Genomic DNA, 144,179 nt, shown 5'->3' with positions numbered 1-144,179 from the left:
TTTTTAAAATTATTTATTTATTCGTCAGAGACACAGGCAGAGGGAGAAGCAGGCTCCCTGCAGGGATCCAGAAGTGGGACTCCATCCCCGGACCCTGGGATCACGCCCTGAGCCGAAGGCAGATGTTCAACCACTAGGCCACCCAGGCCTCCTAGGCTATTCATTTCTTTAGCATTCATTTGTATAGGGTTTCTTTAAATTTTAAGATCACCTAGTAACTCCAGTGAAATTTAAAGTAAAAAGCTATTTACATGAATGGAACAATAACTAACTGCTTCTAACTGGAGCATTCTGCTCCAGAAGAGTCTGTGCCAGATGGTGAGGCCACCACATCGAGAAAGACTCAATCCTTGTCTTTAAGAATAGACAAATTAGAAGCATGAATAGTTCGTGGCGAACAGGGTGGTAAGCGTGGGAACAGGGAACAGGCGTGTGGACAGGCGCTGGCATTTCGGGCTGAGAGGTCAGCTGAAGCCACGGAGCACGCGGGGTGTGTAGGAAAGTGAGTGTGTAAGAAAGAGCAAGTGGGGTGTGTAGGAAAGTGTCTACCCTTCAAGCATGGATTGCTTGAGCTTTAGGAAGTCCCAAGTTGCTTCCATCCTCTCCTAAAGAGAAGATTTTTGTTCACCATTGGATTCATCGAAAAAACAAAAACACAGGGCAAATGCCCCAAACCTGACTACCCAAGATACCTAAAGTTTCCTACCAAATGCCACTGTGATGTTTTTCCCCTAGAAGGACCTTAACTTTTAAAAACCCTTTAAAAGATTTTTTTAAAGATTTTATTTATTTGAGAAAGAGAAAGAGAGAGAGCATGAGCTGGGGGAGGGGCAGAGGGAAGAGGGAGCAGCAGGCTCCCCGCTGAGCAGGGCATGGGGGGAGGCTCCATCCAAGCGATGAGGGAACAGGCTAGCTGAGGACAAAGCAGAAGCTAACACCCCGCAGCCCCCCAGCCCCCCACTCCCAGGGGGACGTGTGGGACATTCCCCAGGTAACCCCCTGCACCCAAAGCTAAGGAAAGGAAAAACAAATAGTTAACTTATGGAGATCACAATCCTACAAGACATAAGTCTCCCTCAGTTTACAAATGTCTTAGGAGTTTCTGAGAACAAAGCATTTTTATCAATAACCTAGCTTCCGGAAGGAAATGTAGATACAATGAAATGTCCTCATAACCTGCAGCCCACTGACAGAGACTTGAAGTGGGCAGGGTGTCCTGTTCCTCAGGAAGCTCCCAACTGTCTTCGGTGGGTGAATGCCTGGCTAGAGGGAAAAACAACCTTAACTTGATAATGGCGAGGCCTCAGGTATCCTGGGCGTCTTCTTTAGATATGAAAATCCTTTGGAGACCTCCCTCTTCCTTGCCTCCCCCAGTTCCCCAGTGTAGAATCAGCCTCCCCTCACAAGCTCACAGGTCCTGTCCGAGGGTTTTCATAAAACCACCCTTTTGCACCAGAGATGTCTCAAGAATTCTTTTTTGGTCATCACCCCACCGAATCCCACCTACACTCCAAAACTATATCACCAGGACCCCGGGCCCATGACCTGAGCCAAGGCAGATGCTTAACCAACTGAGCCACCCAGGCGCCCCTTTAAGAGATATTTTTTTATTTTAGAAAGGGCAAAAGAAAAATCTATCTTCCCCCAAAGCCCCGCTGTGTATCTGGGTCTGGGAACACTCCTTGCCTTTGAGGAGCCCCTGCAAGCCTGGGTGGCCAGTGGGGCTCTTCCTACTTAGTGCCACAGGGTAAGTCTTCTATTTTGCACAACAGAGAGCTGAAAGAGTTACCAAACAAGACCAGAGCCTGCCTGGAAAGTTCCTGACAATCCAAAGGTCAGAACACTCCCCTTTTATCCCATTTACCTAGGCCCTGGGCCTTGGGCCAGCTCAGATCAGAGAGCAAGCGGCCTGGCCCGGGACATCTGAGCCCCAAGGCCTTGGGCTAGCCCCTCCGTCCCCAGGAGCTCCCAGGATTGTAAACCAGTGGCACAAGTCAACTGGATGTAGGCATCCACCTGAAAACAAATATCTGACACCAACTGATGGTCACTATCACCCATGAGAGTGAGGGACCAAGCAGACGCTCCTCGGGGAGCACAGGGCTCGGCACTTAGGCCGGAAGGGCCCATGGTCAGTGTAAGAGGTACCTGTGGAAGTGTAAGCAGAAGAGGATAATGAGGATGAGACAGGATGAAGGCCCCCAGAGAGAAGGCGGACCTGAAGGGCACACCTGTTGGGTGAGCCCCCTCCAGACCCACTTGTGAAGCCCAAAACCCAGGGTCTCTGGGAGCCGAGCCTGGGGTGGCATGGTTGCTCAGATGATGGCAGTGACACAGACACAGTGGCTTCCCAGCCCCTCGGAACCCAGCCCAGCTGCGTGGCCCAGGGCCTCAGAGGACAGGCTGCAGCCCTGGGGGTGCAGCGGAGAGAGCTGTCCCAGCCACAGTGGGGTCACACGGCCTGGCAGACGGTGGCACCTGAGCAGGTGCTGGAGAGGTAGGTGGCTTGCTGCCCACAGAGCCCGTCAGGAGGGGAGGCCGCTGGCAAGGAAGGGCTCCCACGTGATACCCCAGACTGCCTCTGAGACCCTGCCCGCCACTGCAGGGGACCAGCAGATGGGCAGCTGGAGCCCCCAGACTGATGGGGGGCAGGGGACAGGAAGGGGGCCAGCAAGGCCCAGTTGCCGTGTCATAGGGAGAGTTCTGTGACCACAGTGGAAAGGATAAGCTGACCCTGTAAGTCCCTTAAAGGCAGGCCCCTCGTGTTCACAGAGTGTCCCTCTGACCCTCCATGGTCAGCCCAGCGCCTGGCGCCAAGGGGAAGGGGATGCTGTTCTTCGGGGGGTCCGGGGCAGGCTGCTTGCTGAGGCAGCGGGGCTGAGTGGGGGCCACGGGCTGGGGATCTGCCATCGAGAGAAGATGCATCTGGGGAGTAAAATCAATAGGCTGTGTCTTCAGAGGACCAGGAGGGTTAAGGTGGAAGCCGATATGACCCAGTAAAAGGCCTGAAGATAATGCATGTCCAGCACACATGGCATGTGACTACCACCGGCCCAGTGTGACCGCGATTAGGCCCTGCAGCCCAGGAGAGCGGGGCTGGAGCTGATGAGCACGCAAGCATGACCAGTGAGCCGCACACCAGCTAAGAATCATTCTTCGGGCCCTGGAAACAGTGTCACCTCCGTGTTTAGAAACATCTTTGAAATTGTGTTGACACCTCTACCCTGTTCTGTCAACACAGGGAAATTTGGCTGCAGAAAGCTCAGTGTAGCTTGCCCAGTCTGAACAAGTTCACGAAGGCTGAGACTTTGCTAATATCCAACGGGCATCATAATAAAGGAGATGCAAAGGGCTGCCAGAGAAGAAAAGTTAGTGCACCGCCCTGGAGGCAAAGACGGAGATGGTTGGAGCTTGCACCGCATGGTTAGAGACAACCTCCTTATTCTTCTGTGAAGATGGGATCCTCGTTCCTGAGGTACTTTTCCTCTCTGATTTTGAATTTCATATATTTTGGTGTAGTCAAGTCCCAAGAAGAGGCTTACATCCCCCAAATATTTCAAATATTAGAAAGCACAGAGTACAGTTGGAGCAGCCTTACAGGGTCAAGTGTGGAGATTTTCGGTCTGTCATGAGGCAAAGAGTGTCCAGAAGTGGCAAAAGGGCCCTGAGCTCCCACCTTCTACGTGTCTGTTCTGCACACTCCCCGCACCAGACACAGTTACACAGGCCACCAATGTCAGAGCGAATGACCCATTGACGATGGGCCTCTCTACCATAAGGGACAAGGGAGGAGGGCGGATCATCCCTTCCAGAGTCTGTGACTGCAGGTCCTTATTGTCTGGAAAGGAGATCCGGAGACACAATAAGAGGAGGAAGGCTGAGGGTGACCGGCCAGACTGACACACTAGTCTGGAGGCCAACAGTCAATGCAGAGAGCCATAGAAACTTTCCAAAGATTCAGTTGTGATTATGTTAGCTTGGATGACGAGAAGGAAAGAGATGCCGCCTTGTACTCTAAAAAGCTCTCTGTATAAGCAACCTCGTGGCATCTGAAAGCACGAAGCCCAGAGTCCTTAACTGTGACACTTGGAAGATGTTCCTTAATCTCTGGCTAGCCCTGGTGCCTGTCTATAAACAGGGATATTTACAGTCCCTTCCTCAAGATCTTATGGGAAGGATAAAGATGAGGTAGCAAGACCTACAGCACTCGGCCAGTGCCTGGCCCATGGGGAAGGCTCAACAAATGTTTACCACTGTGATTTTTATCTGCACCCTGGGAAGAGAAGTCAAATCAAACATGCAATTAATAAATGACTTTGCAACAGTCAGCATAGCCAGGTAAGAAAAACATGTTTCGGTATAATAATCTTATTTCACCACCATCACGTTTTGTGCCATTGGTACTTGGGCTAAGGGCACAAGCCCCTGATGTTGTGAGAAGATACGAGAGAAGCAGGTCTGTAGGACAGGAGCAAGGAGGGGACTGTATAGACGCAGTGGACACTCAGCTGGTGGGGTGGAGCCCTGCCCGCTGTCACCTTCCACGCTTGGTCCAGTGGCCAGGCTTGCCATGCGTGGGCCACCAGCCACATTCTCCCCAAGGGAAGCATGATGCTTGCGTGGTCTTCCCTGGGGTGTGGGGTGGTAGGGCAGGGGCAGAAAGTGCCACTTCTATCTTTGTCCATAGAATTCAAATGCACAGATCTCCTTATTTTCTCCTTAAGTGCCTGGTGTTACAGAGTGCTCAATTTAGCCAACATCCACGGGGAAGAAAAAAAATATTATTTAAAAAAAAATCTGTGGGAAAACAACAATTGAAATTTGGGGTGTGTGCATTACCCAAATGTCTGATGCAAGAAACAGAGAAGGGGAATGGGAAGCTCATCAGAACATTTCCACTTCCTGTCACCTTAGGATGGAATCTATTCTGGAGGCCACAGGTGCCACACAGGTCAGAACAGCTGCTCAGGCATTTGCTGAGACATTTGCTAAATGAGTCTAATCCATTGCATGTCTTCATGTTCCTCCCCTGCTTTGCTGAACAGCACACACACAAAGTAAAAGGCTCTTGGATGTGAGTCTCCTTTTGTTCTTCTATCCCTCACACACAAAGCAGAATTTCTCTTTCCGTTCCAAGAATTTAAAATCAGCCTGAGTGTTAAGTGGCAAGCCCAGGTGAGCGATAGATGCCCAGGCCCTGGGCCCTGTTTACTCTCTGCTCTATGAGTGTGCCCGGTCCTGAGGCTCCGTCGCCCCTCTGTGAACGGGCTTTGCCCATCTTGGGCTGGGCACCACAGGGCAAGCTGCCCTCACCATCCTGTATTCACAAGATGCCCCCTGGGCTTGGCCTTCCCACGGAGGGTGTGTTGGCACCTCCCCTTGCAACAGACCACGGTGGATGCTGTCCTGAGCTGGCCGTGGAGGAACGCATAGGTGTGTGCTGCATGAACAGAGGCAGACCACGGTGGTGCAGGTGGGCGGCTCTAACCAGGACGGAGTGGGCTTTGGGTCCTGGTTCTGCCGTCTTGCAAACTAAAAGCTGAAAACCGACCTCACTGCTCCAAACTTGAGCTTATTTGTATATTTGTAAAATGATGATCATTGCTGGGGGTTAGTTCTGTCCCCACTCAAAGATATGTGAGTGTGGTCTTATTTGGACTTAGAGTCTTTACAGATGTAATTAATAAGTAAATTAAGGGGATCCCTGGGAGGCGCAGCGGTTTGGCGCCTGCCTTTGGCCCAGGGCGCGATCCTGGAGACCCGGGATCGAATCCCACGTCGGGCTCCCGGTGCATGGAGCCTGCTTCTCCCTCTGCCTGTGTCTCTGCCTCTCTCTCTCTCTCTCTCTCTCTGTGACTATCAAAAATAAATTTAAAAAAAATTAAAAAAAAAAAAAAGTAAATTAAGGTAGGCACGCTGGATTAGGTAGGACTCGCCTCCCTGTGAGGAGATAACGCATAGAGAAGAAAAGGCAGGGGTTGGAGGGAGCCAAGAAACTCACAGGGACTCCAGCAATACCATGAGCTCGAAGAAACAAGGAAGGATCCTCCCCCCATGCCTTGGGAGGAGCCAGGCCCTGCTAACACCTCGATTTGGGAATTGTGTCTTCCGGAATGGTGAGAGGATGAGTCTCTGCTGTTTTCAACAACCATCTGGGACATTTTGTAAGGGCAGCCCTGAGAAACTCAGGCAGTAATAAATTCTGGTTCATGAGCTGGCTGTGGGGATTAAATGAGATTATATAAGTAAATGCTTATTAAGTGTTAGATATCATCCTTCCTCTGCCCCCAAGGAGTGGGAACATAAGTGAGTTCAGGAAAGGGTTTGATAGCCACGCTGTCACCTGAAACCCAAAGGTGAGCGCTGCTGGGTGTTGACCAATCTGATTTTAGAAGCACAGCCCAATTCCACAGGCTGCAGTCCACTTCTCCTCTACGTCTAGGTCTGAACTGGGGACTGGATACCTCCGCTGGCCCATCCCATCCAATTTGGCCCTGAAGTCTGGTGATGAGCAGAAGGCAATGGCCCACCAAGCATCCTGATCAGAGATGGCAGAGGGATGTGCCACCAGCCTCCTCCCAGCCCTCTGGTGACTCTCATGGGCCAGACAATCCCCAAGACCCCCCTGAGCTCTAGCATCCTAAATTCCATGACGTGGGATCCAGGAACACCTGAAGACCAACCCCAAGGTGGTGCCACATTAAAGGTGGTGCTGTTCCCACGAGAACATCTCAAAGCCGTGTTTATATTTGCCACCCAATTCTACTAAACCCCCTGTACCTGGAGAGCTCCTCATCTGCTGAAAATTATTTACTCTATTTGTCAAAGATCCACTGAAGCTCCAGTCCACCAGAAATGAAGTCAAGGTTTGAACAGACTGAGGGAGAAGGCCCTTACGGAGCCTCCACCTCCCTTCCTGTGGACCCTGCAAGATGAGCGGCAGTGACCTGTCCCTGTCACTCCAGCTGATAGCCCAGCTGGAGCCCAGCCCTGGACTCTGATGTGGACCTGCCGTAGGGAAAAGGAGAAGCCTCCCGAACACAGAAGTCCATCCTCAGAGAGGGAAGATTAGGGCCAGTGAAATCAGTTCAAAGTTGACAGGTCACCGTGGAGAGAAGCCTCTGACCTCAGGTGGAGTCCCAGAACTAGGAAACCTGTTCAGTTTTGAATTGTATGTCCCCCAAATTCATCTGGGGGGATGCAGAATGTGACTATATTTATAAGGTTGTTACAGACTTAATGAACTAAGACTAGGTCATCCTGGAGTGGGGTGGGCTCGTAATTCAACACGACTGTCCTTACAGAGGAGACATTGGGACACAAACACACACTCAGGGAGAACACCAGGTTATCGTGAGGGCAGAAATGAGATTGATGCTGAGACCAGGGAACCGCAGAAACTGTCAGCAAAGCCCAGAGGCTGAGAGAGCCCTGGCACAGATTCTCCCTCCTAGCCCTTGAAGGAACCAGGCCTGCTGACACCTTTCTCTCAAATTTCTAGCCTCCTGGGAGAGGAGATTCCTGTAGTTTGAGCCGCCCAGGCTGAGATTCTGTGTCCCAGCAGCCCCAGGGAGCCGATGCAGCATCATTCCAATCATGATGGTGTAAAAGCAGGAGATAAGGTCAGGCTGGGCCCGGGAGATGTGAGAGTGCGGAGCTTGGGGGTCGGCGCCCCATAGCCGTGGGTCTGGAGGAGGCTTTGACTTCTCTGGCAAGTTCCAGCAAGAGCCACACCATTGTGGTCCTAGTAGCAAAGCCAAGGTTGGGGGCTTTAGCAGCCATGGAGGGAATCCTTGGGAAAATCAAGGCCGAGAAAGCAAAACCAGGTGACTACTGTGCATTTCCACCATCACTCTCAAACAGGGTTGCTGCAAGTATGTTGTGCCTAAGCACCTAATACAATCGGTCAACACTGGGGAAAGCCAAGACAGCAGAGAGCTCCAGGATACAAGAGGCAGAGCCCAGAGAAGAGCTGACCACCACAGCTGGCATGGCTGAGCAAATGTGGGGTGCACCGCACCTGCAAAACAGGGAGAGTTCCCCATTGAAAGCTTTGCTTCAAGAACTCAAGTGTAGCTTCTACTTGAAATCAATATTATTGCATGCACTTCAGTCATTCGCTCATAGGATGCTCAAGAGCCATCTGCAGTGACCCTTAAGTTCTGAGAGAAAAGTATCCAACTTATTTAAAAATGCAAACATACCCAGATATAGAAGGTACTAGTGAAAGCAAGTTAATGTACCAAGAAATAATTGTAGTTTGTTATAATCGAACCATTAAAGCATTTATAATGGGGAAAGGCTCCCAAAAAGAGTTTCTCTCATGAACAAGAGTCACGAGAGTTAATGCACCATTCAGTCAATGAAATTCTGGCAACAGACATGTTCCCAAAAAGGGCGCCTTCGCTTTATGGATTCCATGCATTGCTGAGGGGAAAGAGTTCTTATATTGAGTTTTCATTAAAAAATAAAGAATATACCCAAATAAGTTGGAGTTTATGTCCCTCAAAGCTTTGAGAAATATATACATATATATATATATATATATATATATATATATATATATATATATATGTATGTATAGGCTCTATACGGATCATGGGACGTGAACTCACAGCCCTGAGATCAAGAGTTGCATGCTCTTCCAACTGAGCCAGCCACATGCCCCAGATCCCTCTAAGCTTTGAAATGGTTTAATCAAATAGCAGTCTGATAAGAATGTTAGCATGAATCTAAATACCAGGAAAAAAGATCAAGTACATTCTGAGAATATTTCTGGAAGTGAACTATTTGATTAATTCTCAAAAGGGAAAAGAAGATGGGCTAGAGTATAGAAAAATGGAACTTGACTCAAATGCAAAGTTTTAATTTTTCCCAGAAGAGTTTACATATTCCTTGTGTAGTACTATTAATAAAAATTTTGTTTGGCCAAAGGAAAAAAAAAGTGAACTATTTGAGAAAGAGAAGTTTAAACTTCGTATGGATCTTCAGAAAACAGTGCATCTTAAAATGTAATTGAACAGTTGATGAGTATAAAAATAAGTGTTTTTGCCAATGGCAGGATTTCCTTCTTTCTCATGGCTAAATAATATTCCAGTATATATATCACATTTTCCTCATCTACTCGTCTGTTGACGGACATTAAGCTGTTTCCATGTCTTGGTTATTGTGGATAATGCTGCAGTGAACATGGGAGTGCAGATGATCCTTCCATATCCTGATTTCACTTCCTTTGGGTATACACCAGAAGTTGGTTGCTGGATCATATCATATTTCTATTTTTAATTTTTTGAGTAAATTCCCTACTGTTTCCCACAGTGGCTACACCAATTTCCATTCCCACAATGGTGCACAAGGCTTCTCTTTTCTCCATATCCTTGCCAACATTTGTTATTTCTTGTGTTTTGGATTTTAGCCATTCTGACAGGTGTGAGGTACTATCTCATCATGGTTTTGATTTGCATTTTCCTGATGAGGAGTGATGTGGAGCATCTTTCACATATTGTGTTGGCAATAACATCGATGGACATTGAGAGTATTATGCTGAGTGGGATAAGTCAGATGGAGAAAGACAAATACTGCATGGTGTCACTTACCTGTGGACTCTACAAAAGAGTTAGACTTAAGGGAACAGAGAGCAGGAAAGTGGTGGCTAGGAGAAATGAGGAGACATAACTTTCCACTATAAGATGAAGAAGGCCTGAGGATCTAATGTAAAACATGGTTGGTGACGCTGTATTGTATGATTGAAATTTGTTAAAAGAGTAGAACTTAAATGTTCTCTCCCAAAATACTAAAGAGAAAAAAAAAGACACAAAAATACTAAAGAGAAACATGGGAGTTGTTGGCTAGTTCGAGGGGGACCCCTTTTCACAATGTGTGTGTATGTCAAATCACCTCGACGGACACTTCAAATAGCTTACAATTTTATATGTCGATTTTACATCAATAAAGCTGAAATTTAAAAAATTTATTTTCAAAAGATGTCTACACAAAGAAGGATGTTGCTACACTAAGAAATGTGTCAGGGCAGGGGTGGTGATGAGGCACACGGAGGGAGGAAGGGGGACTGGAAGGTGAGGCTCTGTCGTCTATGTCTCGCAGGCATGAGAACCATAGTTACCAGGGGACTCGCCCCCCTCCTCCCCAGCACCCAGATCCCTTCTCACCGGCACCCACTCACCTTCTAGTTGCTAATTCAGTTTCTCGGGTATCTGGATGCTATCTAGGAATAAGCTGACATTGTGACTGAGAAATTCATCTTGTGTGGGTCAGGTCTTTTATTGAGCATCCAGCATCAGAAATCAGTGCAAGCAAGTTTAGACATTAAAGAAAATAATAACGGCCCCTGGAATCCAAATGTTAGGAAGGCCATAGATGGAGGTGGGCCTCAAGGAGATGTGGAGACAGGCCTTGACACTTCCAGGAATCTTCTATCTGTGAGTTGGCTCTGTTCTCTCTCAATGCAGCTGGCTCCCTTCCTTTCTCAAGAACAGCTGCAACACTCTGGCCCCTCAGCCCACACGGCCTTGGAGCTCAGGGGAGGGCTCCTCCTCAGCTCAGCTATGCAAAGTCCTTGGAGATAACCACCCCCAGACCACTCACCACGGTCTCAGGAATCCATTGATTCACCAGGGCCATGAAGATGGAGTCGGGATTGACAGGGGGAAGGGGAGTCATCTGCTAGATAAGGGGCAAGTTAGCGAGTGGGGGGCAAGGAGGAGGGGGGCGGTTCTCACGGAGCACACAGACCTCCATCACACCCACGGTAGGTATCAGGAGTCACTTCCCCAAGGCGCAACCAGCTCCCTGAAGGCAGTTAGTGAAGCCACAGGCCTCAAGTACTAAGACTTTAGACCCTGGATAAGGATACGACTGTCAAGGAATTTAACACCAACTCTGCCAACACCAAACTCTGGCTTTGAGTCTTGCCTATCACATTATAACCAAAATAGGGTCATGTTCTCCCAATTTCACTTCAGTACCAACAATATGAGAAACTCGGTGTTTATTTAGTATCCAAATGACAGATAAGCTGATTTGAGAGGTTTGTTTTTGGGCTTTTGTTCTGTTTTTTGTTTTTAAAGACAACACCCTGGGGTCAGAACATACATAACTCAGTCTTCCTTGCAATTTAATCGAGAATACTGCCCCTTGAGACCAGCAGAAACACCTTTCCCTCAACAGCTTCTGACAGCGTGGCTTCAGGTGTTGTGACAAGTGCTGAGGACCCAGGGATCAGAAAGACTTGTTCCTTCCTAGGGAGCCTTCTTCAACTGTCACCCAGTGAATTACTGAGCCCCCTAGAAGCTCAGTCTTATCATCAGAATAATGGAGATAATTAGTACCTACCATCCCCACGGTAATAAGAGAAACATATGGGATAGCACCCAGCACTCTCTAGAACGTCCAAGATTCATTATGTTCTATTCACTTTCTGATGTTAAACATGCATTGCTCTGATTTATTTGCATTTCAGAAATCCAATTGTGGGAAATATTGTTTACTGTCCGTTTTCCACAACATTAAGTTTATAATAATGAGTTGCTATAAATTCAAACAACGTTTGAAATGTGTTTGACAGTTTGGGACAGTCTCAGTTCTAATTAAATCAGCTAATAGTTAATCAAAAATACGATGCCTCAGTTATTTTACATAATTAGAGAGTTCCTGTGAAAATAGCAGGACAAGAAAAATTAAGCCTTTTGGAAATGAAGTTAAATAAATGACAGTTTTAAGTAAGGTTTTAAATATTGTCAAGTTTGTATAAGAAACTCCATATGAGGTACAATGAGGTAGACTTTGGCCTTACTGAAATATGTTAATTTTTTAGTCAAAACTTAATAAGAAGAACGTGGTCATGGCTGTCAGATTTTAGGAGCATTTTTTAACTTCTCAGAGATGAAAAGCTGACATACTTACATGACCTGGGAGTGACTAACTCACTTTCTCTCAGACATGAAATTAGTAGGAATTGTGTCTTTCATTGACTGTGAGCACTCAGGAATCTCTTCTGGAAAATTCTACTGCGTATATGGCAGCAATGATGGGGGTGGTGGGAGTAGAATGCAGTGGACAGCCGTGTTTCGTGCAGACATTTACACCAGGGCGATACCAGCAGATGTCCAGTGGTGAGACATTTAGTTTTTCTTTTCCAAAGAGCAAATGTTTGAAGATCTTGAGTGTTGTCAACCAAAAACAAACCAGTATGGAAGAATGAGAAATGGCATTCTACCAGAAAATCCCCATGATTTGTGTGATATGGAAATATTATTTCTGAGTCCATGACACATAACCAAAAGAGAATACCATGTCATTCCAACAGTAGAAGTGAAAAAGCCTGGGAAAGACGAGGCCCGCCTGTTCCATTTGGTCAACAGGGATACTAGAATTGCTCCTGCTCACACCTGCTCAAGTCAGTGCTAGACCCCAAAGCAGCTTACGAGAATAAGCATTCGATAAAAACAATGCTGGGTGCTTCCCAATAATTTTATTTAGTTCCTTGTAAACATTCATCAGTAAGGTGATGTAATTGCCTTATGCTGCATATACTCAGAATTCAAGATCCGCAGAGAGACTTAAGTCACAGTAACAGAATTATTACAAAATGTTTAATTTGTGGGGCAGCCCGGGTGGCTCAGCGGTTTAGCCATGCCTTCAGCCCAGGGCTTGATCCTGGAGACCTGGGATCGAGTCCCACGTCGGGCTCCCTGCATGGAGCCTGCTTCTCCCTCTGCCTGTGTCTCTGCCTCTCTCCCTCTCTCTCTCTGTGTCTCTCATGAATGAATAAATAAAAATTTTAAAAAATGTTTAATTCGAGCTAATGCCTGCTTCATAATTCATATTCCTTTTTGAGTATACAATTCTGTATCAAGGTAACCAGACATGGTTCTAACTGTGGGAAATAATATATAAAAGAAATCTTATTTTTAGATTTGCATGTCCAATAATAGTCATATTATTTCAGTCTTGGCCAGAATTCCAGATTTAGAATATTTTCCACTCTCAGAATAGAGCATGTATTGGTATGTGAACTGTATCTCAATGAAGCTGTTCAACAACAACATAAGGCATGTACAATTGCGGATACAGCATGGATAGCTTCAGGGAGTATTCCAGATACCGTGCCTCATTATTTAGGCTTTACCAGCATAAATACATCAAAATTCTAGCACAGAACATGTGCCTAGACAAACATTACCTTACTATCAAATCTCTGAGACTAGCTAGCATTCGTTGAACGCTTACTAAATGCCATGAAATACTCCAAACCCTTTTCATAAACTCACTGATTTTTCACAATTACCTTAAAATGTAGGTGCCATTATTTTATTACATGAAAGAGGAAACTAAGACATGAAGAGTTTGTACAAATTGCCTAAGTTCACCCAGGGTGAGTGAGGGACACAGCCAGCGTCCCCACTCTGGCAGTATGGCTCCAAGAGCAGACATCTGGTGCCAGTCCAGAGTCCAGGTTAGCACAGAACCAGATGCCAATGCCTAAGCTTGCTCCATCACCCAATCAGAGCCCATGCAGATGCCCCTCAGTGGACCTCTGGCCACATCCCTATACCACCATAAAAATGCCATGGAAGGACACTGAACCAGAAGTTAGAATAAGAGGCCCTGGAACAAAGCAGCTGTAAAATACTGGGGTTGTCCCACAGGACCACTAGGACACATCCCAGCACTGCCTTCACTAACATCAGACAGCCCTGGGAACTCCATCGACTTCCTTCTTCCGGGGTTAATGTGAGTCAGATCCCCCTGAAGAGGTGAATTCAGACCAAGGACTCTGGAGGCCACACGGAGCAAGGCAGGACTGCCTGACGGCGGGTGCTACAGTGGCCCTACCACAGGCTGCCTGAATGAGAGGGCCTCCAGCTGTCCTCCTGTCCCCTCCAAACACTCTCTCGGGGCCCGGAGGGTGGAAGCAGAGCCTGCTCCCTTCCTTTCCTGGACCCCAGAGAGTGATTCAAGATGTTACTCTATGTATTCTTCTCTGTTGACACTCCTCCCTAAAGACTTGAGTATTCACATGGTCCTGCTGTGTGTCTTTGGGTTGGGTGAAAACTTTTTCTAGAGAGGTTATGGGCTGGGCCCCAGTTTAGCCAGTAGAGAAATCCTTAACTAGTCCTGAGCCTCTTTCAAAATCATAATGTAAAACAACACAAATCAATTTTTAAGACCCCACCTTCTTCCCCCTTTCTGCCCTAAACGTCCTGCTGCTGCACTGAACTACTGTTTTCTCTTTTACATTCAAATCATTTCATGTGGGACATGTAGGTGGCTCAGTGGTAGAGTATCTGCCTTTGGCTCAGGCCCCCAGGATCCAGTCAGGAGTGAGCCCTACATCAGGCTCCCCACCAGGGAGCCTGCTTTTCCCTCTGTCTGTGTCTCTGCCTCTGTGTGTGTGTCTCCCATGGATAAATAAAATCTCAAATCTTTTCATGCTAAGATTTATTAATAGTTTACCTAATTTCAATTTTTCCCCCTAAGTGATCAAAATGTAGCATTACCCCAGCTTCAAACCTTCTTGGTTGCCAAAAACGAAAATTTGAAATACTGTCTTATAAAATAAAAGGTTTCTAAGACAACAATGGAATGAATTTCTAAGACTTGAATTTTGGGACACGTTGAATGCCTCTGTAATCTTATCCATCCACACAGAAACTATTTCATTGCCAATTCACAAGCCTGCAAATATTACAAAGACAGAGCAAAAATCAACTTCCTTATCAGCAGAATTTAATAAGACACAGGTCTTTTTGCTACCTTTACAGACTGCATTTAAAATACACACATACATGCACACACACGTAGACACACATACACACACACGTGCCAGAAGGAAACCCTCTCTTTTCTTCTGGATCTTGTCTTGATCTCTTGCTCTTTTTTTTTTTTTTTTTTTTTGTATAGAGAGGGACAGAAAATTATTAATACTTAACTTACAAATACTTTGGGGGCATTAAATTATTTCTAGTATCTTTTCCTTTTCTATTTCTTTTTTTAAGTTCTCTATTTAAGTAATTTCTGTGCCCCACATGGGACTCAAACTTACGACCCCAAGATCAGGAGTTGCATGCCTCTCCAACTAAAACAGCCAGCTGCCCTGGTCTCCAGTATCTTAACCAAACAGTGAGCAAAAAGAATTAAAAAAAAAAAAAAAAAAGGTAAAAGGAGCATCATGGTTCTTGCATCATGGTGGTATTGCTGAAAGTCCTAGTTAGTGAGGAAATGATCATTTTTAAGAACACTGGGCCACCAGATGTGGGACAACCCAGCCCTGGACAGGACGCTGCCAGGGTAGGGGGTGGGGGTGGTGACCACGGCCTTGTTCCCAGAATGGAGGATGGCATGAGATGAAATGCTCAAAAGCTACTTCAGTAAGTGATTATATCTCACAGCCTATATGAATTTCATCGTCCCATGACCTTTTCAAAAATATGATTTCAAAGCCCACTTTTGCTGATAATGAGGGATATGTATCAAATACGTAACTAAAGCAAGGTATTTTCTACATTTCTCTCACTTTGACTTTTAAAAAGATCATTCTAAGTGTCTAAACCAATACATTGGAATTCTAATATTACAGGACATGTGACATTGCGTGGTTCCTGTCCAACTTTCAGTCCAACTGGACTTGAGCTGGTCTGGGCTGCAGGATATCTCTGGCATTGGGGTCAGAAGCCCTAGGTCTGACCTTTCTTGCACCTTAAATATGTGATCTCTGCCTTTGTTTCTTCAAGTGCAGAATGAAGCCTTAATTCACCCCACCACCACCACCCCCACATCAGTCAGGGTCCAATCAGGAGAACAGAAACCATGCAAAGTATCTGAGATCAAATCAGTGCTGGTGGATTTGCTAAGCTGTTGATCAAAGGACTGAGAAGCAGAGCAGGGGTCAAGGAGGCCAGACAGGGCATGCAAGCCGACAGAGGGAGGAACAGATGGATGCATGGAAGGGTGGGGAAGCTACAGGCCTAACTGGGATCATCGTGGGCTTCACCAGCAGAGCTCAGGCCACTGCAAAGCCACCTGCTCCTCCCCTGCTCTCCTGCCTGGTGCCCCTGCTCACAGAACTCGGCCAGGGCCGGTGCCTCAGGAGTTAGGGAAGCACACGCAGTATGGGTGCTCTTGTGCAACAGGGCACAGGGAGGGCAGGGGACACGTGAGGAATAGATTTGAATGTAAAACTGCTGAGTTCATGCACCCTGCGTGGCTGACTTGGAATGACTAGAATACACATTCCTAAAGCAGGTGGTGTTCAAAAACAGTGAGCTCTGGGGGCGTGTGGGTAGCATAGTTGGCTAAATCCCTGACTCTTGGTTTTGGCTCAGGTCTTGATCTCAGGGTGGTGAGATCAAGCCCCGAGGTGGGCTCTGTGCTCAGTGGGGAGTCTACTTGAGATTCTCTTCCCCTCTCTCTGCCCCTCCTGCTTGTTGTGTCTGTCTCTCTTAAAATAAGTAAATAAATCTTAAAAAAAAAAAAAAAGTGAGCTCTGGTGTGCATGGGTCCTTGGGACTTGAGGTGATGCATTTGAATGAACTCTCGTGACTTATAAATAGGACTGAGTGTGAATCAACAACCAGAGGAAAGAAAGTATGATGTAGGAAAAATCAAACAAGCAAATATTTCTGCCTGATAAGGAGTTCATCACTCCCAATGTGATGTTGTGGGCACAGTGGATCTCTGTGATACATACAGAGACGAGCACCCCTTGCTCTGTGTAGCTGGGACGGTGTCTAGAAGAATCGCTCACTTGCCCTGGCACCCACCTGAGACATCTCCAAGTTCACAGATATATTCAGAACTATTTGAAGGTACATATAGGTCACAGATTAAAAACATCACTTTTGGGGCACCCAGGTGGCTCATCCAGTTAAGTGTCTGCCTCCAGCTCAGGTCATGATCCGAGGGTCCTGGGATTGAGCCCTGTGTCGGGCTCCCAGCTCAGTGGGAAGTCTGCTTCTCCCTCTCTGCCCCTCACCCTGACTCATGCTTGCTCTTTCTTGTTCACTCACTCCCTAGCTCTCAAATAGAAAAAAAAATCTTTAAAAAAAAAAAACAAACATCTCTTTTGTAACCCTGTATATATCATTTTCAAGACATATCAAGTATCTCAAAAGATGTCAAATTAAACTCTAGTTATTATCTGAGGCTAGAATAATGATAGCCAAGCCTCTAAAACTGCAAGAGGTCTTCGAGGCCACCGCACCCAACACACTATCTGATTTCAGAAGAAAGAAATCACAAATACTGCAGACACAGGGTTGCAACTCCTGATTTTACAAGTTACCACTTTGCTCTTGAAGGTGAAACCACGTTCATCTCAAATTGGCTTCTGTGCAGCACAGTGCTGCTCATCCCTGGCCCATTATCTTACGGTTTTATAATTTATAATTTACAAGAAATCTGGACTGAGAAAAGTTGCAGGACTTACTGCCCAAGGTCACGGTCAGTTAAAGGCCACTCACAAACTTAAGGCCCATTTCCAACTCCAAACTCAGTGCTCCTTCTGAATCAACTGGCGGCGGCCACCAAGAACAAAGGGTGTACTCACATTTGTGGTGCAGGGAATTGAGATGGGGCAATAGTGTGCTGCCTTCTAAATGCCTGCTGAGGTCAATCAGTCCTGCCATGATTGTACCAATCCAACCTGTGTTGCGACATGGCTCAAAATATCAATTATAATTGCAACAGATTGTACTGCAAGTGAAAATTTTGTTTGAGGGAAAGCCAGACTTTGTACAACTCCAGTGCTTATTTGGAAAGAAACCTCATTCTATTTTTAATACTACCTTCCAAGTACATTTACTTTATATTTTGTCTGCCTGTCATTCTGGGCTCCTTGAATGTGCTGTGACAGAGGTGTCCCCCACCCTTCCCACTCCATCGCTTCCTCCAAGCAATTGCTGACCACCCACTAGGTCCTTGCAGCTCTGTATCTCTAAGTCATGGTTCTAGCACACAGCCACATTCAATAAATACTTGCTCAATAAATGAGTGCACAGATGAGTAAAAGGCAATGATCAATCATTATACTGTCTGGAAATAGACAATTCTTACAGCTATAAAGATGAGAAGTCTGTAGGTCCCAGACAGGTGTTCCCTGAAAGTCGACCCTCGGACGAGGCTACAAGTACAAATAGTTTATGTGACAGGTGACCCCAGAGTGGAGAAGTGAGACAGGGAAGGGAAGAGACACCATGAAGGTGGTGATAATGAGGCAGGGATATAGTCACAGGTAACTGGGGCTTGGTCCTAGCAGGTGACTCCAGAGAGGGCAAAGAGTCTGTCTCAGCATTACCCCCAGTGAGGAGAGGAAACCAAGTATTTACCCACTCACTCCTGTCCCCATTGATTGAGTCACTCCTGGAACATTACCTCTCAGGCACATCACGCCTGCCCACTAGCAGGTCAGTCATGGTCCCAGGCCAAGCCAGAGAATGCCTCACACAGAGACACAAGAAGCCAATGGCTCTGATGGGAACTGCCCCAGAATGACTTCCTGGGCAGGTTGGAAGGACACGCATGGGGCCCTGACAATGCCTACTCTGCCAGAGTAAGGTTAGGAACCCCGGGCCCGTCTACAGAGACTTAGGTACCGTCAAGGCTTCTGACAGGTAAATATCATCACCCAGCCGCAGGGTGGCTATAAACATTGGGGTGCGGGTGCCCCTTCGAATCCCTATGTTTGTATCCTTTGGGTAAATACCTAGTAATGCAATTGCTGGGTCGTAGGGTAGCTCTATTTTAAACTTTTTGAAGAACCTCCACACTTTTCCAGAGTGACTGCACCAGCTTGCATTCCCACCAACAGTGTAAGAGGTTCCCCTCTCCACATAAGAAGCAGCTCACTCTTAAATGGAAAAAAAAAAGAAAAAAAGAAAAAGAAAAAGAAAAAAAGAAAAAAAAGGAAGCTATTCATTAACCACTTGCTAAAAAAATAATGTCAAAAATATCTTTTAGATCACCAATTGTCAGCCCACCTACAAAGTAAGAACGAGCAGTTTGCACCCTCGGGCACTTCAGGAAATCCTAGAAGGAGAAGGCCTGGCCTGTGCCTGGGTGAGAAAGAAGAGAGACAGGAGGTGAGGTCAAGAGCAACGAGCATCATGGGCAGACCTGTACAGGGCAGGGGGGGCCTAGTTCCTGAGGGGCGGCTCCTAGAAACACAGGCAGCAGACACGGTGAGCACAGCCCCACCCACACTGCACTGCCTGGGGCTCATGATTCTTATTTCACCCCCCTACTCCGTGATCCCCCATACTTTTCGGCAAGAAAATACTAAAACACGTTGTAAACACACTTCAGTACACATCTCTCACAGTCCAGAATGATACCATTATCATCTCCAGCAAAACATAAAGCAAGAACCTGATTATCCAGTATCATCTTCATGCCACCTAGTTGTTGAAGACATTGAGTTCTGAGAGAATTTTCCATGACCTGGATGTGGCTGATTGTCAAGTCCGCCCTTTAATATATGAAGAGAAATTATCCAGGGACCCAGGGAGAGGCAGACCCAGTGGATGGTGTGTTGATAAGAAGAGACAAAGAGCACATGCCTGGGTGTCTGTGGGTGACAAAAAGAGACACAAAGAAACAAGGCAGGGAACCTCTCCAGGAATCACGACACAGGGCAGCCCAGAGAAGCTGGCGCTCGCAGGTGGCTGGTGCTCCAGCACCAACAAGCTGTGCGTGGTGATCGTAGGCAGAGCAAACTCTTTTTCAGTTGTGGAAGGAAGTCGCCAAATGTATCCAAGACTTCTGCTGTCAGCATTCATTTCTGGTGAACTGCTCTCTCTGCAGCGGTCGTATCACCAGGAAGCATCCTGTTAGCATCGTTCTTAAGGAAAATCAAAAACACATCTCAGTTCTCACAGCTTTCCAGACAAAATACTTCCTCAAAATCGCTTGCCTTTTTATGTTTCTTTTTACTTAATTGACATCTTTACCTTAACCTTCTTGTTTGTTTAAATATCTGGGTATGTTAGGAGGTCAAGATCCCAGGGGACAGAGAAAAGTGCTGGCCGCTCAGATTCTCCCTGACCCACTGTCTCGAATGGGACACAACCCTGCTTCTTCCTGGATTAGTAACTAGAGACCACACACCTGGTGGCTTCAGACAACAGAAATGTATTCTCTCATAGTTCTGGAGGCCAGATATCCAAAATCAAGGTGTGGACAGGGCTGTGCTCCCTCTGACACCTGCAGGGGTGCCTTCCTGCCTCTTCCAGCTTCTGGTGGCTGTGGCCAGTCCTTGCCCTTCTTTGGCTTCCAGCTGGATCCCTCATATCTTGCCCTTTGTCAGCACACAGCGTTCTCCATGGGTGTCCCTGTCTTCATACAACCTTATCTTCTCATGAGGACGTATTGAATCAGGAATCCGCCCCACACCCCTTGACCTCATGATAATTAATTACATCAGCAACAACCCTATTTCTGAACAATCACATCCTCAGGAACCAGGGATTTGGACTTCTACGTATCTTTTGAGGGAGATGTACTTCAACCCTTGACATTTCTCTTCCCTATACAAGCTCCGTATAACTGAGCCATACATATGTAGCTCCAAATAAAGTACAGACGATCAACGTCCTCTCAACTTAAAGATTTATTTTATTTATTTATTTGAGAGACAGAGAGAAAATGCGAGTGGGGGGTGGGGAGCGACCGAGGGAGAGGATCTCAAGCAGACTCCCTGCTGAGCCCGGAGACCAACACAAGGCTTGATCTCATGACCCTGGGATCATGACCTGAACAGAAATCAAGAGTCAGATGCTCACTTGACTGAGCCACTCATGCACTCCTTTAAAAGTTTATCAAGGGAGGATCCCTGGGTGGCTCAGTGGTTTAGCACCTCCTTCAGCCCAGGGCGCAATCCTGGAGCCCCGGGATCGAGTCCCACGTCAGGATCCCTGCATGGAGCCTGCTTCTCCCTCTGCCTGTATCTCTGCCTCTCTCTCCCTGTGTGTGTCTATGATGAATAAATAAAATCTTTTTTAAAAATTAAAAATAAAATAAAAGTTTATCAAGGGATACCTGAGTGGCTCAGTGGTTGAGCATCTGCCTTTGGCTCAGGGCATGATCTTAGGGTCGTGAGATGGAGCCCCGGTGTCGGGCTTTGAGCTCAGCACAGAGTCTGCTTGAGGATTCTCTCTCTCACTCTCTCTCTCTCTCTGCCCGTCCTCCCACTGTCTCTCTCAAATAAATAAATGAATCCTTTAAAAAAGTTGTATTATAAGAAATATCCACCTTCAGGTATGACCCAGGGAACCAATGCAACCGAATAATTGCCAACTACCCAGTTGCATCCAAATCAATTAGTACAATGTGAGATGCTTCCCTCCTACTTATCCTCTGTTCCTGGACTTTCCAGGAAAGTTGACTGTAAGGTGAGTTGACCTCGAATCTGCCCCCAAATAACCTACCTCTGAACTATTATCTAAAATAGTTTTGTTATCTATTAGTTGTTTTATTACTGTATGTTTTATTATATTAGTGACTTGTGGTGTTTAGGAAATTAGTTTCCAGTTGGCTATTCTAGCCTGCGTGATCTCAGAAAGGGTTTGTGGAAGGGCTCCTTGGCAGGCTTCCTCAGAAGAGAGCTCAGTTATTTCCTGAAAGTAAAAGCTGAGAGGTTTAAGTCACGTGAAATTATAATAATAATTCGATGGTATTACATGCAAAATTAGAATATAAATCTTGTCATTTCATTGTTTGGCTGAACTTAAGACCGATACTCAAAGGCAGGCAGAGGTATTAAATTTACCTTATTCTTTTTCTCCTGCCCACACAAGAGTTCAAGGTGGTTGAAGAAGCAGTTACAATGAGAATATACCTTCCTCACCCAAATAGCAAGCCCTGCACCGTTATGAAGTCAAATCCCCACATCATAAAGGCAAATGCCAAGCGATGTTTGGAATCTGGCCCTCATTTTATGCCCCTTAGAAAGAAGGTGTAGGGATTTTAAAAGCCCTGGCTGTGGACGTGATGACCTTGCTGGCTGGATCAGTTGGGCCACCCTGCACACACTGAGGCTCAGGAAGGGGCACATATGTCCCCTTCTCTCTGGGGACAGGGTTTGAAACTGACCCAGGCAGGTTGTGTTGCATCAGCCTGGCCTTCTTTGGTGGATGAAGCAGGTGTTGTCCCCCGCCCCCCCTGCCCCGGGGACTAGCTCTTACCCCAGCAGGGGCCGGCCAAGGGGCTGGGGGGCACATGACCCCACCCCAAGCACAGCCCCCACCTGCCCAGCAGCTCCTGTGGCTCAGAGGAGGCTGAATGTGATACATGAGCAAACACACACATTTTCTAGAGGGTGAGCACACATGCAACCCAACTTAAGATTTCTCTTCTCCCACATGAGCAAATGTCTATCACTTGATGAAACATGATGACTCAGGACTAATGACTCATGGCTCCTGCTTTAGCCTGCAGTTCATTAGAGCAATGTTAGCATTCGCAGGAGGGCTCAGTGGTCCACAGAGTACATGTCCTAAGCTAGAAAACCTCCCATAGCCTGCAAACCGGTGGGGGGCTGATGTACCCCACCACACTTAAATCCCTCTGTTAGTCCCAAATATTCACTCAAAGTTTAAAAAAAAAAAAACCCTCAAACATTTGTGTGCACCATGAGGGATCCTGGGTGCATTCTCAGGATTTAGGAGAAGGCTCCTGTTTGGGCCCATGCTAATGTTTGCAGGAATATGCATGACAGAGATGGTGGGTACCCCCTTGACTGCTGATGGTTCCCACCTGAGGGGGGCTCCCAAACACTAACCTGCTTCCTTTTGCTTACCTGAGTTGGAATTTGCTCTGAGTCCTAAGTCTTTCAGGCTGGGGCTGATGGACACAGTGGTCAGTGAAGCCAAGGGTGCCCATACCTGTCTCCCGTGGACTGGCCACAGGAGCGTGTCTTTTGAGTAGCAAGTGATAGAAAACTCACCTAAAACTCAGATAATCAAGGGGACTTATGAATTTCAGCTCTCAGGTGGAACTGAAAGAAACTGCCATTCTTGTAGGTCAGCAAATTGTCAGCAGTGGTCTATGCTTCCAACTTTATAAAAAGCCCCATGATAGATCAAGCTAGCTTCAGGAGAGGCGTGATCCAGCAACTTAGCAAGTGTCTCCAAGGACTCAGATTTCCCCATCTTCCCAGTCTGCCTTCCATGGGGACAGGCTCATCTCAGACATGAGTCCTCATCCCAAGGTATCTCATGATGTCAACATGGCTGCAACACACCAAAACATACATCTGTACGCCCTATCCTCCAGGAAAGGAGAATCAGTCTCTTCAGAGGCACAGAGGGAAGGAGCTCCACCTCCCCACAAACACTGGCTCGGCCTCCTCGGTTCTGACTGAGAGAAATATTTTCTCGCTGTGGTCAGGAGGTGGCAAGGTGGCATTTTTTTTTTTTTTTTAGCTCAAGCTAATAAGGGCTCGTGCTAGAGTCAGGATTCGGGTCAATCCCACCCATCACATAGCTGAGTAAGGAAGGCTGGGCTCCTGCAGTCAAATCTGGGTACTGCAACCAGATGGGAATGGACACTTGTGGGCGGGGAGTGGGACGGGGCTGGCACTTCAGTGCTCGTGACCAGAACAAGCCTGTGCTCTCAGTAAGCGCCCTGAGCGTTCACAGCCACCTGAGGGGAGGAGGCCATGTGGGGCTATGTGAGGCCTCCAGGGTCTTTGAGAGGACCTGGAAGTGGCCTATGTGCCTCGCTGGGAACACCAAACCCAGCTGGCGTCCCTGGGGTGCCGGACACCTCCCCTTCCTTTCTCCACACATGCCACATTCTCTCCACCACCTCCCCTCGTGGCTGACGAGAGGCATGGATTCGTTCCCCTTTCACCTCTTCTCTCCAATTCCTCTGGAACATTCTGGCCTCTTTGGCCCTTCCAGCCCAGGGCCCTGCAGCCCGCAGGCAGCCCCCTTGTCCCACAGCCCCTGGCGGCCACCCCACCCGCTGCCCCCATGCCAGCTGGTGTTCTGACGAGGCAGCCTCCCCTAGGAAGGCCACCAGGACTGCTCTGCCGCCAGCCCAGAGCAAGTTTTCAGGCTCGAGGCTAGCACAGGGGTGCCAAGCCAGCCCTGCAGGAGCTGGGGCCCGGCTGACACTCGTGGGTGACCTCGGGTGAGTTGTCTGTGCCCCTCTGTGCCTCCGCTGCCTCCCCCTCCACACCGTGATTAGAGCAGCTTCCCGCCAGCGTGTGGGGGGAGGAGGCGGCCGGGCCACCCTTCCAGGAGGCTGCCGGGGCGAGCCTGCTGTGACCCGCCGCAGGGACACCTCTGGGACAGTGTCTTCTCCCTCTGGCTCTGAGCCTGCACACCCCTGGCCTCCCCCTGCCTCGGTGCTCAGCCTCCTCCCAGGCCACCCAGGCCCCTCGATCTAGAGCTCACGCCCCTGAGCCTGGTCTCCAACCTGGACTAAAGGGCACGCCAACTCCCAGATACCCACGCCGGCCCCCCAAAACCTTCTCCAACTTCCTTAGCTTCCTGACTGTAGGTCAAGGGCTTTCTGTAAACACAGACGTATGAAAACTTCTCCCTGCGTTGAATGGTGGCTGGAAGGTGTCCGATTGGGGGATTCGGAAGGAGAATCACAGGGTCACAGGGTCACACCTGAGGTCCTTCGTGCAGGTGGTATGATAGAGGGCAGCCCTAGGTAACAACCCATTCCGGGCTAGAGGGCTGTTCCTCCAAAGGCCTCCTGATTAACACCGCTGAGCTCACTGCTTCTCCACCTTTCTGGTGGGGCCCCAGATGCTTCACTGAACGAGCTCACTGAGGCAGCTGGTGTGCAGAATGTTCGTGGAGGAGCCAGGGTGGAAGCCTTGCTAATTTCCTTTAAAAGCGATGGCATGACTATTTTACTACGATGAAAACAGTAACAGTGCATAATGGACTACATTCAGCCATGACACAGCCTTTTGCTTTTCAATCTGGACAGATTTCTATTTATTGTAGAGTGAAAAACAATCTTGCCAACATGATTACACTTTTCTAAAGGAATACGGGAAGTAATTCTGGAAGAATATATATATATATATATATTTATTTATGTGTGTATATATATAAATGCTAATTGTAAGTTATTTTTATGTGGCCACCAATTTAAATTTTATTTTCATGTATTTATGATTTACATCCCTTGGTTTTCTTTCTATAAATCTGTACAAAAGTAATAACAGTAATTTAAAAATTCCCACTTTGAAAAATCTAAATACAGAAAAACATATTTACAAATACATATATTTATTCCTAGGTTTGGGTACTTGCTCTTGGCCATCCATAGTCTATAATCTGCAGGTGGCCCCCTCAAAATGAAAATTGGATGATGGCTGTTGAAGGCAGACTGACCTCCTTGTTCCTCTTCAAATATGCAGGTACACCACTGCCACAGGTCCTTTGCACTTGCTGTACCCACTCAGGGAATGCTTTCCAACACACCTGCATGACTCATTCCCCAACCTCATGCTGACCTGCACTCTGAGGTCCTCAATTCAGATTTCCTAATTCCCCTAGAATCACACCCCATTCCCTTTCTGCTGCCTCCCCCACTTCATAACACTGTTCACTAGTGTTCCATGCATGTATCTTTTATTTTCCCATGGGTTGCAGGTCCCGTGGATGCAGGATCCTGGGGGTAGGGACTATGATATCCTGTTCAGACCTGTGTCTCAGGCCAAGATGGTTCCAGACTCCACGTATAGTTGAGGGGTAAATTTTAGGGACAGTTATGACCTGAAGAGAGATGATTTTCCTTCATTTTTACACTTAACAACTAGTGGTTCTTGATCTTTGGGGAATAACAGGCCCCCTAAGAATTTAAGGAAAGTTACTAATACCTGTCTCGGAAAACCATGCATACGAACAAAAGGTTTCATGTATTTTGTGGGGCTCTAATGACCATCTGGGGCTGCTTCATGAAGCTTAAATCTGCCTCCCTAACTATAGATGCCACTCTTTTAAGCCTAATTTGTTATTCAGCTGCACCAGAAGTTACTAGAAAGATCTTTCCTCCGGGTTTCTCTGAGAGGTAAGCACTGCTGTCAGAGAGGCAGTTGTTTTTGAGAGAACGCACGAACATTAATACAAAGCATAAGTTTCCATTTACAACATGAGCTTGAGATGGGTGAGAACAAATAAGTCAGCAGTATAAATTAAATTACAGTAGGAGCTCAATCGTCCATCTCTATTTAATCTCATCACAGGATTAGCTGTCTCTCTCCAGGGCCTCTGAAATACGTGACACCCAATGCCCGCAACACACTGATACACTCCGTTAAGAGCCTGCCCTCCTGAGTGCCTACACACCCCACTCTATCTAGTGGGGTGTTTATCAGCTCTATCTGTTCCTACTCGGCTTATTTATATTAGCTGTATCTGTAGGTGCAATTACACTGTTTAAGTGAATATGAAGTAATCTGGAAAAAAACATGGTGCAAAAGAAGAGAGGTTCCTATAAAGACTGCAGAGACTAAGTTGAATGCGCTTGAAAGCTTTGGTCAAGGGGTTGTTTTCAAAAGGCTGGTTAGAAGCAGACAAGATGCTGTAAAGACCAGGTAGGAAATTCTAAAACTCCAGAAATACTGTGGCCATAAGAGCAAGGGAGATCTAAATGATGCGTTACTGATGCAATCGGTGGACCCACATTTAAAAGCTCTGAACAAAATAAATGAACACTTGAGTAAACTTAAAATAAGTTAAAATGATTTCCCCAGTTTACCTCACTTTGAGGAATCAACCGTCCACACATAGTTAAAGGGGCTTCAACCACAATCTGAAGATAAGGAGGCAGCCAACCTGAAATCTAAACCAATCCTGTAAGCATTATGGAATCAATTTCTACACAGACGGAATGCACTAGAACAGTTGTTCTTCTCCCGGCCTTAATCAAGCTGACCTGGAATCCTTGAGGAGAGTAAGCCGGGCACTGCAGAGGGCACAGAAGACAGCCACAAGCTAAGAAGCATTTGTTCTGGTGAGAAGAGCCTTAAAAAGAGAATTGGTGAGAAGAGAATTGAAAGGGCTATGGAATCCGGTTTGGATCTGAAAAACACAGGGAACCAGCCAAGAATAGGCATAATGCTCAGCACAGATGATCCTGAAAGATAATCAACAGTCAAGAGTTCTGGAGACTAGAGCAAAGACCTACTCCATGATTTCCCTGAAAGGATTTTCTCTAATATATGAAAACTTCAACCAAAAACACAGAGTTGCTTTAAGTCGTATTCAGTGTCTGGGGGCAAATCAGTGACCAAGATCACACCAAGAGGAAAGAGAAAAAATGTTTTCTCTAGTTACGCTAAGCCTCAGTAGTAGGTTTTGAATGTTGAAATAATCAGTTTTCTGAGGAGATCGTCACTTGGGGCCCCCCAAACTAGTAGGTTTTAGTTAAAAGGAAGGCTTTTGGGTCCTGGGCTTACTGTCAAGTAAACTTTACTAGCCTGTTAGTCTGCAGACTCAGGTTGGGGGCAGGTTTTGCTGAAGTCATGAGATACTGCAGCTTGGCAGAGATAAAGGGGACTTTAGCATAAGCTAATCAAGAGCACAGAACTTCCCTGACCCTCGGATACGCGGCCAGCCTGGCCCTCCCTCGTGTTTGCTACTGATAACCTTCTACCCTCCCTCATCCTTCATCTTTTGGACAGGCTCCAAGATCGAGGCACTAACGTGGCCTTTCCTAGGGTTTCATCAGCCAACAGGATCCAGCAAGTTAAGAACATCAGAGCTCTGTCAACTAACATCTTTCTCCACCTCATGCTATGCTGAAGGAGTGCCGGAGTCTAAATGTGCCTGTGCTCCAACCTACAACACTCAGCCTTCTGGCCGCAGTTCTTGAAAATCATGATCTTTAAAGGCGAGGAGGAGTTTGTCAAGTGCCTTCAGCACTACCAGACTTGGTGACATTGCCAAGGCTTTTGGGCAAGGGTGACATCAAAGTGGTATCTTTGGACGAATCATCTGATGGTGATGGGGATTGGAGGTTAGAAGTAGAGATGGTGAGTGGGGGAGCAGCTAAGGGACTTCACCTCTTAGTTTAGTTCTTCAGTCAACAAATACCTCTGTTCCAGGAATTGGAAAAGACTCTGAGGACACAGCATAAAACAAAATAATAGCATGACCAGATCCAGGTGGGAGGAGCCAGGGAGCACTTGCAGCAACAATTCAGGAGAGAAGACCTGAAGGTGTAAACTCAGCGGTGGCATGGGAGGTGCAGAAAGAAAATGGGTATTAGAGTCATCAATCATTCCAGCTATTTCTTACTATCAATTGCAGAAGTCAAACATTTTCATTCAAACTATATAACAGGGCAAAAAATAAAGAGCCCCTCCTCTAGTTTTGCATCCCACACCTTACGGGACACCACATTTAGCAGATGGCTGATTTTAGGAGGCGATGCTGAGGGGCGGCAGGACGTCACCCCCCATTCCTGGCATGACCTGGGTAGATGTTTCTGAGATAGGCAACCAGAGGAGAACAATTTCTTAGAGGATGAGTTTACTTGGATCATGTTGAATTTCTTAACAGCTGTACTGAAACGTAAGCCCCACTCTATACAGCTCACCCACTTAAACTGTACAATACCATGGCTTTTTAGTACATTCACAGATACATGCAACCATCACCACAAGCCAACTTTAGGACAGTTTCATCACTCCGCAAAGAAACCCAGCACACATTAGCCACCACTCTCCATTTCCCCAGACCTAACCAACCACTTCCTGTCTCTATAGATTTCTATTCTGAATACTTCATATAAATGGAATCATAACAATATCTGGCCTTTCGTGGCTCGTTTCTCTCACTTACCATCCCATTTTCAGGGTTCAGCCATGCTGTAACCCTATCATATAGTAATTTTTGCTGTTAAATAGTATTCCACTACAAAAATCAATCAATCAATCAATACTTCTTGTTAATCCATTCATTTGTTGATGGATGTTTGGGTTGTTTCTACTTTTTGGCAATTATAATGCCATGAACATCCATGCACACGTTTTTGAACATCTGTTTTCAATTTTCTTAAGCATATATCTGTCAGTGGAATTGTTGGGTCACATGTATTTCTAAGTTTAACTTTTGACGGACCTGTGATACTGTTTTCTGTAAAATGGTGGCTACACCATTTTACTTTCCCACCAAGAGTACATAGGAGTTCCAATTTCTCCACCTCTTTGTCAACACTTATCATCTGAATTTTTGATTACAGCCTTCCAAGTGGGTATGAAGTGGTATCTTGTGATTTTAACTTGCATTTCCCTAATGATAGTAAACTTCAATTCACCTGCTCATTGGCCATTTGTATATCTTCTTTGGAGAAGTGTATAATCAGATATTTTGCCCATTTTTTAATTGAGTTATGTTAGATTGAGTCATAAGAGTTCTTTACAGGTCCCTTATTAAATGCCAGATTTGTGGGATCCCTGGGTGGTGCAGCGGCTTAGCGCCTGCCTTCAGCCCAGGGCGCGATCCTGGAGACCCGGGATCGAATCCCACGTCGGACTCCCGGGGCATGGAGCCTGCTTCTCCCTCTGCCTGTGTCTCTGCCTCTCTCTCTCTCTCTCTGTGATGACTATCATAAAATAAATAAAAATTTAAAAAAAATACCAGATTTGCAAATGTTTTCTCCCATTCTGTGTGTTGTCTTTGCACTTACTTGCTGGTGTGTGTTTTTTTTTTTTTAAGAGTTTATTTACTTATTCATGAGAGACACAGAGAGAGGCAGAGACATAGGCAGAGGGAGAAGCAGGCTCCATGCAGGGGTCCTGATGCGGGACTTGATCCTAGGTCTCCAGGATAAGGGCCCTGGGCGAAGGCAGGTGCCAAGCTGAGCCACCAAGTAGGCGCCCCTGCTGGTATCTTTTGAAGTACAAAAGTTGTTAATTTTGGTGAAGTTCAATTTATTTAGTCTTTTGTAGCTTGGGCTTCTGGTATTATCAAGAAACCATTGCTTAAATCCAAATCATAAAGATTTAGACCTGTTTTCTTCCAAGATAATTATAATCTTTTACCGTGTTCTTGAACTGGTAAACTAAGAAATGTGAAGGTAATGCCACTCCTCTTTGTAACAATATTAATTTTCTCCATGACCATTCTCAACTGATTCCTTCCTAAAGAGCTATTGACATGACAAGTATAATCATGAAGTGGAAATTCAGTTCAGAAAAATATTAGGATAATAAAACAAGAGTTTTCAAAATTATTGAGTGTTCACCACAGGATACACATCACTTAAAATTATGGGAATTTCAAATTCTTTCTACTAGAACTTCTAATTGTTCAGTTATTTCCAGAATTCCCCATGGCTCCAAGAATATTAAATCAAATTTCTCATCTAAAGTGACAACATACCATTTCAATGATTCCTTACATTACATGGACTAGATATGAAATGTTTGAAATTGCATATTCTGCATTTTTTTTTTCCTGAGGGACCTAAGCTGTCGACACAAGAAAATTTGTTTCACTTGCTTCTTTCTTCTTTAAAGGCAATATGATGATGGAGTACACAACGGCCTCATGCCAGGAGCTACGGGTGCTTCTAGTAAACTCAGCCTGGCCCTAGAGAGACTCCAAATATCATCAGATGCAGAGACCACGTGTGGGATTGAGAAGACCTGCTGCCCACTTACCCTCCTTAAAGCAACTCCCCTTGATATGTCAGAAATTCTACTTTCACAGTGTAGGCTTTGGTTCATAGTGAATTTCATGACTCACTGGATTCTTTGCAGTTACTAACTAGCCTCAGTAGGAAAAGGGTTGTGACCAGGCTGAGGCAAGAGTAGAGAGAAGCAGGAAAACAAACACTGTTCATTTCCTCATTTTTAGGACTTTCCCTGACAGATGCATTGTTCCCACCACCTACAACTTGGGATTTGTTTTCGATCTTGATGGAAATGTTCACATGACAATCAAAAAACAAGTGATAATGACTTAGGTTTCAGATTTTATGTAATGATTTCACCACTCTCAAATTCTCAAACATGTGTGTATTGCAGAATATGCCTCCTGACAGAACCATCCCCCTCCTCATCCATCATGATGGAAACACCGTACACCTTCTATCCTTTCCTATTGTTTCTGAGATGGACATCCAGGTTTCCTGCAGGGAACATCCTCACCTGTTGTTGCCCCTCCCCGTTTGCCCAGAGAGCATGGACCATCTCATTCCCCTTCACCTCATATGCAAGCCCATGTTGCAAATGCTCATGGCACAGGAGTGGACCCTGATCTCTCAAGGGGGCCTCTGTACTATTCTGATTATGAGTGCTCCCCACCCTGGGGCCAAACCAAAATGTACCTCCAGATGAGGTGAACACAAATACAGTCAGAGAGGAGCAGAAAGAGTTTACACTGGGTCAGTCCAGCCTCACAGATTCTGTACATGGACCTGATGTCGCTGTTCACTGTAAATAATTTGTTTTGCTCAAATTTCACATACCAAATACCTTATTCTATCTTAAAGCAGTATTTTCTCTAAAGCAATCCAAAGGCAAAAACAAAGCACTGGATGTTCTGGCCATAAAAGTCAGAGTCTGTGGCTTCTAAGGAGCGGGGGGCGGGGGGCAGGGAATCAACTGTAGTTTATGGTGACATTGGGAATAGAAATTGATCCAGGGAAGACCAGGGGGCTCCAGGATCATGGAGAGATCAGAGTTTTTGATGACAAATCCAGAGTCTCCTGCACTCTGTCTTAGCAATGGCCTGAGAGATACACAGTGGTGTCATCTTTCCAGGCCAAAGCTGGAGTGAGGGGAAGAGAGAAGAGAGGGTTTCGTTTAGGTAAAGTATGAAGTCTTGATCTGGCATCTTGTGTGGAAGCAGTCTACTTTGATGTTGACTATTTCTTTTGTCAATTTGATTTTGAGGTCTCTGGAGTTTGCACAGGACCAGATAGATGTCTGGTGGGGCTTTCTTCAGTTGTGACATATGCAACCACGTATTGACACTCTGTAATTTGGCAGCAGTGTCAGTGATCAAGAGTTCTTAGGGTCCTTTCCATCAGTCTCACTTTTGTAAAAGCATCAGTGTAAAACAGTAACTGTAAATGACAAAAGATTGTACAATGTCCAGCGTTAAATCTGATGAGAGTTCATTTAAAAAGAAAATATAATTATTTCTGTGATACACATTTTAAGATAACTGAAATTATGACTAATAACATTATAGCAGGACATATCAAATTTCTAGGATTTTATACAATTTCTGAATACTTATTATACCTATACAACACAAAAAAGGCTTGGTATGACTTATTTGACAATACTTCTCATGTAATCTATTGATAAGACTAAATACTTTAACATCTTTCTAAAAAGATAAGGCGAGATGATAAATCTTCTGGGATGCGACAAGGACCTTTTGGAAAATCCCAAAGTTATCTCCAGCTCAGAAAGACATCAATTAGGATCTGGTTTGGGGAAAGTTTATCAAAAATATCAAAAGGTTTTAAAACACTTGGTCAAGGGACACCTGGGTGGCTCAGCAGTGGAGATCTGCCTTCAGCTCAGGGCATGATCCCAGAGTCCTGGTATTGAGTCCTGTGGGGAGTCTGCTTCTCCCTCTGCCTATGTCTCTGCCTCTCTTTATCTCTCATAAATAAATAAAATCTTTTAAAATAAATAAATAAAACACTTGGTCAAATAGGATTATGAGCCACTGTGAAACAATACTTAGTTATCCATTCAATCATAATGACAAAGACTTCAGGCAAATACAAAAAGTTAAATAGTTATGTAAAAAACCTTAGCTTTTTCAACAGAGAAGACTCCGTTTTCTTTAGTAATCAAAAACCTGATAAACCTATCATGGAACACAGTAAATTATTTTGATAAACCATATAATCTTTGTTTTCTAGATTACTTAAAAAGTAAAATCCTTTTACAACCTATCAAAAGCAGACCAAAAGTTCAAGAACACTTTGCCCTTTTAACAGAACACCCAATTCCAATTTTGCAGATTATGTTTTTTTTTGTTTTGTTTTCAGAGATCATGCATGCATGGCAGGAGGAGGCAGAGGAAGAGAATCTTTTTTTAAAAGATTTATCTATTTATTTTGAGAGATGGAGGGAGAATCTCAAATAGACTCCATGCTAAGCATGGATCCCAATGCAGGGCTGGATTTCACAACCCTGAGACCATAACCTGAGCAATTGGATGCTCAACTGACTGAATCACCCAGGTGCCCTAGCAGATTACTTTTGACATTAAATTCATTCATTTAAAAAAAAAATCTTAACTTTGTTCCAATCTTAGCCAGCTTGACCACGTATAAAATCCTTTTGTAAAGGTTTCTTTTCCACAAATTTCGACTTTTTAAATATCCCCTCAAATTTTGTCTTATTTTTCCTGTTTCCCATTCTGAAATAATCATTCACTTAAGTGCAAAATCACTCTTTTCCCTCAACAAAAGTGGATCTTCACTCCTCACATCATCTCTTACCAAAAGCACACATCTTCCTTTCCTTGCATACAGAAATACGTCGTGCCTTATTATTTCTAGTACCTTACATACGTTACAATTTTTAATGCTTAAAAAAACCTTAATTTCTGATGAAAACCAGGAAGTTAACAATTGTGAGCTTTTACTTTAGCCTGCTCTGGCTTGGCAAATTCATAAATACATTTTATATTTTCTAGAAACACACGCTTTCTCACTGTGGCACAAAACATATTTACTCATAGATTCAAAAAGCTTTAGTTGTCTTTAGAAGCCAAAAAGTAGAAAAGGGTATCCATATTCAGTAAGTTAATTTCAAGATTTTATTTAAGTAATGATCTAGGCATTCAATGACTAATTTAACTTAACAAAACTTCAAGGTTTCAGGTTACCAAAAAGATTTATTTAAAAAGTTCAACTAAAAACTTCTGACCCACTTAACACTTACTCTATTTAGTTCTATTTGGTTCACTTGTTCTCTCAACAATTATGTTTACTTATGAAAATTTAAATATTATACCCAGTCATTTTTCCTGATGACAGATTTTATAAACTGAGATAACATGAACTTACTTAATAAATCCAGATAGAAGAAAAAATGTGTGTGTTATTTTAACGTTGATAATTCTACAGACATGTCTATTTCAATTAAACTAATTAATTTTAATCAGCTTTAATATTGAGTGTTTTCCTAGATCACATGATCTCAAAAAGCATTTAGGTCTCTATATTTTTGAGAATTTCATGAATACTTTATTCATATAACCATCTAATTTTCTTTATGTCAATTGAATAGAGCTCTTTTATAAATTAATTTTGGCAATATCATCTGGAGGTGGAAAATACCACACATGTACAATACGTGTATATATAAACATATGTATACATATAGACAAAAGAAAACAGAGACCTAATAGCTTTTGTTTTAAGACTTTAGCCATGAGATAGGTAGGATAATGCAGAACTCACTAGATGGATCCAAATCGCGTGTCTGGAAGATGAAAAAGTAAAGGTTATGTGTTCAGGAGACTAAAGCTCTTTATAGAGAAGACACTTATTCATTTGCCTACGTTTACAATCACCTTCCCTCCCGCCCTTTTGCTTTTCTTCTGGTAAGAATTACCTCCCTGAAGTTTGTATTTCAAAGACATGGCCTAATTAGGATTGCCAGGAGAAGACCCGTTAGAACATTTACATCCCAAAGGCACAGGGAAAAAAAAAAAGCAGGTTCCTCCCAGAAGAAACTTTGTTTCTTAAGGTCAGAATTTTTTACAATACTTACAAGCCTTTTGAGAGCAATCAAAGCAGTTTCAGGACTGGTAACAATAGATGAACTTTGAATTGTTCCCAGAGCTGCATTTCTAGTTTTACTAAGATTTGTAAGATAAGGACAGTTGTTTTTAATTCCTCTAAGAATTGGATTACTGCCTAATTCTACCGAAGGGTTGATGTGTCCATCTAACCACACTATCTTCAATTTGTTTCATATCAGGAAGAGGATTTCCAACTAAGATGAAAATTAAAGATGTTTATGTTCTGTATTTAGACCTGTTTGTCTTTGGGATGTTTTAGTAAATCTTTTACAAAGCCTTCAGAAGGTTCTTCTTTCCTTCTGGATGCATAGTTTTATTTTAGCTTAGGGGAGAAGGCCTAAAATAAAATTCTATCAGAAAATGAATATCAGCTTCCAGTTTGGCCATCTTTTGACCACAGAGGTACTTTACAAAAATCCTTTAAATATTTTATTAGTTTTCAGCTAGGACAAACAATAAGTATTTTTGGCAGTATTGAACATCCCCTCTCAGATGTAAGAGGGCTCCCCCTCAAAAGCATGAAAAGATGACTATCTTCCCTAGATCCAGAGAGTCACTCCCAAAGACGGTCCAAAGGAAGAAATGACAACTGTTGTGTACAAGGCAGGTTGAAACCAAAGCCAGGTAGGTTCTTGGGACGCAAAATGAGGCAAGGGAGAAGGGAAGACCTATCACTGGGGGAGAGAGGGAGAAGGAGAAGGAGTCAATAACCAGTGGGTTGGACTTGGAAAGACAACTCAAGGACTTTATTTTCCCCTCTCAACTAGGTACTGCAGACAGAGATCCAGGAGAGCTGACTCTGGTAAGGACCCTCACCCTTAGCTAGCCTCTGCCAGTTTTCCCAAGACCTCATCCACAGGATCCAAGTGGTCTTAGAGTGTAGCTTCAGTTATCCACCAGAATCTGGCAAGGTTTTCCGTTCATTTTCGGTTTTCCGTTCATTTTCAGTTTTCCTTGGCTGTTTAAGGGAATAACAGCCATTTACCAAAAAAATCTCCCAGAGTCCTGTCAACTCTGGGAACTCTCTTTTGAGAGTAGATGAGGGATCCATAAGGCCACTAACTTGACCAACTTTGTTTACGGTCTTGTTTCCAAGTCCCATTCAAAATACTCAGCTGCAGTCATAAGTTCTGTCAGACTGATGGGAGCTCAGTTCCACCCTGGTTATTATTATTTTTAATCAGTCTCCTAGTCTCAAGAACAGATCCATTTACAAATAGGGCAGCAGAGCATGTTGGGTGACCTTGTTTATAGTATGTAATGGGAATGCCATAGGAAGAGTGCTTCCAGACAGGCTTTAAAGTCTGCCACAGATTCATCTTTTTTCTTTGAATAATAAACCAAACAAGGCAGGCAGGGAAAATTCCTTCTGAGAATGGCTTTTAAAAGGTCAACCACCATTTTATAAACTTTTTCTGGTCCATGAGGTAAGTGTGTTTAAGAACAAGGATCCTTAATATCTTCAGGTTTACACCAATCTGCTTCCTAAATATCTTCGGGTTTATGCCAATCTGCTTCCTGCATCCATTTTTGGGCTTCCTCAGCGCTGACCAGCAATGTGCCTAAGCTCACAGAGATCTGGAAGCCTGGGCTCACTGGCCCTGGTAATGACTCTAAATTCTTCAGGAAACTTTTGGGGATCCTCCCTGGGTATAGGAAGTTCTTCGACTATGGCCTCTTAGTTCACCCTTTGACCAAGGAGTTTAAGACATCTGAGGAGGATATCCCATAACCTGAAGTAACCCATTCTGTTTGGTTTGTGAGCCCTTGTTTTCAGAATCTTGTCTACTGGGAATGTTCTTCATAATGGCCATTATAATTCCAGATCCTATTTAGTAAAACTTTGTTGTAAATATCTACAGCTTCCGGGACCGCAGTTCTTAGACATCAAATAAGCAGTTGTATCAAAAGGTGGCGTGCTCAACTCTGAGCTAAGGCTTTGTGTCTTTTGGAGCCAAACCAATACCTAAGGGGATGTGTCCGTGGATTGCAGATTGTGTGGGTTTTACAGTGTACCTTACTGCATGGAGACTTTCTTGTGGTTGGCGGGTGACCTAATGTCAATCTGACCTGTTGTGTGACCAACTTATGGATAAAGTTGGGTGGCAAGCATTCTAACAGCTTTTAAATGTTCAACCTATACTCAACAATCAAGCAGCTTTTGGCTTCCAAGACCCCAGTAGCAATAGCCTTTAACTACACAAAACACGCTGGATCCAGGCCAGCTTAAGTCACACTCAGTTTGACCCCAGTTGGCAACCACCAGCAATTCCCAGCATGGGACTGGGGACAGGACTAAACCAAACAAATGGAGAACTGTGGACTAAACCAGGGGCAACATGGAATTGGAGACTTAACCAACAGCTAAGGATTCCGATCAGATGGAAAACTGCAGACTGGACTGCCAGCAGTTCTCAACATGAAATCAGGGACTGAAATCAAATGAACCCTTGTAAAGCCAATTAGGTCAGGAGCTTGACACAAAGAAGGCAGAGCTCAGAGCTGAGAGGAACTTGCCCATGGCCCTTGGAAACGATGAGAAACACAGAGAATGCAGTTCGTGGGGTACCATGCCTGTGTTTCTCGTTACCCCCCAAGGCTGTCAGAAGCTTCCTTCAGATCTCATCACTGCCACCCAATCTGTTAAAGTCCAAAATTCATCTGAATAAAATTTAAAGATCTTATCAGTTTTATTCAACAATTCATAGATCGGGCAATATCCTATCTGGCAAAGAGAAAGAAGTTCCAAAGAGCTGTACAAAATGGAAAACTTCTATGGGCAGAAAGAGGTGGGACAAGGAAATTATTTTAGCAGAGCTGATTGTTACAGGCAAAATCACCTTCCTTTGAGGGGTCATGGGTTTGGGAGGGTGTCTCCTGGGGATTATTCCACTAGTGCTGACCAGATCATTCGAGACTGACTGGCTTAAGATTCCACTCTTGGGAGAGACTGAAACTGCAATCAGTCTTGGTTTGGTGACATGGGCTTAGCACAAGTGACTCAATTTTGAGTTTGTTGCCTCTTTTTAAACAATACTCTGTAATTTAAAAATTCCTTTCCAATGTGTTTGTTATTTCTGAAGAACTCTATTGCTTATCAGGTGGTTAGAAGGCCAATGGAAACTTGCATAGTCATACATTAACTGCAAAGTACTTAGAATCTAATTCATCCTTTAAGTTTCCACATTTAGAAGAAAAAAAAGCATGGGGCAGAGAATAACAAACAAAAATGACAGAATTAACCTACTGGAACTCCAAAGAAAAAATGAGCAGAGTCATACTAGAATTCCTCATGGTTCATTACCAGCTAAATTTCTTCAAAAATCAGATTCCAAATGTCCCGTTATCTCTCTCAAATTTTGTTTTTGCAAAATAGGAAATCAACATTTCCTTAATGAGTATATAAACAGTTTTTGCCTCTGAATGAGGAATTTTTTTAGACTTTAAGTATCTCTTCAGTAAATCTTTAGTCTGTGAGAAGGGACAGCTAAAATGTCCTCTCACAGTTGTGAGGTTTTCTTTTGACTGTATTTTTTAATCAAAAAAGAGATGAGATCTTTTTCATAGGTCCTACAGGCCACCTTCTCTTTTTGTCATCTATTTCACGTAGAACAATTAGAAATCTTTCATTTCTGAGCTTTTCTTAATTCCCTGGGAAAGGAAACTATGCTGGGGCAGGCAGGTACTGAATTGCTCAGGGAGATGTGAAGGAGAGATCTAAGGACATTCCCCTCCTCACGTCATATAGACTACTTGGGTCTGAATGATTAGCAAACTGAATGACTCTGCTAAATAATCAGATTCTAAATGTTTAGGACAATTATATATAGACGGGCAAACAGGGTGGTATATTTTAAAAGCCAGATATATTTTTAAAATATCACGCCTATAATAAGTAAATTACGTAGTGATGGAACATCAAAAAAAGTTGATGAACAAAAGGCACATTCTAAGAGTTCAGGAGTAGAAAGAACAGAAGAGTTCTCTTTTGGTTTGATTCAAAGTAGGAGAAAGGGAAACTGGTGTATTAAAATTATTTTTTGGGTGAAAGTTTCTGTCAGTTGAAGCAGTTAACATTGGCTTCTTTCTCCCCGGTGCAAAGCAGTCTTTTCTTTCACTGGCTTCTGAGAATGTGTTTAATCTTCCGCTGTGTAGAAGTGATACATCAGGGCTACCACCAGTGCTGAGATGGCTGGGATCACCCAGTTGGTCCACCAGCTGGAAAGAAACAGCAATGATGTTTGTACAGCTGTTTGACACACAGGACTCAAAACCTCGGCTACTTCTAATTACCAAAAATCAACATGGCAGGTTTTTATTATCTTTGTAATCTACCTAGATGAAAAGTCAACTCTGAGTTGTTAAAAGCGACGTGAGTGCAACACATGCTTTACTATACCAGCAACTGTTCTAGCTTTATAAGAAAATTAATGACCCCCAACCTCAATCCACGTAAATCTATTTCTATAAATAGACTTATACAAAGAGCTATGAATCACTCCCCCAACAGATGCTACCTATGAATAGTGACTTATCTAAGGACATAAACTCTGGGTTACAAGGTATCATTAGTTCACAAAAGCAAATATTCCTTACAGTTTCTATTCTATTTACAGACATTAAGAATTTAAAATAGCACTGAACTGAGAACAAGGAAATCAAGGTTCTTATTTTGGGACAGCCATCAGCAGGCTCTATAACCAAGAGAAAAGCACATCTCAGAGACTATGAAGTTAAGGAATTTGAGCCACAGGATTATTAAGGTTGCTATGAGCACCACAGCTCTATGTTCCATGATTCTGTTTTGAAAATCTAATAGTTACACATGCACAGCAGATTTAACAAATCAAGAGCATGCCCAAACTACTTAATCTGAGGCTCAAAGGTATAAACTCAGAAAAATGCCTAATTTGCACACTGTTTCAGGCCTGTTTTTTAATTCACTATAAATGAATAGTGCATAGTTTTTTAATTCACTATAAATGACAGATCGCAGATCAAACCAGGGACAAAGCTAGAATATCTTCAATTTAACTATGAATCTATAATTTCTTAGAAAACAAAATTTGTAGGTTGTAAAATATGAATTAGACCAGGTAATACCTATAAAGACAATTATGTTCTGTCATAAACTTTCTATCTTTTAATACTCTTCACATATCAACTCATACAAAAATTAAGTTCAATAAAAAGATTTAAACTGCAAATGTAACTTTCATCTTGGTGAGGTTCTGACAGGTCAGAAAACTGACCTGTCAATGAAACATACGGCAAAGTACTACTGCCTGAAGGCAGGGAATGTACCAGAACACCAAGAGACTGGGCAGTTATATTTGACAGGGTAAAATAAAATAGGCATAAACATGTGGTTTTGAGCTTGGAGCCAAGTATCTTTATCTACTAGACAGATAAATGCCAATTATACAGGTCAATATGGTAGAGCTGACACAAATGTAATAGATCTTGGACTGTAACACAGAAATCCAGTCCCAGAATGAGAGATTATTGTTACACCTAGAGGAACACTGAGCCATGCTTAGGAAGAGACGATCACTACAATATAAGAAATGGATCATATACTGAATAGAAAGGATGTTTGCCTAGACAATCAAAGATTGTGCAGGCCACAGGACTACCCTGGAGAAAGGGAGACCCAACTTATTCTGTGTATTCTATAGGGTGGATGCAGCTGGAGGGCGAGATTTGGGGTTGTTCTGAAGAGTGTCCAGAGTCTGAGCTGACAGTTGAGGAGGGGGCGTCCTGAGTCACCTGGGCACCAAGTGGAGATGTCCCTGGGATGTCCACTGAGGGGGGCAGTGAAAGCCTGAGCCTCAGATGGGTCAGATGGGGGAGGGGCCCTAATCCCTCCCTGATTCAGCAGGCTTTCTGATCATAGTTACTTTAAGTGAAAACTACCACATACCTGGAATTAGAATCAACAGTAGTAATGAGAGTTTCCTGAAATACAAGAGAAAAAGTAAATTTAAAGGGAACATCTAAACATTTATTCAATTGACTAAGAACATTTTAAAATAAGACCACAATATTTTTTTCACTATTCTCCAAAACACATTGAAAGGGAAAATTACATCATAAACTTTTCACTAAAATGTCTAATTTCACCATTTTTTCAGAAAAATGTTTTTTAAGAATTCTGTATTTAAATCGCTTACAAACATAACCTAGATAATTTGAAAAAAGTTAAAAATAGGCTACATAAAATATCCTCAACACAGTACACATCTGAATAATGTAGAAACTGAAGACAAAGATCATGTACATAGACTCAACCCCAACACTACCTTTAGGAAGAAAAGTTTGATTCTCTAAAAGGATGAATGAAACATTCAATAAAATCAGTTATTTCGTTTAAATTTTATATGAAGTAAAAGTGTATCCAAATTGTGTTAAAAAGACATGACAATCAAAAAAAGAAAAATAAGAACTGTCATGAAAATTATCACACTCTGGTTCAACACCTTTCCTGGCCTTTTCTAACTCTGACAAGAAGTTCAAAAACGTGGAGGCTTCAGGGACTGACCTCACACAGTCACCAGCCAAGAAACCTCCAAATAAAGATGCCCTGTGCATGTGCTGGGGTCTTTCACAGTTGGCCTATTATGCCTTCCAGAACTTTGAGAGAAGTTCTGTCAGTACCATGAAAATGAACTAATTTTGGCTCTAGAAAAATACATAGTTCCCCAAACAGCTGAATGATGAAGGCCTAAGGAAAAATAAACTTTTCTGGGATTGAAAACTTAAGCATTCTTTGAAATTTCACACCCGCGAAAGTATTAGTGCCTCAGAGATAGCAGTAAGTAAGGTAGCTCCATCAGAGAGCTCATCTCTGCAGTTTCCCAAAGCACATGATAAGCCGTTAGCAAAACAATCCACACTCTGCGATGAGGCAAAGCTACACACACAGTGAGGCAGCACATTAGAGAAACCCCATGAAAAAGCAGAAAACTGTTAGGGAAGAGCAAGCAAATCAGTTAGGAGACCCACAAACCTGGAAAATGGCCTTTAAGATTCCTGACACAGTGGGGGGGAAATAAATCATTTAAAAAGAAAACACACATTTATTATCTTTTCAAGCAATGTTAAATCTTAGCGACTACAAAAAGTATTCATAACTACTGCAAGATTATTTTTCTAATTTTGTATATATGAATAAAATTAACAAAGATTACCAGAAGTCACTGGACTATGCAAAATGATTATTCAGCTATTAGAAGACATAAGTTCAGCAACTGGAGCACAACAGTTCATTGAAGGTAAAATATTACTGTTACAGTAGAAAGTTAAGCCCAGAATAGTAAACAACACAAACACGTATCTGTTATTTTGTTATACCAAGCACGTGCATTTTACAAACATACTGACAACTCTAGGGAAACTAGGCTGGCCTGTCCCTCCTCCTCCATCACTGTCCTGTGTGTTAATGCTACAACTCTTAGGGCACCATTGCCACCAGCAATCATGATCTTCTAAAGAGTTGCACTTTAAAAAATTATATACATTTCTGAGTGTTTATTATGTTAGGCTCTTAACCTAAAAGTGCCTGAGAGTTAAGCAAGTTTAAATAACCACTTACCACACTGATGAAAAAGGAAAATGAAACGGTCTCGCCTGTCCAGTGGTCTAAGGGGCCTAAATTGGGTTTCTGTGTTTAACTAACAAATATGTCAAAAACCAACTGGCAGAGAAAAGACTATGGTTTTTATTACAGGCTCTGCTACCTGTTCACTTCATGACCCTGAAGGGTTCAATTTCACAGAGGAATGATTACTAATTCCATCAGGACATGAGAAGCTGTACATAAAATCATGCAAAGTACATCAAGTTTCTGCAAATCAAAATAATCTCATTTATACATTCATCTACTTTAGCATATTCCCTAATTAGAAGGCTTTCCTAAAAATACTAGGGACACTGATGCCTTTGGGGTATAGAGCCTTCAGGAGAAGCTTAAGAGACTACATCTGCCAAACATGAGACGGGTCCTTGCCATGGCTCTGCAGTGTGACCTGTAACAAGGTCTGAACTTCACTGTTTTTACACCTTCCCTGGAAGGTCTATGGATCCCACAGGGTTTTCATAAGAACCAAATAAAGTCACTTAAACAGCAATGATTTGAAAACCACAACCAAGAAAAAGTACTGATAATACTGATACCCTCCATGTAAGCAAATCTGATAGATACAAATTTATTTAAAAATGCATCATTTCTTGGTCTACAAATACCTTACTTTTTGGCAACTAAACACCATGTTTTCCTTTGGGCATAATAATCTTTGTTGCTTCATATTTCACAATTCAACTAGATATTTTATGTGGCAATATTTAAAAAATTCAGACCACAGCGTACACTTACCAGCCTGGAGATAGACAGATGGTTATACAGAGACACAACAAAATAAATTATCTAAGGACACTATCTTCTGGCAAAGTAGAAGCATAAGAAAGATAAATTCAAAAAAGTGGTCATGTATTTTCTTTCACTGTATTTGCTTACGGCCTCTAAGAAAGAAAGTTTGAGTTCTTGTCCTGCCTTTCTCCACTTCTGCTCACATAAGCAAAGTCATATATGTTCTAAAAGAGGAAAGGGTCTGTCTTTCAGAAATGTAACAGTATGGTAGGAGACCTGCTTACCATCTCAGCCCTAATTTCTGTTTGTAGATATCAAAATTCGAGATATGGTTGGACCTACATTATTAAATCTAAGTTAATGTAATGAACCTAACAAAATCTTTATTTTATAACTAAATGATTTGCACCAAAATTATTAACATTCTAAACACCTAATAGGAAAAAATATATACTTTTTCCCTGACTGTGGAGAAAAAGCAAAAACTATATGCATCACAGGATTTCAGTTATCCCAAAAGTACCCTCAAAAAAGGTGCTAATGTCTTATGAACCAACAGCAAAGACTGAGCAACTATTACAGAGGCAATTCAAATTCTGGAAGTCCATTTTTTATCTTCCCAAAGTACTCCAATCACCAACACTGAACTTTCTGAATAGGGAGAAGAGAAGATAGAAATGAAATTGCTTTGTAGGAAATAGTATTACGCAAGACTTATTGCACTGTCTGAGGTATGAAGGTAAGCACGGCCTTTATGCACTATTGGATTTACTGCTTTGATTTTGCTGTGGATTAAAGACAATGTCTTGTCAACAGCAGCTAGTAAATGAGTTCACCAGTTCTTCCTACAAGCCTTATGTAGTCTCACTTTTGGGCTCTAATAAAAGAGCAGAAACCAAAATGGAAAAATTATCCTTCCTTTCTGTGGTTTAAGCAAAACTTTCCTCCTTTAATTATAGGCCAGTAACTATTCTGTCTGCTTGTACTTTCAGGGGCTCTGGTTGTCATCAATTCTTACTAGGGATTTATCTTCAAACATAAGTGATGACCAACTCAGAGGGAAGGGCTAGTGAGCCAGGGCATAAAATAAGTATTAGTAGAATATATTTTCCTTTCCTAATGAAAAATGCATCAAAAAATTATCATTTAGTTTGATTAACATTACATTCACCCAACAAATACTTATTTAATACCTATTATGTCCCAAGTGGATGAAGACGACATGGGTAGTGTCCTCTAAGGTTCAAGTATTCAGACCCCTGCTCAATCAGATTTTAAGTTCTCTGAAAATAAGGCCTGTGTCAAATCTTTGAGATTAGCAGCACAGTACTACTTATACAAGTAGCTCTTCATAAGGTATCTACTAATAATTATGATGAAAAAAATTATGTATTGAGAGTCTTACAAAGAGAACACACAAGCTGTCTGAATGAAACACAATGGGTGGTCTATCTACAAAGTATTTTGCTGAGCCAACAGGTTACATATTCATCTTACCTAGAGGGACCTATGCTGGCCTCAAATAGGTAAAAGATTTCTGTCCTCCAGTTTGACAGGTATGAAATACAGTGAAGACAGACACAGCCACTGAGACACTTGAGATGACACACTTACCGAAGGCTTGTTTATCTTTGCTCTGTCATCCTGCAATTAAAAAAAAAAAAAAAAGGCACATTACAGAATGAAAGAACATTTCCAAAAGTACAATGTCCAAAGCACTTGTTTTCATTGAGTTTTTTTTTTAATTATATTCAGTAATTAATATTTTGGGTTCATCTATCTAGGTTGTTAATCAAAAAGTTTGATCCATCTGACTTGACTGTAAAAATTAATAGCTGATTAAGTGATTAATTTTCAATCTAGAGTCCCAAAGTTTAGAATATCATCCATGATAATCATATGTATATGTTGATGTGCATATACATTTATTAGACTTGGATTTTGAACTTTAATTCAGGGATCAGCTGAGATTCTTCCCTCCTATCCTCTAAAATGAGTGTATGTATAGGTGTATAGCTGTATGTGTGTACTTGGGTGTGATATCCTGAGTGAATTCCTGCAATCTCCCAACTGCAGGGTTGTAATTTTCTTAAAACCTCTGGTTGAAGTAGTCCAAATTAAGGGTCACCTGAAGGTGACCACAGGGGATCCCAGTAGGGAGATGATGCAGAATGCTGTAGTCACAGCCTGAAAACCCACATGTTCTACACCCACAGGTTTGGAAAGGAAAGAATAAGGATACAATCAAACATTTTAAGGGAAGGCCTCCCTGGTTACCATAAAACTACTTCACTTCAGTTAAGTATGAAGAGGAAGATGAAAATAGGTGGGTGAATAAACTCTCCAGGTAAGTGAAGCTTATTCTTTCAGAGTATCACCTCCCTACCACCAAACAACCTACCCCACCACCATTCAATGGAAATTGCTCTGAAACAGGTTTCCTATTTTCAGGCCTTCAATAAAAAGTGTACTTTAAGCTTTCCTTCATTCACGGTCATTGTAAAAACCATTAACCAACAAAACTTTTCATACAGGTTTTTGTTTTTCAGTGGTTTCTCAGAGTGCCTACTTGAGCTGAGGCCACATGCCTATGCTAATTCTTGTTAGGCCGCTTCTAACAGGATCGCTACCCACTCTGGCTTGCTCCCAGTGAAGCAACAGGAGCTGTGAGGCAGACAGAAGACTGAGATGGTGCAACCCTGCTGAGAGGCCCAGGTGCTCTCTAGAGGTGAGAAAAAGCTGAATGCATAGCATAGGATTCACTGTGTGGAGCACTCCACTACCTCTTCCCAAGTGTTCAGCTACATTCCTGATAACTTCCCATTGACAGATTAGCAAAGTTTTATATGGTCAGTCAGAATTGCCACAGAAGGGCCTAAATTCACATTACAGCCCCAGGTTTATATAAAAGCTAAATTAGGCCAGCATTTTCCCAAAGTTAGTCTAGAGACTGGCACCAAAGGTGATGTTCTCAACGATCTGGGGTAGAATGAGAAGAGTGAGGAGAATGTGTAGGTTTTACAAAAGGCAGAGTTTATTTATCTGTTCATTTAACAGAAGTGGTTTAAAATTTTTTTTAAATCAGTTTTTTTTTAAATTAAAATATCCTCAAACTAATGACAGTAGAAGGGATTTTCTTAAGTAAAATATTTTAGTCAAAAAATTAAAAAAAAAAAAAAAAAAAAAAACCTATCCTGGGTTAAAGAACCCCCTCTTCTAAAATCTGTTGCTTGGTGACACTTCACAGTCTGAGAGGCTCTGTCCCCCTACCACGGCCTTGGGTTACAGAGTCCTTACTCTGAGTGCCAGTGAAAACTGCAACCAGGGAAATACAAAGAAATTTCTGGTTGATTTTTTTTATTACAAGAATGGTGCTATAAAATCAGGAGGAATTGTTTTTGCTTTACTTCTGCTTCAACTATGTGATATGCAAGTCTACAGTTTTGAGCAAGGTCAACCCACAGCCTTAAAGAGAAGGCCCCCAATGAGATACTCACCGGATGAAGTTCCCCAATAATGAATGTTTTGGACAATTCTCTGGCATCTGTAGAGTGCCCCACGTCCTCGAAATTTTCAGTAGCATCCCCTCCAGCTTGTTCCCTTAATACTTCTTCCCCACCAGGATGCTGTTTGAAGGACAGATACAAAAAATAAATACTTTTCCAGGCAAATGATCTAAAAGGAAGTGACCAGTTTCTTTAACCAAATTGCTACTCTAGAAGTGGCAGATGACAATGTGTGAGTACAACTCCTCCATAATACAGATGAAAACAGTATACTCTTTTGTATTCAATTTCCTTCTTGAAAGTTCATTAGACTCTTTCTCCAATAATCAAGACGTTCATCTCCCTAGACTACTCTTATGGTAGTAAAGCATTAGATAACAGATTCTTAATCTTTGGGGAATGTCTTCTTCGCTTTTCCATAAACTCAGCATTGTTTTTCTTGACCTTTACCCTGATCTTTGACTTCTTTGGTCTAAGTGTGGACTTACACAACTATGCCTTCGGTGGAAACTGTGTGATAACTCACCTCTGAAAAGCACCCTGTCTGCCAGCCAAGTACAGGCAGCGTATATAGCCTGTTGGACAGGCAAGAGCATCCCCTGCCTCCAAAAGAACTCACTTTCCAGAAGGAAGAAAAAGGAAAGCAAGCAGGTGCAGCAGTGACTTGCTCAAGCTGCTTGCTATAGGGACAAATTATTGATGTGGACAAGGGAGGCGAGGGAGAAAGAGCAGCACACTCCACTGGGGCTTGGGGGGAAAGCCCTTGTGGAAAGGAAATATTTTAGTGCTCTTAGCTACTTTAATCAGGAAAAAAAAAAAAACAGATGGTCACAATGCAGGGAGGAGGACTGACAAGAGGGGCCCAGGCACAGACACAGATGAAGTCCAGAGATCCTCAGGCAAGGAACGGAGCCCTCAAGCAAGTGAAAAGAAAGTTAAGTGGTTGGTTATATCACCTTAAATATATGTATGGGGGAGAAAAACCTTAATTGAGCCTCACTATTTCCTTAGATCAAATTTACCCTGCCCTTAAGCAAATCACCTTTAAAAGTACATGTCCAATAACTAAACAGAACAATTCCAGAGAAAGGTGGACAATTATTCTGTTTTGAAATCCGTTTCCCCTCCTACTTTGTTTAAATATATCTACTGCTATAGAAATCTACTTGTTATTTTCCCCCTCTATTATAAAAGTTATCCATTATATTATAGTAAAACTGCAAAATACCAGGAAAGAATAAACATCGCAGAAATCACCTATGGCCCTGCTTCTCAATAGGGCTGGATACACACACGTACATATGTGAACAATTTTTAAAGGAAAACTGAGATCATTACCTTAGACATATGGTTTTGTTAGATTAAAAACAGATTATAATACATGACAGAGACAGTAACGCTAGTGGTTACTTACTTCTACTATGTGAACTTAGGAAAATAATGGTTTTTATCCCATAAAATTTTTAAAGAGTAAATGCTTTAATATAGGTGTCTGACACAGATTAACGAATAAACACTGTTTAGCATTTTCATTAAATATTTTTCAACGTCAAAAAAAATATTTTTCAACGTCATCAGGCATCTTTCCTCAAAATGACTTTTTTTTTTCTTAAAGATTTTTATTTATTTATTAGGAGTGACACAGAGAGATAGAGAGGCAGAGGCAGAAGCAGGCTCCATGTAGGGAGCCAGATGTGGGACTTGATCCCAGGACCCTGGGATCAGGCCCTGAGCCAAAGGCAGATGCTTTAACCACTGAGCCACTCAGGCGTCCCTCAAAATGACTTTTTAAATAGCTATGTAATGCTTTATTCTGCAGGAATTTCCAGATTTATTTAAACGTCTTCTACTGGAGGCGCAGAATGTCAGAAGTCCACTTTAAACAAACACAAGAGGTCACACCAAGGGTAAAGGCAGTTGACTGCCTACTCTGAAAGGCAATCTGAAGTTTTCTGATGCACCTTCAAGACTGTGGCAATGGATGGGGATCCCTGGGTGGCTCAGCGGTTTGGCACCTGCCTTTGGCCCAGGGTGCGATCCTGGAGTCCCGGGATCGAGTCCCGCATCGGGCTCCCGGCATGGAGCCTGCTTCTCCCTCTGCCTGTGTCTCTGCCTCTCTCTCTCTCTCTCTCTCTCTCTCTCTGTGTCTATCATAAATAAATAAATAAATCTTAAAAAAAAAAAAAAGACTGTGGCAATGGAAACCATGACTTGTTGATTCTGGAACAGTCTACTTACTGTTGGACATGGACTGAGGAGTACAGAAGCAAAACACAAGAGATATAAAATGACAACTTACTCAGCACCCACAAATTATGTAAGTTCACAGACTGTTTTCCTTCAAAGTGGGTGGCTGAACTCATGAGTTCCTTAACTTTTGGTTCTTATTAAGGATATGTGAACATAGACAAATCTCCCAGAGTGAATCATTAGTTTCAGTTACAGCCTATCTTCAAAGAAAATTTTCAAATGAGGTTAAAAAACACAAGTTTGGGCCTTTGATAAGTATCATAAAACAAGACAAGTTTTTAAAATAGAGAATTTTGATTTTTAAAATGCTAAAATGTACAAAGTAAACATTCTATTTCACAGAGAATAACATGACAATCTTAACCTGAAACAAAAGGGCAACTTCTCAACTTAATTTCTGACCAAGCAAGGACAACAGAAGAGTATGTCTCTGCATGTACGTATGTGTGCATCTAGCTATGCTTTAGACTTTACCTAAACCATCTCTGTGACGTAGTTATTTCAGGGAAAAACAAGAAAGGTATCTTGGGTTCCACTGGTTCCACTGATCACTATTTAAGAAGAATTACAGAATGAACGAATTGACACTAAAATACCTTTGCCCTACTTTTTTTTTTTTTTTAAGATTTTATTTATTTATTTATGAGAGACACAGAGAAGGAGAGAGAGAGGCAGAGACACAGGCAGAGGGAGAAGCAGGCTCCATGCAGGGAGCCCAACGTGGGACTCGATCCCGGGTCTCCAGGATCACACCCTGGGCCAAAGGCGGTGCTAAACCGCTGAGCCACCTGGGCTGCCCTGCCCTACTTTTTTAAATAGTAAAAAACACAAACTAACTAAATGGTGGTTTTGTGTTTTGTTTTGTTATATTTTGTTTTATTTTGTTTTGTTTTCCCTGGAACAAAATAACTTGTCTTATAAGACAGCAAAAGATACAGGACTTGCTTATTGTAATACTAAGTATTTTCCTTGAAATATATTTATGATGTGTGGAGAGAGAGATACACACTTTGTGAAAAATATCAAGTCTAATCATGATGGTTTGAAACCTGGTGATTTTCTTCACTCTTGGGAGTAGATGCATGCTGCTGCATTAATATGCACACATCTCATTTTAAGCCTTAAGGAAACTCATTTCCTTACCTGTCAGCACTCTTGAGTCAGACCTGGGGACACTGGTGTTGGTACCATCTTGGTTACTCCCAGGGATGACATATGTCTACACTTTGTACCCAGAAGCTCTGAGAAAACTTAACTGCTATCTGTTGGGCAGTTTCTAGAATTTGAGAGAAACTCAAAGAAAAGGTAAAGCTTCGAAGAGGAAAGCAATAGACAAACTGCTACTAGGTGATAAAAATTATCTGGTGATTTTCTGAAAGATATACGGAAAAGAACAAGTGCCTAGTCACACACAGGCAAGATCAGAGGTAACAAAAGATGTGAGACTCTCCTCAAGAGTCTGAACAAACCCTGGTGAAGTTGTAATAGAATTCTGCCCTCATAAAGCAGACCTCACTAGGGCCCCATTCATCCCACTATGTGGTGGCAGTCAGCAGCTGTAGGGCCCAAAGAGAGACACGAGAGGGAACATCAGGTTTGATGGTAAGAAGGACCCATGATGAACAGAACTGGGCGCAGCTATGAAAACTAGCTATTTCCATGAGAGCTGTACTTCTAACATAAAATCTCCCATTTTTCCAGAGGATGATTTCATTTTCCATTTGCATTATTATGTGCTCAAGTCAATCCACTCAATATACACACACCAAGCGTCTCCATGTGCCAGACACCAAGGTGTGCCAGACACAGGGAACAGAGAAGGCCCCAGATCATGCCCTGGGGGATTTACAAACTAATAGGGATCCCACAGGAATAATATTTAACTGTACAACTAACTGCAAGTGAAAACCAGTGTTCTGCAACAAAAAAGCACAGAGCCATGAAGGCTACAACACAAAGAACTCAGGTGTGGCTTCACTGAGCTGAGATACAAAGCAGGAGTCAAGGTCAAGGAGGGGCAGAGACAGGGGATGAATGTCCCATGACGGGGCCGAGGAGGGAGAAAGGGGAAGCAGCAGAGGCAGGGCAAGCCACACAGGGCTCCAGGCCTCTTCAGTGATGTTGATCATTCTTCTGCAAGCAATGAGAAGCCATTGAGAAGATCTAGGAAGAGAAGGTGACAAAAGTAGATTTAGTATTAAAAATATAACCTGGTCTTCAGAGTGAACAACAGATATAAGGTCAGGAGAGGATTCAGGAAGACAACTCAGTGAAGCCATTACAATAATCTAGGCAAAGACAGCCTAAGGCAGGCTTGTAGCAGCCATGGAGATGAAATGGCATGAGGGAAGACCCAGAAGGAAAGAGAGGAAGGACTTCTTGGTGGGATGAAGATGGTGGATGAGAGAGAAGATGCAACATGAGGATGCAGGTTTGGGGATTGTACTATCAAATGGATGATGGTGCCAACTGCTGGAAATGGGAATCCTGGCAGCAGACCAGGTTTGGCTGTAGACTGGTTCCAGCAGTGCCTCTACATACTCACTATATCCACATACCTGGTAATCCAATAATTCCCTCTGTCTACCTCTGCAATATCTCTATTCCACAAGTTATCCAAACATACTTGCTCTGACACCATATGAAACCCCCAGGTAGAAACCAAGGAATACCAATGAAATAACTGGAAACAGCTTTCACTCTGGACGTCCTTAAAGGGTCTTGTACGGGAAAATATATTTGAAAAGATAAAAGATTGGCAGAGTCCATAATCCAGAAGACATAAATTGCTACAGTCCCGTCCCACTCCTTAGGACACTTTCAGAAGACACAGTAAATTTCTGTGGTATGGACAGTAATGCTGGCAACCAGGGCGTGAAATTATATCTGACTTTCTACTTTTCATGGCATAAAAGTCCTCAGCAACCTTGGCACAGTGAAATGATTTCTTCTTGAAATGCTGGCTCTTCATGGCTGCTGAGACAGCAGGCCCTTCTGGTTTCCCTTTCACCTGACTGGCCACTACTTTCTAATCTGTTCATCTCCAATCTCAACATAGGAGCACCCTAGGCCCAGTCCTGGCACTCTCCCATTATCTACCTGTACTAGCTCTCTCAGTGATTTCACCTGGTCTCTCATCCAGAAAATCACTGTTCCCTAGTGAGTGCAGTTGAGAAATACCAACTTCCTTTGAGCGTGAGTCCTCCCACCTACAGTAGGCTACCTCACATGTTCAATCAGCATCTGATGCATATCCCAAACACAACCTAACAAAAACAAATGTTTTACTTTCCCTCAAAATCCACTGCTTTCCAGAGGCAGCTGGGTGGTACAGCCGGTTGAGTGTCTGACCCTTGGTTCCAGCTCAGGTCATGATCTCAGGGTTGTGAGATCCAGCCCTGTGTTGGGCTCTGTACTCGACACGGAGTTTACTTGAGATTCTCTCTCCTTCTCCGTCTGCCCTTTCTGCTCATTCTTTCTCTCTCTCTAAAATAAATAGATGGATTAAAAAAAATGCACTGCTTTCCAGAATTTCCATTCTCAGGAAACAGTGCCACCACATATCCAGTTGCTATGGTTCAAAACTAGAAGTCAAATGTTCTTCCACTTTCTTTCCCATCCCAACCCACCAGCAAACCCAGGTGGCTACCTTCAAAATATACTCAGCATCCAACCACCTCTTCCCATTTCCAACACTGCCACCCTAGACCAAGCCATCAACATAAAGCATGGACTACCACAATGGTCTCCTAACTGGTCTCCTGCCCCTCCTACAATTAGCTCCCTTACACTGTCACACTATGAGGACTTTTAAAGGTGATTAAGATAATCTAGGGAAGGGCTAATGTTAACCTAGTCCAGGGTGGCTGGTGACAGTGGAGATGAGGAGAGGTAAAAGGGAAATAGAAAAGGAAAAGAGACAGCATCACAGACTGAGGATGGCATCACAGACTGAGGATGGCCAACTTGCTAACATCCAAAGTCTTTCCAGCTTCATATGACGGCAAAGCGAGTCTTCCCTCGCTCAGTTCTTGCCAGTCTTGGGGCAGGCCCTCTGTCTTGCTAAACTTGTTCTCCACATCAGATCCTTCCCATCTGCCTCTGCTTAGAATGCTCCTCTCCCAATGTTTACCTGATTTCATCTATCCTTCATTCATACTCGAGTTGGCCTCTTAGACTCCTTCAAGGATTCTCCCATCTAAAGGGCCCACCCCACATCACGTTCTCTGCCAACTTCCTATTTGTTCGCCTTCACAGCACTTATTACAATCTATATTTATATCCATTTGTAAGATTCATGAGGACAGAGACTTTTGTCTCACTACTGCCTCAATACCTAGGTTCAATGCCTGGCACATGGCAGATACAAAGAAATATTTTAAGTAATTGTTGGATAATTAACAGAGATAAGCACAGGTTGTTACACACTGGCTTTGGAATCATTACATATAAAGAGTTATGTGGCTGATGACATTCTCATTTCAACTATTCTAGTTCATACCACTCTTCTTTTCCTGAACTGATAATAGTTCTTACCATTCAGAAACCATATAATTTTATGGTTAACTGCTAAGTTATTTAATCAAAATATTTATCATCTACTGCGAGCAAGACCTTGTGCGGGACACACAAAAGTTCATGAAAAATCAACATGGCTCAATCCTGAAGAATCACGCAGTTCAGTTGAGGTTTAAAGAAACAACAGAGAAAAATCCCTTGGCCTCCACTGACACAGCCTCACATTTCTGACTAATCATGAATAATGACCCAACAGGCCCTAAACATGTAGCAATATGCAGCACTGCTGAACATGGATTTGAATCACTCTCCCTAAGAGTCAGGAGCAAATGAGGCACTTAGCTACTGCCCAGCATCCACAGCACAGTGCAAATGTAATTCTCAACTTAATTTCAATACTATAACTTGTGGGATGTGATAAAAGCTTTCTTTGTGACAAATCACTCTGGAAAAAAAGTCACCTGTTAATAATGGTAATAGAAATGAGAAAAATCAAGAAGTATAATAAAACAATGGTTGTGTTGACAGACATCAGAAATTTGGTTTGGAGTAAGATGTGAATTCAGAAATGGCTTTGAATCGTAATACAAATGGTTCCACTAAATATACCATCCACACAAAAACCAAGTGGCTTTCACAAAGCTGCTTTAGTGACTGTTCCAGACCAGTACTGCCCAATAGAATTTTTTGCAATGATGAACATATTCTATATCTAAAGTGTCCCAAGATAGTAGCTGCTAGTCACAGCTACTGAACACTTGAAATGGGGGTTAGAAATTTAAATTTACATTTAAATGTAAATAAGCCATGTACACCCATTAGCTACCACACTGGATCCTCTAGCCATAGATAGCACAAATCTTTTTTAAGACATACAGACAACCTATGTAAAAACTGAAAAAGCATTTCATTTGCAATGAAAGATTCATATATTTATTAGACAGGTAGGTATATGTGAAACCAAGCAACAGAGGCAACCCCACAGCTTTGGTAGTGGACTGCCTCTCAGAGTGAGGAGGCTCATGGGTAAGGGCCACTGGCTAGAATAAGGGCTAAGCATAAACCAAACTGCCTTGGAAGAAAAAACTTTTGTCGACTGACTCATTCAAGGAGAGGCCAAGATAAAAGATATGATGGCCAAGGACCAAATGACTCTTCTCTGTGGTTGTGGCAGGATGTAGGATCAAGCCTGACTTGTTTTACCAACCCTAGGGTATTACAGGATAAGGATGTTGAAGTTCCTTGTCTGTATAATGACAATGCAATAAAGACTAGTATGACACAAAGCAATTTATTCATATTAATTTAACAAATAATTAGCTTATGGCTGTTGTCCTTTTACAATCACTAGAGGTCTAAAGTGGTCTTTTAAGCTTTTCAGTTACACTTAACATGAGAAATATGTTACTTGTGAATTTAACGAACTTGTGAATTTAAGGATTTATCGAAGTCAAGGAACTCACAAATACACACAAAAATGAGAGGAATACCAATAAGGCAGAAAATAAGAAGTGTTAAATGAGTATCAAAATCCAAGGAAAGAATAGGTCATCCCAAATAGAGGACAGGCAACAATGGAACCCTCCACATGCCAAATGAATGATGGGGATGAGGTCACCCATACCTCATTAATGGCACTCGATCTAATAGGTCTATTACCTGATTTCTAAAAAATGTTGGGAATCCCTGGGTGGCGCAGCGGTTTGGCGCCTGCCTTTGGCCCAGGGCGCGATCCTGGAGACCCGGGATCGAATCCCACATCGGGCTCATGGTGCATGGAGCCTGCTTCTCCCTCTGCCTATGTCTCTGCCTCTCTCTCTCTCTGTGACTATCATAAATAAATAAAAATTTAAAAAAAATCCCTTTAAAAAATAAAAAAATAAAAAAATAAAAAATGTAAGAGCTCAAAAAGAAGAAAATATTATAAACTCGATCAGTATTTCTTCCCTGAGCACCAAATATCCATAACAAATTAATCGGTATTTACAATTCTTTGCACAATACTAACAAAAAGAAACAAGCTCAGATTTTCATTTCATCTTAAATTAGTAGTGCCACGCTAGTATTAGCAGGTAAATATTGAAGAGTTATATGCTGTGAAAAATCCATACACTTCGGGGCGCCTGGCTGGCTCAGTTTGTAGAGCATACAACTCTTGATCTTGGGGTCGTGAGTTTGAGCCCCATGTGGGTGGGTATAGTTTACTTTAAAAAAAAAAGAAAAGAAAAGAAAGAAAAATCTCATACACTTAAAGCAATGACTGATTTGTCACTCTTCACCTACAGAGCCAGCCTAGTCATGACCCCACCCACCTCTCTTTCCAAATATATCCTACTGTAAGAATTTGTCTGAAAAACACTCAGTGGAACTGGGGCTCAAGTACTCCTGGGATTGCTTTGTTCAGGAAGGGTACCCATGTTATCAGGGTTAACCCCACACTCAACAGCCTCCACTCAGAAACCATATGATAAGCTCTAATCATAACCAAAGTCTAAATAATCTGACTGAGAGAACATGTGGTCTGTTTAACACTAAGTAGCTCAATGGTTTATACCCCAGGTCAATAAAAAAAAAAAAGGGGGGGATGTGACCCAAACCTAATGGCAAGACTCCTATAGTCTACTGATGTCACAGCAGCACCATCAATCCAAGTAGTGAAAGTCAGTCCTAGAGAGCTGCTTCTTACACCTCATCCCCTTACCCCTGGATATTCTCTGCTTCAGTAATAACTAGTAGCAAGAGATACAACATACAACATGCAACGCCACATAAACATGTAACTTTTTTCAAATGAAAATAAGTCCAATTTCCCATACACAGGAAAAAAAAAAATGAGTATCAGAGTAATCTATAAGGTGCTTTACCAGAGCCCAAGAGTACAAACATATCAGGGGGCCAGGTACAGTCGGTGAAGGCAAAGTCTTAGATTATTTTTGTGTGTTAAGGAGGCCAAGAATTATAACATCAACATAATGAAAGTGAAGCTACAAATCCTTTTTTAGAATGAGGCCAAAGAGAAATGCTAAGTAAAGGAATAAATGCAAAATTAGGGGACTTTTTAAACTGTAATACAATTCTATTTAATATTTTGCAGTACACCATATAATAAATAATGGCAATAATATAGAAAAAAAAGCATCTACGAAAACTGGCAAAATAAAAAAGATAAACTTAGATGCCTCTCCTGATACAGATGTTTTCAATAAGTAATAAATTCTTATTAGGAAGGTAATAATCTTTTTTTATTTTTAGAGGAATTTTTTTTTCCTTAAGAGTACTTTTTTAAAATTTGAATTTCTACTTTTATCACATGCAATAGAAACATTTTTAGAAATAGCTTAATATTTTCAAATGACTAATTATTAGTCATCCTTTTGTTACAACATTAAGCTAGAGATCCGTTATAGCCTTACTCTGCCATAACGTGATTTGTGAAATTTTTTGTTTTTACTTAAATTCTAATTAGTTAGTATACAGTGTAATATTAGTTTCAAGAATACAATACAGTGATTCAACACTCCAGCACAGTACCAGGGCTCATCACAACTGCCCTCCTTAGTCTCAATCACTTATTTAACCCATGCTCCCACCCACCTCCCCAGGAAGGCAATAATCTTAATGAGAAAGAAAATGTAAAATCAATTCAAATATGCAGCCTGTAAATACTATTAATTCCAAAACTAATTACTGAGTGAAAATACTTCTCCACTAGTCTTGGGAAGTTCATCAGAACGTTTGTTCGCATTTGAACTCATCTTCACCAGGTAGAGGACCATCTACCGAAAGTTGTAGCCAGAGAGACTTTTTAAAAAGGTATTGTATTCCTCGCATTTGTGAAATTAGTGGAGTTCAGATCCACTCTGCATCCCTACACTTTGTATCTGCGATTGTTTTTACAGTTCCTTGGCTCCTCCATTCAGAAAATATAGATGGGTACAAATTACACTTTTAGAATAATTTGTGCTAGTTATATTCCCCTTTAAAGGAAGTAATTTCATATAGGAGACTGTCTTTGGCTTGATAGAAAATAACATTTTTGCTTAGTCTTTGACCTTAACTCCTAGAATTCCTACATTTTAGTGACTCTGAAAAAACAAATTGTAAAATTTCAAAGTCAAATGTTAGGTGTTGTTCAACATGACAGGAAAGCCTTGCATTCTTGAAAGTAAAACCAAAGAGGGCTCATGGGAGTTCATGGCTCTAGCCACCAAACTAGTCCTCTTCTCCCTAACTCCTCTCCTAGTCTTACTCATCTTCTATATTGCTGCTACGATGTTCATCCTCAAATATTGACTGTTTCATGTATCCCACTCAAATATCTATAGTGGTGAATTTCTGCACGCAAATCAAAAGCCTCCTGAATATTTCAACAAAGAAAGCCTCAATATCTACACAGCACAGGGGGTGCCTTCAGCTGCACAAGCAGGTCAGTGGCAGCAAAGGCTGCTCATGGCTCATCATACTCTCTTTGCTCCTTCCACAACACTTAAACTTTTAGCTACAAATGGCTACCTAGAACAGAGATTTTTCCAGCTTCTCCTTCAGCTGGGTATGCCATGTGATTAAATTCTGGCTAATGGAATAGAAGTGGAAGTGTCTGAAGAACCTTCTAGAAGTCTTCTCTTTAGAATAGTGTGCCTCTTTGCCCTTTCTCTTCATCCTGCTTTCTGGAATAGAGATGCTGCCTTTGAACAGGAAGATGAGGACCAGACCCTAGGGATGGCCCAGAAGTAAACTAGAAGTATAGTGCCCTGAGGGCTTGATGGAACACAGCCAGCACACTAGGCCTAGACTACAAAGCGTGTTTCTTTATAACAAAAAAACTTCTTATTTAAGCACAGTTATTTGGAGTTCTGAGGTTAATTCTAATCATTGCATCCATCATTTTGTCAATACCATGCATCAGGCACTAAAGTCCTAAAGCATTTAAAAGATGTGAATAAACATTATTCCCCCAGTGTCAAGAAACTTAAAACCATATTAGGACAATGGTCTTCACATACATAAAAAGAACTAGAACAATATTAAAAGATTAAAAATACTGTTGACTGAACTGAGGAGTCTAGAAAGGTACAGACTATATTAAAAGATAATCTAGCCCCTTCAGGAGAGTTAGAATTTGGATAAACAGGGCAGCCCGGGTGGCTCAGCGGTTTAGCGCCGCCTTCAGCCCAGGGCGTGATCCTGGAGACCTGGGATTGAGTCCCACGTCGGGCTCCCTGCATGGAGCCTGCTTCTCCCTCTGCCTGTGTCTCTGCCTCTCTCTCTCTCTCTCTCTCATGAATAAAATCTTAAAAAAAAAAAAAAAAAGAATCTGGATAAATAGCAGATAAAGAGGCTCAAGAAGAGTATGAGTACCAAGGAAGGCTTACTGGCTGAAATGTACATGAATGTTTAGGGTTAGTAAAGAGAAAAGTTTGAATAAAGCAAAATACATAAAGCTGTCTGATGGCTCAATTTATGTCCCAGCCCGACTGGGTCCAGGGATGCCCAGAGGGAACAGTATTTCTGGGGTCTGAGAGGGTGTTTCTAGATGAGATGAGCATTCATATCAGTGGATTCAGTGGAGCAAGTTGCCTTCCCTAATGTAAATTTAGAAAAAGGAATGTGCCCCCAGCTCCTGCCTCACTGATTGGGCTGGGGCATGTCATCTTACCTTGCGCCCTCAGACTTGAGCCTTTCCAGCCTTCTACTTTCCCTCAATCCATCACAGGCTCCAGCCTTAATAAACCACTCTCAGCTTCCTGAATGTCCTGCCGTCCTCCACCTCATTTGTGAGCTTGGCATCAAAAGCATAAAACTGAGCTAAAGATTTTGACTCAAAAAAGTAGGCTGAAGGTTAAAAATCCCAGGATGTGAGGGTCTGAAAGAACCTTCAGAGACTCAACATCCTCAAGTTCACAGATGGAGAAACTGGAACCCAGAGAAATTAAGCCCAACATCACACTGACAGTCCATGGAGGAGGCAAGACCAGAAGCCTGGTGTCCAACTCATAGTTTAGCCTCCCTTTTCTGAATATGCAAATTAACTGACCATGTTTTTGTCTCTGATCAAAGTGACTTTAGATAAAATGCCCTAAAAATAAATTTTCTCCATATATTTGAGGATTTAGGGGGAAATCTCTCTCACTTTTTCTAGGTCCCAAGAGCTTTTGTCATTTGCTCTGACTTCTTGGGTCTTATCAACTAAGCAAGATTCTAAGGAAACAGACACACACGCACACACACACACCTCACAATTCTGTGAGGTTAATCTCTATGAAAACCTCAGAAGGGTATGAAGAATTATACTACAGAATCGCAACATGTCAGGTCAAAGTCATTCCGTTCAAGGGTTTGGTTAAACAAGCAAAACAAAATATAACAACAAAAAAAATCCCAAAATTAAAGTCCATTTTAATGTTATGTGGACCCAAAGTCTACCAGTTCTAAAGTTTTAAATAGGATTTTTCAATCCCAATACTTAACACTGCCCAAAAAAAGATCAAATAAACATACTGTCCATAAACAATGACTAAGCAAAAAAATTTATTTAAAGAGATTATCTGCAATAGATAAGCCAAAAATGAAAACAATTCAAAGGCATTTGGACCATAAACAATTTATACAAGATTTAGAAAAAATAAGATAGCTCAACCACATGTTTTCCATAATTCTAGACACTTTTTCTGCACTGCCTAGGGCTTTACGTGCACCCTCTCACTGAATCATCAAAGCTCTGGGGCCAGAGCTCACCAGCATCATCTGAATTACTTCTCCTTGTTTCCCTTGAAGATCATGGGAGGAGAGGTAAGGCTTATCTATAAGCCTATGTAGCATTTTCCCCGCTAGCTTAAGACCCATCCACCACACATCTGCTAAGTGACATGCCAAGCTCTATTGTTTCCAAGATGGGTAATTATCAGCCCCCATCCTCAGGGAACTAGGCTAGTGAGCAAACAGGCCGGTAGACATATAATAGCTAAGCACTGTAAGCGCCAGGTATAGGAGCTATGGCACAGAAGGTGACAGGATAACCTCCCAGGTGCTGGAGGCCAACGAGGGAGGGGCCAGGGAATGGTACTCAGGAGAGATGCTTGAACGACAGTGTGTAAGGTTCAACAGCTGCTCCCCAGGGTTAACAAGGGAGTGAGGTTCTATGCAAAGGAAATACGAGAGGCAGAAACACAAGGGTATCCTGGACAAACTGCACAGGTAGTATAAAACACCTGATTTCTCATGTATAAAGATGAATTGCTGGAACATTCTTTCACTTGTTTTCATTATTGGATTAGGGGAGGCAATTAGAAAGGAGAATTAAGGACATGTCACCTCCCACTGGCTTTATAATTAACCCTTCCCCATATCACTTACCAAAATGTGAAATTAGACCCCTCATCAGTCACAAGCCTCTAAACCTTCATGATACCGCCCTGACCACCTCAGTGAGCTCTACCATCTACCTACTTACACTCCTCAATCCCTGTGTCATGGTTAGTATTCTAGAAGTTGTAATTTGTACCCTAGCTGTCACACCATCTGTGTTCAGGCAATACTGTGTAAGCTGAACAAGCTCTTCCAATCTTAGCGAAGTGACCCAGAAAGGTACTAGATGTTTCTAAGCTTCCATTTCCACATCACAAATTTCTCCTCAGGCGAGCAAACAGTACAAAGAGCAGAACACCTGGCATGTAACAGGTATTCTAGTAATGTCGATCTAACTCTCTTTCTCTAACACCCCCATTTGATGTTTCCACAGAGAACTTTGTCCAGAACCTGAACATTACCCCGTGCCCATGAACTGCTGAAGGCCAAGTCCAGCACCAAATGCAAAAGATCTCCCACTTCTTTCTATCCTGCCCTTCATCTTCAAGAGATTTCTGTGGATTAAATCTCAGATTTACTCGGCTTGATTGTACTAAGCTACAGAAACAAATGACGAGAGTTAACAGAAACTACGATTGCCAGGACAACAAACGTTGCCTGTACTCCCTTGTAAGGGAGTATTCCTAAGGGTCACGGGGATGAGAACAGATAAGTGATGCAGCTGTGAACTGGAGATTATTCCACAGAATGCTGTTAAGATTGTCTTTCCTTGAAAAGAGAGAAGCAAAATTCTTCTTGGTTATTTTTAGAGTTGAGATAGTAAATGTTTGGCTGAAAATGTGCCATATATCAAAGATAGTTTTGATGTAGTCAGTTTACTTTTAATTCCACCATTTCTAAACTTCTCTCAGTAGGTACAATAAAGCAAGTGTGTTATCTACTGACAGAACTATTCCTCTAACTCCAAAAGGAACATAAGTCTCTGATTCTGCAGAAAGGACCCTGGGTAGAGGAAAGGGACAGAGACATGCCTGCTTCTAGGGGAAAAGAGCAGGGGACGCTGAGGCCAGGAGAGGAGTTGGAAGAGCATACCATTTGCCTCATGACTCATCTCAATCCAACGTTGAGCAAAGCCACCAAACTCGAGGGCCCAGTCAGTGGCGGGCAGGCTGTGATCTATGAGGCACTGTTACTCCATCTACAGTCTGCGATCCACCATAGGTTAGAATAGCCAAATGACGAGATGATAGGACAGTCTACGCTAACTTAACAAAAGGATAAGGAAAGGAGGGCTGATACTGCACCAATCTGTCTTTTCTCACTTTCTTCCTCAAATCTTAGGCCTATTTTTCCTTTTATATCTACTGTTAAGAACAATAAATTTGGCTCAAACCTGTATCTGGGGGCAAGGCAAATAAAATAAGCTACCAGGAAATCATTCACTTTAGTCCAATTGACATCCTGCATCAATTTTCTAGTATTCTACACTTAAAAACTTTTAATCATTCATCCAATAAATACTTGTTGAGTCCTTTCTATGTACCAGCATTGTTCTGGTTGCTAGGAAATACCAGGGAATAAAACAGGAAGTATATACACCTGCATGTGCTGGAAAAACATATGCTCGTGCATCCATGGAGGGAGACGGGCAAGCAATATGTATAACTGGGTAGGGCAATGCTGTTGGGGTGCCTGGCGTTGGGGGAACTTCCACTTTTAAATGGGGAGCAGGGGTCAGGACAAGCTTTACTGAGAAGGTAAACAGGTGAGCACTGCAGGTATTTGGGGGAATATTCCATTGCAAATTACTTAAGGTGGGGGAGGTCCTGGCATGTTCACAGAAGAACAGAGCATGAGTATGCCTGAAGCGAGACATGACAGAAAGGCGGCAGCAGAGTGAACTATCAGAGATGGAATCTGGCTCCGAGCGACATGCAACCTTATAGCCATCAAACACTGGCTTTAACCATGAAAGAGAGAGAGCTGCTGAAGGCATTTTGTTTTAACTATCTTGAAAAAAGTCACAAGAAGTTGTAAAAATAGTACAGAGAGGTTCTATGAACCTATCACCCAGACTACCTCAATGGATGACATTTTACAGAAGCACAGAGCATTATCAAAACCATGGCTATCTTGGCATAACACAGTTCACCAGACTTTCTCAGGGAGCTGCTGTGGGCACTCACGTGTCTGTCTGGTGTGCTGGTGTGTTCTGGCCTGTAGCACTCTCCCACATGTATTTCACATAATGCAGAATGGTTCTATCATCACAAAGGGCTCTCCCACTGCCCATTTAGTCACCCTCATGACCTCTTATCTGGTGCTCACTCTGTAATCTCGCCATTTTGAGAATGTCCCATAAATGGAATCACACTCTATGCAATCTTTTGAGATTATCTTTTTTCACTTAGCGTAATGCCCTTGAGATCCATTCGGGTTGCTTTGTTCCCTTTGTAGTGAGGAGTCATATTCTACTCTATGCACGTACCAGCCTAACCACTGATGAACATCTGAGTTATTTCCAGTTTTGGGGATATTACACATAAAGCTACTAACCAACAGCTATCAATTTTCTAATAGTTCACAATTATAAACTCTTATTCAGTCAACAAAAACCGAGTTGTTCTATGCACCATCATTGCACCATCATTGTTCCAATTGCTGGGACTTGTGTATAGGCTTTCACATGGACACAGTTTTCATTTCTCTAGGATAAATGGCTATGAGTATGATTTCTGGCGCCTATGTTATGTGCATGTGTAACTTTTTAAAAGCAGGATGATTTCCAGAGTGTCTGTACCATTCTGCATTCTCACCAGCAGTGCATGCTGGAGTCAGTATTTCCACATCCTCATCAACGTTTGGGTTACCAGTATTTTTTTTTATCACAGTCTTTTTTTTTTTTTTTTTTTTTTAAGATTTAATTCAGAGAGAGAGTGTGCAGAAGTGCACGAGAGCACACCCATACACAAGCAGGAGTGGCAGAGGGAGAAGGAAAGAATCTCTGCTCCTTGTTCAACACAGAGCCCCACTTGGGCCAACATGGCTGATCCCAAGACCCTGTGATCATGACCTGAGCCTAAATCAAGAGCTAGATGCTTAACCGACTGACCCACCCAGGCACCCCATCACAGCTCTTCTAGGAGGTTTGTAGTGGTGACGCCAGGCATCTTTCCATGTTTATTTGCTATCCACATATCTTTCTGGAAGAAATGCCTATTCAAGTCTTTTGCCTATTTTCTATTTGGGTTGTTTTCTTATTATTGAATTCAGACAATTCTTTATATATTCTAGATAGAAGTCTTTGATTAGATATGAGATTAGAAAAAATTATCTGCCAGTCAGTGGCTTGTCATTTCATTCTTTTAAAGAACAAATATTTTTCGTTTTTATGAAGCCCAATTTATCCATTTCTTCTCAGGGAGACCACATTTGCACTACCATGCCTAAGAACTCTGCCCAAGTCTCTTTAAAATCCTTTACATTTTATATTTACATCTATGATCTATATTTAGGTTTTTTTCATCAAGTGTGAAGTTTAGGTCAGGATTTTTCGACTACTGATGTTCAATTGATCCTGATCCATTTGTTGAAAAGTCTGTCCTTCCTCCATCAAATTGCTTGTGTCTAAAACCAGTCAGAAGTATTTGCAAGGGTCTATCTCTTAGTTTTCTGCTCTGTTCCAGCAATCTATGCATATGTCTCTCTACCAGGACCAACTTTTCTTGATTGTTATAGCTATAGCCTAAGTCTTAAATCAGGTGTTGTAATTAGTCATGAAAAGATTTGTACATGAAAGTGACGTGTTCTGACTTTTATTTTAAAGATTTTTATTTATTTGAGAGAGAGTGCATGAGCTGAAGGAGAGGCAGGGAGAGACAGAAAAGCAGGCTTCCCTGCTGAGCGGGGAGCCTGATGTAGGACTTGATCCCAGGACCCCAGAATCATGACCTGAGCCAAAGGCAGATACTCAATCATCTGAGACACCCAGGCACCGCTGACTTACATTTTACTTTATTTGTTTATTTATTTTCTGACTTACACTTTAAAAGGTCACGCTATGATAGTGAGAGTATGCTGTCCCAGGCAAGGGACACTAAGCATGGACCAATGGTGCTCAGACTAGAGAGACAGCAGGGAGAAGTCGGAAAAATTAGTCAGAATCTGACTATATTATAAAAATAGAGAACACAAAATGTCTTACTGGATTCATGTGTGGTGTGAGGTAAGAGAAGGGTCAGATAGGACCTCAAGGTTCTTGACCTGAGCCAATGGACAGAACTATCATCAACTGAAGTATCACAATGGGGCCAGTTTTACAAGGGAAGGTCAGTTCATTTTTTAATATGTTAGGTGTAAGGGGCCTAGCAGACATTGGAGCAGAGACATGAAGCAGACTGTGCACACAATAAGCCCAAGGCTAGGGAAAAAGTCTTTTTGCCCTGGAGATAAAACTTCAGAAGCTGCCAGCACATTTAAAGTCATGACACTAAATGAGATGGCCAATGGAAAGGGCAAAATGCTGGGCTGGAGGGCACTCCCACCCTGAGGACAGAAGGGAGACAGAGAGCAGACCACGGAGGCAAGAGGAAAACCAGGAGAGAAGAGCACTGGTAGCGACATGCAAACAGCATCTCTGAGAGGGGAACGTCTGGTCACGAAGTACAGGTAAGTCAAGCAGAGGAGAGCTGTGAACAGACCAGCAGCATCACTGGAGACCTCAGCAGGAACAATGTTGGTAAATTGTTTTAAGAGAACAGTGAAGACAAATTGAAGACAACAGGCTCAAAAACCTTCTCAGAGGATTTTACTGTCCAGGGAGCAGAAAGCAAGGAGCCCCAGGAAGGGGAAGTAAAGAGAGGCTGTGTGTGAGTGTGTTTTAGGACAGCAGCAATAGAACATGCTTGAACACCAGGAGAACCACCCAGTGGGGTGAGGGGAGGAGGAGCTTGTTTATACAGAAGAGCAGCAGGGAAGGGGCTGCTCCCTGCAGCAGAAGGGGCTGTGGGCAGGCAGGGTCACTGGCTGTTGGCAGATTATACAGGAAACCCCAGCCTCTGACTCTCCACGTCCTTCTCCTTACTTCCCAGGAGCCCTGTTGGTATCACTCTTACGCATTCCACACTCTGGGGCTATGCCATCATCTGAGCTGTCCCAGTAATATCTCACCAGTTTCTACGTTGTTAAATCTCTGGGACAGAATCCAAGCAAACAGCTATGAACCAAGAAAGGATCATGTCATGACAAAACCAGTAGGTATCACTGGTGTGGAAAGAGAAAAAAAAAGAGAGAGAGAGAGTACAGAGGATGTGTCTGTGTCCCTCCATCAGAAGCTCTCCTCCTCCACCCACGAGCACTATATGCCAGGATATGGAGCAGTGAGTAAGACGGACAGGGGCCCGGCTTTCTGGTGGGGACGGCTGCAAGCCAGCAAACAAGGAACAGAGTGAAGTATTAACAGAGAAGCAAATCAGTATGATGGGACTGAAGATTCCCAGTCCCGGGAAAACATACTGACATGTGACCTCACGAGTGCAGTGATCAAGGGAATATACATCACACAGAGGGGGAACAAGTACAAAGGTTTATGGCAGAAACTAGCCTGACTTGTCTGAGAAACAGAGAGGGCCTGAGCGAGGGGTGGAGGGCAGGGGGATATAGTATTACTAGCTGAGGTAGGGGCCAGATCAGGCAGATCTTATTAAACCAGGACACAGAGATGGGATTTTTATTATCAATGCAACAGAAAGCCATTGAAAAGAATTAAGCAGAGAAATGGCAATCTGTTTCCACAAGACAAAGTTTTTCAGTTTTGGTTTTCTTCTAGAAGTTACATTCTCTAATACAATAACATACACTCCCCAAACTGAAAACCCAAAGCAACCACCAATTTGGTGGAACCAGTGAAATCCTGGAGACTGGGTGAGGATGTGCTCTGAGGAACACAGGACAAGGAAGAGTCTGGCAGATACTGTAAGCAACGATTGTACGACAACAGAAGGGAAGGATCAAGAAGGGAGAGACCTTATTGGGGGGGAGGGGGAGGCCAACACCAAGAATCCCGAGCCCGCAACATTAAGTGGAATGGTGACACGGGTAGACAAGGTAGGGCAGGGGATTACCTACAGTCCCCAGGATAAGGACCCGCAAAGGGGCAGGCAGGGATTAGCTGAACCCATGCAGGGATTTTATCAGAGCAGTAACCTCATCAGATTTCCATTCAGAACAAGTCCTCCCAGGACACTTAAGAAGCCTTTCCAAAACAACATTTAACTCTTCAGGCATGCCTAACATATATGTAAACAACCTCTTCCTTAAACAAAAAGACACTGATTCTTAAGACCATCCAGGTGCTACTGGTGTTAGAAAAAGAGTCCTTGAAGCCTTCACCAAGACCTTCTACTTATAGAAACCTCCTGTGAGAAACTAACCAGCTAGTACCTTCACCTTCTAAAAGGCAACATAGTAAAATGACAATAGATGGGGGAGGGGCACATTTTTGCCCCTTGACCTCCCAAGAGTTATCTTATTGTTCAAATATTACCATTCCCAACTTCCCTTTGCTTTCTCTCTGGTTCCTGCAATGATCTCCAGACATGGGGTGGAAATCCCAAAGTAAGTAATAGTAACTAGGTACTAAATGGATGGCTCCTGTCTTCTAAAGCTCTCCTAGTTATCTCAGGTCTCTTGCCCTCGTTATGGAGTTAGCTGAATAAGATGGGCTGCAGAGTCCTGCAACCTAGACTTAAATCCTGGTTTTGTCCTTAATGGCCGTGGACTGGAACAAGTCACTGACTTCCCCAGCCACATTTCTCTTACCTTTAAGAAGAAGAATACCACCACCAACCTGGGAGGATCATTCTGAAGATTAAAAGTACAAATGTGAAGGAGGACTTTGTGCACAAAAAGCATTCAGCATACTATCTAGCACATACTCCATGCCAATCAACGTACAAGGAGAGTCCCCTGCTATTACTTTTACCATTAGCCTACTGGGGATCTCTCCTGAGGGAGGAAGTGAACGTGACATTTAGTTAACACTTTCTGAAGATGGAAAGAGGAGAAAGCAAGCTGGGTATATTTTGGGTCCTGGCTAATTTTTAACACAGCTGTGCAAAACTCAGGGAACATCCTGCCCATGATAAGCAAGAGCACGCACTACAAGAAACAGGTGGAAAATAATACACTCTAGTTTTCACTGCCAAAGAGCAACAGCCTGCCACCCCTAGAAAGCCAGTACAAAAGACCCTTGACTGAGCCTGGGCCGTTCATGCCACCTCCTTCTCTCACATCCACTCAGCATCCTGCTCCTTCCCAGCAGCAATGCTGGGTCACTGCAATCCTTCTGGACATGGGGACCTCAGGAATCTGAGTAGAGAAACAAGTCTGTGCATGCAAGAACATGACTTACACTGTCATCCACGAGATGTCAGCTCCCACTAACCACAGATCACTTACCAACAGGCTGCTCAGACCAAATTCTACTCACCCAGAGTGAACTGAGTTCCACATCTTCAATTCAGTTTCCTGGTCCCCACATAGGACTTAGTCTAAGACACCAGCAGTCAGTTAGTAAATATGCACATGCAACAGGTGTTCCCAAGAAAACCAAGTTGAAGGGTAACAAGGAAAAGCAGCACAGAAGGGTAGTGAGCCACTGAGATTTACATCCTTATTATTCTGCTATCTCAGGCCACTTTCCTGAGTGCTCCAAACTGGCTAGCGCTGGTAATTTTACAATAAACAAGGTGTTACTTGGTACAGGTGCATTTTTAAGAAAATGTATATGCTACAGGAGAAAAAAAAAGTTTCCGTACATTGCCCCTGAGAAAAATACACACCCAAATAATTCAGGAAAAGAGAAATCACCTAAGTTTCTCAGTTATTAAAACAAAACCCTGGGGAAAGTCAAGTCCACCTCCGTGTAAGCCCTGGTTGTGGCCACCAGTAGTATAATTACCTTGGACACTTTGGAAGTGAAAGGCATGTAACTTTTCACCTAGCAGTCACACTTACAAAGATTTACCTAAGGAGACAATCACAGGTGGCAAACTGAACAATGAGAGAGGATTTGGTTACATTTATGATGACACATCTACATAACAAGAAAGATGTTAAGCCTCAATAACCATGATTTACCGGAAACAGACTGGTGCCCTCCACATATAGGGTAATAAGGACAGATTATAAAACAGCATGCAGAGTATTTTCTCATTTATGTAAAACAAATCCATGTGCATAAAGCTATCAGGGGATAATGTGCATCAAGACATTCACGGTGGTCACTTCAGGCAGTGGAACTCTGGTCAGTTTTGATTTTTCCCTTTTTTCTCATGTATTCTTGTCCCCCAAAACTATAAATTTATATTATTAAAAGTGTCAGAAAAAGATGATACTCATCATGCACAGCACATATTCCTCAAAAATTGTATTTCAAGGGAATATTTGCATTTTGAAACTTTTTTGCTTTTAACATTGTAATTGGTATGTGTTCCTACTAAATAAATATGAAACCTTCCACACAATATTTTAATATATAAGAAAGCTTCATCTTAATCAAAATTTGTATACACTTTTCCAAGTGTTTTCACAATATTCTAATGTTCACAAACTTGATACAGGAGACAGAATATTCCCCACTTAAGAATGAAGAAAAAGATTTAGAAAATTTCCCTGAGTCATCTCAAAATAGGTCTAAGATGAGACCTAGTTTTCTTAACTCCCCTCCAACACTTCTCCTCAAACGTCTCGTGGGGGACCTGGGTTGCTTAAACTCCGTTATATTAAAAGGTACCCATTGCAGGGCACCTGGGTGGCTCATTCTGTAAAGCATTCAACTTTTGATTTCCACTCAGGTCAGGATCTCAGGGTCATGGGATGGGAACCACCACCACCACCCCTCACTGGGCTCTGTGCTCAGCAGAATCTGCTTATCCCTCTCCCTCTGTTTCTCTCACAGCTTGTGCACACATGTGCATGTGCGTGCTCTCTCTCAAATAAATAAATAAAATCTTAAAAAATAATAGGAAGCCATTACTTGTGTTCTATGGATCTGGAGGGGTTTTGGAATGACAGACAGCTGCATTCAGTAGAAACGAGCATTATTTACTCCTCAATTTAGCCATGCTGCCCTGTATAATCTATTCTCGCTTTCTTTGGAATTTCCATCCATCTTAAACAAAAAGCAAAAGTTTACCTCAAGTGTTGTTTTTTGTTAAGTTTTTACTGTTCAAAACAAAGTAGCTCACAAGCACTCCTGAAACCTCTTCTCAAAAGTAGCAAGAAGTTACCAAGGGAAAAAAATTGCAGGAATATAAAAGAGGCCTTGCCCACGGGCTCACATTCCCCAAGTAGCCTTGTGGCTCTGCCACTTGTTGCCAAGGACCCCTTTACATTTTCCTCATATGGATTTCATATTTTCTAAGTTTTATTCACCAAACTATATAAGTGAAATAGTAACATTCCCATTTTATATTAATCAAAGACGTATTTGCAACCACATCTCTTTAGGAGTATCAGATTCAGAATATTATCAAACTTCCTTGAAAAAACTCAAAGGCATTTAGGATTTTAACCCTAAATATGTCACCCTATATCAGGGTAAAGATATACTGTCCTCTTTCAGAATTAAGAGCATGAGTTTCAAGCACCCACACACTCTTCCTGAGTCCAGGGGAACTGAGTCTCCCAGAATTGGAACCACTGTTTTCTGCAAAGCAGGCAGCCATGTTCAAGGAAAATAAGAAAAAGTAAGTCCCTCTATCAAAACTACTAGCGTTTGTAAAGTAGTGTTTACTAGCGTTTGTAAAGTAGAACGCTATTAAAGAATATCCACAATACAGATACACAGCATCAGAATCCCAGGATGACCATAAAATGTTCTACAAAAAACAAGTTCTCATTTTCTTCCTGCAAAGGAGGGAGCAACCTGACACAAAAGCATTCTCTTCTACCACATTTTTTAAGGAAGATACCAATTTCATAAATTAAACATCTATTGACAAGAATTGAAAGCAAGTTAATATAACTTCATCAATCTAAGATGTGTTCTTCTCACCTCCCACAGCTCTTAAAAACTGAATGCACACTTCTGCCCAAATCACAGAGAGAGAAAAGAAAACCGTATTTTTTCTCCCAGGCCCAAATGCCTACATTTTCCTTTCAAATAACTGTTCTTCAAAGTTCTATAATCATTAGCCCTGCTAATCACCTAAGACAAAACCCAACTTCACAAATATAAATTAAAAAACTAGAACTCAGGACTGAAAAACAAAAACCTCATCCAAAATTTACAGGCAACAAAGCTCATAATGCTGCATGTCAACATTAGATAGTAACTAAACACCTTTAGTACTTAGCTCGCCATTAATAATGAGCCAGCCTGCCCTCTCAGGTGTCTACCTTCCACTTGAACAACAAACCAGTTTTCTAAGGCCATTATTTCAAGAGCTAGAGCTTGTTGCACAACTTAGAAACTTCACCTGTCTCTTAACTAGAAGGATATAATTTTTATAATCCTTTCTCATTTCAACATCACTTGCCTGATTTACACCTTTACCTAAAATCTCCTATTAACACTCAGCTACATAGAATACTACAGAAAACAAGCCACCAGCCTACCCTGCCCCAAATTAGAAAACAGAAGTTTATATTTACCCATGCATAGTCCATATGTCTGGTAGTGTGTTATGTGGTATAAAAATTTTAATTTTTATAACAATCCTGTCAAGTAAACACTATTAACATCCTCTCATTTTATCTTCAAACAAGGTATCTGAGGCATAGAGTGTAGGTAGTACACAAATACCCTCTTCCATCACAGTATATTTTCTCAACATCAATACGAACATGCATATAAATGTATGATATTCTTATAGGAGAAAATACTCAGCCATGAACAGTCTTGTTGTCCATACGAATGGGTAAATTCATAGTAGAAAGAAACCCATAATGTAGTAGAAGAGCCCATAATGATTCAAAGTTCACTTTAGAAGAGGGAAGCCCTCCATTCCAAAAGAAAAAAGACAAATCTTTCAAACTTAGGTAAATTAGGGAAAGCAGAACATTCTTTAGTTAACATACAAAGGCTTCATGAAATCCTGCAGTTTTTAAAATGATGGAAGAAAGGGGCAAGGCAGGAAGGAAGATACAGATCTCTTGGACTCCGTTCTCTGTCTCTAAAGAAGGTATGAGATAAACAGCATTGGCCAAACAAAGTAATGCAAATAAGAGGGATCCAGAAGAATGACACCTGGCAGAGTGTCCTACAGAAGCTGATGGGATGTGTGTTTAAGATGCAGGAAGCCATAGGCAGGGATCCTAGGAGGGGGTATCACCCTGGAAATGCCCAGCATCCTGCCAGTGGGTCCAAAAACTTCAAAATGTCAGTCACCTTGCTCTTCTACCTTAATCAAGATCCCACTCTGTGCACCTGGGTTGTCCTTTCCATCCCGCCACTGGGGACTTCAGGTGCTCTTTACAGAGCTGAGGCCTGAGGCCTCACACTGCCCTCCAGAGTCTGATCCCAACTGAGTTAGATGCAGCAGACCCAAGCACCGCACTCTCTCCTGTCCTATACCTGCTTCTTCCAATGGAAGGTTTTGGGAACAGAAATCATGTGTCTTCCTCTTGGGTTGTAGTCTACTGAGGGAGACATACCCAATGGAGTACATAAGATACGGAACTTACTGATCAAAAGAAAGGGCATGACTCCTAGAAGGCTGAATACACAGCCTTCTGTGCCCCAAACTCAAATCACAGGAGGCTACCACAGGGAGCATCTCACCAAGTACCAATTAGAAAAGGAAACAGAACTACTATAAACTTTTTACTTATTTCACTATAGTTTTAGTTATCTCACTACGTTATCAAACATTAGTGACAAACTCATTTCACCTATTATCTAACAGATTCTCCTGAAGCTACTTTCATACAGAATACTGAAAACAATACAATAAAGGAATTGGTTGTCAGCTAATTTATCCAACAGCTTGTTCACATTTCTTACAATTTTACTCACAAAAATTCTGTGCAATTCCCTCTTTCCTGCCTCATAAGAATGAAAAGTGGTTTAAAATTTAGCAATTTTCTCTTTATTATCTCCTTCTGAGAAATTTGCCCTTAAAAGTTATGCAAAATACATTTTTAGGACAGTGATTCTCTACTAGGAGTGATTTTTGGCCACTTGGCAATATCTGGAGACATTCTGGCTGTCACAATTGGGAAGTGAGTGGTGACATCTGGTGGGGAAAAGGCCAGGCAAGCTGCCTGTACAACACAATGTACAAAACAAAACCCACAAAGAAAGGAAAAAGAAAAAATAGTTCACAAAAATATCCTTTTATTTTTTTCATAAATGCTGTTCTTTTTTACAGATAGAAACAAAGAAAGCACACGCTGAGTCTTAAAGTTCTAGAATTACACATACGGAGAGAGAGGGAGAAGGAACTGGTTGAACGTAGACCTTTGGCATCAACTAGCCCTGATATTACCAGGCAGGGTTGCTAACTCCACCCTCTCTAATGCCGGTGGCTCAGAAGGGACAGATCAGGTGTGCCTCCTTACTATAAACCATTCCTAAATCAGAACACTATTTTATCTTCTGGCACACCACCAAATGACAACTTAGGAGTAAAATATCTCATTTAACATCAGCTTCAACTTTTAAAAAAAGAGTTAAAAAAATCAATCAATAAATTCTCTACAAAAGTCCTTGATGTACATTTTTATTCAGCTAAGACAGGCCTCTATTTTCATTTCTCCTTCAACTATGTAAAAAAAATTCCCATCACTAAACATTCTTATTTGTCTGGGAGGTGGGTAAGTGCTACATTCAGATTTCTCATTCACACTCAGTGATAAAACAAATCCAGAGGTAGCGAAGAAAAGCCCCTTAGGATGTGCTGCAAAAATTATATCCTAATGCAAAGAATCTTATCAAGGAATGTGTTCCTTTAAGTGAAGCAAAGTGGTTTTACAACTCCCAAAGGTAGGGTCCAGCGCCGCCCGGCAGCCTCAGGACCTATATTCCGCCTTCCTCGGAGCTTCACACCCGCGGCGGCGCTGATTTCCCGGCCTCCTGAGTCCGCGCTGTAAAGTCCTCACTAGATGCTGTTAACAATCACGGCGCTCCTTCCAGACAGGGCGCGCATCGAAGTTGGGGTGGGCCTGTGGACCACACCCCGACCTCTGAATTCAGGGTTTTCTCAGGTAGGATCCCCCCCATTCAGAGGGTGGTCTCCCCCGCAGTAACGGAAGTGGGCCTATCCCCGGCTTCCAGGGAGCCCCCTTATGCAAATTCCGAAAGGGATCTTTCAAAATCCTTCCGCAGCTCCGGACGCGGCTGTGCTTCCCACCAACCCCCGGTGCCGCCGTCCTGCACGCCCGGAGGTGCGGGCCCGTCGCGGGCGGCTACCAGGCTCGCCCAGTCGCCCCCGCTCCCGAGCGTGCAGCACAGCGCGCAAAGCTGGGTGCGTGCACCGGCCGGTGTGCGTGCAGGGGCGCCCCGGGGCCGGAGGCGCACGTACACACACACCCAGGAACGCTCTCGGGCACAGAGCTGGGTGCAGGGGCGCTCCTAGGACTGGAGGCGCACCTACGCACACACCAGGAAGGCTCTCGGGGGCAGAGCCGGGGGCGCACGCACCGGGAAGCACATCCCACCCTGCGCGCACGTCAGCCCCACCGCGCTGTGAACGACAGACAGCTCACGTTTCTCCAACTCACCTCCTCCAAAAACTTGGTCAAATCGTACACCTTGTGGTGCAGGATCAACCAGGTGCTCTTGCTGTGGTTGTGCTTCTGGATCTCTTCCAGGGTGTAGTACTTGACGGTCTGGTCCGACTGCTCGGCCATTTCGGAAAGCGGCGGGCCTCAGGCCGTGCAGACAGCAGCCGAGCCGGGCGGAGCTGAGCGCGTCTCAGCGAGCTCGACCCGGGACATTCCCCGCGCCCCAGCCCCGAGCGGACAGCAGGGCGGCCCGCGCCACGGAGGGGGCGGTGGCTCACGGCCCCCGGTGACTGGACAGAACCCGTGTCAGTCAGGGGGCCCGCCCTCGGCCGACAGCCTCCGCCAATCAAGGCGCGCCCCCGCCCAGCGCGCGGGTGCCGACTGGCTGCAAGAAGTGCCCTTCAGGGGCGGGGCGGGAGCTCGGAGGGCGTGGCGAGCCGGGGGAGGGGGCAGGGGCGGGGCGGGGGCAGGGGCGGGGGCGGGGCTTCCCTCGCGTCTGCGCAGAAGGCTGGGGCGGCGGAGTGGCCGGCCGAGGAGGCTCCTTCGCGGTGATTTGGCAGTCAGGTCAGACTCGCCAGCCCGGGATGTCACTGCGTAAGTTACTGTGCCACGAGTCTGTTAATATCAAACTGTTAACGTGACGGGACAGCCCTGCTTCAGAGAAACAGTGTGCCTTCAGGGAAAAGGCCCAGGGAAGGTACTGGTTCTGTACAAAGCAGAAGCCTAAGGACTCCTAACGCTCTGCGGACACTGCCCGGCGAATACTGTCTCGTCTCCGCAGTGTGATGTTGACATAAATCCTAAAGACCAACAGCACTTGGGCTCCGAACAGCAACTGCTCAGCGAGAAATCCCAGCACATTATCCAGTCACCTGTTAAGGCCCTTTTCAGCAATGGTAGTGAATGCCAGAAGGACCTACACAACAGGGTACAGGGAAGGCCATCCTAGAGACTCCACACAGCTCCCCCACATCAGGAGCCTCCGTAAAGTTTCGTTCCCCCCACCTGACCTCCTCCATAGGAATGCATGCCCATGGGGAGGAAAGATTTTCCCAAGCATTCCAACAGCCCTTACATATGATTGGATACACTGCTTTTCAAATACCGAAACAAACAAACAAAAAAAAACAAAAAACAAAACAAAAAAAAAAAAACAAATACGGAAACAGCCTTGCATCTCTAAGTACAGCCCACCTGTTTATTGCTAAATTATATTTTGTTAGACTTTTATGGGGAATACTTGTGTGCAGTTTTCTTTCATGCATGGTATTTGCTGGCTTCATAGAATGAGTTGGAAAGTATTCCCTTTTTTCTATTTTTCTGGAAGAGATTGTATAGAATTGGTTTTATTCTCTAGAAGTAGAACTGGTAGACTTCTCCAGTGAAACCATATGGGCTTGCACATTTCTTTTTCAGGTTTTAAACCGTGAAATTTAATTTCCATGACACTATCAAATTACTGGTTTCACATCGGCTGAGTCGCGGTGCTATATACTTTTGGAGGAATTTATCCATTTCATCTAAATTGTCAAATCTATGTGTGATGTCATTCATATTACTCCTTTATTATCCTTTTGATGTTTGCAGGGTTTATAATGATATCCTCAGTTTAATTCCTGATACTAATAATTTGTGACTTCTCTCATTTTTTTGTTGTCAGCCTTGCTGGAGGTTTCTCCGTTTTACTGATCTTTTCAAAAAGCCAACTTTCCAACTCTTTGATTTTCTCTTTTTTTTTTTTTTTCAATTTCATTAATTTCTGTGTAATTTTTGTATAAGTTCCTTCTGTGTGCTTTACATTTATTTTTTTATTTTTTTCTAGTTGCTCTAGGCAGGACTTTAAATTACTGATTTGATTCTCTTTTCAAATGTTTATATTTAGTGTTATAATTTCCCCATACATTTTAAAAATAGTAAACCAGATTATACTTCTTCCCTAAACAGTTCTCAACTGCTGAATCTTCTCATGACTTCTAGCAGTTGAGCAATGAGTCTCTCGAGGTCATGGGTACGGTACATCTATAACCACATCAATACCATTCTAGATTTCAGTCCCAGTTCCAACTCCAGATGTGGTTAAAAACAAAACTTTGGCACTAGTGACCTGAATCTCACCCCTGCTTTAATGACTTATCAGATGCGTAACTATGAACTAGTCAATTACCTGTTCTAGGCCACTACTTATAAAATGCTTAGCACAAGGTGTGGAACAGAGACAGCATTCAATAGATTTTAGTTAGTGCAGTTATTATTATTCACCAAGGCCTCCTTGTTCTAAAACACAGAAATGAGGAAACATCCTATCTGGTAGGTGCTCTAAGGCAATCTGTGGTAAATCTAAGCAAATTTGGAAACAAACCTACAAATTAAAGAACACAAATATTTACAAACTCCTCCTGACCTCCCCTCCAACAAAGACATTTTTATAAACATTTAGAAAACCCAACTACACTCCTAAAATTCGTCAGGTAAAAATATATTGTAAAAACTGCTCAGTTTCTTTTCCACTATAAGGCAAAAGTAAGCAAACATAATTATATTTTTTATTCATTTTCTAATTCTATCATTCGTGCACAAGATGTATTTGGACAGCCTTTTCCTGCCCATTGATAGTTATATTTGCCATAGTATGGGTATAACCACAGAGAACTGGCTCCCTCAAACAAATGGGCACTTCTACAAAGATGGGACTCTCAATTCAAATATCTACACAGATAATTTGCATTATATCCAGGTCTTTTAAATACTATATTAGCATAGGTCAACTTTTTCCTTCAAAAAAATCTTAATCTATCATCTATATAGCCTACTTGGTTGATCTGTCAATAATTTCCTATTAGCAATAATTTCCAAGATTTTCTAAATGTTTTACATATTTATTCATCTTCAAATAAAGCATGTTTGGCTTGAGGTTATTTTTATCCATGTATAACACCAAACGTCAGTTGAGAATCTCTGGTCAATGGACTGCAGAAGCAGAAATGAGTAGAGAACAATGGGTACACTCTGACCACAAAGCTCACACAAAGTCTTAAAGTTCATTGCTAAGGTAGGGCAGTTTTCCTCACTAACTTCAAACAATGACAAATTAATTATATATCTTTTTGTAAATATATCCTGAGGCACATTTTCCTTATATGTCCATCTTTAGGAACAGGTAAATAAGGAGAATGTTTGATAGTAGGACATGGCTGCAATATTTAATTTATTTTTTAAAAACTCTTTTTGTCTCCAGCACAATAGAACAAGATCAAACTAGTATATATAAAGAAAAGTCTAGCTATCCTAATTAACTTTGTAAGGCATTCCAGACAGTTCTATGAAATAGCTGCTGGTGTACTTCCCAAGTCAGAAGCTTGGAGATCATCCAAGTCATCCTCAAAATTGATTCCATCACCAAGTCCCAGAGATTTTTCCTCTTAAGTATCTAACAAGCACTGTCCTCGTTTATCCCTAGTACCGTTCTGCTACATCTGCTTTCACAATTACCTCCCTACTTGTCCCCCGTAACAAGTGGTTCTTCTGGTCTTCAAGTCCTTGGGTCCCTCTTCCATACAAGAATGAACCTAAGACTTCCCAATGTCTCCCAATAACTACAGTTCCAATCTCAACAGAGCATCTGAGATCATTCAAAATCTGCTGCTCTCCAGCTTGTCATTCCCACCTCAAACCTGCAGCCTGGCAACAGTGAGCTATTTTTAGATCTCTGGAGGCACAGCATCCTTTCCTCACTTCCATGCCCTATTCAAGTGCCCTTCTCTGCCAGAGTTCTCTCCTCACTCTTTTCTCCCTTTTATTTTTCTTGATTTAGGACTCAGGACTGTTTTTGACTCAACAACACTGGAGGAGGGATGTGCTGATCACATTCTTCCCTTCCCACAAATGCCCACTCAGTATTCCTTGACTCTCTGATCACCTCTATCACACAGCCAACTAAGTCATGAGTCTATATGTCTGCCCTCACTGGGCCAAGAGCTCCTAAAGGGCAGAGACAGTTGGTCACAGCTGTCTTCGGCACAGTGCCTAGCACTCAGTGTGTGCTCAGTAAATGTTTTTGAACAAATAAGGGTATAGATGTGATCTAGAATATGGTGCATAATACGTGGAAGTATCATAATTTTCCTATAACTGTACCAAAAAATGTGGATTAATTTATCTGTCACTAGTAAGAGTACTAGCCAAGTTTTCTAACTTTTCCCAAGACATCTTCTAAAGATAAAAATGTTTTCTTTCTTTCCCAGCTTAGGAAACAGAAAGAGAGGCTAAATGCAGCAGCAACATGAAAATAGTTTAAAATGAACAATGTGCACACCTAGGACCAATCCAGATGCTCCACACATTCACGTAAGTGTACATGTGAATGATGAAGAGGGCATTGGAGTTCTTGCAAGCTGGAAACCCCATGTCAAGAATAGTTACCTACCTGAATAAAAATAATCACTTAGGACCTCAAAGGTTGATGCTGGAAAGTAGTGAATATTATTAGTCTCTTGATATCCTCCTTTCTGATTCTCCTACTGATTACTGATATCACTCGCCACCACAATACCACCACCCTATTCTCCTCCTTGGCACTCTGGCTCTCTGGCCGAAGTATGAAGAAACAGTTCTCTTTAGCTTTCTTACAACAGGGCCAGAGTATTCAAATGAACTTTGCTAAGGAAGCAAAAAATGACTTTCCTCCACATACAATGATCCTAGAGCCTAACAGACTCTATTCATTTTTAATAAATGAAGCAGTAACATCAACTGAATCAGTTCATCAGATTTCTTAATTCTTCTTAAGTGACTGTGAGGCACCAACCCAGTGAGAACCCTTTTTAGGGACACATCATGCTGAGTCCCAGGCTTCCTCTGCATGTTTGAGAACAGTTGATTACACTCTGCCCACAGATCCAATCTTAAACATCCAACTGTTCAAATTCCAGGTCAAGGTGCATGCTGAACACAGCCCCAACCCCCACCTGGGGCTTATCATCATAGTTCTAGCTTCCTTAATAAAGATTTGACTCTTCCCCAGGTAATCTTTACCTCCTAACCACAAAATATGGCCTAATCTTTGTGTGTCCAGACAGTTTAAACATGATTTAACACAATGCAACAACCTTAATCTTCATGAAAGAAATACAGTCAAACCGGTGGGTGGAATCTTTGAGAGGATTCTTTCCCATCTTGAATGCCTGTGAATGAGATAAAGAGAAACAAACATAAGTAACTCATACCTGGTAAATTGAATAAGCCTGCTCACAAACTTGTCATCAAAATGTATCCTATTGGTAAAGTTTTTCCCTGGGTAAAAATTTTGAGTGGCCCTATAACATCTTGTATTTTTTTTATTAACTAAAAATAATGATGTAACGCTTCATATGAGTGGATGCACAAACATGTTTTGAAGAAGAATGATAACAAATGAGCACCAATAAACCTTTCACTCGACTTAGGGTGTGGGGTCCTCCTACATCCCAACCTTCTGCCAACCAAAATTAATCAGTTATTATCCTGAATCGTGCTTATAAATTTATCCTTGCTTATAAAAAACGTTCTGCACATATAAAAATATCATTTTTATATTCATCTGTTTCAGCTCAACAATTCATTCAGCTTTTCTTGGGGAACTATTGAGCTGTATAAAAAAGAACTTATACAAGTATGTAGCTTTCTAGGACTTTCTTCTGAACAAGAATGTTCTTTGCAGCATTCTTTATAATAATCCCAAACTGGCAGCAATCTAATTGTCCATTTAACCTCAGAAAAGATAAAGTGAAGTATATATACACAATAGAACACTACCCAGTAATGAAAATGAGTAAGATACTACTACCCTCACAATATGGATCTAATGGACATAACACAATAGAAGCTAGACACAAAAGAATTCATGTTGTATGCTTCCATTGATACAAATTTTCAAAAAAGCAATATCATGTTAGCAGCCAAGACAGTGATTACCATTGGAGGAAGTAAGTGGTTGGGAGAGGGCATGAAGAGAAATGTTGGAGATCCCCATAATTTCCTACTTTTAGATCTGACTGGTGGGTAAACAAGGATGGTCCTTTTCAAAAAACCACAAAACTGCATAGAATTCATTCACATTTTAATAGATCTATGCTGTTCCATAAGGCAACATTTCACTTTAATGGAATAAAACTGGACATTTAGTACTTGGGTGATTTGATGATGTGAGCACAATTGAAAACTTCAAATATCTTTAATTCTGCCTTGTTAAAACTGTTGAAGCCAAAAACCAAAAGTTCAATACCAGAGGTATTAAGAACACAAAGTACTGACAGATGTGCTTTTCAGAATGCAAAACGCTAGACTACCAGTGTTTAAATAGATAAGCTATTGAATATATGCATTTATAAGATTCAAACTGAATCTACATTTTTGACCTTGTCTTCATGCAATTTTTTTCCCTATGTGTGTATATACCAGGTAAGATAAAGAGCTTTTCTGTAAATCTTAAAAGGTTTGCTTTCATAATTCCAGTGATTGCTGACATATAACCAGACTAAAAGTTTAGGACAGGGCGCCTGGGTGGCTCAGTCGGTTAGGAAGGAACTCTTGATTTGGGCTCAGGTCTTGATTTGGTCCCCACCTTGGGCTCCACATTCAGTGGGAAGTTGGCTTCCCCTTTTCTGGGACTTGGGCTGGTGGGAGCCCTGCCCACTCTCACAAATAAATCTTTATAGAAATAAGACAAAAAGTTTATTTGTTGGTATGCTTGTTTCAGAAGATTGTATTTTGTTCACTTTATATTGCAAAGTGTGTCACAGGAGGCTCAATTTGCTCATCAATCCTGTGATAATTAATCACTCACCATAATCTCCCAGGTGACCAAACAAGTATTTAGCACTTTCCAACCGAGTCAGGAAGACACCAGAAAGTACTCCCCTTTACCAAAGTTTATCATGCAAATACAAAGTAATCACTCTGATGGATCCAACGTTAAGTTAAACACAATAAAAAATCTCATCCTTTCACAATATAGCTTTTCGAACCTGGTAAAATGAGGTTGAAAATGGCTCTTCATAATAAAAATAATAAAGATACTACAAATATAATAAAATATTTATTATTTTATTTAAATAATAAAATATCCTGGCGCTCCACTACGAGGTTGCTTCTATCTGCAGGAATTTATGTTGGAGTCTTCTATTCTTCCTACACTCACTCGCTCGGTTTTAAATACCGTCCATTGCATGCAAGATCCTCTTCACTGTCCAGGATGGACGTGTCTGAAACCGCACCCCTCCAGACCTGCGTCCCCAAACGTACCCCTCCCACGGCCTCCCCTCTCAGTTCCTGGAACCCCTGTCCTCCCAAGTCCTCAGCGCAAACACCTCGGAATTACACTTGCTCGTCTGAGACCCCCTGTCCATCCGTGTCCCCAACGTGTTAGATTTAACTTTAAAGTGTCACAGCCCAAGCCCCCCCGCGCAGCCCTGCCCTGATCACCCCATCCGTCCATCCTCAGCACAGCGACCCAGGTGCCCCCCCCCCCCGCCCGCCGCACCTGCACGGCGTGGGGCTGGCGCTGTGCATCCTGCTTCCCCGCTCGGGGCTCCAGGACAGCCCGCCGGCCACCGTCCTGCCTCGGCCCCTGGACGCCTCCCCGCCTGCCCGGTGTAGCCACCCGCGCCCTCGTGTCTTCTCGAGGCCTGCTGACCTCTCCCAACCCCCCTTGGCTCTCCGCCCCACTCTATGGTTCTCTGTGCACCCACCGCCAGCGCCCCCTCAGGTGCTGCTCTTTTATCCCGTCTTCTGTCCCTCAGTCACCATGTAAGATGCAAGGTCCGCGAGCACAGGGAGCACCGTTTGCTTCGTGGTCCCTCACCGACTCCTGGAAAACCTCCAGGATCACAGCAGGCGCTTCCTAAATACCTGTCCCAGGAGGGAGAGGTGCCCAGGGGCGCTGGCACCCGGCTGCGGTGCCAAAGCACGGCGGAACCTTCCAGTCCGGGACGGTTCGGTTGCCACGGGCCTTTCAGGGACGCAAAGGGCGCGCTTGTCTCTGTGGGCCCGGAAAATCGGCGCGTCCGCTCCCTCTAGGCGGCCAGGCGTCGCGTGCGGCCCGGCGCGCCCCAGGCCCAGCGCCTCTGTGAGGGAGCTGCAGCTACCGTCGGCACGTGCCCCGCCAGCGGCGTTGGCGGGAAGAGCTGGGCGCGCAGGGCATGGCGGGAGCGCGCACGTGGCGCACGCACGCAGGGAGCAGGGCCAAGAGCAGCAAGGACGGCGCAGAGGCGGCGGCCGAGGAGCGTGGGCAGGCCAGGAGAGCGCGGGTGGCGCGCAGGGCACGCCGGGAGCCCAGAGCACAGCGGCTGCGGCCGGGCGGCAGGCATGCTGGGAGAGGGTCGCGTGGCGCACCTGGGGCATGCTGGCGGCAGCGCGTGGCTCATGCGGCGTGCGGAAGCAGCCTCGAGGACAGCGAGGAGCGCCGTCGTGCCAGGAGGCCGGGCATGCTGGGAAGGAACGCGGGGCATGCTGGGAGCAGCCGCCAGAGGGCTGTGAGGAGAGCGCGGAGGAGGCGGAGGAGCCGGCTGAGGAGCGCGGAGGGGGCGGCTGAGGAGCGCGGCCCTCGTAGCGGAAGGCGAAGGTGCCTTAGCGGCCAGGCTGGGAGACCTCTGGGCGAGGGCAGGCCCTGCCGTCCGCCGCAGCCCGTCCTGGCCAGCCCGGAGAAGGCGTGTGCGGCCCCCTCAGGAGGCAGCCCGCGTGGGGGCCCGTGTCGGCGTCCCGACCGGCGCGGCGGGTCCCTGTGGGCCGGTTGTGCGGGTGGAGCCGGGCGGGACGCAGCCCCGGGGCGCCGTGAGTCCCGCTGGCTCCTGGAGGCGGCGTGCCGGAGCTGAGGAAAAAAAACTCCGGGAGCTGTTCCCTACGCGGCCCGTCGCCGTTGCCGTCGCCGTCGCCGCAGGGGAGAACACGAGGCCCCAGGGGAGCGGGGGAGGGCAGGCCGCGCGCGCGGGGACGGGAGAGGGGACAGGGGACAGACGGGGAGGGGTCGCTGCGCCGGCTGCGGCCCTGGCTCCCCGGGAGATGGGGACGAGCCCTGCCAGCCGCCCCTCTGGGGGCCTGAACCCAGACCGCGCCCGAGGCAGGCCGAGGACAGACGGAGCTCCGGCCGCCCTGAGCGCGCTGAGCAGCCTTTGAAGGCCGCAGCCGTTGACCCGGCCGCTGCTGGAAGCCGTTCAAGGGAAAACCAGTCGTTCTAGCGGGAAACGTGTTGGAAGTGACACTAACGAATTATGGCCCAGGGCCTGATGGGCTCTTTGTGTTCGGGCACCTTCACTTTTGATGCCGTTGAGGGTAACGATTCAGAGAAAGAATCTTAGGCAAAACCGGGAAGTGGGTTGTCTTTGCTTTGGAACTTGTCACTTAAAGGGGCGCCTGGGTGACTCGGTGACATGTCTGCCGTTGGCCCAGGTCATGATCGCAGGGCTCTGGGGTCCAGCCCCGCATCGGGCTCCCTGCGCAGTGGGGAGCTCCTGCTCCCCCTCCCTGGAGCGCTTTCTTAAATGAATACAATCTCTATGAAAAGATAAACTTTTCAGAACAGTACGTGTTAAAATGGAGAAGGAAGATTTTCTTGATGGTGTCAGTCCTATTAACGAGGTCATCAACGCCTGGTGGGAATTTGTGTTAACATTTCTAAGTATTTCCCATTTTAAAAGAAGCGAGCGGTCCTCTAGAGATGAACATCTCAAACACTGGTTCTCGAGTGAGGATGCTGTGCGACCGGTCAGAAGGGCACTGCCTGCGGTCCTCATGACACAACACACTTGGTTTCTGAGATCACACGTAAGACTGGTCTTACCTCAGATTCCAGGGCAGATATATGATTACTTTTCTTCTTAAAGGGAGAAAATATATTGATGTTTAAAAAATTTGAAGTACTCGAGTCTCTGTTACCTTCCCCCTGCTCTATGTGTGCGCAGGACCGAAATTGAGCTTAACTCAGCTACTTTATTTTTTATTTTATTTTTTTAATTAACTCAGCTACTTTGACATTCCAGTTTTCTCTAATACATAGGATAGACTTCAGAGATATTATGTGAACTATCAAGTATAAAATATGTTCCAAACAGAAGTTTTCAAGCTAAGTAATTTTGGAAAAAGAAAATAACAAAAATTAGAGACTTTAATAAATACTTTTCATATAAAAAGATGAAAAATATATTCAACCTTGAGGTGTTTTATGAGCTAACCTGAAACAATAGACTTTGCTATACATTTAGATATTCAAAAAATTATCATAGGAAATCTTTTTTTTTTTTTTTCTGAAAACCAAATGAAACAAGATAGCCAAGAACTTTGGAAGTTTATTAAATAAAGATAATAAGATAAAAATATATCTAGTATCTAGTTTAAAATAGGTATTTAATAAGCTTATTTTCATTTTATTGTATTCAAATTATTTTACTTCTAGAACTTCAGGCTTCTAATTTGAGATCGATGGAAATTTTCTAATATGTATTATGATGGTTGCATACCTGAACATAATAAAAATCACTGAATATTATAATATAAAAAGGTGAATTGGAGGTTATTTGTATTGCATCTTTTTTTTTTTTTTTTTTTTTTTTAACTCATGAGAGATGCAAAGGCAGAGACATAGGCAGAGGGAGAAGCAGGATTCCCATGGAAAGCCTGATTCAAGACTTAATCCCAGGACTCCAGGATCATGCCCTAAACTGAGGGCAGACACTCAACCACTGAGCCACCACCCAGGCGTCCTTTATTTATATTACATCTTGATAACATTTGTACCAAGAAGCTTTAACAGGTTAAACAATTGGGTTTTTTTTTTTAATAAAAATTTTGAGAGCAAGTGAGCACAAGTGTATGTTGGGGGGGCAGAAGGAGAGAGCATTTCAAGCAGACTCCCCACTGCTCAGAGCCCACCTTGGGCTTGACCTCACAACTTTGAGATCATGACCTAAGCCAAAATCAAGAGTCAGTTGCTCAACGACTGAGCCCCCCAAGCCCCCCAAACAATTCTTACAGGTAAAATGTTAGTGTTATTTAAATGCTAAAGCCTGCTAATTTGTTTTTATTATCTTATTCCAACACAATATCAAATATTCTGTGGTGAGTTGGTAGTAAAACCCTTTAGGTAAGACAGTTTATGACCATTTGATTGCTGCTTATTTTTAAAGGCCTGAGAGCTGAGACATTCAGTCAACGGGAAAACATGAATGATCCTAGACAGCAATCACTGTTCTTCATCACACCTCCAGGTTTATACAAACTCTGTGCTGTCAAGATAATATTGAGTAATCAGGTGGCAGATACTGAAATTAGGAGTACACAAATGAAGATGTGCAGGTAAAACATTTTATAAGTAAGGCTTTCTAAATTTTTTGAGACCTGTAAGAGCTGTTTTAGAAGTATCTCCTTTAAAACAAAATAGTCTTTCATTTAATCTGTGTATATGATTTTAAATAAAGAAATTCAGTTTTGTTCTGACCAGGTATGTTGGATTACATTTAGGGGAGGACTTAAAATACTTGAGATTGAATATCACGAGTTTTTATGTTTGTGACCCTTTTTAATATAAATCTTTTATGGATATTGATAAATCAGGCTCTCAAAAACTTAGAGGTAGAGATTAATGAATATTCACTGAATACCAACTCTTTATGGGCACTTTAAGAGATACTATAAACATTTTAGAAAAATGCAGTTTAATTTGCAGGTCAACATAAGATTTCTAAAGAGTATTTCTCTAAGAACTATTTTGAAATGTCTGACCCAGGATAGTCTTTGAAAAACAGCTTGGGTGAAGCCTGAAGTATAACTTCATGATTGCTGAAGACCCACCATGTATTTGTCCTTTAAATTGTTTGAGTCACTCAAAGAAGGACTCTTAGAATACCTGATAAGATTAGATCTGTCACTGAATTTCTTGGAGAGGAACAAACGTAAGATTGCTAGGAATCAGAAATAAGACACTCTTGGAACGTCCTCCCATTTTGCTCTTACTTACAAAACTTTCCTTCTGGTTTATTTTCCCACTCAAGTACATCCAGGAGCCTGTACGCTGTGTGGTAAGGTGTAGTTTGATACCTATTGAACATTTACCTGACTTCTTTTGGAAACAAATAGGTGGAAAACCTGAGATTTTCTGTTGTTTACCCTCAAATTGAAGGTAGTCATCCCCGCAGGGTGACGTGTCTTGACTCACTGTCCCAGTAACTGCTAAAGAGGCTGGAACAGGTTGAGAAGAGACTTAGCTGTGTCAGATAAAGGCAGCCCTTGTAAAACCAAGTACTTACTGCGCCTAGCTCTGTGCCAGGGTTCTGACCAGAAACAAACTGGCCCATCTTACTTTTTAAGGGAACTTCTCCCTGCCACACACTCTCATATTTTTTGCAGTTTGTTTTCTTGATGGTTGATTTTGAAGTTTTTCATGTGTTTTATCCACCTTTTCATTGACCTTTGAAACAAACCTATTGATATTTTGAATTGTGATTTTATTGTGAGTTCATTTGGCTGTTGAATGCTAAAATAAAATCACCGTCCATTTTATTATGGCTTGGAAAAAATTTCCTTTTTGAAGGAAAAGCATCTAGTCAATAGTTCTAACATTGAAGTAGTTGATCACTGATAGATGAATCCTTGGACTCTTGCCTCCAGTGCCTCCTGACCACTACTTAAAAAATGGAAAATAGAAGAAATAGAAGTTAGAAAAGCTAGATTCTTAACAATATTTAGACATCTTCAAATCTCTATTTGGACAGAAATGGAGTTACAGCTGAAGAAGTTCTGGATGAAAGATATTGGGAAACTCAGAGGCAGGGACAAGTTTTCATATCAATTTCTGAAACCTTGTAACATTCTTAAATCTTGGCTGAAAGGCTAAATGTTCAAGTTACCAAGTTAAGCATGGGGAGAGAGAGAGAAGTCAATAACACACTCTTTCCCTAGAAAAAAATGTAAACTTTTAGATAGAACTAAGCAATTTTCAAAATGTTCTGATAAAGTAAAATCAAAGGGGAAGTCCACTTTAAAATTCTGTGTTTCAAAAATAAATAAAATAAAATAAAATAAAATTCCATGTTTCATTTCCCACAGGCAATTGCTATATATGCACCAAGATATTCTTGTATCACCTGTGCCTGGAATATTAAGCCAAATTTGGGTAGTGATGGCGGTTAGTATTTTAAAATTTTAAGAAGTATTATTACTAATTATTGGGAGCAATATTGATAAGCAATAATTCGGATATTAATTATAGCTTTAATTTACGGTAGTTTATGAAGCCAAATTACCTGTGTTGTAGATTGATTGAACCATTTATAGACTTCAACTTTGATATACCTGATGTTTAAAATTCATTTTTTGTGGTTTTAATTTAATATTTAGTTTTTTGTCACAAATGCTAATATAAGACTATTCATGAAAAAATATTACAGCATGTTTTTAAGATAGCATGGGCTTAATCATTTTTTTGTATTTTATTCTTTAGAATTCCGCTTAATATAAAGGAAGAAGTTTCTCATTCCAACGTTTATCCAATTGTTTTTAAAGAACTTAGATCAAAATTTTTTTTTAATTTAGAACTTTAAAAAAATTACAAATAATAAAATTAGAATGAGAAACGTATTTCCCAGTGCTGTATGTCACTGGGAATGATAATGAAATGCCAAAAAATTTTATAAAAATTATATTATCCTGAGATTTTTGTCAAAAATCTTTCTGAAAATCTTTTTTCTGAGATTTTAATTCTTCAGAATCTAGTGAAATGAACGTTTATTAATACTAACAAGCCATCAAAAAATCTTTAGCTCCTTTATTTTTCTTCTAGGTTATATGGGTATATATCTTTTATTTTCTCATTTTTGTTATCTTTTTTTTAATAATAAATTTATTTTTTATTGGTGTTCAATTTGCCAACATAAAGATTAACACCCAGTGCTCATCCCGTCAAGTGCCACCCTCAGCGCCCGTCACTCATTCACCCCCACCCCTTCCACCACCCCTAGTTCGTTTCCCAGAGTTAGGAGTCTTTATGTTCTGTCTCCCTTTCTGATATTTCCTACCCATTTCTTCTCCCTTCCCTTCTATTCCCTTTCACTATTATTTATATTCCCCAAATGAATGAGACCATATAATGTTTGTCCTTCTCCGATTGACTCATTTCACTCAGCATAATACCCTCCAGTTCCATCCACGTTTAAGCAAATGGTGGGTATTTGTCATTTCTAATGGCTGAGTAATATTCCATTGTATACATAAACCACATCTTCTTTATCCATTCATCTTTCTATGGACACCGAGGCTCCTTCCACAGTTTGGCTATTGTGGACATTACTGCTATTAAATAAAATAAGCTGGGCAGCCCTGATGGCCCAGCGGTTTGGCACCACCTTTGGCCCGGGGTGTGATCCTGGAGACCTGGGATCGAGTCCCACATCAGGATCCCTGCATGGAGCCTGCTTCTCTGTCTGCCTGTGTCTCTGCCTCTCTCTCTTTCTCTGTGTCTGTCATGAATAAATAAATAAAATCTTTAAAAAATAAATAAATAAGATAAGCTGTTGATGGACAAGTAAACACCACTACCTCTTTTGGAACAAGGTGGTCATTGTTTCACAGTTCTTATAAATTCAAGCATCCTAATCTTAGCAAGAATTAAAAAAAAAAGAATAAAAAAAGGAAAGTAGCCATCTAGAAATGTTTTGTTTTCTTACAAAGATATTACATACTATAAGTTTTTTTGAAAATATTTAAAGTAGGAAATGGGATTTTTTTACATACTATTTTGAAACTTGCCTTTAATTTCCCCTTGAACAGCCTCTCCTGAATGTTCTATGCCAATACATATATCTTATTCATTGTTAAGGCTGTGAAATATTTCATTGTATGGGTGTATAATTAGTTAATATTTTCTAGTGCACATCTGAGTTTCTAGTTGTACTACTATAACGCTTCGGAAAGCTTCATTGCAATTATATCACTTTTATTTAATAGTTTCTATGGGTTAAATTCCTAGAAGTGAGATTGCAGTACATTTTAAACTATAATCTAGGTAATGCTAAATCACTCTCTGAAAAGCTTATATATACTAGATGGCATTTTAATAGCATATTGAGATAATCTGTATTTCCACATCCTCATAAATACCAGTTACCAGCTCCCTTTACATATCTGCCAGTCTGTTGGGTTAAAAATATCTCTGATTTCTGTTTCTGTCACTGATTAATTGTAGCACCTTGGCCTTTTGAATATTCTCTGGATTTGTGTCCATTTTTCTTATGCCTAGGAAGGTACTGTTTACTAAGAAAGTTGTTAGATATCATATGAAATTTATTAGCCTTTTCCTTTTCTAGGTTCATGTCACTCTCAGAAAGGCTTTTCCTCACTTTGAGAACATACCCATAGATTCTATTTTAGAGAGAGAATGATTATCACTTGCTTCTCCAAAGCATAGAAGCCATTAGGATGACAACCTGACAATGAGTCTGCTTCTGGATAATGTTTAAATTCTTTATGTATTGCATTGTTTAGTAATATATTTGTGTTAAGTAATTTTTATAATTGTGGCTTTTTGTTGTTTTGTTGTTACAGATACCATTTTATAAAGCTGGAAAACTTAATGCCTATATTGAAAAATGTGGAGCTAAAGTAAGTTTTTAAAAGAATAATAATTCCAAATACTATTTATAGTGACTTTGTATTCAACTTCTTTTGTCAGCAAACAAAAAATATCTTTCTCATAAGTTAATGCTTTGCATGTAAAAGAGTCCACCTTTTTAGTTTCTGGAGTTAGTACAGAATTTTTATTTCTTACATAAATACTTGGTAAAATTCACTAATTAAATTATCTGGGCCTGACATTTTCCTTATGGGAAGGTTTTTGACTACAATTTCAATGTCTTTAATAGATAATAGAACTATTCAAATTATCTCTTTCAAGGGATGTGTCCATTTCATCTACTTGTTAAATAGGTTGACATAAAGTTACTTATAATACTCCTTTTAATTTCCTTTGCTGTAGAATTTATAATCATGTCACTTGTCATTCCTGATATCCGTCATGTTGTGACTGTTTTGTTTTTTTCTCCCTAATCAGTCTTGCTAGAGGTTTAGCAAGTTTATTGATTACAAAAAATAAGCTTTTGGTTTGGTAGGTATTATTTTGTATCTCATTGCTTTTCATTTTGGTCATTACTATTAATTTCCTCCTAAGTATTTGTTTTGTTTTGATTTTCCTCAGCTCAAAATGCTTTCTAATTCCCCTTTGAACTATGGGTTAGTATAAGTGTGTTATGTAGTTTTCACATATTCAGATTTTCCAGGGATCCTTCTATTACTGTTTTCTATTATAATTGTGGCTAGGGAACATGTTTTGTATAACTTGAACCTTTTTTTAATTTATTGAAATTTGTTTTATGGTCTTCCTTGTTAAATATCCCTGGTCTACTTATAAACAATGTGTATTCTACTTTTGTGTCAAGTAGTCTATGAATGTTAATTGGGTCACAGTGGTTGATGGTATTGTTAAGCTACTTTATCCTTATTTTCTATCTACCTGTTATATCAAAACGTGATAAAAATTTGGCCCTGACTTTAGCTGCAGTGGTCAGTGGCACCATCTTTGGCCTGAATGGCATCCAGGTCAGGATGGTTATGGATGACAGAATTGCCCTACAGTTCTCCTTGTATGCCAAAACTAAATATATGCTGATAACATTCTTCTGTATCTGGGTTAATGCTTCAGTCCAAGAAGAAAGTCAATACAGAATCAAGGAGAATGACATTTGTCTTTCTAAGGAAGATCCTGGTAGTTATTGGGATTTGTTCAGCAGTTTAGCCCTGAAACCCTGTGTTCATGTTTGAGATTAGTGTCGCAGGTTGGCTTCATCCTGCTGCTTGAAGTCCTATTGATAATATCCTGAATTAAAATATCTACGAAACAAATTGAATGGATTTAGTCTTCATTGCCAACAGTTTGGTTACTTGTATCCTGGGAAAATTCACCAGGAACCAAAATGGTACAAAAATGGGGGGTGAATAATATTGGGAAACAATTCTCCTTGATCCTCTCATTTTCCTACATGTCTGGCTAAGAGTGGCAGTGGCAGCATTTTCTTTTTTGTACTGTATTTGTGAGGATGTTTGTATAGAAGAAAACCTTGGTTTTTTTCCCCTAGCCTGGATATTTTCCTTACATGCACGTGCTAATCCATGCTCAGCTGATGACTCAAACGGGACTCTGCTGGTCATAAGAGTTTGCTCTCTGTGCAGCTCTGTCCCCTCTAATACTTTGCCCCCAAAACTAGCTCCCTTGGCCTCCTGAGCTCTCAGCTGTCTCCTCATGTAAGATAGCCACTGGCTCTTCCAGGGTTCCTCCTCACTGCACCACAGCCTAGAAACTGCTCTTTAATCAACATGCTGGAGGTAATTGTAGATTTCCTCTTAAGGATTGCTCCTCTTTGTTGCTGGATGTCCAGTGTCTTGGAAACCATTGTTTCCTGTAACTTGCTCAGTTTTTTAGTTACCTCAAGTGGGAGGGTAAATCTGGATTGTATTACTTCTTCTTAGTCAGAAGTAAAAGTCTTGATTTTTAAAAATTCGCTACAGGTAGAGATAGTCTGCTCGTCTCATGTGTGCCCATGAAAGTATTTGTTTTCTGATGTAGAATTAGAGTAAACAACAATGAAAATTCTAATACAGCTCTGGGCTGGTTTCCTCTGTGCAGAGCAGAATTCAAAGTATAGTGTAGGGACCTGGCACAGGAGCTCTAAGTATTTAGGCTTATTGGTCCAGGATAAGGAGGGAGAATTTGGCTATTGCGACATGATAGTCTTCATGGCTTCAGAGCAAATACATTTGAATGCTTCTTTAACTTTAGAATCAGATAGGATTAGCTGTAGTGATGACTATAACTCATATCCAAAATAGCCCAGTTTTTTGGATGGTGATCTAAACACATTTTCTTTGAGTTTATAGAAATATACCAATTGCTGTAAATTTTCCTATGTTTTATTCTTTAATATGTTTAGGTAGAGGCTCCACAAAGAGTAATTCCTGTAATTCTTCAAAATTGCCTTTCATATTCACTCATGTCTAGACTTGCTCCAGCCTGGAATAAAACTGGCCATCTCTTGGTGCAAGGTGACTTCATCTCTTTCAGTCATTGGAGGTTTCTAAACTAGATTACTTCTATTCTAGGCATCTGTTTTAAATTTCAAGATATATTATTTTTAGGGAATAGTTTTTAAAGCATAGTCCCAATTAAGCCTTCTCAGGCAAGTCCGTAACATCATGTCATCTTTTACTTAGGATAATATCCAGAGGCCTCCTGATGTTTCTTCAAAGAATTTTTTTAAATTATGTAATACTTGATGTTTAAGAAGGAATAAATATAAGCTATGGAGCATTATAATAAAATAAATACAAATTACCAACAATTGTTGGAACCAAAAGGCTATTCTGGATTTTGTATTGAGGTCTGACCATTTTATAAGTATTTTTTATGCCAGGAAATAAATATTAGAAGGAAGAATTGGGTATTTCTGTCTTTTTAATTGAAAAGATACTTTCTGAGTGGTCATATATTTTTTCTGAATTGTCTTTAGATATTCCTTTGTGTAAAACTACATTTTAAAGTATTTTCCTTTGCTTTGATAAGTAAACATTAAAAAGTTTTATTTATCAACCATGGTTTATAAGTTATAATAATATGGCATACCCTATGAATTTTTTAAGGAAGAGAATTTCTTTCTCAAATGGGAAAGCAAAGTGCTGTTGGTAAGTAAAAATGCATATGTCATTAGATAAAACGTTAATATGGTTATAGTCATTAAAATGTTATGGAATGTTGGGTTGTTACAATATTGATGATTATCAGAATTTAATCAGGTATTATTATAATCACAATTTGACCCAGTACATCCTCTCTGGGTCACAATATATGTTCTTAATTATTAGAGAAAAAATTTACTTTTCTTAATTGGAATAAAATCTATATTTTTAATTTCTCTACTTAATTACAATTACCACTCTGAAGTTAAATTTTCAGGCACTGTATACTTTACAGAGTCATAGCATTGAAAATTCTTTAGTACTGTTCTAAGTAAAAGATATATTTCTTATGAGAACATAATTCCTCTTTTCCTTAAAAGAGAGAAAAAAAAGATTGTTTAAAGAGACAGAGATCTAAAATACACAGTTTATAGAGTGGTCTGATTCTTTCATTGATAAGCATGGCCTTTTTTGCAAGTAGACCTGTTCATAAACAGTAGTCCACAGATAGCAGACGGTAGAGTTTTCACCGCAATTTGGGCATAGCCTTAAATCCTGAGCTAGCACCTTTACTCCACAACTATTTGATTTGAGTTGACTTTCAGGCTGAAGCCTGTTTGCACTCTTTGCCCTAATGTTATGTTTAAGTTCGACAGTGGCAGTCATTGTGCTCTAGGTCTGAACAAATAGTTTCATTACAGAAATTCAGTTTCATACCTGAACTGTCAAGACACTATACTGTCAGATGTTAAAGATAAGGTTTAGAAGAGCAAAATTCCTCACTCTTGTGTTAGAAATTTTCTTTTAGTTTTACCAAATGTAATATTCTATAGCAGACCTTGCAAATTATAAATGTATAGCTCATTGAATTTTCACAGACTAAACATATTCTCATAACTATTTCTCAAATCAAGAAACAGAACATTACCAGTACCCCAGGGATCCCCTCATGCTTTCTTCCAAGTATTACCCTTTCCCAAGATAACCACTTTCTGACTTATGTAAGTGATTCTAATTATGTGAATGCAAGGTAGAAGCCTTGGGGCTTTATGAGATCCGTATTATATCTGCTGGTATATTGATGGGTCTTCATGAAAAGACTATGGAGTTAGGAGCTTGGCATGGCACCTCTCCTGATATAAGAAAACAGTCTCCATTTTTCATATGTAATAGAAATCAGGCTTCTAAAAGTTGCTTGTTGAATTTTTCTCTCAACTGTGGGATGTCTCATTCTTATTATAGCCTTGCCCTGTGATGCCTCCCACCAACACATACATGTCCATATATCTGTGTTGTTCCAAACCTCTGGCTCATCTGCAGACTCTCAAATATTGTGATTTTTTTTGGATTTTTACCATGAATGGAAAAGAGTACATATTCTTAATTGAGCTTCTAATGTGAATAAATTTAAGTTAAAGCTATTTTTTGTTACTAAATTTTAATAAAATAAAATAATAATTCCAGAAAATCACAGTTAAATATTTTATTTTCAGTATTAGACATCAATGTAACTGAAACTCAAGTTTGTCTAAGTATAGAAGCTTACACAATCAGATTGCCACCACCTGAGGTACCATATATTTTGATTTCTGTAATTAACTTTATTATACTTACTGTATGCTTTATTAGCAACATGCTAGTAGGCTTTAATTTTTAACAAGAAGAGTGATAAGAAGGGTTTTATTACCAAAATCCATATTATTAAATGCTTGACATATTGATACTGTTTTAAATCTGTTTACTCAAAGAAAATATTCCGTTAGTCTAATACAGATTTTTAAATTATTTTAAATATTTTATTTATTTGAGAGAGAGAACACAAGCAGGGGTGAAGGGCAGAGGGAGAGGGAGAAGCAGACTCCCCACTGAGCAGGGAGCCTGATGCAGGGCTCAATCCCAGGACCCTGAGATCATGACCTGAGCCGAAGGCAGATGCTTATCCGACTGAGCCACCCAGGCGCCTCTGACACAGCTTTAATCGTAGTATTCTCTTGCTCAGAAATCTTTTTAGATGACGGTAGAGACTCTCCACAACCCTACTGTGCTTCAGCATTCACCTCTTCTGCCTCTTCTTTCACCTCCAAATATTAAAAAGACTGTTTCAGCTCATACTACGTATAATATCCCTTCATTAGCATTCTGGTAGCATTTTTTATATTTGTAAAAAACAATATACATTAATACTTTTTCCCTTCTTAGTAGAATAGGTCTTTTATTTTACTAATTCTCATAGCATCCAGCATGGAAACTTATACATTAATAGTAACTCAAATATTATTTTCCTTCTTCTGTGGCAGTGGTTCTCAGTAGAGGAGGGTGGAGAAGAAAATGAATTATTTTGTTCCACATGAGCCATTTGGTAATGTCTACAGAGAAGTTTGGTTATGACAAAGGGGAATGGGTGTGTTGCTACTGGTATTTAGTGGTTTTAGGCTAGGGATGCTGCTAAAAAAATCCTACAGTGCATGGGACAGCAACCCTACCTCCACCCCAACACAAGATTATCCAGCCCAAAGTATCAGTAGTGTCCATGTTGAGACAGATGATTCCTCCTTTGCCTAAAGTGATCCTCCCATTAGCTATACATCCTGCCTATCCTTTAAGGGCCAGATCCAATGCTAACTCCATTCATACTTCTCCTTAACTTTTTGATTTCTCCTTAGTTTTTTGATTTCTACTGTGTTGAGGCAATAGGCAAGTTAAAAATAAATGGGATCTACTTTCTGGCCCTCAAGAATTGTGTGAGCCAGTAGGGAAACTGACCTGCATAACAGTAAATGGAATGGGCAGGATGACATGACTGTCTTGTACTGATGAGGAACCTTTGCAAGGCTTGGGGCCAGTGTGACCTCCTAGCCTCTTTTAAACTTTCATTCTGTTCTACATCGTGCTCACTTATTTGTACATACAGAATTATACTCATTTTTAATTTTTTTTTTATTTACTTACGATAGTCACAGAGAGAGAGAGAGAGAGAGAGAGAGAGGCAGAGAGAGAAGCAGGCTCCATGCACCGGGAGCCCAACGTGGGATTCGATCCCGGGTCTCCAGGATCGCGCCCTGGGCCAAAGGCAGGCGCTAAACCGCTGCGCCACCCAGGGATCCCTATACTCATTTTTATATGCCAAATTTATAATAAGCTTCTTAAGGACTAACATCATGTCTTACTGCCCTTTGAATTTTCTACAGATGATACTTGTGTTTTATGTATATAGTTTTGAATCAGAGACTGACAAAGAATAAGGCCTATAGAGATGAGAATACCATCTTTATTACTAGGATGAGAACATAATTTATGATCCCAAATGGATACTTCTGAGAATGAAAGGGAAACTAACCTACTGGGATACTGGCCCAACATACATAAACTGGAGGGTATGTTAAAAATAAAATCAGATCAATTAAAATTGTATTTTTGGAGTTTATTGTACATAGAAGAATAGTCTGTGAACCAAGAGTCTTCAAACCAACAGTGTTATGAAACTCAGAAGGGTGTTGTTGCAGGACAGCTTATGTAATGAATACGTGGGAGCTATTTTATCTTTATAATGATTGGTTATAGTAATGGGGTTTTCCAAATGACAGGGGATTAGTTAAAAGCGATTATCTTACTCCATTTTGGAAAACAATATAAGTTTTATGATTTTTAGACGCATTTACAAGAAGTAATTGAAGTTAAATTTCATTTGTGTTACAGAATGAGCTAGATTAGGTTTTATTTATGTGGCTTGGCTGGTTTTGTCTGCCTAAGGAATGTTCAAGTTTAGTCTCCCATTTTATTATTTTAATAGATAAATGGTCATCCTGTTCATTGTTAGAAAAAAAGTTATTAGAGAATGTGGCCTATCTGAACCCTAGAATTAGGTAGATTCCCTGCCTACCTGTGGGAGTAATAAACCCCCAGGCTCTCTTAAGAGTTCAGGCACGATTCCCAGTATGACAATTCAGTGTACTACTTCGTGCCAACAGACCAGTTCCCAAGAGGAAGGGAAAGGAACTGTCCCAGTTTTACCAACCAGATAAGTCACCTGATCTGCCTAGGGAGGAATGAATGGAAGGGCAGAGAGACATCAGGAATATGTATTAGAACTTTCTCAGCATGGAAGCGAACATCAGAAATGGGGAAGATGCACCCCTCTCTTCTGCTCAACATTATATGCTCAATACACACTTTTTCTGTTCATTTATTTTATGTTTTTTTATTTTTTATTGGAGTTCAACTTGCCAACATATAGCATAACACCCAGTGCTCATCCTATCAAGTGCCCCCCTCAGTGCCCGTCATCCAGTCACCCCCACCCCCCCCCCACGCCCTTTCCACCACCCCTTGTTCGTTTCCCAGAGTTAGGAGTCTCTCATGTTTTGTTTTGTTTTGTTTTGTTTAATTTTATTTATTTATGATAGTCACACACAGAGAGAGAGAGAGAGGCAGAGACATAGGCAGAGGGAGAAGCAGGCTCCATGCATCGGGAGCCCAACGTGGGATTCGATCCCGGGTCTCCAGGATCGCGCCCTGGGCCAAAGGCAGGCGCTAAACCACTGCGCCACCCAGGGATCCCCGAGTCTCTCATGTTCTGTCTCCCTCTCAGATCTTTCCCACTCATTTTTTCTCCTTTCCCCTTTAGTCCCTTTCAGTATTTTTTATATTCCCCCAAATGAGTGAGACTGTATAATGTTTGTACTTCTCCGATTGACTTATTTCACTCAGCATAATACCCTCCAGTTCCATCCATGTCGAAGCAAATGGTGGGTATTTGTCGTTTCTGATGGCTGAGTAATATTCCATTGTACACATAGACCACATCTTCTTTATCCATTTATCTTTCGATGGACACCAAGGCTCCTTCCACAGTTTGGCTATTGTGGACATTGCTGCTAGAAACATCGGGGTGCAGGTGTCCCGGCGTTTCACTGCATCTGTATCTTTGGGGTAAATCCCCAGCAGTGCAATTTCTGGGTCGTAGGGCAGATCTATTTTTAACTCTTTGAGGAACCTCCACACAGTTTTCCAGAGTGGCTGCACCAGTTCACATTCCCACCAACAGTGTAAGAGGGTTCCCCTTTCTCCGCATCCTCTCCAACATTTGTGGTTTCCTGCCTTGTTAATTTTCCCCATTCTCACTGGTGTGAGGTGGTATCTCATTGTGGTTTTGATTTGTATTTCCCTGATGGCAAGTGAGCATTTTCTCATGTGCTTGTTGGCCATGTCTATGTCTTCCTCTGTGAGATTTCTCTTCATGTCTTTTGCCCATTTCATGATTGGATTGTTTGTTTCTTTGGTGTTGAGTTTAATAAGTTCTTTATAGATCTTGGAAACTAGCCCTTTATCTGATAGGTCATTTGCAAATATCTTCTCCCATTCTGTAGGTTGTCTTTTAGTTTTGTTGACTGTATCCTTTGCTGTGCAAAAGCTTCTTATCTTGATGAAGTCCCAATAGTTCATTTTTGCTTTTGTTTCTTTTGCCTTCGTGGAGGTATCTTGCAAGAAGTTACTGTGGCCGAGTTCAAAAAGGGTGTTGCCTGTGTTCTTCTCTAGGATTTTGATGGAATCTTGTATCACATTTAGATCTTTCATCCATTTTGAGTTTATCTTTGTGTATGGTGCAAGAGAGTGGTCTAGTTTCATTCTTCTGCATGTGGATGACCAATTTTCCCAGCACCATTTATTGAAGAGACTGTCTTTTTTCTAGTGGATAGTCTTTCCTGCTTTGTTCAATATTAGTTGACCATAAAGTTGAGGGTCCACTTCTGGATTCTCTATTCTGTTCCATTGATCTATGTATCTATTTTTGTGCCAGTACCATACTGTCTTGATGACCACAGCTTTGTAGTACAACCCGAAATCTGGCATCGTGATGCCCCCAGCTATGGTTTTCTTTTTTAATATTCCCCTGGCTATTCGGGGTCTTTTCTGATTCCACACAAATCTTAAGATAATTTGTTCCAACTCTCTGAAGAAAAGTCCATTTTGATATTTTGGTATTTTGATAGGAATTGCATTAAATGCGTAAATTGCCCTGGGTAGCATTGACATTTTCACAATATTAATTCTTCCAATCCAATGGAATATTTTTCCATCTCTTTGTGTCTTCCTCAATTTCTTTCAGGAGTGTTCTGTAGTTGATTCCCTAAATTATAATTGATATCAGCTCCTCTAAATCTCACTTTACCTAAATTTTTGATTCGGCAATTTTCATGTTCTGACTCTTGTAAAAATTAGTTTCATACATGTTTCTGTTCCTATTAAGTTTTGTCATCTCTTTGAGAGTCTAGGTTTTGTCTTATTTTTGTTCTCTAGTATCTCAACATTGCCTGGAGCAAATAAAATCCAAATTCCTTTAGCTTGGCATTATAAGGAAGAAGTGATATTTCCTGAGTACCCTGTTAGTGCAGGTCTATTCAGAAAAGGACACATTTTAAGTATTTATTAAATAAATGTAAGAGGTTAACTGTCTCTTGGAGGCGTATCGTGAACACTTGAATAGCCAGTCTTCAGAAATACCCAGGTTGAGAAAAGCTGATATAGACTTTAAGGGCTGGTACCATGGAGATCTCTGCAGCAATTTGCTTTAGTCTCTGAATAGTGTTGAAAATAGCCAGAAGGATATAAACTAAAGCTATGTAAGTGGGTGTATAAGAGAACTCATAAACTTTTGAACAGTTGGACATAAAACCTACCCTCTCTGAATTCAATCTTTGGTTGTTTTCTCTCAAATAATATATTTATTCACCTGCAGTCAGTCTTTCCTGACATTCATAGCCATCCCAGCACTGAGCATCCTTTTCTTAGGTCACAGATTAGACCATTTAGCTTTTAAGCACAGTATGTCACAGGGCAAGATTTATCCTCCAGTGTACAGGACAATATGAATCCTTATTCATTCTTACTGTCTTTGTTCTCTTACCTCACAACATAACCAGCAGTTCTTATCTTTATATTTTTGCATTTATGTTTTTCTGCTGTGCTGCCTCATTTCCATTAGTCTTAATAAATGCTGTAAGATTTCAGAGAAAGATCTGTCACTGAATGTAGAGGAGATGGTTCTAGCTCTAGGCCTATAAGGCTCTTTCTTACTGGTAGAATTCAGATATATCAGAGTAAGGGCAAGTATATTATTAAAATGCTGGGCAGCCCGGGTGGCTCAGCGGTTTAACACCACCTTCAGCCCAGGACCTGATCCTGGATACCCTGGATCGAGTCCCACGTCAGGATCCCTGCATGGAGCCTGCTTCTCCCTCTGCCTGTATCTCTGCCTCTCTCTCTGTGCGTCTTTCATGAATAAATAAATAAAATCTTTAAAAAAATAAAATAAAATGCTAATGATTTGTCTAGGCAGTAAAAAGAAAAATTGGCCAGCTTAGCTGGAATTTATTGAAAAGCAGTAGAGAATGAAGTTAGAATATTATTTTCCAAAAGCTGTATGATGATAGGTTAAAAGGAGGATGAGGATTTATGAACCATTCTTTCTCATCCTAACAGTGTCCTCTTAGGACTTATCTTTGACTTGTCCTCCTTATCTTTGACTCTGTATTAAAATGCCCCACAGAGTGAGGAAACTGTAAGTAGAAAAGGATTGGTAAACTATCAGCTTAAATACCCTGTGGATAGGTCACCTGAGGACCAGAGGAAAAGCATTCCAGAAGATAGAAAAAGGGATACATGAGAGTATCAGCTCTCTGCAATCATTCCCGAAGACAAACTAGAGGGACAACTCCCTAACTCATTCTCTAGTTTTTTAAAAAAAAATTAAGATACTATTCTTACAAAATGTAAATACCTTGCTTTAGAAGGAATTCAACTTCCTATAAATTAACATAATTAAAAAATTGAAAGCCAGTTGAAATAAGTAGAAGATAGAGGTTTGGGGTTGGAAAATGAGAGAAGGCATGAAATACTTGATATGTTGTATAGAGAGAAGTAGGAAGAGCTGAAACATCAAATACATTATGTAAAGTATTATGCACCTCCAACTTAAACCAAGCCTTTAAAATTACTCTGTAATTGTGTATGTGTTTCTTCTTGTTTGACAAATTCTTTTGAGGAGTTATGCATTAAATCTTATTTCTATTTAAAGCTAAGAGAATTTGGTATTTCCCAGAGTATTATAAAGGATTTTGATACTAACAACAATGCTGTCATTGAAGGACATTCAATTTTAAACAACTGGTGCTACGTTTTGCCAAGGTGAGATTTCAGTTTGTAGCATCTGAGGTAGGTCCAAGATATAGTAGTTCTCTCATTTTGCTTCAGCATCAGTGTGTACAAAAGTATAAAGGAATTTTTGAAACTGAATTTTTGAACGTGATTTGTAACTTAAAGGTCATACAGAAGCCATCAATTTCCTGTATTAAATTACTAAAACAATTTTATTATACCCTTATATTTTCATTAAATATAGTTTTTACAAAACTAAAATTTCCAGATATCTAATTATGAAATTACAACTATTATAGTAATATCAGTAAAACCTTATAAACGCTACATATAATTAATGATTCTTTATCATTTGATAGGAGCTGTTTTAAGTTTGCACTGTCTTTAGGGGAAAATGGCTTGTTATTAATATAAATAGGACTATTGGGCTGAAATTTTAACCTGCTTAGGAAAAAGAACTTTAATTAACTAACAGAATATACATAATAATTTAATCATCAAAGCAGGGAAGAGGTAGATAGGGAACATAGATTTGACTCTGATTCATTTAATACTTAACAGACTTTTCCCTAAAATCTGACAGTTACCAGGCATACTTCTGTGTGGCAACACTTAATAAACGTTTTTTGTTGTTGTTGTTGTTTATAACTGGCACATTGTTTACATTAATTCAATTTAGTTTTTTCTAACAATTCTGGTTCTGATTTAATACAATGGTGTACTTGGAACTAGTAGCAAATGATTAGTTTATTATGTAAAGAAGGCTGCTAAATCTTTTTGAGTATTTTTTAAATTAAATTACATAGTTAAATTATATCCAAACACTGGCTCATAATACTTTATCAACTCCTATTTTTCTTAGTATGAAAAGGGGACAAATAATAAGTATTCTTCACACCACACCCCCTGACTGTCCTTTTCACTCATATGAAGATTTCCGGATGCACTGGGATGACTTGGTAAGAAATAGAAATGTGTATTATGGTAGGAACTATTTAATTTTGCTTCATATAATTTAATCTTAGTTTAGCTTTCTCTCAAAAGAACTTCATCTTTGTTCCTAATTTTTAGTATGGCTATAAACTTCCAGAAGATTGTGGAAATACTAAAATTTACTGCAGCATCTACTTCAAAATGATAGGAGAAAGAATCTTCACGTATCCTTTTACACACTACTTATAACAGAAGCCCCCTGCCAGCTTCATGATCCATCCTTACTCCTGGCTCTAGTGTTGTCATCATTTTCAACCTTATCTATGTCTGAATGAAACTGTTCCCTTCTACTCCCCCCCTCCGCGCCTGAATATTTTTTGTTTTCCTTAGAATTTTTCTATTTTTATTTGAGAAAGAACTTGATGATATTTTTTATTTTAAGTTCTATTGCAACAATTTAGGTAACAAAAGGAACTTTAGATAGAAAAATGTTTACAGGATTTCTAGTAGACAGTAAAATAGTCCTATGATTCTCCTTAGCCAAGGGCTCCCTCCAGTGGTATTTTGGATATTATTGAAAGGATAAAATTAAAAGAATTAGTCTTTAACAAAGATTTTTCTCTTTGGAAGATTATTTAATTTTACAGGCAAAATTTAGAGGATCTGACTTGCACTTAATGCTCCCCAATGCTTTAAGAAAATATCTGTCTTAACATTATTTTAAATAATTTAATAATAATTTAAAGTATTCAGGTGAAACTCTTCAATTGTAATCAGTATTTATTTCACATTCCAGTCTCTGTATTATGACCTGCTGGAGTTTCAAATTGGAAGAAGAGCCATAATGTTCTCTTTCTGCATTTTACACTTCCTAACCCAAAACTTAATATAAAATTGATGTTGACAGGGATTAAATACTCCCTTTCGTTAGAGGCAAAGACATTATTATTCCAAGTCGTCAAGAGTATTTTTCATCAGAAAGAAGCAACTGCTCTTCTCAAAGAATTGCTTTTGGAGCTTGAATACACTGTGTGTTGTTTCTTTGTACTGAATTTTTACAGCTTTTGGAGATGCAACCTCTTTATTGTTTTCTATAAACACTTATTTTTGTAACCTCTTAAGGTCATAGTATCTTTCTTATAAATCATTTTCATAATATCTTAGTCTGCCAGTCTATATAGAAAGATCTGTAATAACAACACAATGAGCAGTATTGATACTGAGTGTTAAAATAGAATGAATTAAGACCCTGTGATAAAACATACTTTTAGCTTTGGAAAATATGAAATAAGCAATATATGAAATAGGATTTAGTTATGTGTGTCTTTTTAACAGTTAATATTGTAATACTTTTTTAATTCCATAGACATTGCTATCTCTTGGGGCTCCTGGGTAGAGTAGTCGGTTAAGTGTCCGACTCCTGGTTTCGGTTCAGATCTGTGTCATGAGATCAAGCCCTGTGTCAGGCTCTGCACTCAGCAGAGTCTGCTTGAGATTCTTCCTCCCTCTGATCCTCTGGTTCATGTGCTCTCTCTCTTTCTGTAAAATAAATAAATAAATCTTTTTTAAAAATTGCATCTCTTTAGTACAAAAAAATGTTCTACTATTCTTTAACAGTGTTCAGATACCCTCTCAGCTGCATCAGAAGTCAGCCCATTCAGTTCTTTCCAAGAGTAGATTTGGAAGGTGTGTTGAAAAGTTTCCTTTCAGACTTAAAATCTAAATTGCCTCAGATATGTGGCTTTCCCATAAAGATGACAACTAAGGCATGCTACTACACACAAGAACTAATGAAACCTCATGTACAGGTAAGAGATTTCATGTCCTTCTGAGCATTCTAAGACCTAGTATGCACCTGTCTTGGATCTTTTGCTTTCTGTGAGGGGCTATCTAACCCATTGTACTAGAATTCTTTTCTGTCGGTTCAGTGTTTCCCTAATGCTATTTGTTATTGTACTTGACCATTTGTCACTGCTATTTGTTACCTTTTTTGTATTTAACATGGCATTGTAGTCATAGTTGTTTAGTGATCTAATTTATCATGAGCTCTTGGAGAGCAGAGATCATGTTCATTTTCTTATGCCAAGTACCTAGTATAAAATAGGTGTTCATTAAAAGCATTTTTCAATGAATAAATGATCTTACAGAATAGTTTGGAAACATTTGTCTCATACAAATTCAAGTTTACTTTGAACTGCAACTTCATTTGAATGTGCTTGATAAAAAAAAAGCCTTTGTATAGTTCCATTTACAGAAATTGAATTCATTCAATAACATTTTTATTGTAAGATGATATGCTAAGTGAATTCTTATGAAAAAAAGAAGTAACAGCAATTAAGCAAAACTGATGAAGAAAATATGTTGGCCTATATTCACACTTACTAGAATAAGATTTCTTTGTCAATAGACAATAAAATTGAAAGGGAAGTTTTTGAGAAATATGAGGAATTTAAATTTTTCAACAGTGGCCTTTTTCTTATAAATGACAGTTGTGTGTTTTCATACAAGGGAAAAGCAAAAGGTTGAACAATTTGAGCAGTTTGAAATGTAATGTGAATTATATGAATATTTCTGTGTCTGCTTAATCTTTTTTCTTAACTGTGTCCTCTGTTTATTATAGTTTCCACTGCTCCAGTGATTTCAGGTTTCACATGGTATTGCCTTCCTATGGCACATGGCAGTTTTTCCAACTTCTGCTTCTGTGCTAATTGTCATTCTATGATCCTCAAATAAAATTCACCAGGGCCAGTATCTGATAGGCCCCATTCATCTTTTCAGGCGAGGCCCCCTTGTCTGTCACCAGCCAGCATGTGGATTTGGTATCCTTGAATCAAGAACACTTCGTATAAATGGTATAAAAACATGGCAGCCAATAGGCAAGGCCATTTCCTAAAAGAATGTGAGGGGCACCTGGGTGGCTCACTGGGTTAAGCATCTGACTCTTGATTTTGGCTCAGGCCATGATTCCAGAGTTGTGAGATTGAGCCACACATCAGGCTGGGCACTCAGCAAGGAGTGTGATGGAGATTCTCTCTCCCTTTCTCTTTGCTCCCCTCCCCCACCCCCTTGCGTGCACACACTCACTCGCTCTTTCTGGAATAAATACATCTCTAAATAAAAAGAAAAAAATGTGAGTGGACAAATTCCAATCGACATCTTTATGATAATGAATCTTAAAGTTTTGGCCAGACATAACATTTTTAGTAGTTATTGGCCGAGTCCAAATCTGAGGAATTTAGAAGAAAATATGTCATTACATAATTCATTTTTATTGGACATATTTATTGAATATTTATTTTTTCCAGTCCATGACTGTTTTATAAAGAGTGAATCTGGACAATATACTTGTGCAAATTTGCTTCTTAAATGTAAAATAATACCTAACTGGAAAATCTGGGTTTTGTATTGCTCCTAACAATAAGAATTTATCCTATTCAGTTTTATTACCTCTGTGTGCCAGCTTCTTTTATGATTTCATCATAATCCTCAAAACAGACTCTAAGAATAAAGAATTGTTTTCCCACTTTTGTAAATGAAACTGAAGCAGAGAGCATCCAAATAATTTAACCAAAGCCATATAATTAAATACATTGCAGAATTAGAACTGAAACTCAGGGGAAGATTCTCAGTCACAAAATTGGAAAAAGTTTAGATCTGTGTTTAAAAGCTCTAGCTCTAGAGCTTACTATGTGTGTAATCTTAAGCAAATTATTTGGTTTTCTTGTGCCTCAGTGTCCTTGTAAAACAGGTCATGGTAGTAGTGGTAATAATAACATTTGTCACAAATTGAGCTCTCTAGGAAGCTGACTCTGGAGTCTAGTGCAGGTGATGTTTATGAGGACTGAACTTGGAACACCTGTGGAAGGTGAGGCTAGAAGAAGGTGGGGTAAAAGAAGTCCATAGCAAAGTGGGTACCAGGTAGCTTTGGCCAATCTTCCAGGAGCTCTAAGGCTAAAACAGCCCATCATAATGATTTTACATTGTCCAAATAGCCAGGCCTTTACACCCATTCCTTCATCTGTCATTGGATTTGGGCCACCCAGGGACGGGCATGTTCTAAGGTGAGGTAGGTTTCTAGAACTAGGGAGTTCTTGCAGGGGCCAACTCCCAGCGGTGGAGGCAATAGCCCTTTTGTGAAGGGGATCTGAGTAACATGTGACCACTTCCTTTACGGTACTTCACAGGGTGTTTTGGTTTTTTGTTTTAGGATTAGATAATAACAGTCCCTTGTACTTAGTGAGCTCTCAGTAAATGTTAGTTCCTACTACTGCTATACCATGTGTAAACTATGAGATTCATGCAGTCTAAAAAGCTTAAGTTTAAAAAGTGAAAAATAGATTGATCAGACTATTTGTTAAAACTCAACTGACTTTTAAAAAAATTAGGAATGCTTAACCAAACTATTTTTATTTTTTTAATTGATAGAAATCCTCAAAGGTACATAAAAGAAATTAGTATAACAAACTCTCATATGCCTATCATCTAGTGCTTCTTTGACATAGTTTTAGGTGAGGAGTATACTGGAGTATTTTCAAAGAAACCCAAGATATGATGTTATTTCATCTGTAAAGACTTTAGTATGCATCTCTGACAGGAGCCTTTAAAAACATTATTTGCAATAATTCTTAATATCTAATACCAGTTCATATTCTAATTCCCTATATATCTTAAAGATTTAGGAACTTTGTTTAAATCGTAATCTAAGCACAGTCCATGTATTTTCTTTTTTTTTTAATTATTTTATCTTTTTTAAAAAATTTTTTTGAAGATTTTATTTATTTATAGAGACAGAGAGAGAGAGAGAGAGAGAGAGAGGTAGAGACACAGGCAGAGGGAAAAGCAGGCTCCATGCAGGGAACCCAATATGGGACTCAATCCCAAGTCTCCAGGATCACACCCCCCGGGCTGAAAGGCAGCGCTAAACTGCTGCGCCACCGGGGCTGCCCCAGTCCATGTATTTTTATTTGATTGTCCTCTTAGGTCTCTTTTATAACAGTCTAAACCCCCTTCCCTTTTTATTTATGCTAGTTATTTGCTAGAAAAACTGGACCATTTGCCCTAGAGAATGTCCCATATTCTATATCTGACTGTGGCTTTATGTCGTTTGAAGTTAACATATTCTAAACCTTCTATTTCCTACAAACCTGTGGTTAGATCTAAGCTTAACTGAATTCTGGTTCAACTTTAATCAAGAAACATTCAGGTGCCATAATACACAGAACCAGATTTTAATAGGTAAAACACATTTGATCAGTCATTTTGGTCAATCCTCAAGTTTCTTTTAATCATTACCTTAATTCTAGGACTCCATTAAATGACATTCATTCATATCTAAGTATCAGTTAAGGCTCTTGCTTTTCCTCCACAATTTATGTTAATGTACTCCAAGTTATGTAAGTTGTTTGTGAAGGCCTAGAAATTAAAAGTTAACTTAGCCACATTTGTCAGTGACACCTGGCAGAATAATGGTAATAATGTAGTAAAATATGAGATATTTGTTGAGTTATGACTTCATAAAGCTTTGGTTTGTTGACCATTTAAGTATTTCAAGTTCTATGAATTATTTATGATCTCACCTGCTGTTCTTTCTGTAGTCTTTTTATAAATTTTGAATATAAACTTGGAAGTTTCACCCTTTGGGCTATCTACTATATTTTAGAAATTGAAAGAATGAGTAAATAATACATCAACAGGCTATGGGGGCAAAACAGGCTTTTGGAAGTTATTTTCATCCAATGTATGTTTCTGAAACAGATGGTGATGAAACTGTGTGAACATAAACATATTTAGACACATTCTATGTAAGTTTTATGTCAGAATGCAAGTAATTCTGTTCTCATATGAATCTACCTAGAATGAGTTTTTCTTCTGGAATTTCAAGTAGTAGGTATATTTAAAAGTTACTACAGTTTATAAAATGCAGGGGTCAAAAATGGCTTAATTCTTGAATGCTTTTCTCATGAAATGGAAAAAAAATCTCTCTAAATATATTGAGATGACCTAGTCCCTTCTAATAAAACATCTCTTTGAGGTGGAATTTCATTCAAATTAATGAATTGTTCTCCCCATGATAGCGTATATGTACAGGAAAAGGCAGTGTAGGGTGAGGGCATTTGGTGTATTTGCCTAATATGGTCCAGGAGAATGAGTACCCTAAGCTGTTTCTGGTCACCTATAGAGATGGTGAGCTTGATACTTGGCTTCTGCTAACTCTGCAACTGAAAAACCAGAGGCATTCATAATTGAACTTTTTAGCAGGAACTGCAGAAGTGCAGCTTTCACTTACTTCTTCCTTCCAAATAATGAATGAGTGTTTCTGATTCCTTGATTCTAAAATGCATCCTGAACCCTAACTGCAAAGGAGAAAATGTCCATTTTATTTTCCAGACACCAGTTTAGAAAGTAACACTAGACAGAGAGGGTAGAATGAATGTTGCTCTCCAGTCCACCAATATCCATCAGAGATTCACAGCTGAGTAATGCAGGGGAGAGGGAGGCATTTGTTTCTTGACCTGGATTGGTCTAATGTTGGTGGTCTCTGTTCATGTGGTATCTTGGTGAAGATTATTTATAAGGTTTTCTTCTAGCTACCTTATTCAGAGAGTCTTCAGAAGAACAACCGCATCACCTCTTTATTGTCTTCAGAAGTACATGTCAAGCCCTGTCAAGCCCTGTTATGGATTGAATTGTGTCCTCCTTGCCCCATATTCATGTATTGAAGTCCTCACTCCCAGTATGTCAGGATTTGACTTTGTTTGAAACAGGATCATTGCATTTATAATTAAGATCAGGTTATACTGGAATAGAGTGGGCCTCTAATCCAGTATGACTGATATTGTTATATAAAGGAGAAATTTGGGGACAGATACATGTGCAGGGAGACCATCATGTGAATATGAAAATGACCATCTAACTACAAGCCAAGAGGAGAGGCTTGAAACAGATACTTTCTTCATGGCCCCAACCCTAACACCACCTTGATTTCAGACTTTTAGCCTCCAGAACTTTGAGGCAATACATTTCTGTTGCTTAAGCCCCTCAGTTACAGTGCTTGTTACAGTAGCCCTATCAAACTAAGATAAACTAAGATAAACTTTTTGATACATGTTTTTTTCATTCAGGCTAGCAAATCTCTGGGGGGTTATAAGCCAGCTGTTACTCATTAGTCAGCCTCTCTGCCCTTTACTCAGGGTCATGAAACCTGGCTGGGTCTTCTGTGCCCTCCCTCTGAAAATTATGGGGAAGTAAAGAAAGGTGTCTCCTTGCTCGACTAACATGAATAAACCTCCAACTTAAGAAATCTACAGACAAGAGGTGAGCCCTGCTCATCTATTTTCAGCATCAACTCAATCCTCATCCAAGATTTTTCTTGGAGTCTTCCCACTTCCCCAGAGAATAGCCGGTGTGGGAGAAGGAATATTGTTCTCTATGGTGACTTTGAATTATGTCAACTTAAGTATGATAGAAGTACATTTTTCTGAATTCCTTTCTCTACATAGTTCTGGCTTAGGGTGGCATGTGATTGGAAATGTAAAAGTGAAGCAAGACTATTTACACTTGGAAGGTCTGTGTTAAGCCTGTGTGATAACTCAGACCCACAGGGATATGCTGTGGCACCTTTTTAGTTGGTGTGGAGTAGGCATTAGGTCATGGTTCCTTCATCTCCTGCCATATGTCCTCTTTAAGCCTTCCTAAAGCCTGTATCAGGTTTTTGTGTAGCTTCAGCCCTTTAGTAGGCCAACCATACTGTGACATTGGAGGCTTGAGGGTGATAAGAGATGACATGGGTTCTGGCTAGACACAGCATGCTTTCTGATGCGTACTCCATTTTTCAAGATGGTCACAAGATTGTCTATCCACATGCCCTTATGATCAGTGGCAACACTTATGCTATTACGAGGTTGGGGGTGGGTAGACTGTGTTCCCTCCTGTGTCTGGGCAGGACTGTGACAGAGGTGATGCTGCATGACTTCCAAGGCTAGGTCAAGTGGAAGCTGTCTCCCTCAGGACACTTGCTCTGGGATCCCAGACCACATGATGGGGTTGCCTGAAGTCCAGTTTACAGCTAGCATCTAGCATCATATGAGTGAGGAAGTGACAACCATCCCAGAGTCCCTCTCACTGCAAATCCCTGAGAGACTCTGAATTAAGCCAAGTCAGCTCCCAGAATCATGAGACAGGAGACCTAATTATTGTTTAGAACCACCAAATTTTAGTTATTCTGCTTAATAACTGGATCACTCACTTTTTCTTTGCTTATTTACAACTCTTATCCCCCAAAACTCTCTACTACTCTTCTCTTAACTCCACTCAACAACTAGGCCACCAGCAGTAGAGAAAGGAAAACGATTTGTTCTGGTTTGCACATTATTCCTAGCATTTTTTAAAATTTTGTTTCAAGTTGTGACTCTGTGTTTGATGCCGGAAGATGAGAAAAGAACTCCCTATCTCATGTTTCAGATTATTGTCACATGTCACTTTTTTCCAGGTTCTGGGACTCGACAGATATGTATTTTTAAAAACTATAAACACTTCCCATTGACAGGTGAATGGATCAACAAAATGTGGGATTTCTATACAATGAAATATTATTCAGTCATAGAAAGAAAGGAAATTCTGACCCCTACTACAACGTGGATGAGCCTTGAAAACATGCTGAGTGAAATAAGCCATACACAAAAAGACAGATATTGTATTCTTCCACTTACACAGGATACCTAGAGGGGGAAAGTTCATAGACCCTAGAGAGTAGGATAGAGTTTCTAGAGAAATAGAGAAAACCAGAATTGTTGAGAACTACAGAGTTTATCTTTGAAATGAAGAAAATGTTGTGGAAATGATAGTGGTGATGGTTATACAGCAGGAGTACAATGAAGAATGTACTTAATGCCACTGAACTGTATATTGAAAAAATATTAAAATGGTAATTTTATGTTTTATCTATATTATCACATTAAAAAAAAAGACTGTAAATGCTTGGCTCTCTTCGAGCTGTCTGACAAGTCAGTCTGGCAGATTCTTGTTGAATTGCTTACCAGTTACCCACAATCTTTTAAGCAGTGAGAATACAAAATGATGGAGACACAGCCAGCCAATGCCCTATAGTCAATATCCTACTTATTCTTATTAAAGGCCTGGTATAGATGCAACCACCTCTTCCATTCATTTAGTTTCTTGGAACAAGTATTTCATAGTAACTGTGTGAATGATTTAAGAATGTGAAATATAGTGGCACCTGGGTGGCTCAGTCAGTTGAGCATCCAACTCTTGGTTTCAGCTTACGTCATGATCTCAGGATCATGACATAGTGCCCCACTTTGGGCAGTGAGGAGTCACTTGGGAGTCTCTCCCTCCTTCTGCCCCTCTGCCCCTCCTCTGCTTATGCACTCATACACTCTCTCTAAAATAAATAAGTAAAATCTTTAAAAATTGTGAAGTATATAAGAATAAATATATCATGGTTCCTACCTTCAAAGAATCTAGTATATACATAGGGGGATGGAACATGGATGCTGAAAGATAAGAATGCCACCCTTTACTTTTGTGTGTGTGTAAGAGACAAACACTGATAGCATATCCTTAAGAAGTTGAAAGGGAAAGAATGTAAAGAAGAGGGAAAGACTTTTCTGAGCGAGAGCAGCATGGACCTGTTTGGAGGACAGTAGGTAGCTAATTGTAGTTTTAATAGTTGATTTATATAGAATATATCTTCATTTTAAAATATCTTGAAAGGTTGGTATCTTAAAAAGGATGCAAACCATTAGAAGCATTCATGTTTCCTCAAGAAGACTCATTGGTTTTTTGTTTTTCTTTCCTGTTTTATGTATTATAGTGTTTATGTTCTTACTTTGAAATTTTGTATGTTATTTCTGTTCCGTTAAGAACGTTTTTTACATTTAAAAAATTTTCTAATCTCTATCTTTTCAGGAAAACAAAACCAAGGCATTTAATGTGACCACTAAACAAATGTTCAGTTCCTCTCTGACTCAGGCCCCTTCCACAAGACCTGCTCTGGCTGAGCATCTTCGATGGTGTTCAGTAGCTGTGGACCACAAGGTGGAGCTTTCAGGCAGCCATCTGAAGAAGCCTTGGGTGCCCTCAACTCTGCAGCTCCAGCAAGAAGCTGTTCAGAACAGAAAGAAAGCCCTACCTGACAAGGCACCCCAAGTACATATGGAAGTACCAAAGCCCAACAGAGGAAAGATTCAAGTTCAAGGCACAAATTTCACCTCCCAGAATAATATTGTCCCTAAATTTATACCATTTTTCAAAAATCAATCATTACAGATGAACAAAAATATCTTAGAACCTGGCAATCTAAAAAGAAAACAGCTTGTTACAGAATCTAAATTTTTTTCACTTAAAGCTAGCGTGATGCAAAATGACAAACTGAATTTAGATCCAGCTATTAAAAAAAGATCTAATCATAACATTCAGATGAATACCAGAAATTTAAATCAGAAGATTTCTAGACTTCTACAAGAAAAAAACACTGGGTCCTGTGAAAATATAAAACATCCCCCTTCTAATGGAGAATCATCAACTATGAGTTTAAATGAAAGTAAACACCTGTCTAATAGTTTACTATTTCAGATGTCAAAGAACAGGATAGGCGTAATAAACAGTGCTGTTGACTTCCAAGTGAATGGAAAAGAACATTTAACAAGCAAACATATAACACAAATTTTAGGGAAAGGCCATGAGTCAGTGAAAATAAAACAACCACACATTTTTGAATCAGATACAGAAACAGAAGATGCCCAAGTACTACAGTGGCAATCAATAAATGAAACTATAAAAGTTGGTGTAAATGACCACAAATTGATAATAAGCAAAACATCCCACAGGTCTAAAAGAAAATTGTGTCAGGAATCTTCAAAAACTTCAAAGAGATCTCATTCCAATACCATCCATTATGGACAGTCCAGTTTTTCTAGGAACAAGGTAAAAAAAAAAATCTGGGGTATTTATCATATGGTAGGCCTTTAAAGCCCCTAAATAAAGATATAAATGATTTGCCCCAGATCATCTAGAAATATAATCAAAAACAGAATGACTACCATAACACAGCTGCAAGTATATACAGTTAATTTTAACAAAGTGATTCTTCAATCTGATTACAGATACATGATGTGGACAAATCAAAAGCTCAGAAATCTCTCATCATCCCTAAAGCTTAGAACATGGATATGAAAGAAGGAAATATCCACCAGGTAACTTAGGTGATATATTTTGATTTATTTTTTTGTTAACATCATCCATATTGGAATTGCCATTTTTAGGAATCCCCCAACCTCTTGGTAAGAAATAGCTCCTTTTAAATTCCCTGAAGCCTTATAATCAGCAAGGAAATAGGAAATACTGGGAATAGTGCAGCCCTTGGATAAGGATTGTACACAGAATCCGTTGCATATAGTAAAGGCCCCCACAGAGGGATGAGGTGAAGAGAGTCCCACTACTGGCTGTCTCCCACACTGCTCTGTGGTCTTTGCAGACTAAAAGACGGCATAGCAGTAGCAGACCATCTAAAACTGTGAGATTCTACATGTACCTTTGGGACTTTTACCCAAGATAATTAACCTTAAGTGATGTTTCATAGATTAATCATTAAGTTAAAATTTACTCCACATTATTGCAGTCTGGCAAAAGTGAAACTTGAGATTTAGCTGATAGTGCTGAGTCCAAGGCATTGAATTTACAAACCATGCATCTGGAAATCGCATTTTATTCCATTCTGCCATCTGTTTTATTCTAAGAACAAACCTATTACGAAAATATCCACAAATATTTTTTTTGTGTTAGAATTACTGGAATATTTTCAATTTGAATTCCCTGTGAACAAACTAGAAAATATTTTCTTTTCTCTTATAAATGCTGTTTCTTTCTGTAGTAGAATTTCAGCCTGATTTCACTTAACTAAAAGGTGCTTAATTCTGTTCCTATTTTTTCAATCATATTGTGTTTCATGTAGTTTTTGACATCTTAATTTTAATGCACTCAGTAAGTGGTTGAGGAAAAATGTGTGTGCTAGAATGCCTTAATTTTTTTCATTTTCATTTTAAAAAATCTATTTCAGATTTCATAATTTTTTAGAAGTATAGCACTTTCCCACTTTGAATTTAAGACTCCTAGAAAGAATAACATAATGAGAAAAATTACAGGACATCATTATAGAAAATAACTTCTGCCAAGTATGAAGTTAATAAATACCCCTGTAAAAATTTGAGTAATACAAAATAGTTTCAAGAGAAAAAAAAACAACACCTGTAATTCTTCTTTGCAGAGATAATCACTCTGAACATGGATGGACATTTGCACGCTCTTGTGAACATGGAATCAGGCCCCACACACTGCTGTGGAACCTCCTTTAACACTTGAAAATTGTTGTTGTCATGGGTGCATAGTATTTATTCCATAGCTGGTGGGTCTACTATATTAACTGTCCCTACCGATTCACATTTTAGATCCAACTCTTCGCTGTGGTGACAATATTGTATACAGTATTGTTAGTTGAAAATACCTTTATTTTCAAAAATATCTCTATTTTTATGGAGATTTATTTGAACTTATTTTTATTATTGAAGATTTCAAGCTTTACAAAGTACAGATAATAGTGTAAAGAACCTCTAAGTATCAACAATTCAATTACTAATACTCAACTTCAACAATTACTAATATTTCATCACTCTATTTCACCTATTTCTCACAGATCCACTTTTTTACTGTACTATTTTAAAGCAAATTAAGTATCAGATTGGTCATCTATAAACACTTGAGTATAGCTCTCTACCAGGCAAGAGATAACATAATTTAAAGAAAAAAAAATGTATGTCTGTACATTCCATTTTTGGCATGTCTACAGTATCTTTACTAACTCATTAAATTTTACTTTAGTCTAACATGCAAACTGACAGGAATCCCTCGATAAACATTAAACCTATTTCACAAAGTAGCCAGCCAAAGCCTTCAATCATACAACCAAAATACTGGCATGAAGATTTATTTCTTCTGCCATACGTATGTGCTCTGTGCCAGGCAGTGGACCAAGCACTGTGCTACTGAAATGACAAAACTGCCATTGGCTGTGTAGTCTAATCTCTAGCCAGCTTATTCTGGGTTCCTGGCAAAGATGTAGGGGTTGTGTATGTACAATGAAGCAAATTCTAACAATGACGTTTTGGTCTATATTGCAAATAAATTACTGAACTTATAAAAAGAAACAAAGATTCTCACCTAATTAGTATTATTCTGGCTTTCAAACATTTTAGATGTTTAATTTGCAAAATGTGATATAATTCTTGTAAGATATTTAAAAGATTAAAAATCCTCATTAATATTCTACTGAAATAATTCTTCATTAAATTTTTAAAACCCCAGCAGAGAGCTGAGTGTAAGTTTAACTTTGATTTTTTAATGTGATTAACTGTTTTTGCTACCTCACTGAGTCATTGCAATTAAAGGCAAAAGTGAATACAAACTCTGCTTCAAAACTGTAAATATAGTTCTTGCTCTTGAAATTGCATGTGGTTAATCAATTTACCTGTATGTCTTTTATTGGAAGCATTTGTTTTTCCAGAGTATTTCTATTTTAAAATATTATTTTATAATTTTCATAGGCAAACACAACTAGTTTAAAGCCCATTTTGAATGTGCCTTGCTCATTCTAAAACTACTATGATAACTAGTAGACTGCAGTAAAAAAACAAATGGTATGTCATTGTGTTTGTGAGGTGGTGATGACAATATTTGTTAAAGAAATTACTATGAATAAGGATATATTTTTGGTCACTCAGTTGTCCACAGCATGTACTTCTTGAAACCAGTCTTTCCTTTTGTTCCATACATTCCTAGCCACCTTCCTGCTACTGTCCAGTCATCATGCTTTAGTTAAAAGACTAAGCAAAATAATTAAAAAGATAAATCCACTGCTTAGTGTGTAGTATCTTCCAACTCTTTAAATAATCTTGCTAGCTCCTCCTCCACTCCATTAGTGTCTAAAACTAATTTTTAGGATAGTATTTCATTTAGATCAATGTTAATCTACATGGCAAAGCCTGCGTATTGAGGATCAGTCTATTTTCTGGTGTAAAGTAGGTTTGTTTTTCATCTTACAATATTCTAATTAAACCAAAATATATATGATATATGTGTATGCATGGTATGTATGTACATATATATGTATGTATGATATATATATGATTTACTATAGAGATACACAAGCGAATTGATTATTTACTATTTCATGTTCAGAGAAGTTACAGACTAAATTGCTGGGCTCAAACTCACTGAAGAAATTAATGAAGATTTTGGCTCATTTTAAAGATTATTATTTGAAAGCCAGGATAATTTCAAATCTAATTAGGGAAAACTAAATTATGCTATCTTGTTTAAATTTTTGGTGATTTATATGCATTGTGGACACCACCCTTACCCTGCCCTCAACTCATTCTTCACATTCCAGTTGTATGCTAGTTTTTGAATCATTACAGTTTTAAACCATAAATAATTTTGTTTGCTTTTATGCAGAACTTTAAAAGACATGGCAATATGCCAAAATTAATGCTATGAGTCATCTTCATAGAAATGTAAAAATGCTTTTCATGTACTATTTATATTTCAAATTTCAGTGTTTTTTTGCTTACTATATTTGAATTTTTCTGCTTTTATTTTTTATATATTACTAAAATTATACATTATATTATTTTCTTTGTATTTGTTGCTTACCGTAGCAAATAGGTAAAAAAATATATAGGTTTGTCAATTACTAAGCAGTTCACTAACCAGTTTTTGCACTCTGTCAAATTTCACATCATCTAATGTTATGCTGGAACTAACAATATATTGGTGTTCACTGATAACTTAAGAATGGTCAGTATTTATAATTGTTTAAAGATGTCAGGGCCATTATTTATTGATGCTTAAAAGGTCCATGTTGTATCCTATATAGCATTTTATTTTAAATAAGAAAATAAAAGTATTCAGATAGATGTATTTTTCATGTTTTGGAGTGACTACATATAGGAATGGAAAGGCTTGGATAAATTCCAAACTATTTTACATTTATGGTTCTGTTTCTTTTTTTTTTAAGAGTTATTTATTTATTTATGATAGACATAGAGAGAGAGAGAGGCAGAGACACAGGCTCATGCTGGGAGCCCGACGTGGGACTCGATCCCGGGACTCCAGGATCGTGCCCTGGGCCAAAGGCAGGCGCTAAACAGCTGAGCCACCCAGGGATCCCCTATGGTTCTGTTTCTTTACATGCATTTGCTTCTGGACCCATGTAAACTAGTTAGATCATTATCACTTCACAGAACTTCTATTCTCAAAAGTTCCTTCATCATTTCATTTAACAGATATTTATTTAGTATCTACTCTGTGGCAAGCAGTATTGTAGATTCTTGGGATATATCAGTGAACAATGACCTTGGGATATATCAGCAAACACTGAGAGACAATAAACATGACAAATATGTAATGTATCAGCAAGTGACAAGTATATAAAAAAAATAGAAAAGTAAGGGAGACAGTTACAGTAGGCTTCCTTGAGCAAAGACAGAAGGAGATGAGCTCTCTAGGCATAAGGAACAGGCTATGTATGTTCAAGAGATATCAGGGAACCCAGAGTGGCTAGTGTAAAAAGAGCCAGAGAAGGGAGTCCAGAAGATAAGACTAATGATACTGGGCCTGTCAGCCATGGCAAAGACAGTTACTCATTTACTCTGAGTGAGATGGGTTTGGGATCAGAGGACTGGCATGGTCTGACCTGGGGTTTCAACAGGCTTATTCTGACTGCTACGTTCAGCGCAGACTGAGGCTAGAGGAGGGTGTGAGAGAAGAAACGGAGACCAGCCCAGAGGCTGTTGCAGTCATCCAGCAAAGATGAAAGTGATGTACCACCATTGCAACTACAGAGGAGATGAGTGGCTGGGCTAGGGATTGAGAGAAAGAGAGGTGCTTAGGATGACTCCATAATGTTTGGCTTGATTACATCTCACTTGAGATGAAAAGGAGCAGGCTTCAGATTTGGAGGAGGACTGGGGATGGACCGTTGTCATTTCGCAATGTGGAGGCCGTCGATGAAAACTCCATGTAGGCAAAAACCTGACTGGGTTGAAGGGAGAGGAGAATTGGAAATCTTGAGTGTAGAAATCTCTTTCAAGAAGTGTCATCACTGGAGTTCTCTGAATCCTTTTTAATTACCCTTAACAATATTATCTTTGATTATCCCCTTTCTGAGACTATATTCTCCCACAGCCTCTATAATCTTGTATCTCTGGACACATTTTCTGTTTCTTTTACTTATTGGCATTGAGTACCCAGGGACCTTGAGAGATAAAGAATAGTTACGCCAGACATTTGGGACATAAGAGGAATGAGGAAGGGCATTCCAAAAGGAAATGAGAAAAAGCATGAAGAGGTATGCATGTTTAGAAACCATGAATACTGGTATGGTTAGCATGTGCTTTGTATGGGGACCAGAATGACTGCAAACCAGGTCACGGTGGTAAAGGAGTTTGAGGCCTGGGAATGAAACCATCCAGGGTCTGTTCCAGAATCCTAATCCAGGCAGCAGAGAATAAAAAATAAGATTGCTGACAGATGTACAAGTGGCCACCAAGGAAGCTGGCTATCGATAGCACATGTTGGGTGAGGTAGGGTCAGAGGTGAAGCTGAATTTTCAATCTTGAGCCACTATAAGAAGAATGTCACCTTTTAAAAATACAGAAAATGGAGGCATGGCGGGGAAAATACAATGGGAAGATGGCTGATTCAGTCCAACATGAACCGAGTTAGTGGCATTAGTAGATCCAGGTAAAGATGGACAATAGACACTTGTATTAAAGCTCAAGGAAATGGAGTTTGGGATATTGTCCACATAAAACTATTGAAGATGCATGTGCGTGTAAGGAGTAAAGAACGTGATAATTTTGAGTACACAATATTGACATGTAAGGAATGGGGAAAGGGAGCAGATCAGCAAGGAGATGAGGTGTCCCAGAGCCAAGCAGAGGAGAGTGTGGAGATGGCAAGGCCAGCATCCGTGCACTGGCCAGGAGGAGACCTGAGAGACCGCAGGCTTTGGTCCCAGAGGTCCCCAGTGGCTGCCACAGTTCAAAGGGGAGATGGTCAGGTGCACAGGAAGCAAGTGCTGTGGTCCTCTGCAAGAAGGCTGGTGTGAAGAGATGGCAAGATCAACGGGACATTTGTGACCTGAAACAAAAGAATGAAACACTTCAGTACAACTAGGAGCAAATACCTGGTGAAAATATATCAAATGGATAGAATTTTTCCATCTTAAGCTTTTTCCTCTATGATTCTTTAAAATTCTGGAAACTACTGCGACTAAATGTTAACAGAAAAATTCATAAAACAGTTGATCATCTTAGCTTATTAGCTTTGTGTTTAAGATGAATGTTCATGATTGATTTTAATATTGCATGTATCTTTTCTTTTCTCCCAGAAAAAATTTTCCTAGTTCCCACAAAAAAAATACATCAGTATTTTATTCTACAAAGATCATCCTGACTGCTATAATATTCATTATATTATTAAATTTCTAAATTTAAATATTCAAAGAATGTTTTGCTATTGACATTTAGCCATGAAAGAAATTACATATAGTATGTGCATAATATTTTTAAATTTTGTTCCACTAGCTTTTTTCCAAAGCGTCGATGGGAATTATTTCTAGTTAAAAGCCTGTATTCCTATGTAAAAATAGTAGAAATCTGCAGTTACAATTAAGGAGAAACTTGGCAAAACATAACTGATTTTGTGGTTTATTATATATCTACTTATCTCACCTCTAAAATAATTTAGGAATAAAATATTTAAATCTCTGAAAACCATGAGTTGGGCTGCCTTAAAATCCTGGGTCTGCACTTAGAGGAAACATAATCAACATAATCATTTAGCTGAAATGAATAATACAATGGAATTTTATAAACCTAGTGTTTAACCCATTAAAAGTTTTATTTAAAATGTTTTTTTTTTTCCAAATCCATTCCAAGTTTTGCTCCATACCAATGTTACCATACTGAGATAAATAAATATGGGACTTGTATGAAGCAGAGGGCTTCCCCTACCCTCTTCTCTCTTCAGCTGTGGACCTGGTGAACTTGTTTTGGTCTGAGTCAGAATTTGAAAACTAGCTTCCTCAAAGAGTTCTTGTTTCTGGTAACGGCAGGCTAGTTTAGTTTATTTAAACTAAACCTGTCACAGAAAACAACCAGTAATGCTGGATACATTTTTTTTTAAGTTCATAGAAACATTCAAAAACCAAAATGACATAAGGAATTACCAGTTGTAAATGCTAAGAGAAAACCAGAAAGATAAACAATTTAAAATCACTTTTGCACTTAAGATATTGGATGGCCCAGAATGGGAATGGAGCTGTGTTCTGATGATGTTGAAGAGCAAGGGGAATAGAAATGAAACAGCCCAGCCCCTGCCAAAGGCGGGGAGCCCGATGGACATGCCCACCTCACTCTGTGGGAGGCTGTGCGTAAGGGGAAGTGAGCCTTCAGCCACCAACCCCAGGAGATCCGGGGTGGGGAGGTGCACTGCTGTAGTGAGAAGAGCAGGGGGAAACGTAAGCCCCACAGACCTCGGCCCCAATCCACCAGGGTGATCCAAGAAAATGTAAACCAAGAATTTAATTTAAAATGATATCAGAGACATCAAAAACTTTAGGGAGAAAACCAAATGTTTTTGAATGGTATTAAAGAATATTGAAGTAAATGGAGACCTACCTGTGCCCTGTTCATAGACTGGAAACTGGATAGTGAAAAGATGCAGTTGTGGTTTTTAAGATTTTAAAGGCTAAACCACTGAGCCACCCAGGGATCCCCTCGCATCTCACTTCTTACCATGTTAGTAAGATTCATAATCGCCATTTAGATTGCCTTTGGGACATTGTGAGAACCGTAATAGTATGAAATCCTATTTATATATGACTGACTTCTGAGCTCCTCCGTTTTGGTGGTTTGGTGATCTGGACACCAATACTATACTGTTTTAATTATTATAGCTTTGTAGAAATCTTGCTATCCAGAGAGCAAGTTGTCTCTCTTCTTGTTTTTCTGTTGAGTCTTTATCTCTGACGTCTGCATGCCCATATCAATTTTAGAATAAGCTTAAGTTCTAAAAATAAACATGTTGAAGCATGGCTCAAAATCACAACTGCAGGGATGCCTGGGTGGCTCAGTGGTTGAGAATCTGCCTTCGGCTCAGGGTCTGATCCCGGGGCCCGGGATTGAATTCAGCACTGGGCTCCCTGCATGGAGCCTGCTTCTCCCTCTGCCTGTGTCTCTGCCTCTGTGTGTGTGTGTCTCTCATGAATAAATAAGTAAAATCTTTTTAAAAAAAAAATGTGAATGAGCTTCCATTCATGTGAAGTTGAAAAACAGAAAATTTAGCCATATTGTTTATGGACTTTTTTTGCCACAATAATATTTTATTTTTCCTTTTGATGTCGTTTAAAGGCTGCAATATATTAGACAAAGAAGTCTTTGATGATATAATTGTTAATTCTCTGCAGACAACCAAATAATCCTTAAAAATAACATAAGCAAGATAAAGGTTTCTGCAACCTACATATGCCTCTGGAAAAAAAAAAAAGCAATGTATTGACAATAATTTCATTGGAGCTTTAAAAAAAATGGTTTTCTTACCAAACTTTAATGTATAGTAAATGAACCGATCATCTGTTAGATGAACCCAAGCCAGATCAAGCAAAAAAACAGTGTAAAAATTATAAGTAAAAGGACATTATCATTTAAAAGTTCAGCACAGTGATGTGTCATGAGGGAGAGGTGGGAGTCTGGTAGGAGTAGGTAGGTGGTAGGGCAGTCCTTCTAGAATACTGGTGATATCTGTTCTTTCTTGTCCTGGCTGGTAGTTATACAGGCATTAACTTCACTGCTCATTGAACTGTAGCTACATGTTTATGTGCTTTTCAATGTGTGTGTTATATTTACACAGAGGATTGTTTTTTAAAGAGGAAAATAAAATGGCAAAAGATAGCCTTCACATAGTGTAGAAGACTGAAGGGACTCTCCTTTGGGACCCTAAGATAGTAAAATGGGGCTGTAGTTCGTGAGGATGGCATCTGACAGTTCTCTGAAGTATGGCAGGTGCCCAGGACTCTCAGAATGAGCTGCTCTACATGGGTGCAGGGATGGGCGGTTGCAAGACGGCAGCAGAGGAGGACACCAGGCTCAAAAAAATCCCAACAGAGGTGTGTGGGTTAAGTGGTAAGGGCAGAGGGCAACAGAAATGCAGCGCTAGAGCGTGGAACGAAGTGGTTAAATCAGGTCTGGCAGTTTGAGAAGTTTTAGCCAAAAATGGTTAGTGTGAAAAGAAGAGTGAATTGAACTTAGGTCTACAGTTATCATTTATCTTGTGGACCTCAGTTCTAAGGTCAATTCGTGCGAGCTCCAAAAAAATAAAACTATAATCTCTGCTTCCAACCTAGTTTTATTCAAGGCTTATCCACATAATGAGGACGCTGAGGGACTGTCCTGAGGAAAACTCGGGGAGGGCAGTTCCGTGACAGCTACCTGTGAGCAATATGAGTCTAAGGTGTTTTGTTTTTTATTATTTCATGGATATGCTTCAGGGTTCAATACAAAGATCAGCAGTGCATTCGAAAGCCATTCCTTTGTTAACTTGAAAAACAATATAAGTAACCATACTGTGCAATAGGAGTGTTAAATAGCCAAGTCCTAGCACATCATGTAAACCTTAAAGAGAGGAGAGAAATGCCCCCACCCCTGCTGGGGGGAAAAAAAACAGAGAAACAGGAAATACATAGTTACCAAAAAGCTAAACTGGGAATGGGGTTTGGGGGCACAGAATTCACTGCAAATTGGAGGAGGAGAGTCGACGGGAAATGGACTTCATTCAATATCTCAGGAGCATTATTAGGAACTTGCAAGGCGCCTCCCGGCGATGCTCCCCTTCTGCTACTTGGGGTGCGGTGGTCACGTCCCCTGCCACGCCACTCGAATCCCAGACACACAAAGCATGGCAAAGAAATATTCACAGTGGTTTTAAGCCACTGAGTTTCGGGGTTAATGTGCCACACAGCAGTCGACGACAGACCCAACTGTGCGGTGTAGGAATGCTGGAGGACTGAGTCCCAAGTCATGCTGCCCGGCCAGCCCCTGAGAACAGGACCGCGGAAGAGGGGACAGGGACTGCCGCGCTGCCGGTCACCCTGGCCTGCTGTCCAGTGGTGCCAGAGGAGAACCGTTCAGCATGCAGGGGGGTGGGGAGGCCTGGCCCCCGGGGTCCAATGCCGCAGGGCTTGGGGACATTTGTGATGCTCAGTCTGGTGCCAGGTGGGAAACACCGATCTCCCTGTGCTGGGAGGTGATGGAGCCCCAGATCTGTCCCCAGGCGGTGCACCAGTGCTTCCCACAGACTGAAGCTCGCTCCCCTGGGAGGGCTGTCGCCCCCCCAACACCAGGGCAGGGGCCCTCCCTGGCAGCCCGCGTTTCCAGCCCAAGGGACTCGTGTCTTCGTGGCCTCTCCTCCTCTCCTCCTCTCCCTGGCCTTCTGTCAGCCCCCGTGGCACTCCCTGCCTCTGTCTGCGACGCAGAGGACCCAGATCAACTGGCTCAGAGCCGTGTTCTTTCTGCTAGAGCACACGATGCCACGATTTTCAAGATTTTCTGTGTGAGATAAAAGGATTTGGAGGACACGTTCACGTGATCATTTTCATGGGTATTAGCGATCTCTGAACACACACAACCCTTCTCAGCCTTTCTTCACATTAGCAGTTCTCGGGTTTTTCTCTGCCTCACTGCCCCCTTTAGACACTAAACTTGCTCCTTTAGACACTTCTCACCCCCCCCCCCCCCCAGTGACTCTAGATGGAGGGAGGGTTTGGCAGTGATGCATGGAGCTCAGACATTTGAAAAAGCCTTTCAAGAACTGAGGAGTACAGGAGGGGAATCCTGGCCCTTTCTCCTGTGTTTTCCTCGAGAATCACTCTTAGTTGGGTTAGGCCAGCACCCAAAACTCCTTCCAGCTTATGGCACCAAGACTGTATTTGAGAAACCAGTGTAGGTTTCTCTCACTTATCAGAACAGCCTGTCCCCTTGGAGATCATGGTTAAGGCTTCCAGAGTGCATCTGGTGTCACCACATTCCCATGCTAATCTCATCCAGGCCATGCAATTGCCTTGTAGATGACGACGAGGATGCCATCGAGCTGAGGGCTGGTCGGGCCATCAGTGCAGTGTCACCCGCACCACGTACCAGCTCAGGAGGTCCCCATGAACTTCAGTGGGCTTGCTTTGGCATCCACTATAAATGGCAGTTAATGATTATGACCCAGACATTCATGGCATATCTATAAAACAAAGAACTTCTATGTTATAAAACTGAGCAAGCTCTGTGTTTCCCACAGCAATAAATTCAGCTTGCCTTTTTCCTCCTTAAGAACTAGTTTTGGGACTTTGTAAACTGAAATAAGCCACGCTATATATGGGGCTGCTAAGATGAAACAAAGCAAAGTATTTTTAGTCCTACTTCTCTTTAACCACATTTCATTACTTTGCTGCCTACTATTGCTCTGTGGTCCCTAAGGAAATAACTGGATGAAATTGAGAATAAAAATAACAAAGTAGGATATTCAATACACCGGGTTGCATGCACCCAGTTAGGTCGCACAGTGATTACATTTAGCTCTAGTTAACCTGATTTCAAGTGCAGTTTGATCTTGGGGATCTTGTGTAAGAATGCTTCTTCCACATTATCAGAAAATAGTTTTGTTGAAACGTACAGTTCTGCGTGTCCCTGCTGTATAGGAACATTGACACGCATCAGGCAGGTTCTCCCTTAAGAGATTACTAAACGCTGTATTTGTACCATTAACTTGACAGACGTTTTATTTGGTCCAAGAGCACAGTAGCCCAGCAATCACCTCCACATACGTGCTACCTGTGGCACCTCCGCCCTGTTGTGCTCTAGGAACAGGTACGGTGTTCTATCTGGGTGCTGGGAGCCATGACATTTCCAACAGGCAGCTCCGTTTAGGCTTAGTCTCCCCAAACCTCCCAACTCTGAATGTGTTGTCCCATTGTTTGAAACCAAAGTGTAAACCAGCTCTATAAGTCAGAGGGAAGAATTTTCGGACATTTAATCATATTACAAGGCTGTGTAATTTCTTCCTGGGGAGAGAGAGTGTGGGATTTCCAAATCAAACTGGTTCACTTTTGTCTGGGCTGGTTTTAATTAACTGGCAATTCTTCTAAAAGTATGGAGATAGACCAGATGTCTTCTCAAGGTCTTTCCAAACCAGCCTGCTCCGTGCTGAATGAGAGAGTGTAAGAACAGAAAGAGATCTTGGCCGACAAGTCTACTTCCTTAAACTCAACAGCGAGGGAACCAAGATACACAGAGTAGGCATAGTTCACATTATTATAATTCTAAGGAAAAAATCATTCTGTTACTTTACAGTCCCATCTTGCTTTTTTTTTTTAAAAGCAACTTTTTATTATTAATAATACCATGGATTCAAAAGCACTTATAAGTATACAACTGATATACAAAAACATGCATTTGAATTTTGAAAAGGAAAATGTGGGCAGCCCCGGTGGCACAGCGGTTTAGTGCTGCCTGCACCCTGGGGTGTGATCCTGGAGACCTGGGATAGAGTCCCACGTCAGGCTTCCTTCATGGAGCCTGCTTCTCCCTCTGCCTGTGTTTCTGCCTCTCTCTCTGAATAAATAAATAAATCTTTAAAAAAAAAAAGGAAAATGTACATCTGCATTACATGTATGAAAACTTCTGCAAGGAAATGTATCAGAACATTACCAGTAGTTACTTTGTATGCTGTTTTGGGTGATGTTTCTCTTTTCTGTGCCTTTTTAAAATGTCCCAAATGTTGATAATAAACATGAACTATTTGTATTATCAGTAAAAAGACATTTCATGTTATTTTGGAAAATAGATGGAGCAAGACATAGCATTTTATCTTTTGGCCAGACAGTCATTTCCTTTTGCTGGATACATGCAAAAATATTGAAGGAGTGATACTGTTTAAATTTAGATTAATTCCACATTGGTTTTCCTTTTTTATTCTTATCTGTTGCATCTCCTCAGGGTGTTAAGCATGTTTCACTCTGATATGTGCCAAGTTGTTGCTTACGCTCTTTCTAGAGCACTGGGCAATGGCCCAGATTCTTCTGAATAGTCCTGCCAGGAAACATGACAGGAATACTGCCAGAGAAGTCACCCGGCACCTTCATGATAGGAAGATGACGAAACAGGAGGGCCCTGGAGCCTTTTAGGGAATCCCAATAACTCATTTAACTGAGAAATTGCAGCTTCAAACAGTTGAAGCCACAAGCCTATCAACTTTCTCAATGGTGAATATTTAAGTAACTGCTGGAGTCAGGGTAACTATATGCTTCCCGGAACCATGCAGATTCCCAAATAGGACTGTTGTCAAGCTGGAAGAGCAAGTGGATGCCAGGAAGGTGATGTTGACCACAAGCTGTAATCCAAAAATCCTGACCTCATCAACCTGTAAGCACAAACTTTATTGGTCCTATTTATTTAGCATGTACTATGCACAGAAGTTATGCTAGAAGCCAGATATTGCAATATCAAATATAAAGGGCCTGGTTGCTGTTCACTCATCCAGTGGGGAAGAGACACAAAGCAAGATGTTTTGAGGATTGTTTAATGCTATCACATAGGAAGCACAGGGATCTATCATGGAAGCAATAGCAGGAGCATGGCTCCCAGAAGCAAGGGAAGTTTAAGCTAGGATATTTCTATGGATGGGGACTTAGTGGTGTAAACTGGAGGTAAGGGTGGTGTAGGCAGAGGAACGAGTGTGAGAAAAGACCCAGAGGAAGGCATGAGAACTCCAAGAAGCCAGAGAAGATCAGCAGGGATGGAATGCAAGGCAGAAAGTAGGGAGAACAGGTGGCCAGGAGGGACTGGAAATTTAGGTTGGAGGAAGGCAAGACTGGAGACGGGGGATTGCTTAGGGGACTGCAGTGCATGAAATGGAGAAATAAACTGGTTAAGAAACATCCAGAAAGTAGAGTTGCCAGGTGCCAAGACTTAGTGGTTAACTGATAAAATGGAAGCTTAGATCACAGGTATTGGATCTTTCTCTTTTCTGATGTAAGCGTTCAGTGCTATACACGTGCTACTAAACAAGCTTCTAATTTCCAAATATTTGTGGCTTTTGCAGATCTCTGTCATTGTTTTCTAATGCTATTGTGGTCATTCATTTTAAATTTATTAAGACCTGTTTTGTAGCCCAGGATATGGTCTGTGCATGAGGCCACCCCAAGCCCAGTTGGTTCCCTTCCCTTTTTTATCTGACCTTACCTTGCCTTATCTGACTTCTTTGTTTTTTTTTTTTTCTTTCTTTCTTTCTTTTTCAGTGATCTCTCTCCAGTACATAGGAGTGAAGAGGTCAGGCCTGCATGCATTTCCTGCAGTCTGCAGATTTTTTTCTCGACACTGCTTGTGAAGAACTATGCACCAACTCCACAAAAATAAGCAATAAAATATTGGCACATTGTAGTCCAAATCCATATTTGGGAAAGAAAATCACTCTTAAGAATCACAGTCTGTAGAAAAGAGATGCTGACCACAATAATTACAACCTTTACAGTATTATGCAGAGGAGTTTAGCCTCCCTGGAGCCAGAGCCACATGGTTTCAAACATCTCCTTCCCAGAAGAGGGTCTCTCCCCATTGGGGTGGCTTCCCAGAAGAAAACGACATTCAGCTTCAAAGACTGATTCAACCTCTTACCTCTTAAGATATTGCAGGAACTTTATAATTATAATTACCATTATAATTAGAATCATAATTACCATTCTGTCTTCAATAAGGATATATACAAATAAGTTGTATATATACATATATATATATACAAATAACTTGGTGTCTGGTCTCCCCCAGGGGCATTGCCTTTTGTTACTGTTTTCTTTTTTTTTTTTTCTTTTTTTTTTTTTTTTTTTTTTGTTACTGTTTTCAATGGGGAAGAGAATCATGTGTCAGGCAGGGAACATGAGCAGGGAATTATGGATTCTGCTTTACCTGCCGTGAGTAGCTAGGACATAAATGCAGACCCTGAATTTGCATGGGTGCCTATTGATGTCTAACGCCAGCTCCTAACCCCCCTCCCTTCTGCTCTTTAAACCATAATGGTGCCTGGAAAGTGTTCTCACAACACTGTAATCCTAAGTTTTGGGACACTGGTCTCTGTAGAGAACTCATTGTAAAGATGAGATCCTCTTTCATTACATCAAAGTTCTCCTCAGGGAACAGTGTACAGGTCCCTGCCTCATGAGCTAACCATCAAAGGAACAACTGGTAAAACTGAGGAAATTCTGGAGTCTGTAGTTTAAATTCCTCTAAGTCCTTAAAGTCACAAATTCTAGGGAATTTAGTAGTATTTAAACAGAAGAAAACAAGGAGTTGTTTTGTTGTTTTTTTCCCTGTCATCCAGAACATTGTCCTTGGAAAGAGGATGTGGGATAGGACAGGGGCTATAAAGCAGTTAAGAAGTCATGAGGTAGCCTGCAGCAACTTTAATCGAGACGAGCCTGAGGGCACTTTTTATTCTCTGTTGAAGGTTATTTCTTCTTGGGGGACTTAAAACCTTGGTGTCTACCCACACTCTTTAACTGGCAATTTCTAGCCACATCTGTTGCACATCTGAGAAGATCGCATGTGCTTCTGTGGATATCTTGAGAAGTTCTGTTTGAACCCTCACATTTTATTCTATTTTTCCATCAGGTTCCGGTTTTGAATTCCACGAGTCCTGACTCAGCGTCAGCCCTGATGAAAGAAGATGTCCTGCGTTCTTGGATGTCCCTAAGGACCATTGGGAACCTCCATGTCCCATGGGGCTGCCAAGCCAGGGCCACAGCTCAGCATCCCTGCGAGTGACCGTGTCCCTGCCCTTAGGCCACTGGCCCTGCTCCTGTCACATCTGGACCCAGCAGGTGGCAGTGGCCAGCAGTCGTCAGTGGGGACTCCTGCAGGGAGGCCGGGCTCTGGATGCCACTGTCCATCACATCACAGTGCAGAGATCTTCACTGTAGTCTGCATGTTACCTCAAAGGCTGCTGGTGGTTTTCAGCGGAGCAGCCCTCACCTGTTCCCCAGGTGGATCCAGTAGTTTGCATTGGCACAAGGTAAGATGAGGGATTCCACAGGGCTTACTCTGAGATCATGTTGAAGAAATCCAGAGAAGAATGTGTTTTTAAGAAAGTAGTGGTGGAAATTACTAGAGAGGGATCGGCAGCCAGCGAGGCCATGGAGGCTGTTCCCTCAACCCCTGACAGCAGAGGCATCCCCCCCAAATGCTGGCAGTGTTGATGCGGAGAGACCTCGAGCCTGCAATGCTGCAGTGGGCGCCCTGGCCATGGGGTCCCCATAGGTACAGGGCTCCGAGAGTGAGCTCTGTGACCCAGAGTCGCTCTTCTGCAGGGTGTGCCTACGTGGGAACAGCTCTGACTCACGGCACAGCCAGGAGAGCCTAGTGGGCAGTGCAGACGGCAGCACTCCGCCTGGGCTGGCCGGGCCTCCTGAAGCAGACAGGACGGGCCAAGGAAGATGCTGGAAGCTTACAGGTCCAGGTGGGCACAGACAGTCCCCGGGTGGCCTGAGGGGGGCTAGTGGGGACACGCTGTGGGACAGAAGGGGTGATGGTGGGTTGGGGTCCAACTGGGGGGTCCTGGATGGGCTCCAGACTTCACTGAAGGCCGGATGCTGATTCGGGGGCACTTGGTAATTTTGTGAAGTAAACGGCGAAGGGAAGAGGAGGCCGTGCCCCTAAATTCCCCTGCCCCACGGTCAGGCCTCGCAGGATGTCACTCCGCAGTCCACTGCCTTTCCTCTCTGGCTACTGACCGCAGGCCCGGTCACCTGCCCGCGAGAGCCGGCAGCGCAGGGGAAGAAAGGCAGAGGCCCTGCCCCGCATCCCGCCCTCGTCCTTCCGCAAGTCCCCGTCGAGGGCCCGTGTGTACAAGGCCCTTCCCACACCGACTGGCTCCTCGGGGGCCCAATCTCAGGGGAGAATGCACCTGAGGAGCGCAGGACCTCGGAGGCCCTCAGTACACCTGAGAGCAAATAAACGCATGACTCGAGTCCGCTCCCAAAGCCCCGGGACGCAGCAGTGCGGGGCGGGCTGCCCGGGCCTGTAGCCGACCCGAGCCCAGGCAGGGCCCGCTCCGGAGCCGCGTCCACGCTGGCGGTTCCGGGACGGGAAGGCTGTGGCTCTGCGGCTGCGACCGTCTTCTTGCCTGCCGTCGACCACAGGGAGACCACAGGGAGAGCGCGGCTCACATGCGGGCCCAGCCCAGCCCGCGGCGCGGGGCGGGTGAGGGCGGCTCGGAAGGCCGCTCCGGCGCCGGAATCCGGGGCTCCCGCAGCACGGGAGGGCTCAGCCCTGGTCACAGCGTCCGCGAGGTCACAGGCGCAGGAGTGCCGCCTTCCTGGTTTGCGGGGAGCTCACCCCGGGAGGACGGCAGAAGACAAGCCGCCACGAGATCCTGAAAGCTGCGGGTGGGGCTCCCGGGACAAAGGCACAGGCCTCGGAGAGCTCCCGAGGGCGCCCAGCCCGCTCGGCTGGTGCGGGGGGCGGGGGGCGGAAGCTCGCAGGCCGCAGGAGGCCAGTCCCCCACCGCCCCCCACCGCCCCCAGGCACGGTGGGTTAGGAGCAGCCCGAGCCAGAAACAGCGGCCTGTCGACAACACGCTCAAAACTGCCCCGGACTGTGCTGTCCACACCGGCCCACGGCTCAGCAGCCACCCTGCTGACCCCTGGTCCAGCTGCGCAGCTTTCGGGTAACCGCAAGTTTTTGGAAAGTTTCATTTGTGTCCTGTAAGGTACAGTCGTACCGGTTTGAAGATGTGAGTCTCCTGTTTGATGGGCAGCCCCCTCCCCTCCTCCCACCGGGCGGCTGGAATCATGGCCCGAGGGGGGGCGTTGCGGTGTGTGTGTGTGTTGGGGAGGCCTGCTGAGGAAACTGCAGGGGGGCAGGGGGCAGGTTCTGCTCCTCCCCACATGCCCCTCTGAGGGGGGTCAGGGGCAAGGAGGGAGAGACAAAGCCTGTTCCTCACACCTGCCCTGGCAGACGGCTCCCCCACCCCCCTTGGCTGGTCATAAAGGCAGCTGCCCCCTGGCTGGGGGCTAACATGCAGGCTGCTGGCGTCCGATTCCTGGACCAGAGAGCCTTAAATGTCATTGGCCTTGGGCCTGCCTGGGATGTTTTAAGAGGGAACGTGCGGCCTGAGATGGCAGAGGAAGTGCCACAGACCCAGCAAGGTGGCCGCCCTGCCCCGGAGAACGGCTCAGGTTTTAATAAACAGGAGCTGGAGCGTGGATGCAAACGCAGATATAGAGACTGGGAAATCTGGGCATTGTCTAGGGAAGTGGCGTTTCCATGTAACTTTGCAGGACTCCCCACGTCTGTGTGAGTTGAGGGGCATTTACCCTGTACCACTCTATCCTGGGTGGCCGAGAGGCTGGATGCACAAAACCCGGGTGTGTAGACCTACTGTGTGGGTCCAGACAGAAGCTGGGAAATGCCTTTCAGCTGCTGCTGGTTAATGGTATCAGCCCGGGGAAGGGTCACCCGAGCGCTGGCACCCCCTCTGATGGTGGGCCCACGCTGGGGTGGTAGCTCTTCTTCACTAGGATTTAGTTTGAGAATCCCCAACAGAATACAATGACTGAAACTTTCACTCTGAAGATGCCAGTTTGGGGGTGAAGCTCTCCGCACAGAGTTTGGGGAGCACAGACCACCTGTTTGCCAGGAAAGCAGTTGAAGTGTCGCATCAACAGCGAACGGCTACTAATGAAGTGTTTACAGAGCAGCTGATTGACTCAAGTACCAATGTGGTTTTAAAATCTGAAAAGCATCTGGACAGGTGACAGATGACTGCCTGCCTGGGATGGAGTGGGTGAAGTGAGGCAATAAAACGAGAAGTTTGTCTACATGCAAACCCATTTCCTTCCCTGTTCTGTCGTCCAGATGTCCTGACACCCCATCCCCTGGGTGAGCCGGGGGTTCTCTGCTCTGCAGATGTGGACAGCTGTTCCGTGAGGCACCAAGCCCAGCGGAGAGCAGGGTACACACCAAAGACAGGGTTAAAGGCCGAGTCAATAGACTAGCTGCTCAATAAATATTTATTGAATTAATTATTATTTATTGATGAATTAATTACAACATAATCAGATAGGAAGACTGGTGATTCCTCTTATGTGTCAGCTTGGCTAGGTCATAGTCTCCAGTTACTTAATCAAACACTGAGTGTTGCTGTGAAGGTATTTTGGAGATGTGGTTACTACCTACAATCAGTCAACTTTCAATACAGCAGATTACCCTTGATAATGTTTATGGGCCTCACCCAATCAGCTGGAGGCCTTAAGAGCAAGACTGAGGTTTCCCAGAAAAAAAAAAAAAGAAAAGAAAAGAAAAGAAAAGAAAAGAAATCCTGCCTGAAGATGGTAACATCAACCCTGCCTGCATTTGCAGCCTGCCAGCCTGCCTCATGGATTTCTGACATGCCAAGCCCACAATCACAAAGGCCAATTCCTTAGGATAAATCTCTGATTATACTTACGCTAATCCCAATGGCTCTGCTTCTCTGGAGAACAGTGATGGGTACAGAGATCATCAGCCTTTCTCCTAGAACTAAGTCCCCCAGGCAAGAGATTGAAAAAGATTTTTCTGGGGAAGCTGACCAGCTCAAGAGGAAATTCCTAAACATGAATATCAGCATCACAGGTTCCCCTGTGGCAGAGCTCAACAGATCTCCCCACAGTGAACCCTACATCCACAGAACCCATTCAGATCCTCAGAGCTTACCAGTAGCTTCTCAGTTCCCAATCTTTAAATCTGAGGCTCGCCAGACATCTGTGACATCTGACATGAAAGGAAGACCAACAGAGGAGACAAGCGCATGGAGGGAAGAAGAGAACCAGAAGTACTGTCGTTGGTATTCTCAAAGAGATGAGGGAAAATATTTTAACTGTGAATAAATAAACAACACAGAACTCATAGATATTAAAATGTGACAGCAAGATGGAGAACTCAGTAGAAGTATTAGGAGGTAAAAGTCAGGAAATCTCCAGGAAGTAGAGCAAAAACAAAAATATGGGAAGAGGAGAGAAAAGATAAGAAATGAGAGAAGAAGTTCAGGAAACCTAATATTTGGGAAGAAAATGCAAACAATATGCTTAAGAAAGGAAATCATCAAAGAAATAATTCAAGAAAATTTCCTGGAAGTACAAGACATGAGTGTCCTGACTGGAAGGACCCACCGAGCACCCAACATGTTGATTGAAATTTCTCAACACTGGAAGCAAATAAAAACATCCTACAAATGTCCAGAGAGAGAGAATAGGTGGCATTCACACAGGCAGCGATCAGGAAACCTCGCAGCTCAACAGTGGAGGCTAGAAGGCAATGAAGTCAATTCTCCAGTATTCAGAAGGAAAATTAAATTTCTGCTTCAGAAGTCTGTGTCCAGCCAAACTGTCACCCATGTGTCAGAGAGATCAAGACATTTCAGTCATGCAAGGTGTAAAATAAATTAACTCCCACACTCCCTTACTTGGAAAAATACTGGGAAATGTGCTCCCCTAAAACGAGAAAGTGGAAGATGGGGGACACAGGAAGTAAGAAACCCAGGACAGGAAGGATATGAGAGTCTGCAGAGGGCCCACAAAGGGCAGTCCCAGGTGTGAGCTGTTCACCTGGCTGGCAGGCAACCATCAGACCCGAGCAGAGCAGAGGTCTCCGGCATGCTCAGAAAAATGAAATCAGCACTTTGATGTGTCTTGAGAGGAGATTTGGACAGATGGAGAAGAGTTTGAGGCTGAATTCATAATAAAAACATGAAAGCCAAATAAGTAAAGAAAACTTATTAAGTTCAAGGAAAACAAAACTTTGTACACCAAATTGCTCATTGATGAATATTCATCAGTCATAATAGTTTAAATATTACACACTGATCTAAACAATATCACAATAGGCCAGTATGGGAGAGGCAGGTGTCTGCTCAGGGGCACCGCTAAAGCCCAGGGCCCTCGCCTACATCAGCGTGGGGCTGCAGCCCCCACTGCGAGAGAAAGAGGGACAGATTCCAATACCACGAGAACACAAAGGAAAGAAAAAAATGCTTCAAGCCTCTAACACACACCATGTTCTCTTGTTAGACTTGGGAAACATTTGCCCAGTTCCAGATCTCTGGGCATATCCTCAAGAAGCATTGCTGCTTCCATCTATTATAAGAGCTCCCAGGGAGAGCACGGTTGAGTACTTAGGATTCCAATTTATATATATTGGTCTCGTGTTTCCCAACTTGAAATACCATAGTTAATCTGTCAGCACTGAAAATGCAGCACTTAAGGTAGTTGCTAATGTTTAATTTAATCTTGCATTTCTCTGGCACCTGGAGATATTAAGAGCCTGGGGGAAATCATGATTAGCAAGCATTCGTGACTTAGATCACCTTGCAATTGCAAAAGGCACTTTTAAGTGCTTTTAAGATACTTATTTCTAGCACCTCTCCATGAGAAGGCGGCTCTGCTCCAGACAAGCCGAGCTAGGTGACTCCCACAAATCACATGGAGTATGTGAGAGTGGAACGCTCACAGCCTTCCATCAGGTTCGTCTGTGCGCGTAAAATGTAGGAGGCACTTCCTCAGCACAAAACTGAGTATAACCCGGTATCAAGTGGTCACGCTCTGTAACTGTCCATGCCATTAGCGACAGAAGGAAACCCTTCACCCTAGTAGACTGTCACAGGTAGAATGTGCAAATCTCTTGTATTATTTTCCTCTGACATGGTAAATCCCGTCCTCCTCATACTTTTACATCTCCTGCCAGACATTAAAATAGTATTGCTTAGAAGGTCGTATATTTTTTAAATGATTCAAAGTATCCTGTGCTGGAGCTGTGACCCTTTTTGCTCAGTTATGCAGTCAAAACAGCTGCTGCTCTGAGGGGTGCCCTGGCAGGTCCCCAAAAGAGCACAACGTAAGTGACAGTGTTTCTTAACCTCTTCTATTTTAAAAAGGGGTAGATGATAATTAATATAAAAGGAATGTGGGGCAGCCCGGGTAGCTCAGCGGCTTAGCACCGCCTTTAGCCCAGGGCCTGATCCTGGAGACCCAGGATCGAGTCCCACGTCAGGCTCCCTGCAAGGAGCCTGCTTCTCCCTCTGCCTGTGCCTCTCTCTCTCTCTCTCTGTGTCTCTCATTAATATATAAATAAAATATTTTTTAAATTACATAAAAGGAATGCATTGCTAATTGTGGAATTTAATGTGTCCACATGGGTGAGGAAAGGCGGGAAGAAGAATCCTGCTCTTGAATCTCCTGACTCAGCCATGAGAGGTGGCCCTGAGGATGACACCGGCTCCCGCAGACCAGACCCCCTGATTGTGCTGTAGGGACCTTTGAGTTGGGGCCGGGACCCACATGCTCCCCAGTCCCCGGGTGATGCCGCGGAGCTGGTGCCGGGACCAGGGTACCCACCACCTCCAGGCAGGCGGGGCCTTCCCAGGGAAGCTCAGGCAGTTGTAGAAGCACCTAAGGTGGCTCTGCCTGTACTCACTGCTGTTGTCAAGCTCAGGGTTTGAACCGGGGTGAGTGTGCATTTCCCACGCCCACCCCCATAGTTCGCTGTATAAAAGCAGAATCTTTTGAGAAGTGGGGAAAAACTTAGGGTAAAAAAGAGGGACTATGAACTACTTTGGATTTTGTTTTTAGTGAAAATTCCTAGCCTTTGATACTGTCACCTGTTTTTTAAATATTTTTATTTATTTATAGAGACAGAGAGAGAGAGAGAGAGAGAGAGAGAGGCAGAGACACAGGCAGAGGGAGAAGCAGGCTCCATGCAGGGAGCCCGACATGGGACTCTATCGGGGCCTCCAGGATCACACTCCAGGCTGCAGGCGGCGCTAAACCTCTGTACCACAGGGGCTGCCTGAAACTGTCACCTTTAAGACAGAATAGTGTTCATACATTCCTGTTGAGGATCTCCAGCTACACAAGCAACATGATCTTTTCTTTTCTTTCTTTCTTTTTTTTTTTTTTTTTTGCTTTCTAATCTTAAAACTCACATTTCCTAAACAACTGGTGGGCTTAGTGGGCTCACCTTGTGTTTCCAGCCACAGAGTTATGTAGAGGCTATTATTTTTCAAGGGAAGATCAGAGAACTATTAAAGAAGCCAGCCTAAAAGGGGAAAAAGCCAGCAGATGCAACAATGATTTGAAGTTCTAGCACATTTCTGTGCTTAAAATAATCTAGTTCCAGACCGCCCCACTTACGGTGGAACTGCCTCGTCACTCCCTGCCCACAGCTGCATGGAGGGAACAGATCCAGAGGAAACGGGCGGGCACCCTACCCATCCCTTTACTCTGCTAAGCTCTGGAGTTTTCTCATGCAATCAAAAAACACAAAAAGGAGGTGGAAGTTGATAATAGAGAAATCAAGATAAAAACAAGGATGGCAGCGGAGGGAGGGATGTGGGCTCTCTGCAGACAGTGCAGCCGTAAGCAACGGCCAAGAGAAGCTTTTTATCAGACTTAACGCCTGACCAGTCGTCCAGGCACTGGATGGAGAGCCTGTGTTGGGTTTGAGGGCAAAAATTAGAAGAAGCAATGCAGGACTTGCCTCTGGGTCTCAAGAGTGTCAGGGAGGGGTGATAGAATGAGGGCCGCACGGTCCTAATTCCCAGAAACGATATGTTACCCTATATGGCATACTTTGCAGATGTGATTAAGAATCTTAGGGACATTATCTTGGAATATTCGGGTGGGTCTTTCTAGGGGGAGACAGAGGCAGGAGGCTGAGAGAAGACATGAGGGTGGGGCAGAGGCGAGAGAAAGAGAGATTTGGAGGTAGCATGTTTTTGGTTTAAGAAAGAGGAAGGAACCATGAGCCAAGGACCTGAGTGGCCTCTAGATGCTGGGGAAAATAAGGAAACAGAGTTCCCCCTAGAGCCCCTGGCAGGAACACGATCCTGCTGGCACCTTGATTTTAGCCCACTGGACCCATATCAGACTTCTTCACATCTGTAAGACAATTCATCTGGGTTGTCTTAAGTGTGTAAGGATGTGGTAAGCCATTAGGTGTGTGGCTATTTGCTACAGCAACAGTGGGAAATTATACAGAAAGAGAAGAAATCAGAGAGAAGATATGAAACAGCCTGAGTCTCCTATGACCAGTGCACCAACCTGAATACCCCACACCTAGCCCCTGGCCAGGGCACCTGGGTGGCTCAGTCGGTTAAGCATCCAACTCTTGGTTTTGGCTTCTGGGTGATGAGTTCAAGCTCCGTGTCAGGCTCCACACTCAGGAGAGAATCTGCTTGAGATTTTCTCTCTCCCTCTCCCTCTGAACTCTCTCCTTCTCCTTCTGACTTACTCCCTTACTCCCTCTCCCTGCACTTACTCTCTCTCTCTGATAAATAAATCTTTAAAAAATTCTCTGTCAGGCTAGGCAAATGGAGTATATACTGCACCCACAAGGAGACAACTGATTAGGTACAGAAAGATTTACTTACAAGAGACAGTTTCCAATAATACCATGAACACTACATGTGGACAAGCCCTATATTAAGCATTTGGAACAGAAAAAGTTGATTTAAAGCCAATTACTGAATGAGCCAAAAATAACTGCCCAAGAGGCTTGGGATAAAGCCAATGAAAGCACAGAGCAAAGCCCACAAGAAACACATAGCCTAGACACACATTAGCTTCAAAATTTGTAGCTCACAAAACAGTTGAAGTTGGTCCTCCCGTCCTGCACTCTATTTAGAAGGGAACCAAAAAGGAGGCAATATACAGCCCCCCAAGTGTAGGTCAAGAGGTGTGAAGAACGCCCAGTGACTCAGGGTATAACCTTGGTACAGCAGATTCTTTATGTGGTGAATACAGAGCGGACTTCATTTACTGTGGAGGCTACAGTGGCAGGTGTGGCCACAAGAAAGACAACCAGGTGGATTGAGGAGAACGCTGCCCATGATTTGTGCCATAGTGTACCAGGTGTTGTGCTGGGTACTGGGGATACGCAGATGCATGCAGAGTTCTGCACACTGAGGGACCCCATCATGTGAGCAGGGGCGGGGGTTAGGAAGGGTAGTGGCTGCAAAAATAGAGGTAATTATAATCTCAACTGTGGAAGAATGACTGGAGGCCCCAGGGGACATACTTGGTGAGCCCCTGGTGGTCTCATCCTACTCAGCAGGTGACGGGGCTAGAGTGTGTAGGTTGACAAAACTTTGAGGGTGGGTTGTGGGAGTGAAGGGTGGGTTAAGCTCGAGATCTGGCATGAGTGAGAAAGAATAGGGATGAAATCACTGCTTTGGGGAAAGAATTTTGGCGAAAAAACAGAAGTTTTCAAGGGGATTTTTGGAATTCTTGTGATTTGCAATAACATAACATCCTTCTCCGACGTTCAGTAAAATGAACATTACTCATCCATGCTTCTGGAATTTGTGGGAGGATTTTGGGTGCAAGAATATGCAAGTGTGCCACTAAACATTCAACTTGAGCTGCATATAATGGAAATATCCAAAATAATAGTGGTTTACATGGCATATATATGTATTCCTGTCTCATGTGAAGCAAGTCCATAAGCAGTCCAAGACTGGTCCATGATGGCCCAGGACAGGTCCATGATGATAAGATCCAGGCACCCTGAAGATTTCTGCTTCGCTATCCAACCAGTGACTTCCATATTCAAGAACACCTAATTATCCAAGAGAGCTGCTGGAAGTCCAGTCATCACATAAGCTTTCCGGGCATCTGGAATGAGGAAGGTGGGAAAGGACCAAAAAAGTATACCCCTCCTTCAATAAAATTAAGATTCTATTTTTAAGGAAGGAGAGAATGGCTGTTGCAGACCAGCCAAGCAGTCTCTGATGCATGTGCTTATTCCGGCCTGAAGGTGGGAGTGGAGTGAACACAAGAACCCTGTGATTACTGACCTAACAAAGGTCAGTGAGGAGCTACAGAAAGGTCTATGAGCCATTGAGGCGAGTGGGGTGGGTTCTGGCTGGGCAAGCACTGAGGGGTTCCCACGGAGTTCCCATTGGAATGGAGTCTTAAGGCATGAACAAAATCCACAGGTAAAGAGCGGGGCATTGCCGCAGAGAAAACGGGTCAGCCACAGTGTTCAGACTTGCACCCCTGGGGCTCTGATTCCTCCTGGACACATTTCCAGAAGAGGAGACCCATGCAGCAGCTGCACAGCCATCTCCTCCCAGCTCCTCAGGGCCCGGAGCCCTCGCTGCCCGGCCCCCATCCTCTTCCCACCTCCACCACCGCTGCCTCTCTTCTGAAAAGGGGATGACGCCCATTTTTCACTCCCAGCCACATCTGGAAATTCTGCCCCCACAGAATGGGGATGGAACCAGCCTTCTCAGGGGAGCCCGTGGACCCTGGCTACCAGAGGATTCTCGCTTCCAAAAATCAGGCTCTGTGTGTATGAAATAAATCTCTGGGGCTTTTTTTGTTGTTGTTTTTTAGTTTGGGGGGTTGTATTTTTTGTTTCGTATGGCAGGAGGCACAGCAGCTGTATCTCTGCACTCTGACTCCGATGCAGCCCAGTGTCCAGAGCCTGGCTGGAAGGCACCATCTCCGGGAGGAGCCTGTCCAGGGAACTTTCGTCTACCCTGAGCTGCGTGATGGAAAAATACTGCATCTCTGCTTTCTAGTGCACCCCTCCTTCAATGAAATTAAGATTTGATTTTTTTTTTTAAGATTTGATTTTATTACTAGTCACTAGGGGTGACTAGTTACTTTGTCATCACCCCAAAATAAAACCCCTACCCCGTTCAGCCGTCCCTCCCGTCTCCCTCTCCCCAACCACCCCCACAATTCTGTCCCCCTGGATCTGCTGGCTCTGGGCATATCCCACGAGAGGCATCTCTATGACATGCAGCCTTTGGTATCTGGCTTCCTCCATATATGACGTTTTCAGGGCTCATCCTCGTGGTAGCGTGTGACAGTGCTTCATCCCTTTCGATGGCCGAGCGACATCCCATTGTGGGGAGAGCCCATGCTGTGTCTCTCTGTTCACCTGCTGATGGACATTTTGGCTGTCTCTACCTCATGGCAGTTGTGAATCTCACTGCTATGAACCTCCGTGTGCAAGTATTCATTTTAACACCTTTTTCCAATTCTTGTGAGCATGTACCTGGGAGTGGAATTGCTGCGGCATACGGTAACTGTCTCACACGTGGAGGGGCTGCTGAACCTTTTACTACAGAGGCTGCATGGCTGCACTCCCACCAGCAGCATGTGAGCCAGGCCAGGGTTTCCATGTTCCCCTGACACTGGTTATTTTCTGTTGTGTTGTATGGTAGCCATCCTAGTGGGTGTAGAATGGTGTCCCACTGCGGTGGCTTCTTAATTTTAAGTAGGCTTCGTGCCCAACATGGTGCTCAAACTCACAACCCTGAGATTCAGAGTCTCATGCTCCACCGGCGGAGCCAGCCAGGCACCTTCCTTGTGGTTTTGACAGGCATTTCCTCATGTCCGGGGATGACTCGGCATTTCCTGTGCTAGTTGGACCTTTGTATCAGCAGTTTTTAAAAGTTGCTGTGTCATCACATTCAAAAGTCAACTGGAAAAGAATTCATTTAATTTGTGCCATTTTGCCACTTTTTCTTTAAGTTTTTCTAAAAGGTAGGAAGTTAAGTCTTCTCATGTTGAGGACTTTTCTCAAATACATATTTATTGTAACCATGAAGGGATGGTAAGAGGATCAGACTGAGTCACCCATGTGCCTCCAATTACATTTTCTAATCATGTTGCCTCTCACAAAAAGGCTACATTTTATATTAATTAAAATTAATTCTTGATTCTTTTTATTCTTAAATTCTCCTGAGTTTTCTAAATCCTAAATTCTTTCCAGTTTTCTACATATGCAATCATATTACTAAAAAAAATGACAGTTTTATTACTTTCTTCCAGCTCTTATGATTTTTATTTGTTGTTCTTATGTTACACCGCATGGCTCCATCCCCCATTCAGTACCACGTGGGCTGCTTTCTGCATGGCATTTGGTTCCCTATTCACCTTCCTTTCTATTTGGTTCCTTTTCTTCTGCATTTCTATTTTCTGTTGATTTGTCAATTTTTCCTTAGTTTCTCTCTTTTTTTCTCTCCTGGTGGGGAAGTTACAGTTTCTATTTCTATTCTATTCCCACAAGCTCTGAATGTTAACTTCTGAAGCATCTCCCTCTCTGGGCAGACTCCACACGCCACAGAACCCTGGCTTGGATTGCTCTGAATCAAACTGTTCTGAATGATGAGCCATCAGGAGGAGCTTTGTTTGCCCTTTTCCAACCCAGGGGATTCTAGCTTCGGGGAGTTTACCAGGTATTAATGCTAGAGAAGGCAAATAAGACAGTGTGGAGTTGTAGTGTATTGACTGATTATCTAATGCTGATTCTATCCAATTCATTGATGGCAGTATCTGGTGACTGCCTCTCTCTTGTTTGCTTAGTGGTCACAGCTTCTTTCAGAATGTGGTTAGCATGGATTGGCCTCTGGTGAGCCACTGTGACTCCCAGTTTCAAATGACCTCCACCAAAAAGTCCATGACACATGCCCCGGTCTCCCACAAATATCCTGGTGAGTGTGAGCACCGATGCGGCCATCGTCTCTAGCTGAGCTAAAGGAACACAACGCACATTTCCCTTGAGTTGCATCCGGGTGGTCAGCATCCATCTGAATATTTATTACCCAGACAAAAGACTGGAATTCTAATTTTAATAACAGGGTGAAGCTTAGCTTTTCTCCCCAGAAAGTCTGGGCGACTTGAACTTCCAAAGTCCTTTAACTTTCAGTAGCTATGATAAATGCCTCTCTCTCTCTCTCTCTTTTGCTCTCTCCCTCCCTCCCTCCCTTTACTCTCCCCAGTCCTCTTTTTCTTTCTTTTTTTCTGTCTCCTTCTCTCCCCTTGCACAGTAGGGTTCTCCATGAAATCTTCCTGTAGTTCATTCTTCACATTCAAAATCAAATTTAGTTAAAATGCTATAATTTTCTGGAACAAAACCATCCCCTAAAAATGTGCTCATTCCCCATTGCCCTCCATTTTCCACATTATTTTTAGTTTGTCTTAATCCCACTTTAAGTTTCCCCAAATTCATTCTTTTTAACAAATTGTCCTATTGTCTTGCAGGAGTCCCATTCCCTGTAGTAATTATTTCAGAAAGGGCTTAGCCTGGTAAAGGTCTTAGACCAAAAGTGAAAGAATTCACTGTTGTTCTTGACTAATAAAGTAGCTCAGGACAGAACTCCAGGCTGACAATTATTTTCTCTCAGCATTATTTACTGGCATTTATTACTGATGAGAAACCTGTTTTGAGTCAAGTCATCATCCCTTATAAAGGGATGATGCTTTACTTCTCGCTAAAGTTCGTCTCCTTTCGTATACCACAGTTTGATGATGGTGAATCTAAATGTGGAGTCGTTTTCATTTTTCCTGCTGGGACACTGTGTGCTTCTTCACCCTGAAGACTGCCTTAAATTTTAAAAACTCTCAGCCTTTGTTTCTTCAAATTCACCTTGCCCATTCTGTGCACTCCTTTCTTCTGCAGGAGCCCAGAGGGGTCGTCCCGTCCCAGCCAGTCGGCATATCCCATGGGCAGGAGTTCCGGGTCTTCATTTTGTCTGACAAAATGGCAGTCAGAGCAGAAAGGGGACTTCTCCAGCTCTTCTATTCATCAGCCCTCTCTTCAATGGTATCAAGCATACCATGCTGCCATCTATTGAGTTTTCTTTGGAATAACCATACTCCCCATTCCTAGAATTTCTACTCATTCCTTCCTGGGTCTTCCTGTGCTTGTTCAATGCCTCCTGTGTTTTGAGATTTCCAGGATATGTGCATCGATGTCTCTCCCAGACTGCTCTTTCCCGGGGCTTCCAGGGAGGTTCTTCATCCTCACCCCTGCATCTGTTTGTGCTCCCACAGCACCTTGTTGCCTTGCGGGATGCGTATGACTTGGCCGTGAAGTCGACTTCAGTGTAAGCCGTTTCCACATGTAGTCCCTGCACCTGCCCCGGGGTGTGGGGATGTCCTTCAGGATGCCCTGGGCTTCACCGTTGCTGGACCAGGTTCCCATGTGAGTTTCTCAGCTCAGGGCATCTGCACCTCTCAGGTGGTGTGATTCACACCCTCCACCTGCACGTGGCCCAGACCCCTGATGACTGTTTCCACCTATGACCCAGAGGGAGAGGCACGCTTCTGAGCCATATCCCCTAGCAGATAAACAGAATTTCCTTAACGCTGCTCACAGATGGGACAGCCTTCCCTGGTTCCCCATGAATGTCAGATTCCTTCTGTGCGCTGAGTGTGGGGGACCGGCAGTGGAGAGAGGGCGCCTGTGGTCTCATCACTGCAGGTGAGGCAGTTCTGAGGGCCTGTCACACCACGGAGTTTCCATTCTGGTTCTCAGCTGTGGCTTTGAGTTCCCTTCTCTTTGGCTCTGGAGAATTTTCAGCCTGGATCTGCATTTCTAAGTGTGTTGTTATTGTTGTTTGTTTTGTTTTTTAAGATTTTATTTATTTATTCACAAGAGACACGGAGAGAGAGAGGCCAAGACACAGGCAGAGGGAGAAGCAGGCTCCATGCAGGGAGCCCGATGCGGGACTCGATCCCAGGACCCCAGGATCACGCCCTGAGCTGAAGGCAGATGCTCAACCACTGAGCCTCCCAGGCATCCCTGTTGTTGTTTTATCAAACATTTTTCTGTTTGGAGCATGGCCACCCTGTGATGGCAGGTCAGGGGTGGGGTTGAGGGTCTCCCATATCAGCTCCACTCACTATGTCGTGTTGACCAGAAGTCCAAGTTCACAGGTCAGAGTTGGGATTTTTCAATTAAT

At 42.0% G+C, this 144,179-nt stretch overlaps 2 protein-coding genes and 2 long non-coding RNA genes across 19 annotated transcripts; 2 read left to right on the top strand and 2 right to left on the bottom strand.

The window, feature by feature from the left end:
- Positions 1–38,619: 38,619 nt before the first annotated feature.
- On the bottom strand, positions 38,620–74,725 carry CYB5A (cytochrome b5 type A). Of its 5 annotated transcripts, XM_072819960.1 has the most exons (6): positions 74,445–74,711; positions 46,638–46,766; positions 44,755–44,784; positions 41,782–41,804; positions 40,696–40,730; positions 38,620–38,990 (listed from the first exon to the last, which is right to left on the bottom strand). In XM_072819960.1, the coding sequence occupies exons 1-4, from the start codon at positions 74,571–74,573 to the stop codon at positions 41,796–41,798; spliced, it is 297 nt and encodes a 98-aa protein (XP_072676061.1). In that variant the 5' UTR covers positions 74,574–74,711; the 3' UTR covers positions 38,620–38,990; positions 40,696–40,730; positions 41,782–41,795. The 5 variants fall into 5 exon arrangements, 4 of the variants coding, with proteins under 4 accessions (XP_072676061.1, XP_072676041.1, XP_072676047.1 ...); XM_072819940.1 differs by lacking the exon at positions 41,782–41,804 and having other exon boundaries at positions 74,445–74,725; XR_012028023.1 differs by lacking the exon at positions 41,782–41,804 and having other exon boundaries at positions 38,891–38,990; positions 44,638–44,784; positions 74,445–74,716.
- A 203-nt stretch (positions 74,726–74,928) lies between these two features.
- LOC140630219 (uncharacterized) lies at positions 74,929–79,196 on the top strand. The gene is made up of 2 exons (XR_012028032.1): positions 74,929–75,041; positions 78,689–79,196. It is a non-coding gene; the product is annotated as an uncharacterized lncRNA (long non-coding RNA).
- LOC140630215 (uncharacterized) lies at positions 74,953–82,570 on the bottom strand. Its single transcript, XR_012028025.1, has 3 exons — positions 82,332–82,570; positions 79,553–79,627; positions 74,953–78,909 (listed from the first exon to the last, which is right to left on the bottom strand). It is a non-coding gene; the product is annotated as an uncharacterized lncRNA (long non-coding RNA).
- A 343-nt stretch (positions 82,571–82,913) lies between these two features.
- On the top strand, positions 82,914–116,049 carry C1H18orf63 (chromosome 1 C18orf63 homolog). 12 transcript variants are annotated; one of them, XM_072819922.1, is made up of 15 exons: positions 82,914–83,043; positions 85,601–85,769; positions 87,519–87,597; positions 90,012–90,068; positions 92,518–92,561; positions 93,156–93,197; positions 94,685–94,761; positions 96,470–96,565; positions 101,266–101,375; positions 102,208–102,304; positions 102,417–102,502; positions 103,903–104,086; positions 112,206–113,222; positions 113,402–113,491; positions 114,562–116,049. In XM_072819922.1, exons 4-14 carry the CDS (start codon positions 90,040–90,042, stop codon positions 113,456–113,458), a joined length of 1,839 nt encoding a protein of 612 aa, XP_072676023.1. In that variant the 5' UTR covers positions 82,914–83,043; positions 85,601–85,769; positions 87,519–87,597; positions 90,012–90,039; the 3' UTR covers positions 113,459–113,491; positions 114,562–116,049. The 12 variants fall into 12 exon arrangements, with proteins under 12 accessions (XP_072676023.1, XP_072675972.1, XP_072675959.1 ...); XM_072819871.1 differs by having other exon boundaries at positions 92,450–92,561; XM_072819858.1 differs by lacking the exon at positions 82,914–83,043 and adding an exon at positions 83,503–83,750 and having other exon boundaries at positions 92,450–92,561; positions 112,269–113,222.
- Positions 116,050–144,179: the final 28,130 nt, after the last annotated feature.

This window comes from Canis lupus, chromosome 1 (genome assembly GCF_048164855.1).
Source record: "Canis lupus baileyi chromosome 1, mCanLup2.hap1, whole genome shotgun sequence".
NCBI lineage: Eukaryota > Metazoa > Chordata > Mammalia > Carnivora > Canidae > Canis > Canis lupus.
The sequence above is the reverse complement of the archived record's forward strand: the minus strand, read 5'-3'. Positions and strand labels throughout refer to the sequence as shown.

Excerpts from the sequence above, each read along its gene's own strand:
- CYB5A (XM_072819935.1), bottom strand. The coding sequence starts at position 74,573 with ATGGCCGAGCAGTCGGACCAGACCGTCAAGTACTACACCCTGGAAGAG. Across the intron at positions 44,785-46,637 it reads TTATTGGGGAACTTCATCCG|GATGACAGAGCAAAGATAAA; the intron begins GTGAGTATCTCA and ends TTTTAATTGCAG. Across the intron at positions 38,991-44,754 it reads CAAAGATAAACAAGCCTTCG|CTGGTGGACCAACTGGGTGA; the intron begins GTAAGTGTGTCA and ends GTTTCTTTCCAG.
- C1H18orf63 (XM_072819840.1), top strand. The coding sequence starts at position 83,690 with ATGGCCCAGGGCCTGATGGGCTCTTTGTGTTCGGGCACCTTCACTTTT. Across the intron at positions 87,598-90,011 it reads AAATTTGGGTAGTGATGGCG|ATACCATTTTATAAAGCTGG; the intron begins GTTAGTATTTTA and ends TTGTTGTTACAG. Across the intron at positions 104,087-112,205 it reads TAATGAAACCTCATGTACAG|GAAAACAAAACCAAGGCATT; the intron begins GTAAGAGATTTC and ends CTATCTTTTCAG.